At 52.3% G+C, this 119885-nt stretch overlaps 5 protein-coding genes across 24 annotated transcripts; 3 read left to right on the top strand and 2 right to left on the bottom strand.

Annotated features, from left to right (window-relative positions):
* The first annotated feature begins 2361 nt into the window (after positions 1 to 2361).
* On the top strand, positions 2362 to 7992 carry SLC7A4 (solute carrier family 7 member 4). Its single transcript, XM_050318490.1, has 5 exons — positions 2362 to 2460; positions 3662 to 4711; positions 4828 to 5504; positions 6185 to 6293; positions 6383 to 7992. Exons 2-5 carry the CDS (start codon positions 3730 to 3732, stop codon positions 6574 to 6576), a joined length of 1962 nt encoding a protein of 653 aa, XP_050174447.1. The 5' UTR covers positions 2362 to 2460; positions 3662 to 3729; the 3' UTR covers positions 6577 to 7992.
* Positions 7993 to 13285: 5293 nt separating this feature from the next.
* Positions 13286 to 22863, top strand: LOC126641600 (P2X purinoceptor 6-like). Of its 3 annotated transcripts, none has more exons than XM_050318492.1 (12): positions 13286 to 13410; positions 13751 to 13895; positions 14087 to 14158; positions 16283 to 16358; positions 16792 to 16885; positions 17172 to 17252; positions 17962 to 18103; positions 18288 to 18397; positions 19668 to 19761; positions 20888 to 20953; positions 21679 to 21756; positions 22475 to 22863. In XM_050318492.1, exons 1-12 carry the CDS (start codon positions 13286 to 13288, stop codon positions 22568 to 22570), a joined length of 1179 nt encoding a protein of 392 aa, XP_050174449.1. In that variant the 3' UTR covers positions 22571 to 22863. The 3 variants fall into 3 exon arrangements, with proteins under 3 accessions (XP_050174449.1, XP_050174450.1, XP_050174448.1); XM_050318493.1 differs by lacking the exon at positions 22475 to 22863 and adding an exon at positions 21850 to 22468; XM_050318491.1 differs by lacking the exons at positions 21679 to 21756; positions 22475 to 22863 and having other exon boundaries at positions 20888 to 21661.
* A 482-nt stretch (positions 22864 to 23345) lies between these two features.
* Positions 23346 to 26676, bottom strand: LOC126641741 (transmembrane protein 17B-like). Its single transcript, XM_050318754.1, has 4 exons — positions 24988 to 26676; positions 24612 to 24715; positions 24032 to 24145; positions 23346 to 23621 (listed from the first exon to the last, which is right to left on the bottom strand). The coding sequence occupies exons 1-4, from the start codon at positions 25103 to 25105 to the stop codon at positions 23346 to 23348; spliced, it is 612 nt and encodes a 203-aa protein (XP_050174711.1). The 5' UTR covers positions 25106 to 26676.
* Positions 26677 to 26811: 135 nt separating this feature from the next.
* On the bottom strand, positions 26812 to 74172 carry AIFM3 (apoptosis inducing factor mitochondria associated 3). Of its 18 annotated transcripts, none has more exons than XR_007629270.1 (22): positions 63991 to 64142; positions 56604 to 56817; positions 51634 to 51743; positions 50180 to 50289; positions 49157 to 49201; positions 47974 to 48070; positions 45666 to 45778; positions 43047 to 43193; positions 42794 to 42880; positions 42099 to 42190; positions 40249 to 40379; positions 38037 to 38152; positions 37626 to 37697; positions 37232 to 37295; positions 36201 to 36277; positions 35253 to 35370; positions 34231 to 34329; positions 33599 to 33674; positions 29771 to 29875; positions 28567 to 28583; positions 27672 to 28028; positions 26812 to 27282 (listed from the first exon to the last, which is right to left on the bottom strand). XR_007629270.1 is itself a non-coding variant. In XM_050318396.1 (22 exons), the coding sequence occupies exons 2-22, from the start codon at positions 64064 to 64066 to the stop codon at positions 27964 to 27966; spliced, it is 2031 nt and encodes a 676-aa protein (XP_050174353.1). In that variant the 5' UTR covers positions 64067 to 64142; positions 74125 to 74172; the 3' UTR covers positions 26812 to 27963. The 18 variants fall into 18 exon arrangements, 15 of the variants coding, with proteins under 15 accessions (XP_050174353.1, XP_050174352.1, XP_050174351.1 ...); XM_050318396.1 differs by adding an exon at positions 74125 to 74172 and having other exon boundaries at positions 26812 to 28028; XM_050318395.1 differs by adding an exon at positions 72663 to 73830 and having other exon boundaries at positions 26812 to 28028.
* POLE (DNA polymerase epsilon, catalytic subunit) lies at positions 72783 to 110198 on the top strand. The gene is made up of 50 exons (XM_050318753.1): positions 72783 to 73066; positions 73860 to 73988; positions 77711 to 78413; positions 78791 to 78871; positions 78952 to 78996; positions 79143 to 79235; positions 79752 to 79906; positions 80392 to 80533; positions 80814 to 80894; positions 81122 to 81229; positions 81637 to 81747; positions 82015 to 82100; positions 82767 to 82886; positions 83609 to 83741; positions 84341 to 84454; positions 85217 to 85429; positions 86175 to 86282; positions 86965 to 87093; positions 87916 to 88018; positions 88120 to 88266; positions 88853 to 88998; positions 89772 to 89920; positions 90274 to 90366; positions 91025 to 91169; positions 91641 to 91798; positions 93788 to 93983; positions 96226 to 96440; positions 96697 to 96799; positions 97004 to 97084; positions 97160 to 97282; positions 97370 to 97588; positions 97925 to 98125; positions 99228 to 99371; positions 99705 to 99845; positions 101794 to 101947; positions 102035 to 102141; positions 103142 to 103318; positions 103688 to 103911; positions 104042 to 104262; positions 104864 to 105068; positions 105488 to 105661; positions 105929 to 106054; positions 106554 to 106686; positions 106795 to 106981; positions 107071 to 107202; positions 107309 to 107502; positions 107681 to 107881; positions 108141 to 108266; positions 108393 to 108482; positions 108709 to 110198. The coding sequence occupies exons 1-50, from the start codon at positions 72783 to 72785 to the stop codon at positions 108820 to 108822; spliced, it is 7764 nt and encodes a 2587-aa protein (XP_050174710.1). The 3' UTR covers positions 108823 to 110198.
* Positions 110199 to 119885: the final 9687 nt, after the last annotated feature.

Raw genomic sequence — 119885 nt, 5'->3', positions numbered from 1 at the left:
CTCTCCGGGGGCAGCCAGTGCTGGGGATCACAGCGGCTGTTCCAGCACTGCCATGACAACAGCAGCTCTCAGGCTTCCTGCTTACACCATCTGGCTGCGGATGGCTCTGCCAGGCAGCTGATCGGATCCAAGCTGAAATTTTCCATGCCTGTGGTCAGGTTGGGTTTCAGAAGGGCTTTTCTGTCGAGGTAGAGAGCTGCGGGGGGGTCAGTCGAGGTACCTGTTGGGAAGCATTATCCTAAGGGAGTAAAGCACCTAGGATGGCTCGTGATCAGGTCAGCAAGGTTTCAGCAGATGAACACTTGCTCAGTCCCTGAAGCTGGGCAGTACAACATGGAGAATACAGATATGTTTCCAAGCAAGTGCTGTTATGTCAGCTGAGGGTGACACCGTCCCACTGCACAGCTGTGGCACTGCCAGTGACACTGGGGTAAGACCTGGTGACAGCGACCCAAAGGGGCTGGAAGTGCTGCTAAGGATTACTGGGCTTCGGCTGTCTCAGCTCCTTGGTTCAGTGACCTGTGCAGCCCCTGAGCTCTTGGCCAGTGCCCCAGGAACATGTGCTTGGGGGCCCCTTTGCTGGGTTCAGCCACCCTTAAGTTCCTGCCCAGGGTTCCATGTGTGCCAGAAGTGACGTGGCAAGGGGATAAACCAGAGGATTGAGTTTCCCATTCAGGTACAAGGTGACTGACTGGAGAGGTGTGGCTCCATGCCAGCCCCGTGTTCACCCAGGAGCTGGAGGAAAGTGAGTGAGGGAAGCAGGAAAGGACAAGTCCTGTTTTCTGCTTCCTTTTCCTAAACTTAGGGCTGATGAGGAGGAGTGCAAGGTCCCTTCCATGTAAGGAGGTCAGTTCGGCGTGGATAAGAGTGAACGCGTTCAGCTGGGAGCCCTCAGTGTTGCACAGCGGGCTCTAAGTTGTCTGCGGTGACATTTGGAGTGATGACTGCTGGGTCCATGGAAATGTCAGCTTTAGTGCTCAGGTGCCATCAGAAAATCAGATGAGACACAAGGAGGGGATCAGAGAAGAAAATGAAAACATTCTTCTGCTGTGAAGCACTCAAAAGCAGATCCCTTCACCCCAAGAAGGCACCCCAAGAACAGGCTCTGCCCTGGGGACACTACAGGTCTATAACACCTTCCAGCTGAGCTGACAAGGGGCCCAAGAGCAGCCAGGGTAAAGATGAAACTATATATCACACATGGAGAGGGACTTCACTCTCTACAAATACAGGAGTGGGAGCATTGCAGGCAGGTTTGGGTGGGACAGGTGACTGCTTGGGAAACTCCTTGCCCCGGGGAGCTGGAGAGGCAAAAGGTTTGTGTTGGTTCAATTGGAGGTGAAGCACTTCTGGAAAAGAAACATGTTTTGAGTTAGAGATGGAGAGAGGTGATTCCCCTTCATTACAGAGCCACGTGGAAGCTCACAAGCTTTTGCTCAGGTTTTGTGCTCTTGCCCAGGCACTGGCTGGGCAGCAGGACTGTGAGCTGGATGGGCCTGTTCAGGAGCTTACCTTCCACTGCTGCCCCTGCAGCCACTTTCCCCACACCACATCTGCTTCTCCATGGCAAACACCTGAGCACAGAGGGGGGGAGCCTGTCCTCTGGGCAGCAGCTCCAGAGCAGAGCGAGTAGAGGCAGAGGAGCAGGGTCTCAGCCCGTTACTCCATCCAGAACTGTATCTAGCAGAGGAGATTTAGGATAACTGCTCCATCATAGAATCCTGGAAAGGTTTGGGTTGGAAGGGACCTCAAAGCTCATCTCACTCGAGCTTTCTATTGCATCAGGTTGCTCCAAGCCCTGGCCCCCTGGCCTTGAATATTTCCAGGGATGGAGCAGCCACAGCTTCTCTGGGCAACCAGTGCCAGGGCTTCATCATCGTCACAGAGAATTCCCTCCTAACATCTAATCTAATCCTGCCCTCCGTCCATTTAAAGCCATTCCCCCTTTTGTCCTGTCCCTCCATGCCTTGTTCCCAGTCCCTCTCCAGCTCTCTTGGAACTCCTTTAAGCACTGGAAGGGGGTCTAAGGTCTCCTGGGAGCCTTCTCGTCTCCAGGTGAACACCCCCAGTGCTCCCAGCCTGTCTCCAAAGCAGAGGGGCTCCAGCCCTGGGAGCATCTCCGTAACCAGACTGTGCCCCATCACCGTGTGGCTCCGGCCCCGCACTCCCCGAGGGAATGCCCACCCTGGCGCCGTGGGGACCCCCTGTGTCAGCCCCTCTCTGGGCCTGGGGGTGCAGCCCCGATGTCCCCAACCTCTGCTCCCCGCTGCGGCGCAGACACCCCCGTGATGGAGCCACACATGGAGCCATCGCGGCCCCAGGGACTCCCCGCCCCTCCCGGCCCCCGCCCTTCCGCCGGCCCGGGGAGGCGGAGCCGGGCGGCGGCGGCGGCGGCAGCGGAGGAGCAGGTGGGGCCGGGGCTGGAGCAGAGCCGAGCGGGGCCCCCGCCCGCGCCCGCAGGTGAGCAGGGCCCGCCGGCACCGGGAGCCGGGCTGGCATCGGGACTGGGAAGCGTCCCCTGGGAGCGCGGCGGGGATCGGGAGCGGTGCTCGGCGCCGCCCGGGACCGGCATCGCGGCGGGGCTGAGCAGGGGCGAAACTATCTCCTCTCCCCGCCTGGGATGAATCCGGAAACCCACACACTCCCTCCTTCTCGGTCCGGAGGTCCCCCACCCATGATCACCCCCCAACCCGAGGATTCCCACCCGCGGCCACCCCCCGAGCTCCGGGGATGCTCCGTTGCCCAGTGGGTGTGCAGCGCCTGTTGGGTGTGTTGGGGTTGGGAACCCCAGCACTGCCAACCCCGCCAGTCGCGGGGACCCAGGTGTGCAGGGATGGGGAGTCTCAGCAGGGCTGGGCGGTCTCAGCCAGCATAAATTGTGCCTGTTGTCCTCTTGGGCCAATGTCATTCCATCATCTCCCATTGGCCTTTCCAGGACCTTTTGGCCTCTGGGACAGGTGAACTTATGGAGTCGGGTTGCACCAGCAATCTGAGCAGGACCTGTAGTTTGGGGATGCAGGGGGACACATCACCTGAAATGCAGGACAGGGCGACTGGAAGGGGAGAGCATCCCCAAAGTCACCGATTGCTGGAGCAGCCAGGAAGCAGCGCCTTAAGGTCCCCAGAGCTGCTTCCTCCAACTGTCACGGTGGCAGCTGCCACCCTGGCTGGTCCCTGGTGCTGGCTGTTTCCTGGTCTGGCAGGTGACTCCCACGTCCTCGCTGGAGCTGCTCTAGACTTCCTGCTGCAGCCCCATCAGCCTGCCTGGGCTTTCCCTGGGGAGTGCCCATGTGATGATGGGAAGAGGGAGACTCTGCGTGCCCCCTTGGTGGGTTCTCAGCACACCAGGGTGAAGGTCAGGTAGATATTGGGTAAGGTGGAGGGAAAGCAGCAAGGAAACCTTCATCAGGACCAGAGCAGACTGGTTTGGGCTTTAACTGGGAGATGCTGCCCTGGGAGTGGTGTGGTTTCCCTCCCACCTTGCACACAGGCACAGGTCCCTGTCCTGTGCCACCACCCTGGAGGAGGATGTGCTCCATGCTGAGGCCCACACTGGCTGAGGTGTGAGGGACCCCTGTGCCCAGTGGCTCTTCTACCCTGTCCCCAGAACCTGATACCTCCCTGCCAAGGGGATGCTCACCCCTTCCTGCCCCTCTGCCAGGTCTCCAGGCAGAGTCTCACTACTGAGGACCTCTCACTCTGCCGAAGGCAGGGCCTGCTGCCTCCAGGATGGCGAGGTGGCTGCCCCGCTCCACCGACCTGACTCGATTCTGCCAGAAACTCAACCGAGTGAAGACCCTGGAGGACAACATGATGGAGACGTCCTTCAACAGATGCCTTTCCACCATCGACTTGACGCTGCTGGGCATTGGGGGCATGGTGGGCTCTGGGCTGTATGTCCTCACAGGCACCGTGGCCAAGGAGATCGCTGGCCCTGCCGTCATTGTCTCCTTCATCATCGCTGGCTTTGCCTCACTCCTGGCTGCTCTCTGCTACGCCGAGTTTGGAGCCCGTGTGCCCAAGACAGGCTCTGCCTACATGTTCACCTACGTGTCCGTGGGTGAGATCTGGGCCTTCCTCATCGGCTGGAACGTGCTGCTGGAGTACATGATCGGGGGGGCCGCGGTGGCCAGGGCCTGGAGCGGCTATCTGGACTCGATCTTCAACCACAAGATCAAGAACTTCACCGAGACCCATGTGGGTGCCTGGCAGGTGCCATTCCTGGCCCGCTACCCAGACTTCCTGGCGGCCGCCATCCTGCTGGTAGCCACTGCCTTCATCTCCTTTGGGGCCAAAGTCTCCTCCTGGCTCAACCATGTCTTCTCAGCTATCAGCATGGGTGTCATCCTCTTCATCCTCATAATGGGCTTTGTCCTTGCACAGCCCAAGAACTGGAGCACCCAGGAGGGCGGCTTCGCCCCATACGGGCTGTCGGGTATCATGGCTGGCACAGCCACCTGCTTCTATGCCTTTGTGGGCTTCGACGTCATCGCAGCCTCCAGTGAAGAGGCCAGGAACCCACAGAGGGCTGTCCCCAGGGCCATCGCTTTCTCCTTGGGATTGGCCACCGGCGCCTACATCCTGGTGTCAGTTGTGCTGACACTGATGGTACCCTGGCACTCGCTGGACCCTGACTCTGCCCTGGCTGATGCGTTCTACAGGAGGGGCTATGCCTGGGCAGGGTTTCTGGTGGCTGCTGGCTCCATATGCGGTGAGTACAGGCAGTGGCAGTGGGAGCTGCCTGCCCTGCTCACCATGGGGGCTGGGAACATCCCCCAGTTTGGGTTTGGGTCTGATGGGATCTTCCTTCTTCTGCCTGTCCCTCAGCGATGAACACGGTTCTGTTGAGCAACCTCTTCTCCCTGCCACGCATCGTCTACGCCATGGCTGAGGACGGGCTCTTCTTTCAGATCTTCTCCCGAGTGCACCCCCGCACACAGGTGCCCGTAGTTGGCATTGTGGTCTTCGGGCTGCTCATGGCTCTGCTGGCCCTCATCTTCGACCTGGAGGCCCTGGTGCAGTTCCTGTCCATTGGCACGCTGCTGGCCTACACCTTTGTGGCTGCGAGCATCATCGTCCTGCGCTTCCAGCAGCAGAAGGTGGATGTCCCGGCACCGGCAGCTGGTGACCAGCCCAACCCCGAGCCCCACGAGGGTCCATCCAGTGGTGAGCTGAAGGAGTACGAGTCCTTCTCTGACAAGCTGCAGCTGGTGGACAGGGACAAGACCAAACAGCAGCGGGAGCCAGGGCAGCTGAAGGCAGCATTTGAGCCCTACCTGGAGTTCCTCAGCGACTTCTACCCAGGTGAGGTGGTCACAGTGGCCGTGGTGACCCTGATGGTGTCTGCCATCTGCCTCTGCTCCATCTTGGTCTTTGGCAACACCCACCTCCACCTGCCCACCTGGAGCTACTCCCTGCTGCTGGTCCTCTTCAGCCTGGGTTTCCTGCTCAGCCTCCTCCTCATCTGGGCACACGAGCAGCAGCACAGCACCCAGACCTTCCAGGTATGCTTGGGGCCCAGTCCTTCTGCAGGGGTTGGGGTGGTTGGAGCAGCTCTGATGGACCTACAGGGGCCCAAGGCACAGCCTGCATTGTGTGGTCACTGGTCCCCAGGAGAGGACGTTGCCAGCAGCTCCATGTCCATCCTATGGGATCACTCCTGCCAACCCTGGGCTTCCTCCTCTGCATTCCCACAACCCCTCTGCTCCCCTCCTGCCTGTCCCAGCTCCTTACTTTGGCTGCCCTTCAGCAATATGATGGAGCTCCTCTTCAGCCTCCAAACCTCTTCTGTGCCTTCCGTGCCACTGTCTCCTATTTTCAGCCCATCTGAGCCCTGATGTGGTCCATGCAGCCATGTGGATGGTAACACCAGTGGTGACATCACCTCCCTGCCATACCCCTGCCCTAGCTCCTCCAGCAAGGACCACATTGGCTCTGGATCACACCAGGAGTTTGGTTCTTGTGATGATGCTTGTGCCGACTCTGTCAGCCTGGCTCCCATCTTCTGGCTCCCTTGTTCCTTTTTCCTACCTTTTACCTTAAAAAAAGTGCCACTTCTAAAAATTCTAGGGAGACAGTACTGTTGTCTCCCATGTTTGCCAGTGCTGCCTTTTGTCTTTATGATTTTAAGGATGAGAAATGTGGTCCTGCAGGTCTCAGCCCCACTGGCTCCTTTTTCCCACAGATCCCGCTGGTGCCCCTCTCCCCGGCGCTGAGCATCGTCCTCAACATCTACCTGATGCTGAAACTCAGCTATATGACGTGGCTCCGCTTCGCAGTCTGGCTGCTCTTAGGTGAGTACTCCAGCCACTGGGATGCCAGCCAGGACTGTGCCAGTGGCCAGGCTGTGCTGGAGCCACTGCCGTTCCTGTCCCCCCTGCAGGCCTGCTCGTCTACTTTGGCTACGGCATCTGGCACAGCAAGGAGAACCTGCGGGAGCTGCAGCCCCAGCGCCTCAGCGCCCGCTACGTGGTGTTCCCCAGTGGCAGCCTGGAGGAGAGGGTGCAGGCAGTCCAGCCCAGCTCCCAGCCCACGGCTGGGCTTCCGGACACCAACACCGACGACTGCAAGAGATGACACCCCAAGGGAGTGGGGGCACCTGGTGATGGGAGCATCAGAACCCCCTCCCACAGTGAGGCCAGAGACCCATCCCCCTCCTCCTGATCCCTCTGACAGTGGAGCCACCAGGGCTGCCCAGGGCGTGGGGCACCATCCAGAGAGGATGAGGATGCTCGCCCTTACCACATGCTCCCCACAGAGCATGGAGGGGCTGGCTCCCTCCCTCCCCATCCCCTGCACTCAGGAACTGGGTGTCAGCCCAGTGCCTGCCCTACTCGTGAGGAGCTGTGTCTTTGTCACCTCTCCCTGAGTGCACCCTGGCACTGTGCAGCACACCTCCTGTCCACTGGCACATCCACACAGCCAGGGATGCAGAGGTTCCCTGGGAACTGGGGCAGGCATCTCAGTGCTGCCTATCCTGGCTCTCATCCTGTCTGTAGCTCTGACTGCAGCCCCTTTTCATCCTGCGGAGCCCCTCTGCCTCCCTCAGAGTCCCTTCAGAAGGAAGCAGGGGGCAATCGTGCAGCCCCATAGGCATCCCTACCGTCCCTGCCATCCCCATCCCCAGGGCTGCTCTTCTCAAAGGTTGGGACTGAGGGGGCCAATGGTGGAGGAGGTGGAGAAGGGACATGACCAGAGGGAGTGGCCCAGGAAAGCCAGTGGAGGCTGGAACAGCAGCAGTTCAACTGCATCTTCCCAGCCACTGGAATTGCCTGTTTTTGGGGGAGCTGGGGGCCATGCCCACTGGAACGTAATGCCATAGCCAGCCCCAGCCCCAAGCAGGCTGTGGATGCTCAGGATCCCAGATGTGTTGCCTTGTCCTTGGAGGTCCCCAGCAGCATCCCCGATCTGCCAGGAGCCAGCTCCCCGCTTCTGCTGGGCCCCGGCAGCACCACCTGCCCCACTACGAGGGGCTCAGTCCCCTGTGATGCCCCTCCCAGGCTCTCTGGGGCTTGGGACGGGCTCAGCAGGTGCTTTTCAGTGTTGCCCCCTCCCTAGCAATCATTCCCGTGTTCTGGCTAATTTGCCCGTGGGCAGGCTAAAGTGGGAGGGGGATTTCAGGATGTTTAGGAAGTAAGTGGAGCAGGAGGTTGCTGACCTGCCGGGCCTTGCATCATGGACACCTTGCTCCATTTTCATCCTCTGCATCCTGTGAGGAGCCAGGGATTGTGGGTGGGCAGGCTGGTTCATTGCCTTTCACTGCCCAGTCCCTGGTGGGGCCTAGAGAGGCTGTGGGGATTCTCAGTAGGATATGCTGGCCCCTGGTGAACCCCTCTGTGTGCCGGTGCTGCTCCATGTCCCGCATCACCCTCGTGCTGCCGCCACCGGAGCAGCACAGCCCCACTGTGCGCTGGCCCTGCTTGGCACCTCTGTGTCGTGGCTTGTGAGCAACGGGCTGACTCGGTCACCCTCATAAACACTGGTTCTGCGATGGCTCTGGCTGGTTGTGCTCTGTGTGTCCCCAGGACTCCAGGTGGGAAGCTGCTCCCCAGCCGATGCTCAGGAAAGCCCCCTAAAAGCGTGGGGAAAGGGAGAGTCGTGCTGCCCAGTGCCACCCTGCTGTCACGGGGTTTCCAGTCACAAGGACAGGCTCCAGCCACACCCACAGAAACTGGGACCCCACAGGGCTGGGATAGCTGGGACTTGAGCGTTACAGTAACAAATACACTGATACTCACCCAGATGGGCTTGACTCCCCTGTGGGCAGCAAGGACGATGCTGAGCAGCAGCAGAACAGGGTAACTAAAGCTGCCCAGGGTTATGAGCCAAAGGGATGGGACAACTTGTACAATTAATAGGAATTAATGGATAACCTACAGATAACCCCATCGCCACCACTACTCTTCTCTAGAGAAGTTTCTTTCCTGAGATAACAAAGTCCTTCTTCATTAAAAAAGCAAGTGTTCAACAGACACCTGGGGAGGCAGAGGCTGAACCCTCCTTAGAAACTCGGGTTTTAATCTCAGCAATAAGTCCATTGTCAGGTGGATAAAGGCGAGTAGAAAGAGCCACGGGGATACAACAGGAGAAGGGAGCCTGGTGCAGGGCTGGGGAAGGGCAGGAAGGTTCTCACAGAGCAGGATGGGCTGATGGTCACAACACTTTAATCCTCCTCTGTGGAGGAGTCAATGGCAGTCACACCACCAGGGCTGGGCTCTGCCAGCGGGGAGTCTCAGTCAGCCTTTTAAGCTGGCAAAGACCAGAGAGTTGTTGAACGAGCCTTTTAACCATCAGTATTTAATCTATTTGAAATCATTCATTAGTAAAAGTGCACAGAAATTGCTGTTAGGCCATGGCACACAAAGCCAGTGTGTGGGGGACTGGCAGGGAATTAAAGGATTGAAGCATAATTCCCAGGTGCCTGGGAGGCCAGTGAGACCTCTTGAGCACACTTGTGGGTTGCTTTTTTTTAAACAGTATTACAAAATTGGCTGGATCATGTGTCATACACCATCCTACTGCAGTAACATGCCCTGCACAAAATGTGTACAAATCGATTTTTAATTGACTACTCATTAATGCACACAGAAAAAAAGGGGGGTGACAGCAGCTGCTGGCACCCCGGCAGTTCTCCCACAGGGATTTGCTCCTGAAAATTGTATCAGCAGGAAAAAAAATAAATCCAAACTAAACAGCATCAGCTGAGCTTTAAGGTGGCAGGCTGTAATTGTGAGAGAAAACATTGTCTACCCAAGTTGTACCTCCAATCCCAAATAGATTTAAAACCAAACCATCCCCATGTGCAGCTCCCAGACCTCCATTTCAAGCGGCTTCCCTGTGGCTGATCATACACCTGTTTTCCAGAGCAGTGCCTTTCTTCAAATTAGCTTAAAATTATACATAAAGTCCTATTTTCTGGGCAATGGTGTAATCAGGCAGGAAATCAACCTAATCAGTCTAATTCCAGAGCTGCATGGAAGTGTGTGGGCCAGTGCTGGAGTAGCTGGTGCTGGGGCTATGGGAACTGGGAAAGGCTTTAGGGGCCATGGGGCAGGAGCAGCTCTGGCACACGTGTTCCAGCTGGGCTAAGAGGGTTAATGTCAGCCCTGGATGATAATCCCCATGGACAGCGGGGGAGTGGGTAGGCAGCAGCTGGGGATGGCTGAGCCTTGCCAGTGAAGCTGCTGGTCTGAGAAGACTGGGAGAGTAGCTACCAGGGCAATGCTGATTTTTTGTGACCTGGGAGGAGATTTCTCATAAGGCAGGTGCCAGGGCACAAGGAGAAATGCAAATTCAGAGGGGAATAACATGGGATTTGTACTAGATAGAAAATCGATGCTGGGGCTGCCACCCACCCCCTTTAAATGGCAGTGAGTGACTGAGCCCGTGGCCCTCGGCTTCATCCCCGAGTGCAACTCAGGGATGCTCCAGGGATGGCCATAAGGACTGAGCTCACGATGATTTCAGAGGCTTCAGGACACAGGATCACTGCTGCTGCCCGCACAGCCCCCGGGGATGGGAGCCGTGGTAGCTGCAGGGATCTCTGGGCTGTGGGAGATCTTACAGGGATCATGGGGCAGTGGGACCCGCAGGGGTCCCTGGGCTCTTGCACAGGAAAGCACAGGGGCGCAGGAGTCGCAGGGGAATAAGCAGTCACTTACGCACTTGCAGAGCTGAGCCCTGTTCGTGCTGGAGGGAGGAAAAGGGGAGCCCTGAAAGGGAGTGGTTGGCTGGCACTCAGGACAGAGCAGCTCCATGTCCTAATTAAACCACTTCCCAGCCTCACATTCCTAAACTATCCCTCCCTGCTCCCCTCGGCTCTGAAAGCAGCACTGATGAGCTGCAGGCTCGGGGAGGCTGGCTGTAAGTAATCCTCTCATTATCCCTGCCATTTTCCCCCTCCTCCTCCTCCTCCTGCAGACACGGCCTCAGGATGAGGTAAGCATCACACTACCAGTAGCAGTGTATCTGCTCCTACTGCTGGCCGGGGAATGGCAGGGCATTAAAAGATGGCACAGACCAAGATGGTCTTGTTCTCCCCTCATCCCTCCGCAATGTGCAGGTGGCTCAAACACATGGGTCCACAGATCATTCCAGGAGTTTTTGTTCTGTGTCTCAGCAGTCCCTGCAGCCAGGCTGCTCTGGGGCCATGGCTCTTCCCTGTCTCACCAGACTTTCTAAGGAGCAGGAATGTGCGGGTCTGTCCCGGTGGCAGAGACTCAGTTCCAACAGCAAATGCATCTGCTGCATTCACTTTGGGAGCAAAGAAGGAAAAGCCCATTTCCCCACATGTAACACACCACACAGACACAAAACTGCAGACACTGGTCTCGGTGATCTTAGAGGTCTTTTCCAAACTTAGAGATTCCATAAAAGGACAACAAATCTTCCCCATGTGCACAGGAGACATGGCATGAAGCAATGGACTGAAACTGTCATGAGGGAGATTTAGGCAAGAGACCAGAAACACTTCCTGAGGCAGTGACAGCTTGGCCTGAGGTTATGAAACATCATTCATCCATCAGAGGGAAGGGGCTGCAGCGAGTAGTTCCTCTGGAGCCAGGATGGCTGATTTCTCATGATCTTGCGCTCCCCTTGCGCTAGACTGGAAGCATTTTAGGGCAGCACTGTGGGTTTCAATCCTTGCTGGGCATGGCAGCATGCTTGATATCCTAAAGGGCAAGAAAGTCCTCAAGAAAAATGCTTGGAAAGCACAAAAAAACCCTTTTCTCCGTGTGTGGAACAGCTGGAGCCACGCTGCAGGATCGCTGCCCAGCCCTGACTCCAAACACACTTCTACAGCTAAAACTTCATGGTCACCTACGTAACTCACACCAGAGGAGTTTCGTGTGGAATCAGGCAGTGAGCTTCCCTGGAGTAATAATGCTCATTTTCCAGAAACAGGCAGCTGGAACAGTCCCAGAGTGCTGCAGCAAAACAAGCTGGCAGATCCTTCTGAGAGGTGATGGGCTGCAAGGATAGTCAAGGCCTCAAACGGCCACTGAGCAAAGTGAGAGCTGCTCAAGAATTCAGGAAAAAATACCATTAGTGGCAATCAATATGGATTTGTGTTACCTCTGTGCTTTAATGGAGAGAGAAGCCTGCAAAGAGGCAGCAGTGCTGGTGTGCTATAGCACCTTCAGGAGGCATCCAACTGCTACCTGGCAATTTACGTAAAGAAAATAAAAAGGAAAAATATGGAATTGACACTTGGACCATAAAAAAAGGCTCAGTGTTGGAACCATTGAGTCCCTCATGAACAGGGGACTCAAAAAACGTTCTGGTGAGTTATTCCAAGATGAGTTCCCAACTTAAAGAGAACACAACTCCTCCCCTTTTGCAGAAAGAGGAACCAAGATTCCAGCTGGGAACATCACCAGGTAAATTGGGAATAACTGGTATAACAGAACTATAGTTCTCAGTGTAACTCTCCACATTAATTCCTCACAACCTTTTGCAGCAGCTGTCAAAGCACATCAAATCCCTCCACCTTCCCCCACAAAACCTGCTCCAGCTGCCTGCTCCCACTTCTTGCAGCAGCCCTCACGGAGGGCAGATCCCACCTGTGCACCAAGCAGGCATTTGCTCCTTTTCCCTCAGCCACCTCCAAACCTCATCAAACCCACAGAACTGGATGCTCAGTATCCAGTGACATTGCCCTGTAAAATACTGCTGTCTCACCTGGTGTTTTTAGGTTCCTAAATGGTATGTTGATAGGTTTATTGAATCTAAACCCACCCAGCTCTGACTTCACTGACAAATGAATCCATGCATGTCAAGGCAGAGCCAAGTAGATCTTATCCAGCCAGTAAATAAAGACAGACTTGGGGTGTATTGGTGTATTTTTTCACAGGATTTTAATTTGCATCTCTTCTTTGGACAGCACAGGAAGGGCTAGGGGCAAAGGACATAACAGAAACAATAAATGGTGAGAAAGTATTTTAAAATATAAGTACTTACACTGATTTCAATCAAGGCCTGTAAAACTTCTATGTTCAATACATGGAGTTTTCATTTGGAGATCGAGGGAGTGTCAGGATGATTCCGGCATTTCCAGAGACAGCCCAGATTTACACATGTTACAACATGCAAGAGACCCCTCCAAATGGTGTGGACAGACAGGTGTGAGTTCAAGGTACAGGCTTGATTTATTGGATATGTAACTGTAAAATGAGTTGCATATTTATAGGACAAACTTTACTAGGTAAATCATAGCATTATTTTCAAATAAAAAAGATAAACCTTACAGAATTGCAGAATCATTTAGGTTGGAAAACACCTCTAAGATCGAGTCCAATCATTAACCCAGCACTGTCCACTGACCACTAACCTTAGTGGCCCCTTTCAGCCTGAGAGGCTGGAAAAACTGTTTCTTATTTTAATGAGTAAAATTTTAGTAGAATAAGTACTGTAATTCTAGACTACAAAACAATTCCTGTATTAATTTATCAGTCAGAAATTAAAAACATTAATTATAGTAATTTTGACTCTAAAAAGGGGAAAACTAGAAACAGAGAAATGTAATATGTCGGCACCCTGGATGATTTTTCTCTCTTAGTTCCAAGGCCTCAGGGTGAGGGGGGTAGAGCCCGGCTCGCTCACACCGCACAGACCCGCAGTTCTCCCCCGCCACCTCCGGCCGGGCCGCGACGCTGCCATGGCAAGGGGGGCGGGGGCGGGGCCGCCCCCCTCCCTCCGAGAGCCGCGTTCCTGCGGGTGTCCGCCACCCCGGCACCCTGCGGCCTCTGTCTCCGCTCCTTGTCCGCCTTCCCCCCTCCGTGCCGGCATGCAGGGCCCGCCCTGCGAGTCCCTGCTCGACTACAAGACGGCCAAGTTCTCGCTGACGCGGAACCGGCGGGTGGGGCTCCTTCACCGGCTGCTGCAGCTGAGCGCGCTGGGCTACCTGCTGGGGTAGGGTAGGGATCCCTGCCCTCGGGGGCGGCCGGGGGTCCTGCTGGGGTAGGGTAGGGATCCCTGCCCTCGGGGCGGCCGGGGTCCTGCTGGGGTAGGGTAGGGATCCCTGCCTCGGGGCGGCCGGGGTCCTGCTGGGGTAGGGTAGGATCCCTGCCCTCGGGGGCGGCCGGGGTCCTGCTGGGGTAGGGTAGGGATCCCTGCCCTCGGGGGCGGCCGGGGGTCCTGCTGGGGTAGGGTAGGGATCCCTGCCCTCGGGGGCGGCCGGGGGTCCTGCTGGGGTAGGGTAGGGATCCCTGCCCTCGGGGGCGGGGGGGTCCCTCAGCGCTCCCCCCCGCAGGTGGGTGCTGCTGCTGCGGAAGGGGTACCAGGAGCGCGACGCGGCCCCGCGGGTCGCCGTGGTCACCAAGGTGAAGGGAGCGGCTCCCGCCGGGGCCGCGGGCCGGCGGCTCTGGGACGCGGCGGATCTCACCTGGCCCCCGCAGGTACGGCTGGGCCCCGGGCGGGGGCAGGGGGGGCTCCCAGGGGGTCAGTCCCCTTGGCAAGGGAACGCCGCTGGTACCGTTGGCCTTCCAAAGCCCAAACATGGCCATTACTGCCTGTTACCCCCGGTAACAGTGTCACAGGGCGTCCCCTGGGGTCACTCCCCAACTGATGGTGCCTTCTTGCTTCCCAGGGAGAAAATGTGCTTTTTCTGGTGACCAATTTCATTGCCACAGCCCAGCAGGCCCAGGGCACCTGTCCCGAGGTGAGTACACAGGGCTAGCCCAGCTCAGCCCCCAGGGAGTGGCGGATGGAGCCATCCATCCTGCTCCTCGGTGGGACCCAGAGGAAGACCAGATAAAAGGGAAAAATGGATTTATAATCCCAACAAACCTGATTCCCCTCATTCTCACTGCTCCATAGCTCTTCCATGCTCATCTGCACTTGCTCTGTCATGCCTGCATGAGCTAAGGTGTGTATCCAGATGCTCTGGCTAGAACTGCTTATGGTGACTAGGACAAGGCTGCTTGTGGTGACCAGGATAAGGGCCATTTGGGGCCTCACCAGCTTTGGGCTCCTTGGGTGGTGGCACTGTATGACCATTCCAGGCTTTCTGCTGCCCTCGGACAAGGGGACACTTTGACACGCAGTCCATGCATATTTGTGTCATGTTTCCTTGATAACTCCTTGCTGCAGGACTAATGTCCATCTTAGCGTCCTGTTTTTAGGAGGAACAAAACACAAGGTCTAGGTGGTTTCCCAGCCAGCCAACACTTAGTGGTATATGTTCTCTGGGAGAAATCTTCCCTTGGATCAGGCCAGCCTCCTTCGCTGAGCTCTCCCAGGCTGGACCTGGCTTGGTAGATGGGAGCAAATGTCCTTAAAGCTGAGCCACTGCTGGCACCTTGTGCCTGAGCCAAGCACTGATTGTCCTAATGGTCCCTTCAGCTCCTGCTGTGGCCAGATGCTGTGGGAGAGGAGGAGCAACCCTGGTTTGGGGTCATGGAAAATGGCACTAATGATCCATCTTTAAAATGCTGATAACTCCTAAAGTCTTGACGGGGAGGAATACAAGGGCTGTAAGGGCATTTCAGGGCTCTCACAGGCAGCCACAGACATCTCTGGGTGCTGGTTTTGCAGTGTGCAAGCCAAGGACACAGAGAGCAGAGGATTTCGTCCTGTTCCAGTGCTGGGGTGTGTGTGGGTGCCTGTCCCAGCCTGCACCTCATGCTGATCTCCTCAGTTCCTGGCTTTGGGGCTGTAGGTGACATTTATATTTGGAAAGCTTTGAAGATTTAGCAGTGACAGCTTTTGGCTCTTCAGGAAGTTAGAGCAGCCTGAATATTCTCTGACTGTTCTCGATGACCCAAGTATTCAGTGCTGGCAGGCCAGAGAGTCTGGGGCCAGAAGCAGCACCAAACACAAGCCAAGCTGTTTTAGCAGCTGTACATGCTCCTTGCATCCTTTTATCCCTCTATTTTCCAGTGTTTGTTTCTTTTCAGACTACGTAGTCCCCCTCCTTTCCATGCCTTCTCTTCCTTCTCTAAACAATCCATCCCCTATACACCCTGTGCAATACCCAAATGTTCTCTTGCATCCCATACTCCTCTAGGCAGTGACTCTCCACCCAGCCCAAAAGTGCTGCTCCTCTCGGCTCATGTTGGTGGGTTTCACACCTAAACAAGAAACTGAGGCTGTCCTGTGGCAGCCCTGGGAAGGTCTGGACAGACACCCACTTCTTCTGACTCCATAACTGGGGATTCCCTCTCTGCCTTTGAGCCTCTGTGCCCCCTGGGTCTTGGGGACATGGGTTTCTTATGGGCTGGCAACTCCTGCCATGACCTGGGGTAGCTGGAGAAGGTGTTACTGGTGTTCCCCCACCTGTCATCATCTCCCTGTGTTTGAATAAGCGTTTTTTACTACTCCTGGGAACCAGGTGGGTCCAGAGTGAGCTTTCCCTGTCTCTTGTAAAACTTGTGTCATGCTGGATTTAGGATCTACTAAGCTCTTCCCGAGGGGGTTTGTCATGGTGCTTTACAAGGCGCTTAATGGGCTCAGTCATTAAGACCCTCCTGAACCCCCCTGTGCTGGTTCCCAGTTGCAGCTGAAAGGTCTGAGGTAGCTCTGGAGGCTTCCTCTGCCTCTGAGGAGCAGGAGGCACGTGCTCCCAAGAGCATGGAGACAGGCGGGAAGGATTGTCCTTCAGACATGCATCTCTCCTTGCTGGCTGGAGGCTGTCCAGGGTGTGGACATGGTGAATGTTCTCCTCTAACTGTTTGGGAAGTGCTTGGAGAAACAGGAGCAGTAGCACAGCAATGGGGGTGAGTGACAGCATGGCCTCAGGTGGCTGCACAGCCAAGTGACAGCACTTGTCTCTTGTCCCTCCCAGAGCCCCTCTGTCCTTGATGCGACGTGCACAGAAGACGCAGACTGTCCCGTGGGAAACCCCGTGGTTCGTGGCAATGGTACTGGGGAGTTTTGCTGAATAAACATAAAACCCTAGAATGATTTGGGTTGAAAGGGAACTTAAAGCTCATCCAGTCCCACTCCCCTGCCATGGCAGGGACACCTTCCACTAGACCAGGTTGCTACAAGCTCCATGCAACCTGGCCTTGGACACTTCCAGAGATGGGGCAGCCACAACTGCTCTGGCCAACTTGTGCCAGAGTCTCACCACCCTCACAGGGGAGAATATCCCATCTAACCCTGTCCTCTGGCATTGGGAAGCCATTCCCCCTTGTCCTGTCATTCCAGACTGTTGTCCCAAGTCCCTCTCCAGCTCTCTTGGAGCCCCTTTAGGCACTGGAAGGGGCTTTAAGGTCTCCCTGGAGCTTCCTCTTCTGCAGGCTGATGAACCCCAACTCTCTCAGCCTGTCTTACATTCTCTTTAATTTTTAGGGATAAAAACGGGGAAATGTGTGATGTTCAATGCCACCCATTCCACCTGTGAGATCTATGGCTGGTGTCCTGTGGAGAACAGTACCCTGCCCAGGTAACGATAGATGAGGGGACAGCAGGTATTGGGAGCTTTGGTTTCTTCCCTGTGTGTAACCAGGAGCCTGACCCTGACAGTTGCCCAAAGGCAGCTGTGTTCAGGGAGACCTTTGACATCAGACTCCTGGTCAGTTAAGATCAGAGAACTTTACACAAGAGCGTTTCTTGCACCTGTCCATTGTGGCCAAAAGTTTGGGATTGCGGACGAGACTGTGGAGCTTGTGGAGTGGGGCTGTGCCTTGGCCACTGTGCAAGACTCGAGTTCATTGGTGGTTGTTTTCCAGGAAACCTCTTCTGGCTGAGGCGGAGAATTTCACTCTCTTTATAAAAAACACTGTCCACTTCACCAAATTTAACTTCTCCAAGTAAGTACAGTGCTTGCCAGCCAGCCTGAGCCTGGTCCAGCCTCAGCGCTGAGCCTGTCTGTCATGTGGCTGAGCACCTGGGGCCACGTGCCATGTGCCACTCAGGACAGGTGGTGCTGGGCAGTTACAGGCAGGATGGATGTTCAGGTGAACACCCTGTGTGTGCAACTGTGAAAGCGATAGGATGGGGACACCTCAGAGAGAGGGACTGGTCATGCCCATGTAGAGCACTGCAGAGAGCTGGACTAGGCCATCCAGGGAGTGCGACTTATATTTTTCCTTTTAGTCCTTGAAAGTGGTTTCACAGAAGCCACGTAAAGGGCTGCACTGGCCTCGCAGCCCCAGGCATGCTGACTGTGCTGCATTACCTGGCAGAAGATGCAGTGTGGGGCAGCTGAACTGTCCCTGCTGCCACCCCTGGAGCACTGAGTTGAGCTGGGTGGGAGCTGAGTGCTGGGGGAGAAAGAAGAAACATGGGAAGGTGGAGGGGAAGGCTATGGCAGATGCTGTAAAGTTTGATAACTCTGTGTGATTACCCTGGGATGGTTTTACTCTGCCCTCTCTCCATCTGAGGCTTTAGGCAAGGCAGTGACTTTTCCCCCACTGAGAGAACTGGGGGGCCCGCTCCAGCAGGAGGGTCCCCTTTTCAGTTCCAACAGACAGGCTCCATGACCTTCCACACTCTGTCCCCCTGACCCTGCTGTCTCAGGTGCAACACTTTACAAACCAGTGACCCCAGCTATTTCAAGAGCTGCACATACGATCCAGTCTTCAACCCCTCCTGTCCTGTGTTCCGTGTATGTAACATGGTGGAGGCAGCTGGAGAGAACTTCAGAGACCTCGCACTGCTGGTACTTGGCTTTTATAAAAGGATGGAAAATGACTCAAAATTCCCCAAGGATGTGAGCAAGAGGCAGAGGACAGGACTGACCCTGAAATGCTAAGGGAATGTATGATCTAGGAATGCCTGAACAGTAAAGAATTCAGCCAATTTCTGACCCCATGCTTCTCCTGGAGTAAAAATGTGTTTTGCAGGGGGGGAGCATTGGAGTTCTCATCAAGTGGGACTGTGACCTGGACCACCCTGCTGCCCAGTGCCAGCCACAGTATTTCTTCAGCCTGCAGGACACGAGGTACAATTTCAGGTGAGGATGCTGGGATAGTGGCCACACGGGGCTGTGGGATGAGCACACTGCAGTCATTTGAGATCTCAGTTCTGATGGGTACTCTGAAAGGACCAGCAGGGGCATGAAGTTTGCAGGTGTCATGTGCAAACTCACCTTCAGTCGATTCACCAGTCTGGGTAGGAGTGTTGGTCTGCTGGAGGGCAAGAGGCTCTGCAGAGGGATCTGGACAAGCTGGATCCATGGGCTGAGGCCAGTGGTGTGAGGTTCAACAAGGCCAAGTGTTGGGTCCTGCATTTGGGTAACAACAGCCCCATGGAATGCTAAAGTCTGGGGGCAGAGTGGCTGGAAAGCTGCAGGCAGAAAAGGACCTGGAGGTGAATATGAGCCCAGATGGACAAGGCCAAGGGCACCTGGACTCTACCAGCAATGGTGTGGCAGCAGGACCAGGGCAGTGACTCTCCCCCTGTCAAGAAAGACATTGAGGGGCTGAAGCATGTCCAGAGGTGGGCAGGGGAGCTGTGGAAAGATCTGGAGCACAAGTCTGATGAGGAGTGGCTGAGGGAGCTGAAGGGGCTCAGCCTGGAGAAAAGGAGGCTTAGGAAGGACATTCTCACTCTCTACAACTCTCTGACAGGAGGGTGGAGCCAGGTGAGGGTTGGGCTCTGCTCCCAAATAACAACAGATGGGGCTAGAGGAAACACCCCCAAGGTGTACTAAAGGAGGTTTAGATTGGGTATTTGGGATAATTTCTTCACAAAAAGGGTTGTCCAGCCCAGCAGAGGCTGCCCAGGGTGGTGGTGGAGTCCCCATCCCTGGAGGGATTTAAAGGCTGTGGCACCTGGGGACATGGGTTAGTGGAGAACATCGTGGTGCTGGGTTAGGGGTCAGACCTGATGATCTTAGAGGGCTTTTCAACCTGAATGATTTTGTGATTCCAAGACAACAGGAAATGGTAACTCAGAGTAGGGTCTGTTAGTACCAGGATGCTATGGCAGATTCGCTGTGTTTGGAGCTGTGCATGGCATTACCTGCCTGAGGCAGGGACCTCTGGCTGTCTACACCTGAACTGGGTGCATTGGGAGCTGTGTTTTCCCAGACTGGGTGCTGAGGGGATGCAGATGCCCCACTACTGATGCCAGCCAGCGAGTCGTGGCAACACGTATGTCACCCAGGTCCCAGTCTGGAGGACACCAGCTGTGCACAGGCACCCAGTAGCCCCAGCAATCCTTCGGCACTGGCAGCCCACGTCCCTCACTGCTTTCTGAGATGTGTCCAATGTCTCCCACAGAACTGCCTCTTACTACTGGGACTCCCAGCGACAACTCTACCGGAACCTGCTGAAGCTTTACGGCCTCCGCTTTGACATCTCCGTGCACGGCCAGGTACCATGTCCTCCACAGCCCTGGTAGCCCCCAGGGCTGACTCCTTGCACCAATTCCCGCTGCTCTCCTGCAACCACCCCTGTGGCTTCCTGCTGCCGTTGCTTCTCCCCATCCTGGTGAGCTCTTCACCTCTTTGCAGAGTTTTCCAAGTAGAGTGGGAGAAAATGATCTCTCCCATTTAAAGATAAACCTCTTGGTTATTCCCTGAGCAGGGAGGCTTCCCTCCCTGAGGGTCTGACACAGGGGCTGTGAAGTGTTTTGTAGGCAAGGTGAGCTGGTCTGGGTCTGTGGGCATCTCTGAGGGTTTTGAGGGGGAAGCACCCTGGCAAAGGACAACCTGAACTTTTCTGAACCTGGACAGTTAATCCCCTTTTGATTAATTGTACCCTCAGGGACAAAAGGTGTGGGCATGATCATGGCTGGACATGCCCCAGCCATTTGAGCTGAGAGCCCTGAAACCTCTAGTTTCCTGGGCTCCTCCCACAGCATGGGCAGCAGATGATGGGAAGACTCTGCCCCTCTGCCCTGCTCAGGTGAGACTCCACTTGCAGCATCACTGACACACGCAGTGCTCAGCTGTGCAAGAAGGAGTCTGTAATGAGAGCTCTTGGCACCCTGAGAGATGTCCACAGCTGGCCTGTCACACTCAGTGTGCCATTTGCACCTGAAGAAGGTGAAGGATGCAGCATAGGACAGGGAGCACCACTTCTGGGTAGTGAGGGCAGGTCCAGGAGCAGGAGAGAACAGCCACCACAGAGACTGTAACCCCAAAATCTCTCCCCACAGAGACCACCAGACTCATTTGAGCAGAGAGGGACACATTGCATCAGGGCCATGTTTGCTGGGATGTGGTTCCATGCGTGGCAGCTGCAGCAAGAGGGAGGCTCCTGCCATGCCTGGGGGAGTAGGTGGGTCACAGTAACCTCTGCTGCCACCAGATCACCAGCTGTCAATTCCTCCTTTGACAGCCAAAGGGGTTTAGAGTCAGCGCAACAGCAATTCCTAGAGTTGGGCATGGAGAAATGTTCCTGGATCCCTCCTGCACCCCCCATCTTTAAGCACACTGCCCCACTCCCCTCTCACCACTCTTTACTCACTGTCTTCCCTCTCCACTATTTCTCACCAGGCTGGGAAGTTCAGCATCATTCCTACTGCCGTGAGCTTTGGCACAAGCATTGCCTTCTTTGGTGCTGTGAGTACTCCAGATACACTCTTTCCCTTCAATCCATGGCTTGGGATTTGCCGCTCATGGGTTGTTTCCCTGCCTGCCTGGGCACAAGGTTTCCTGGGTGCCAGTCAGCATGAATGGGAGATGATCTGGCAGGCTGTCAACTCCTGTTTCCCTGTGACCATTAGCAGTAATGGCAGCACTGGGATCCTGAGCACTGTCAGGGTCATGTCTCATGGGGGCCAGGTGTTTGTGTGGGCCCTGGGAAGGGGCATTGCTGGGGTGCTGCTGGCAGGAGAGAGCAGCTCCACTCTGCTTCTCCCCTGACTCTAAAGTGACTTGGTGTCCTGTCACCACATGGGACAGCTCCTCATAGAGCCCTTATGTGGCTCTTCCCTTCCAGGTAACTGGAAGGGAGCCTGAGGTCTCCCACCTGCTCCCTCTTTCATCCCTAACATGCCCATCCCAGCCCATACAGAGTTGTGAGGGCACTGGAAGAGCACTCCCTGCATCCATCCATGGCAGCCCAGGTGATCCTGTCTGACCTCCTATGCAGCTCATGGGAGCCTGTTGGGTCAGAGAGGAGCCATTGGAGTTGGCAGGTGACCTGATTGGAGGCAGGGCCAGCTCACTGCCCTCAGCACTGGCCCACAGCCAGTTGCGGGACTCACTGGGAGCTGTGGTGGAGGGCCAGACGTTCCAGCAGGAAGTTTCCCTGCATACAGTCTTCAACATTTGTCTGTCTCCAGGCTACAGTGGTCTGTGACCTGGTTCTGCTCTACCTGGATGCAAAGGCTGACCTTTATTGGAAGGAGAAGTTCGAGGAGGTAAGGGTGGGGCCACATGGGAGAGAGAAGGTTGGAGTGAAGGTTTTTGGAGTGAATCATTTTATGATTTTCTGCCCCTTGGTTAAAACTCAGTTCATAAGATCTGGGAAGATCCTGGTGGAGCAGCTCTTAGTCTCCAGCTTTTGGGCTTGGTGGCTGGTCTGAACTGGGAGAGAGATGCAGCTGATACCAGGAAAAGCTGCATCACAACTTCAGTTCCTGTTAGACAACAAGGGGTCCCCATGGGGACCGTATCTGGAAATGTGACCCAGCTCCACACTTATTCATCTTCTCTCAAAGGGAATCTGGCTGGACTCCATGCAGAGAGAGGGCAGCTCTTCCGAGCATGTCCTGTGCTGCAGTTCAGTGACAGGTTTTCATGCCTCACATGATTCCTGCTGTGGGAATTCACTTCCCTGGTGAATCAGTGAGTCACAGGGAGGGCCCCACAGAGGAGAAGAGCTGCCAGCCCTGCCTCCAGCTTTGTCTGGCCAAGTCTTTGGAGCTTCCAAGGACTGAGATCCACCAACTGGTGGTGAACTGTGCCAGGGCTGCACCATCCTACAGATGGAGAATGTTCCTGATGCCAGATCTCAAATCAGGAGCAGAGTGGAAGTCTTGGACAGTGAATCTGTTCTCATAGGACCAAGGAGAGCAGTGCAAGTCCACCTGGGCCGTCCCTATGCCTGTTGTACTGTTACCCCTGTTCATTTTCCAGGCAAAACCCCCTAAAGGTAAACCTGAGGCCTCAGCTTATGGACATCGGGAATGCTCCACCACAAGCACCCTTCCTTCTGGAGCCACCTCCAGGTAGATGTGATGGGGGCATGGCTGCGGCCCAGGTGAAGGTGGGCCAGTCCTGGCCCAGGTGGGCACTGCTGGGGTTAGGGTCTGCCTTTCCTGGAGAAACATTGGCAGCTGCAACAGTTCTTGGAACACAAAGCCATCCCAGGTGCCACTCCCAGCACTGATAACTGGTGCCGGACAAAGCTGTGCTTGCCAAAAGACGCTTAAAGCACTATATGTTTCTCCACATTATGATGGCTGTGGGCTTTGATTTCCCATGAAAACCAGAGATGCAATGGAATAAAGCTGTTCCAAAAGTGGGAGGTGACTCTGCTCTGTCTCAAGCCCTGCTGGTGGCTGTAAGGTTTTGGGATGCTGCTCTCGCACCACCCTGCATGCTTCCAGCTGGGATGACTTCACGTGAGCTGCCCAGATCCTCGGGAGGTCCCTGGGAAGCTCAGAGAGGATTTAAGATCCCAGCTTAAGGCTCCAGTCCTGGGCTGGTACTTCCTGGGGGGTGCAGTGGTTTCCGCACCCCCACTTCCTGCCTTCTTCCAGGGCTGATGCTCAGCAAGGGCAGGCAGAGCCCTGGGGCAAGCCGGAGTGTTTCAGAGGTGCTGACCCCTCACTCCCACCTGCCCCAGGCTGTATCAGCCTGGTGCAGGGCAGGGATTGTCCAGGTCCGTGCCCAGGGACTGCTCTGTGAACTCCACAAGGCTCAAAAACACAGTTTCTGTGGCTTCAAGCACCATTTAATGCTCCCTACTGGGACTGACTGTGTGGTTTGGAGGGGTCCTGCAGCATCACTGCACCTCAGCTGCCTGTCCCCCTGTGCCCCCTGGCCGGCCCCTCCTGCCCTCCTGGAAATGCTGCAGGTAGAACTGTGCCGCCAGCTGCTTGGTCATGGTCTTCAGCGCCAGGAAGGCAGCCACGATCTCGGCAAGGAGGAAGGCCAGGAACAGGCTGTGCATGGGCATCTCCAGTGGCAGGTGAATGACCTGGCTGTCTGTCAGCAGGAAGAGCAGGAGGGGCAGCTGGATCAGGAAGGAGAGTAGCAGGAACCCAGCCAGCTCAGGCACCTGCAGGAGCAGAACCTGCTGAGATGGGGTGAGGAGGCAGCGGTGGGGTCAGGGGACCCTCTGCGACCCAGGAGCTCCTTGCATCGGCCATTGCCAGCCTGGGTACCGGGTACTGGGGATGTCCCTGCCCACAGAGCTGTGGTCAGATGTGGTCAGATGCTGTCAAACCCAATGCTGGAGGATTGCACCCACAGGAAGGATAAAGCAGGAGGGTGAGTCCCCTTAGTCTCCTGCCTTCAGGTCCTTCCTGCACTCATGATTCCCTCTGGAGACAACTCCTGGCAGAACTCCAGGAAGAACAGGGCAGTGATGGGCACTTGGGTTCCAAGGGAGGGCCCATCAAGCTCCCCCAGCTGGGCTAACCCTCACTGAGCAAAAGGGGCTTGTGTGCCAGGGCAGGTGGCGTTTACCTTCTCCTGAAGATTGCCCAGGTAGCCCAGGTAGAGCCGGGAGCCCTCAGACAGTGAGAGAATGAGGAAGGCTGTGACCAGCAGGAACTGGTAGTGCCAAGGCAGGAGGTGGTACTGTAATGTGAGCACAGCCTTGTCCCAGTCAGCTCCAGCCCCTTCACCCCAGTCCAGTTGTCCATGCCTAGTTTCCCATATCCTGTGCACCATTCCCTGCGCTCAGTTCCCAGATACCTGTGCCCTTCTCCCCATCCTATTTGCCCTGTCTCCTGCACCCCATGCCCAGCTTCCTGTGTCCTCCTCCCCATACCCAGTGCTCCATGCTCTGCCAGTCCCACCATGCTGGTGCCCAGCTCTGCCCATTTTTCTCTCCCAGTTTAACCTTTCCTGCCTGGAAAGTTCCTGATTTCCACTTCTGGCAGCCAGAGATGACCCGTCTTGACTCATGGGAGTCAGGGCATTTTGGAGACCCATTAATTCTGAAGAGGCTCCCGTCTCTGTTTCCCCCCTGTTCACTGTTCCCCCCCTATAACAAGGGAGGCTGGGCAGGAGCAGCTCACCCATGTGCCCCATGGGACAGTACCTTCAGCTGCAGCATCATCCCCTCAGCCAGGCACCAGACAGGGAAGTAGTAGACGTTGAAGTAGAGCATCACCTGGAGGGGCAGGCTGGCCAGCACCTCGTGGGCTAGGCAGGATGGGCAGGAGTGGGCAGGCTGCCCAGCATCTCCGGTGTCCCCCTATTCAGAGGGACCCCGACTCGCAGCTTGTGGAGTGGAGCAATAGCCCACAAGCACAAGCAGCTCTTTGCAGAGTTATTTTTGCTCCCCTCCTTGGTGGGGGTGGTACAGAGATCCTTTGGGTGCTCCTGGCTCAGAGGCACCCAGGTGATGTGCTGAGCAGGCTTATGGTGATAACCCCCTCCCCAAACCCCCCTCTGCAGAGCCCCACTGCCCATACCTGGCTGGTAGAGGTGGGCAGTGCCGCTATCCTGGGTCTTGTTGGTTATGAAGAGGGAGCCACTGAATGCCACCAAGCCCCGGCGCAGGTTGGGGGGCAGCGGGGTATGCGCAGCCATGGCTGACAGCCGAGCCCTGCTCGCTCCAGCCCGGCTCAGCCAGGATTAGCCGGGAGGGAATCAAGGGGATGACAGGTCAGGCTAATATGCGGGGCCACCTGACCACTGGCTCCCCAGGAACAGGGCCACTGAGATGGGAGGGGGATGTGGGGAAGGAGAATTGCCACCTTGGAACATCAAGCCTACGTGGGAATCACAGGACAGAGTTGCAAAGGAGTCACAAGTCAAAAGCATCTCCCCTCCACAGCAGCAGATTGTACCCATCACTGTGACGGGGACCCAGTGGTAACCTAAGCAACTGCACCCTCTCCCAGCCAGGCTATATCAGCATAATTACTGCTCAGAGCCCCCTGACAGAGGAGGATGTCCCATGAAAGAATGATGCTCTCCACCTGTAATGCTGCTTCAAGGCCTCCAGGCTCACGGAGCATTTACCCATCCCTGTGAGCTCCCCTGCTAACAGTCTGCCCCTGTGGATCTCCACGCTGCTCAGTGTCCCAGACTCCATCCAGGCTCAGGCAGTGGGGGATGGTGTGTGAGGGGTTGGTTGAGCCAGAGGTGAATGGCAGGGAAAGGGGATGGCACTGCGGGCAAGTTTAAAATAACAGAATCATTAAGTTTAGAAAAGCCCTCTAAGACCAGTAAGTGCAACCAATTAACCCTGCACTGCCAGGCATCCCACTAAACCATGTCCCCATGTCCAACATCTACACATTTTTTTAACACTTCCAGGGTTGGAGACTAATCCACTGCCCTGGGCAGCCTGTGAAAGGGCTGGACAACCCTTTCCATGAAGAAATTTTCCCTAATATCCAACCTAAACATCCCTTGGTGCAACTTGAGGCCATTTCCTCTCACCCGGCCAGTTGTTATTTGGAAGCAGAGCCTGACTACCACCTGGCTCCATCCACCCTCCTGTCAGGGAGTTGGAGAGAGCAAGGTCACCTCTGAGCCTCCTTTTCTCTGGGCTGAGCACCCTCAGCTCTCTCAGCCATTCCTCCAGACCCTTCAGCCACTTGCGCTCCAGACCCTTCCACAGCTCTAAGGAGCAGGAGCTGCTGGAGAGCTCACATCTGTGTAGGCAAGCAGGGTGAGCAACCGAGAAGATACATGGGCAGCCTGGTGAAAGTAACTGTGACAGGGCAATGCAGCTGGGGGGTCACTAACGAGCCTGTGCCCCAGCCTGATTCTCATTCCTCATGGGAACGGGCAGTTTCCTAAGAAGAGATGGAAACTTTCTGTCCTGGTGTGAGAGGTTGCAAGAGGTGGCAGAGAAGACAACCCAGCCTTGCCCAGCTCCAGGACAGGCTCACAACCAGGAAGCATTTGCAGTGGACAAGGAGTCCCAGGTTCAACACCATCCCACACCATTGCAGAGTGGAAATGTCCATCTTTTGTGGATCCAGCAGACACACAATGGTCCCTGTTCATTCCCTCCAGCTGTATGCTGGAGCCTGCACATCCTGCCTACCTCCCCCACCCCGGTCATTCTGCCTGAGAAAAGCCTTGCAGTGAAACCAGAGAGATAAACTAGAGATGTGATAGACACTGGTGACATTTCTACCCAGCCAAGATCTGAAAGACTGGAAATAAATAACTGGTGAGCTGAACACAGATGGAAAGCCTCCAGAGAAGAGGTACTTGAAACTCCTGGCGAACCTGCAGAGTTGACCCAAGGTCTTAGAAGGAATCAGAAATTACCCAGATCCCAAAAACAGTATTGCTTTAATTCATAGGGGGTTAATCAAATTAAAAATATAAATCCTCTTGTTTTGGATTCAGGGTAAAACACTGACTGCTGGGGAAGGAGTCACCCCCAAGACAAAGCACTGGAGGCTCTCCGAGGGGATCCTCACCCTCCCACTTGTTAGGTTGATAGACACAGGGCTGTGGCTGGCCAGGTCCACTCCTGAGCTGGAGACATGGCTCTTCTTCATCAGGGGCAGGAAACAGGACATCAGAGCACTTGCATGGTGGGCTAAGAAATGCAGCCTTGTCACTAGACGACAGGACAGACGATGGATGGCTCCTCCAGCTACTTTTCCTCAAGCAGCAGCACCAATCCCATGATGTCATTAAGGAGAGACATCCATCCCAAGGCTGGCTGGAAGGGTGGCCACCAAGTCCAGGGCTGCAGCTGAGCTGTCCCAGCTCTCCAGGGACCCCTGCTCCACACCCTGGGGATGGACCAAGAGCTGCAGGTGCTGGGATGGGACCAGTGAGCTCCAGAGTCCCTCAGCATAGGCAGGGACCCGCCTGTGCTGGGGTGGGCTGGGCAGGACCAGCCTGGACCACACAGTCACAGGCTGCACAGAGACCACCCGCTGTGACCCCATCTCCTGGCCCACCCAGATGCCCCCTGGAGTGGGTGAGCACAGGGAGAGCTGTGGCAAACACTGCAGTCATGCAAAGAGGGAGTGGATGTCAGGCTCTGTGGGGATGCGCATCAGAACTCTGCTGGGAGTGAAGAGAATTTGGGAAGGAGCATCATGCATGAAAGCACAGGAGCACCCAAAGGCACTCATGCTGCTTACAGAGGTGAGGGATGTGCATGGGGCAGACCCACCTGGGGACCCTCAACCCAATGGCAGCATCTGGAGCCACGCCACACCAATGCCCATTGCCACAGCCAAACCCCACGGTCTCTGGGGGCTGCTCTTCCAGTCCCATGGGAATTGCAATGGCAGAACCTAACCCAGCAAGCACTGGGGCAGAGATGCCATGGGAGGTCCTCCTGGGAAGGTCAGTGCACAGTGCCAGCCATGGGTTCATCCAGGTCTCAAAGGGAAATGGCTGAGCCATGGGTTTTCCACCGGGCCATGGAGCTGCTGTCCTGTCTCCACACGGCAAGTGCAGCATCAGGAGGGCACAGCCACCAGCATATTAGGAGCCTTTCCCTGATAGCCAAGACATGTCTCCGGTTCTAAAAGAGGGAAAAACAAGATGGGGTGTTTCTCAGCACGTGTAAGCAAATGCTCTCAGTGCTGTCTTGGTGCTAGTCCAGACACTGTCATTGGTGCCCATCCCCGCACCCTGCTGTGCTGGGCCCCTCCTCTGCCCTCATTCACGTCATTAAACTGTCCAAAAAGTCCGTGCAGATCCTCAATTCCACATAAAACGGAGATAAAACTTTTCTTTTTTTACTTAAACCCAGCCCTTCTCGCATTCAGCTGAAAATTCATGGAAGCACAACAAACCTCCAGCCAAGCAGGGTCCCAGCCAACAGGCAGCTGCCCATTTGCAGCAGATCTGTGCCTGATGTGGCTCCTGGCACCCCCAGCCCTGTCACCCAGCACAGCAGCATCGCTCCCCTGCGAGAGGGATGCAAAACATGGATGCCCACCATGTAAATCAGTGTCCCACATGGGAATTAGAGATGTGGCTCAATCAGGTGGTTGGCTGTCCCTCCTGCCAGCCCCTCATGCCCAGCACACCCAGGACCCCAAATCAAACGTACTTGCCGTGACGGACAAACAGCCTAAAGTTGTGAAAGCAGCAGAAGACAGAGAGAGAAAAGACATTCAGGTTTAGGTGGTCTGGTTTCCTCCAGGCCCCAAGCCCCACCACAGGGCCAGCAGCTTCCACCCGCCACTGGGATGCCCATGAGATACCACCTCCCTCCCAGTGAGCAACCATTTCCCCATGTACTGGGGATGACGTCACAAGAAATCCTTCCCTGTGAGGGTGGGGAGGCCGTGGCACAGGTTACCCAGAGAAGCTGTGGCTGCCCCATCCCTGGAAGTGTTCCAGGCCAGGTCAGACAGGGCTTGGAGCAACCTGGTGTAGTGGAAGGTGTCCCTGCCCATGGCAGGGAGTGGGATGGGATAGGTTCCTTCCAATCCAAACCATCCTGTGATTTTATGAACCCTGTCTCCACTAGGTGGACCCATGACATTCTCCCATACCAGGGGTGCCCAGGGAGTTTGAGCTGGTTCAGACCTGCCTGGGGGCTGGGAGTGCTCCTCTCCCTGAGCTTTTAAAAGATCTGCTTTTATTCCTCATGTGGAAACACCCCTGGAACAGGAACCCACATCCCCTCAGCAGCTTTGGTTCCCACTCTAAAATCTCCCTCCCAGCTGTTACCACCTCTCTGGTATTAGCCTTCCAGCACTCACTCTCAGCACAAAGGGCTCTTTCCTCTGCAAGGTCTTAAAAACAAAGTGAATGAGAAAAATGCCCTCTGTCTATGAACTCTGCTCCAAGGAACTGGAGGCTGAGACACCACAGGCCGGCATCCTGGTACCACCAGCTCTCTGGGCTGGGTTGTGCACAGAGGGTTGCACACAGGCTTTACACTCAGCCCCTCTCTGCAGATGCTCCTGACTGACTGGGTGCCCAGGGGCACCCCAGCATCAGGCAGTGCTTCCTTGGTGATGTGCCAGTGCCCAAAGGCAGTGAGTATCCCCTTCCCATCCAGTCCGTGCAAGGATTTGGGTCCTGGTGTTTCAGACAAACCCCATATGTGCAGGATGCCAGAGGAAGCTGGAGGAAGATGGGAGGCAGCACTAGGGGGATGGAGTAAGCAGAACAGGAAGGTTGATGCAAGGATATGCAGAGGGAGTAGCAGGAAAGAGCTGCCTTTGGGTGCTCAGCCCTGCCCTGCACTCCATGGCTGTGCTTTGCTGCTGCCCTGGCACTGCTGGTTCCCGCCGCATGTCTACTTACTCCACATCGCGCTTCCGGATGGTCCTGCCAGCAGCCAGGACCTCAGCCACCTTGGAGACAATTGGGTCATAGTTCATGCTGGCCACAGCCACCACCTCATCGCTCCTAGGGCCGGGGCAGAGCAGAGCAGTTAGGGCACCCTGGATGGCCACAGCTCCATCACCCAAAATCCAGCATGCTGGAGAGAAGGGGGAAGCAAAGAGAAACACCCACTCCAGAGCCAGGCCCGATCCCAAGGTGTGAGCACCACAAGGACTGTGCTAGTGGCATGGGACAAAGGTCAGGAGAGGGCTCAGAGCTGACATGGCAGGCTGGCCCCAGTGGTCCCACCAATGCTCATGTGCTGGCATGGTGAGCATCATGAGGGTGCCTGGGGGACAGAGACAGCTCTGGCACCCTGGCATCTGTGGGAAAACACCACCAAAGGTGGATCTGATGGTGGATAAAAACCTGGACACCAGCAAGGATGCCCAGTGGTTGCTGCAATCCCTGGGCTGCTGCCTTGTGCCAAAGGAAGTGCAGAGGCAGGTGGTCAGGATTTCCTGCAAATGTGGGACACTCGGTTGGAATGCTCCACGTTCTCTTCCTGATCCCCACCTCCAAGTGGGCTGAGTGCCCACCTCTGAGCCACTCCACAGGCACCAGGACAGGGGTGTCCAACACCAGGGTCCCACAGCCCCAGTGACAAAGCCCCCGTGTATATGGGATGTCCAGGCCTGTTCCCCACCAGGATTGCAACACAACCCCAAAGGTTGAGTGGGAAACCAATGAAGTGGACGGAAGAGAACGTAAAAATGCTGGAGGAGCTTGGGCTAAAGGTCACAGGCAAATGAGAAGGATTCTTCTACTTTGAGGCTTGTTGGAGTCAACCCAAGCATAAACCTTCAAAGACTGGCCCATGAGACCATTCGTGAAGAGATAACTGAATGGCCAAACGATGTGAGATCAGGGAAGGCGTGTGGGTAAGATATTAAACTCTGGTGATATTGTTGAGTAAACTGAAGCATAGAGGCACCCATTAAACCAATATCTGCTCTTCAATCTCCTGCCAAAGAGCTCTGTGATCAACAGAGCAAAGGACAGTCAGGGTGGGGGGGATGTATGCCTAATTCCCAGGAAGAGGAGAGCAAAAGCCATGTTTCAGAGGACACTTTATCCCTGCACAGCCATGGGAGTTAAAGCCATCTCTCACAGCTGTCCACAAAACCACAGGGCAGTTCCATTGCAAACTGTTTCTCAAGGCTCCTATTCCTAAATAAGTTCACTGCAAATAAAAGAGAGCAAGTTTCCTGAGCACAGCCAGCTCCCAGCTAGGCAACACAAAAGTGGTTGGAGAGACCTATCCATCAAAACCAGGGGGAGATGTGCTGTTCCGAGGCAATGAATAACTAAGGTGTGTAAGAGAACTGAAAGGAGGACATACTCCACCAGTTGTCCACCAGCTCAGCCTCAAGCCCAGACAGTGCCCAACATGACCAGCTAGGAAGGTGGATGCAGCCCAAACATTTCTATCAGCAAGACATGGGTCAGCTGCTCCTTTTAAAAGATAACCATGGGATCCCGGTGAGCTGGAGCATCCCACATCAGTGGTGGCTTTTGAACACTTTGTCAAACAGATGGGGAGCCTGTAGGAATCCTTCTTTTTCAAAAGGCCTTCAGAGGCAACAAGAATCAGAAGTCTTGGTGTGGAAGCTGAGGTAAAGGGAGCATAGTGGATGTGTCTACATGGTCTTCCCTTCTTTTGCAGGGTTAAACATAACAGAAGTAGGGAATCATGAAGAAGACAGCCACAACAATTCCCTGGTCTCCCTAAGGTCTTAGGGGTGTGATGACATCAGTCTGTTCTGGCTGAAGTGCTGCAGTGAAGGCAGTGTCCCACGGGGACACCTGCAGAGCGCTGTCCTGTACATCTCCCTGCACAGGGCCTTTCACTGACCTCTAAACAGCTCTGACCAAGAAGAGGTGAACAGCTTTCCTCTTCAAAATCTGGGTCAAAAAGAGCCTTATTGTGAAAGTCAGTGCTGAGGACGGGCTGCAGGAGTGGGAACCACCAGTAGTTCCTGCAACAGCCAAGGACAACCAGGAGAAGAGTCCAAACCATGGGGTGGGCACAGGAGAAGGAAGCAGAAGAAAGTAGGTTTGGGACTGTCCTCCGTCAAAAAGCACTAGCACCAACCGGAAGAACCATCACCAAATCAGAAAGAGGAAGAAATGCTCCAGTGGCCCCTCACAGAAGCACAAATAGGGACATTTGTGATGACAACTGAGCAAAGCAGCGGGGGACACACTGGCCGACCCCTGCCAGATGGTGCTCCCCAGTACCTCCGGCTCTCAGCGTGGAATGCCATCCTGGTACCCAAAAGCCATCTCTGGGAGCACCTCCTGGGTAGCAGAACAACACAGCATTCAGTGGCGGACCCCCACTGCTGCCCACTGGGCCCAGCTCCCCTGTGTGCCTGGGCAGACCCAGGCAGACCCCGCAGCCACTGCAGCACACAGGGAGCAGGGCACAGAGCAGGGATTCTGCACCTCGCTCAGGGCATTCCCTTTGAACAGGCCCCTCAGATGTTTAATTAAAGCAACCTGACCTTTCCTTTCTAATTAGGGTGGGGATAAAGTGCTAAATGCTCTGGTATGAAAAGGCTGCAGGAGGGGAACGTCTCTACAGCAGCTCTCCCTAGCACAGGGAGTGCCTTGGCACAAACATGCCCCTTTATGCAATTTTGGCCAAGGTGCCAGCACACTCTGAGCTGTGTCCAATGTGCTAAGGGCCCCAGGTGCCAGATGGAGCCCCATCCCCTGCAGCAGGTGTTTACCTGACATGTTCAGGCACCAGGAGGAGGAGGGGGAGCATCGGGGACCCATGGAGTGATAAACTGAGCCCTGCCTCTCCAAGCCTGAGGGACACATCCAACTGCCAGGTTCCATTCTGGAGCAATGTGGCACCCTCAGGGAGGGAAGGCATGAGAAACAGTGGGGAGGGAACAGAGGGGCAGTGAGATGATCTCTGCAGAGCCACAGCTGGCTCCTGTCCTGAGCTCCCTCCTGATGCCTGCCTGGGTGCTGCTGCTGGTAGTTTGATGGCAGCCCTTTGCTTCCCTGGCTTCCCTCTCCCCATCCGTAATATCAGAAAGCACTTGGAAAAACCCCTTTGGCTCCAGGCATGAGGAGGTTCTATGGCCACTGTTTTCAGACTGGGATGGGACAAAAGGCAACAGAAGAATAAACAGTAGCAAATATTTTGGGGATAAATTCATGGTGCACCCAGTCTAAACAGCTAACATGGCTCCAGAACAGATGAGACAACACATCCCAGCTACCAACACAACTCAGGAATGCATTCCCAGGTAGGGTCCTAGCCAAGGGGAGAGGTGGGCTTCACTACAGGTGTAACAAGGTTCCTGAGCTGTTGCAAACGTTCACAGTTTTTATAGACAGAAAAGGCTTTTGAGCTCAGTCTGTCAAACCAGAATCAGAATTGGTGATGCCTGAGTGCCCAGTCTAGCCCTGGTCCCAAACCATTAACATGGTGATGAGATGGGAAGGAAATCTTTGATAGGAATTGCCACTAGAAGCCATCATCTGCTCCCAGAGATTATGTGAACAAACGGCTTCCATCTGGCAGAGACAGCAGGTCCACAGACCAATTAACTTGTTCTACAATCAGCACATCGTTTCTCCAGTGCCTTTTATTAGTGTCCCACAAAGCTGAGTGTCCAGAGATGAACAAAACTGGCTGACAGAAACTCTGGTAAAACTATTTTCCAGTCTAGCAGAGAAATCTCAGATGAATGCCTGTGTAGAAAAATGAAGAAGAGAAACACTTACTTGGTATAAAATGCCACAAACTTCAGTTCATCTAAATCTCCCTGAATGACAACATCATCGAATCCCTCTGCATGGCCTGCAAAGCCAAGAAGAAGAAGTGGATTCAGCAACAATTCTTCTGGATCCAGCTCTAAGACAGGGTGTTTCACTCCAGAGCTACACGAAGAACATCCTCCAGTGACCAAGAGACCAGCACAGGAAGATGTGGGCACCAAAAATCACACAATCACAGGACAGTTTGGGTTGGAAAGGGCCTTAAAGATCACCTTGTTCAAACCCCTTGCCATGGGCAGGAACACCTTCTGCTAGACCAGGTTGTTCCAAGCCCCATCCAACCGGCCTGGAATACTTCCAGGAATGGGGCAATCTGTTGAGACCTGTGAGGGTCTCAACACCCTCACAGGGAAGAATTTCTTCCCATTATCTAATCTAAATCAACGCTCCATCATGTTTAGAGAAGTGCACCTCATGGCAGACAGAGGAGACACCAAACCCCTCAGAAGCCAGGCAGGGAAGCAGACCCGCGGCACAGTCAGTGCGGAGGGTCCACAGCAAGGGATGTGGTTGTGGCTCCTCTATCCCAGGACACCTCCACCAGCACAAATGTCACAGCAGCCTCAGAAGCCCCTTACCTGCATACCGGATGCTCTTCCCAAACATAGCAGTCCACAAATATGGGACGGTGCTGATCTCTGTGCCATGGGCCAGCATGTTGAGTGCAGCGATACGGCCTGGAAGACAGCAGCAGCAGAAGGATTGAGGAATTCCCACACCAGGGCAAGCAGCGTGGTCGGCCTTCAGGTCACAGCACAGCATCAACATCCCCAGTCACAGCATATAGGGAAACCAAGAACTGCTGCTGAGAAAACCCCACACAGCAACAAAGACCAAGCAGGAACCACATGACATTGTCCGAGGATGGGCTTGGACTCCTTCCCATGGTGCAGCTCCTACTCATCACCTCCACTGGCATGAGCGATATGCCCGTGAGACGCTTTTCCCCCAACTTCTAGACCAGTGACAGGGCTGAGAGCACACTGAGCTCCCACCTAGATAGGGAAGGGATGGACAAATCCCTGGAGGCACAGTGACTGTTGGGATACAGTCCCTGCTGCAGAGGCATGTCTGGACCAGGGGGCTATGTCCAAAGGTTGACTTTGGAGCTGTGGTTCCAAAACCTCTCACCCAGGGCACCCAACCAGAGGGAAACCTCCTTGAGGGCAGCTGATCACACCAGGGGTTTCAGGCTGACATGGAGAAAGATCCGAGCTCTGTGACATGGTCCTGGGCCAGCCTGGCAGTGTAGGCAGCCCAGCTGGAAACATGAGCCTGGGCTGACTTTAGGATGTGAGCTCCTAAGTGTCCCCAGGTAAGGAGAAGAGCAGGCTCCTGCAGCAACTCAGATGCCAGGGAACAGAGGGCATATGGGAAAGCCTGTCCCTGGGCACCTCTGCGCTTGCAACGAGGCATTGTTAGGCAAAGCTTGGCACAAATGCTGACAGACTGGGCATATTGGGCAGGATAAAATATACATGCTTCAAAGTGTTCAATACAACCACCCAGTCTCCCTGTTGATAGTTGTTTCATTCTCTCCTTAGAGGGTTTGGAAATTTCCCGGGAATCTATAGAAGTCTCTTTTCTGCTCAGTACCTACCATGCATGTGGGCCATCTGCCAGTGGGGGACATTCACCTTCTTGTTATTCCTCAAGGCCAGTGGGAACGTGACAGCATCTCCAGCAGCAAAAACCCCAGGGATGTTGGTCTGCATCATCTGCAGGGAACAGAGGTGTGCATTAGTGGGGTCTGCACCACACACAAACAGAAACAGAACTTCTCCAGAGCTGCCACATCCCCAGGAACACACAGACAATCTCTGCTTGCCTGTGGGACCCCCACATGGGATTTCATTCATCCTTCTTCACTTTCAAAGGAAAACACACGGGAAGGGAACTACAGTATCCCTCTGCCAGTGGGTTATCCAGTAAAAAGAGACATGGACTAGGGTCCTGGAGCCCCTCTTAGAAGTCTGAGGTCTGTCAGTGTTTGCAGACAGAGCCCAGCTTATCACATGATGAGCAATAAGCACAGGGTGGGTTGCACGGAGCGCCAGCTCCCTGACAATCCTCCCCACTCACGGAACACACCCATCAGCACCAGCACCACTCCCACCGCAGGCACTGGTGGTGGGAAGAAAGGATGAGATCCTTTAGGATACTTGGAAAGATAGATCTTTCTCAATCTTTCCCCATAAAATATCCACACCATTCCAGGGCAGCTCAGAACCAGACCCAAGCCAGAGCATTCAGGGCTGGGGTTTGCAAATCCCGCACTTGCAGGGGCGGCTCCAGGCACTCCTGGTAATGCTCCCAGAATCTCAGCATCTCATAGAATATCCTGAGATGGAAGGGACCCCCAAAGATTGGGGCCCTGCACAGGCCAACAATTAGAATTCCAAAATTCCAATTCTGTCAATCTTGACAGATAAAAAGCCATAAAAAGCACCTGTGGCAGCAGCTTGGAGCCCCCACAAAGCTCTTCTGTGAGGAGAGTTGACCCAGCTCCTCCTGCTCTCCATCCCACAGGGGCTACCCCTGGGCTCACCTTGTTGACCACAATGAAGCCCTTGGAGTCGATATTGATGCCACTCTGCTTGAGGAAGCCCGTCGCTGGAACTGCACCTGTGGGAGAAGGCAAAGGCTGCTGCTGCAGTGTCTGGGTGTCCCACAGCCCTGGGGGGCTGACCCCAAGACCAGCAGAGCTTCTCATGCCAGGACAGTCAGTCTGCCCAGGGGAAGGCAATAGCTGCCCTGGGACCAGGGCAAGGCACCCTACGAAGACCCCACTGGATCAGCCCCTGCCTCCCAGGATCCTTATGCTTCCCTAAGCCATCAGTGTAATCTGCCCACCACCCTTTTCTAGTGCTTGCAAGTAATTTTCAATGTAATTTGCCTTTATTTTGAAAAAAAATTATATTTAAAAGGGAACCTTTGAGTTTCCAGACAGGGCTCCTTGGCCTCCCCCCAGTCTGTACCTTTCCTTCACCCTTCCTTTTCCTTTTTTAATCTTTTTTTTCCCTCCAGACTTCAAAAATCAGAGTAGTCAAAAAAAAAAAAACAAAATGAAACTAATTCTGTGATTCTTCCAGTCCACATCATTTTGAAAAGTTACAGAGATGGAGGGAAAGGGACTTTTTTCCCTCCAAAATGTAAAGGAGAAAAATATCCTCCTCTATGGAGTATTTTTTTTTATTTTATACTAATGGGGCATTCTTTTATTTTATAATAGAGGGTACATTTTTTGTTGCTGGCAGCAGCAATTAAAAACAACAGTTTAAAAAAATTGAGTTTAGGAAAGTTTTAATAAAAAACAACTTGAGGGGATGAAACTGCTTCGAATTTTTTTTTTTTCTGGAAAAATCAAACACATTACTATTTCCCAAATATATTTTGGGGCAGAGGCTCTAGAAAGGCATTTTTTAGTTACTCAGACTCATGTGTGGCAGCCAAGCAGGGCTGGCCTATCACTGCCTGGCTACCCAACCACAAGGAGTCCTTGCTGCCACATCCCCTCCAGCTTCTCCTGCATCGAAGAGAGCCCCCCAGCCCCCAGCTGAGCACCACACAACCCCTTACCAACACCAACAACACACACGTCGGCACGCAGGACCTTCCCACTCTTCAGCACAACCTCCTTGAGCTGCAGGAGACACGAGGGGAGGGGGGGGCATCACAGTTATTTTAGGGCCAAAACCCCCTCAGTAGCAGCAGGAAGCCAAGCTTGTAGCTCGCCTCCTTTGTGACATGCAAGCTGACCATAATTCCTTAGAAAAGCAGCAGGAGGAGGGTGGGAGCAGTGAAGCCACCTCACACACCACATTGGTACACTTTTGCTCCTGGGGGATAAATCCAGGAATATGAATTTCAGGGACAAGGAAAGAGGGGAGAGCAAAGCCCCAGCAGAGAATAGAATGGAAGCCCTAAGGGATGCCACAGCAGTGCCACCGGGGAGCCCCTGCTCACACCCTACCTTCCCCTCCTGTTCCCGCAGCTCTGACACTTCTGTCTGCATGTAGAACTTCACCCTGTTGCTCTCGAACATCTGGAGGAGGGACAAGGGACAGAGCAGGGGACATCAGGACCCTGAACCACCCATGGTCCTGGTGTCCCTGTGTCCCAGTACTGCCCTACCCATCCCCTGGGCTCCCCTTGACCCGCACTGCAAAGGGGGTCAGCACCCCTGCCCCTCCAGCACGAGTCCAGAAGAAGGTGATCTACAGCACATGGACCATGACAGGGATGATACAGTCCACTCTTCTACTGACCACTGCCATCACAGCTTTGTCAATAGACATCAAGTAAATTAATTAGTGCAATAAGTGATACAAGCAGAACCCACTCTGTTATCAACCCTCCCCTCCAGATGGAAAAGAGAGGTCACCTTCATGACAGCACGGCCAACCCTCTCCCCAAAGAACTTCTTGAAGGGGACTTCCTCCAGCTCCACCAGGGACACCGAGTGGGCCCTCTCCGCAAGGTAGGCGGCCACCTCCATCCCTGGGGAACGGAAGCAGGTCTGAGTGGCTGTGGGAACCGCCCTGGCACTGTCCTGCATCCCTGGAACTGGCTGGAGCAGAGGAGCTGCCTCACCCACTCTGACTGGGGAGGTTGGAGGTGTGCTACTGGGAGAACTGGGGAGGCACTAGACCTGGTCAGGTCTTCTTTAATTCAGGCATTCTTTAATGTAGATTTTGAAGATCAGAAGGAGGAACTGGTCATGACGAAGCCCCAAGTGCCCTGGTGTAGTGGTTTCTGTGGCTACGTTTGGTAGCAGGGGGGCTGCAGGGGTGGCTTCTGTTAGAAGCTGCCAGAAGCTTCCCCTGCCCAGGGTGGAGCCAATGCCAGCTGCTCCAGGACGGACTTCCTGCTCCTGGCCAAGGCCGAGCCCATCAGGAGCAACAGCAACACCTTTGGGATAACATATTTAGGGACAGAAGGAATTGCAGCCAGGGAAGAGCAGAATGGGAACATGGGAACAACTAGGCAGACACCAAGGTCGGTGCAGAAGGAGGGGGTGGAGGTGCTCCAGATGCTGGAGCTGAGGCCCTGCAGCCCATGGTGCAGAGCAGGGTGGGGCAGCTATGCCCCTGCAGCCCCTGCAGGAGCATCGGGGTGCAGAGACCCCTCTGCAGCCCCTGGGGGAGCATCGGGGTGCAGAGACCCCCCTGCAGCCCCTGGAGGCTCCCACGCTGGAGCAGGGGGATGCAGGAAGGAGGCTGTGACCCCGTGGGAGGCCCAGGATGGAGCAGGTCCTGGCAGGGACCTGCAGCCCGTGCAGAGGGAAGCCCAGGCTGGAGCAGGTTTTTCCCAGCAGGACTCGTGGCCCCTGTGGGGGACCCATGCCGGGTCAGCTCATCCCTGAAGGACTGACCCCGTGGAGGAGGGACCCACAGGACAGCAGGGTGGGAAGAGCTGCTGCCAGAGGGATGGACTCACACCAGAGAGGTCCATCAGTGACTATGTCCCGTGGGAGGGACCCCACGGGAGTGACCATAACCCCCATTCCCATCTTCCTGCACCGCGGGGGGCGGAGAGAGAACATGAAAGGAGGGGTGGAGGGAAGGTGTTTTTTAAAATTATTTTACTTCTCGCTCTTTTTCTCTGACCCTGTTAGTAATAAATTCAATGAATATCTCCACTTTGAGTCTCTTTTGCCCGTGATGGTGATCAGTGTGATGTCTCCCAGCTCTTAACTCATGAATCCTTCACCGTTTTTTTTTCTCTCCTCTGTCCAGTTGAATAAGGGAGTGAGAGAGTGACTGTACCTGGCACCCAGCCAGAGTCAACCCTCTACACCTGGGAAGCCATAGCACATGGAATGATGGACCTCAGCCAAGGGAACTCTCAGCTGCAGTCTGAAAAAAGCCCTTGGGAGTAGCTATTTTCTCTGATCAGAATGGGAGAATTCTGCTGCTAGGAATTGCATGGGAACCTCCACCAAGACATTTCCTATCTATGGGATTTTTTGTGGAAATGAATTTTTTGATGACCTGCAGTTTGCAACTGGCTCCCCACAGCACATGCTTTTCTGTAGATCATATTGACTGAACCATTAAAACAGATTTATCTTTTATAGAAGAAAAAGAAAACAAATAATGAAAAATTAATAATAAATTCCCTCACTAATAAACATTTATGCTTAAGGCTTGCAGATCCCCCTATTATTTTGTTAGAACCATGTCAACCATAAAGAACAACCACCAAAGAAACTGTATTTCACACATTCACTGCTCTGCTAAAAAGTTAAAGAGAAATAAACCCACAGGCTCCCTCTCACCAACAAGACTCTCTTGACTGAAGCCAAATCTAGACACACCAGATTTGAACCCACTTGAGCACCAGTACTGGCCTTGTCATGTGCTTTTCAGTCTGGGACAGCAATATCTGTGCCTATGCAAGCCCAGACTCCTCGGAAAATCAATTTCTTCAGCAAGGAGATGTCCTTACATGCACCTGGGGCTGGAAGTTGGACTACCCCAGGCTCAGTTTGGTGGAGGATTACCACTAACTGGGCAGTGACAAACTGGGCAAGGGTTTGGGATCATCTGCAGGAAGAGGTGGAGAGCTGGGATGCAGACACTGCCTGAGCTCACCCAGGAAGGATGCTCCCACAATCACCACGTTCTTGCTCGTGGCCAGCTTTACCACATGGTTGGCATCTTCGGGCGTCCGGATGTTGAAAACGTTTTCCATCTCCTTGCCTTTGCAGCTGAGAGCTTTGGGCCTGAAAAACACTGAGCGTGATACAACTGCTTTTCTTGACCCCATGGTGGCTGCAGTGCCCAATCAGGACAACAGACACTCCTTCTGGGGCTCCAGCAGCATCCCAGACTTTCCTTTTCTTCACCTTTCTTTGGGTTGGAGACATAACATGGAAAACCACAAAAGCTGGTGGACAGTGGTCAAGCAGCGGGTGCTGGGCAGCCACCACAGACCCCATCGTGTACCCACAGGGCCGGGGGAGCTCCTTCCTGGGGCAACGCAGCACAGGACAGATACAGCTTTACAAGCCTGTGCTAAATGCTGGCACACCCTAAAATTTTCAGAAGCTTAATGGGACACAGAAGACTCATTCTGTCCTCCAGAAGTGCTTTGGAGCCAGATATTGAAAGTTTAATAAGGCTCTGAAGATGCAGGCTCCAGTCTCCATTCCAGTGGGCACACTGCTAATGCTGTAGCAGCTTAATCGTGCCTTCCCCAGGCACTTACTGGAACCTATGTATTTTTAAATATCTGACCCCTGCATACCTGACTCACATCTGGAAATGGGACAGATGATCCTAAAAACTTTAGGTACCTTAAAAAACATTTACCCTGTGTACCTGCAGCTTGTGTATGAGGATTTTGAAATTATTGCCAAAGGCTTAACCCTCTTTTGAACCTAATTCAGTTTCTGGTGCAGATGGCATTTTGGCTGCAGCACTGTACACCCCAACATCAACCATTCACACCTCTTGGAGCTGTTGCTGTGACTGGTGCCATACTGGCTCTCAATGTGAGTCCCTGCTCTGGCTGTTCTGCAGCATCCCTTCCTCAGATGATAAATTATGCAGGGACTGTATTTCTCATTCTTTGTTTTATGGCTTGATATAAAGAGCACAAGGAAGGAGAGCCAGGATGCCTTATGCTCCCCTTAAACTGCCAATTTTGACAAATCTCCTATTGAAAACAAACTGACCCACTACTTTAGGTGTACAAGGGACAATGCCAGTCTGGGATGATGCTCGGCATCCCAGCACATCAATACCACCTTTCCTACGGCTGGATGAGGTTCAGTCCTGAAAACTGGGGGCAAGGCTCCAAAAGCTGTTAGGCTTGGACAACAGCAACACCTTATCAGGGCTGCAACAGTGAAGTGTTAAGCTCTAATTGCTGAGAAAGATCTTAAAGGTTGGCAGGAAGATGAAATTCAGAGGGATGTTAGGGTTGAGTGTTATTGAAGAGCAAAAAGAGCAACGTGGCAAAAATGACCTCTAGAAAAAATAGAATACTTCCACTTTGGAGGCTTTAGTTAAAGAAAATATGTTCAAGATCCTGGGGCCACCATACTTGGAAGTGTTCAAGGACAGGCTGGATGGGGCTTGGAGCAACCTAGTCTAGTGGGAAGTGTCCTTGCCCATGGCAGGGGGTCGGAACCAAATGAGCTTTAAGATGCCTTCCAACACAAACCATCCTCTGATTCTATAATTTTACAATATATGATGTAGGTGTATATATATGAAATAGATGATAATATCTAGATATATAGATGTAGATGTAGATGCAGATACACACAGATATATCCAATATCTTTGGTGTCCCCTGATTTTTCCACACTCTTGTAAACAAATTCAGTGTCTGAATTCACCTGCCATATTTCACTCCTTATCCCCAGGCACAATCTCTTCACATTCTCAGATAAAGCAATTTCTCTTGATCTTTAAGATTTTTGTCTGTAGCTTACGTGTTTCCAGTCGCTATCAGCAGCTTGTTGTATTCCATCTTAAACCCATCTTTGAACACGGCTATCTTGCTCTTGATATCCACAGCTGCAACCTGAAATCATTCTTAAATAATGTTAAGGGATGAAATCCCAGACGTTCACCGAGCTCCCAGCCCAATGAATTCATCTGTCAGGTTTTAGTCCTCTATGTTAATTTATTAGTTTTAGTTGATTAGTTAGTTGCTTTTAGTTAGTCTGTTTTAGTCCTCCCAGTCCACAGCTTGGCCAATCCAGACCTTAAATATTCCTTGTTACCTTTTCCCAAATCCTTGAAGATCTCCCAACATAAATAAAATAATGGGGAGAAATGTTTAAGCCATCGTCTCCACTGCTTGAAGGGTGATTATCGTAATCAGAGGGCAACTGGCCACTCCAGATCCACGTGAGGGTGCTGGCAAATGGCAGGTACGAAATTATGGCCACACCACAGTCACACCCAGGGTGTCCTTCCCGCCACGGGAGTATTGCATTAGCTGTGCTTTGAACAACCACAGGCAACCTGCACTCTGGGGCACGGTACAGGGGGCTGGGGTAGACCAAACATTTATGCAATGGCATCCAGTAAGCCAGGAACAGAGACACGTTCCCTAATTATGGTCTTTGAGTACCAGCACTTGCTGGCAATAGCCTGCAGGAACACACAGGACTCTCCTTACCTGCATCTCAGTCAGGACTTCAATGTCATAGGTGCAGAAGAACTCCTTGGGGCGCAGGGCGATCTGCTCGGGTTGGGAATCCATTGACTGCAAAAAAAGTCACTTTTCCATCAAATGCTGGGGGTTGAACAGGTGAGTGAAGAAACGGCTGTTACCAACAAAAGTCAGCAGTAGCCTGAAGTCAGCACTTATGGCACAAGTTAAGGGAGTGGCTCTATAGGCTGGAATCAAAGCCTGTTCAAGGAAAAGTTACCACAAGAGGCCGATCTGGGCTCCGGTTCCTTCTCTGCTGGCTCAGTGTGGGGCTGGTACTGACCAGCTGAGGCAGTAAATGCTTCTGAGAGTTGGCAAAGCAGCCATAACTGCAGCTCCTCACAGCACAAGCAGGTTCACAGGAGCCCTATTTTATAAAAAGGATGGTAAAACACTGGCACAGGTTACCCAGAGAAGCTGTGGCTGCCCCATCCCTGGAAGTGTCCAAGGCCAGGCTGACAGGACTTGGAGCAACCTGGTCTAGAAAAAGGTGTCCCTGCCCATGGCAGGGGGGCGGACTAGATGACCTTCAAAAGTCCCTTTCAATCCAAACTGTTCTATGATTACTTGGAAAACAACCAGTTACCAGAGGAAATGGAAGGTAGAAGAGCAATAAGAACAAGCAGCATTAACATACGAGGACACACTTTCAAAAGCACCCATGTAATGTTGCACAAGTTCTCTCAAAAGTTGAAGCAGGGGTATGGGGCCTGTATCTGCTCATCTTCAGCTGTAAGATAAAGGTTCTTGCTCTTCCCAGCCTTCCCTGATCACTGCAGTGAGATGTACACCATCTTTACATGCAGGGTTGAGCCCAAGTTCATCTGCCCTTCTGACTCTGTGGAGATAAAGTCAGACTTGGGCTGAGGACAAGCTGAGCATCAAGTGACCTGCTGGATGTGCAGGCTGCTCCCTGCTCCAGTGCAGCCCTCCCTGCCTGCAGCATACCAGGAACGGTCAAGCCCTTTATCACACAGCACTGAGCAGCAGCATCTACCTGTGTCACACAGGCATGACATTTGGCCTTGACCCAGGAGGGATAAGGGATGCAGGAATCAAGGGATTTCCCATCTGCCCATGGGGATGGATGTGCAAGATCCTTATCCCCAGAGGTAGCTTTGATGAGCCTTGCAGGACACTCCCTTACTCTGACTTCAGACAATACTCTGCTGAGGAGAGACCTACGTTGAAGAACTCGAGGCAGGGGCAGGGTCATAAAGGTTTTACGGCAAATTTTTTAAATGCTTCATGTTTACAGCGGAGAATGCCCGACCCCACTGTGCCATGAAGTGCAACAAAGAGCAGTGCACAACCACCACGGGTTTTGCTGCTGCTTAGTGCTCTGGAGATGGCAAATGAGACATGGCAACACACCAGGGAGAAGGTCGTGGTGCAAAGGGACAAAGAGAAACAGTTCGGCAGGACCTGGGGACAGACTGGTAATAGGCTTTCAGCAGGGCAGAGGAAGGGCAGTGCTGCAGTTTCAGGGAGCAAGAAGTCTGCTGCTTACAGCACTGTGTGCTCCTCCTGTAGTAACTCTGTACATTATTAGTCCCACTCACAAGAGGATTAAGAAAAATCCCATTTTTTTGTTCCCAAAAATTCAGCCTTCTCTTCCATGGGTTTTGTGCACCTTCTAAGAGCAACTACAGCCAGAGGTGTTTAGTGAAGAGTCTAACAAATAATTTACAATACCTTCAGCATGCAAAATGTTCTTACTATTCAACAGAGAGAAGAAAAACTAGTCTAAGACTCCCACGTGGGGATAAGTGTTTGGGGAGAGCTGACTGGCTGGGACAGGGACTCCATGATTCTCTGAGCTCCCCAGCACAACCTCTGTGACTCTTAGATGCAGGCTTCAGCCAGCTGCTCCTCACCTTGCCCAAGTGCAGAAATAGCCTGAATGCTCCCAAAAAAGCCATGTGCATGTTTGCCTTTCTTTGAAAATCCCTTTTTTTTCGCTTCTGGAAGCAGAGTTAGATGTAGAGTACCATCCCCCACGGATAAACATTCCTGACATAAGGGGGAACACATAGTCCACCTTATTTTATCTCCAAGCTCCTAGGCCAAATACTGCTGTCCAACCTGATCTGCTGTCTGACATCAGAGAAGGCTCAGGAATCAGCAGCAAGAAACATGACTAGATCATCCTACATCTACAAATTGGAATGCAAAATGGAATTTGTGTCAGAAAAAGTGATGTTTGCACTGCCATCAAGATATCAAGTTGTGATGATGATTGAGAATAATCATAATTATGGTATGGAGCATCCCTGGCAGCAAGAACCACACACTCATAAAAAAACATGGTCAACAACACCATTTTTCCACATGCCTCATTTCATTGCCTTAAAGATTTTGATCCAGACACACATTAAGAAGATCCACCCAGATAGAAGTTGGCTAGACCTGTGAAGAATCATCATATAAATCCTTGAGTGGTTTGGCTTGGAAGGGACACTAAAGCTCACCTTGTTCCAGTCTGCAGGGACACCTTCCATTAGACCAGGTTGCTCCAAGCCCCATCCAACCTGCCCTTGGACAATTTCAGGGATGAGGCAGTCACAGCTTCTCTGGGCAACCTGTGCCAGGGCTTCACCACCCTCACAGAGAAGAATGCCCTTTCTTCTGTGGTGGATTACTCTTAGTTCAGAGTTTGAACAACTCCTTTTTCATGTTTCGTATTTTAGTCACAAACAGGAAAGAAAATTCAAGGGAAACAGAGAAATTATGAATAAGGAAAGAGAACCATGCTGCTGCAATGAATAACGGTGGGGAAAGGTCCTAAAGCAAATTTTAAAACTGGGGAGCAATATGGCATATCCAGAGTGATACAAACCTTACTGAGCTTTGGTCTGTCGTAGGGCAAGTGTCTGTCCATTGTGCACATCACAATCCGGTCAGAGAAACCCTCCTGGCGCAAGGTCTCTGCACAGACCAGCCCAGCTGCCCCTAAGGGAGAAGGAGACCAATGACAGCCACATGTATGGGGCACTGGGAGATCTGAGCCCTTTACTGCTAAACCTGCTGGGGCTAACTCCAGAATCACCATCTCCCCCAGCCCTGGCCTCACCTCACCGCCCTTCCCAAGTCAAACAGCTCACACAGGAGGCCAGTCAGGGCAGATGCACCAGGCAAGAAAAGGGACCCTCTGTCTAAGAAGTGTGACATTAATCCTCTTGTCTCTCCCTAAACTGTCACAAAACCACAAAGAGCACACCTGAGGAGTGCTAATAATGCCTACACACCTCTCACAAGCTCCAGGCCACAAGCAGCTACTCAGACCCTTGGACTTCTTTAGTCAGGGAAGGGTCTGCACACCCAGCTCCTGGTGACTTTATGGCCAAGCATGGAGGGCAGAGAGCCCTCCCTTCTCCACAGCCAAAGAGTTGGTTTTGTGACTCACTGCAGAGCATTTTCCATGCTATTTCTTTAAGGGTTTTTTGTTTGCTTGTTTCAATCACAGAAAAAAAAGCATTAAATCAAACAAAAAGCTTCCTAGGGGCATGTTGTTCCCCTGCATCCAGGCAGCCTGATAGGCACATCCCTTCTTCCTTGGCCTAACTGTGAGACTGGAGAGCTCAGGTGAGAAACCTGGAGTCTCTTCTCAGCCAAGGAAGCCTTGCTCAATAATAAGTGTTTTTAGGGACGTGGTTTCTGTAACAATGAAGAGAGAAGATGAACCTGGACAGTATCATGGTTTTTGCTCCATCAACAAGATGCTCCCATTGATGGAGGGAACAGCAGAAGAAGAGACAGGTGGGTGGACATCCTGTGCATGCAGCCAGTAGCAAGCTGAGCCAGAGCGGATGCTGCACTGATGCCAGGATGACTCTCACATGAGCAAGGGGGGGCAGTCAATTGCCCTCAGCTCTGATGGGCATGGCTGGATCTTGATCTTTGCTGTAGGGCTGGATGGCATTCTCTTACCAACACTCCCCACAACCCCAGATTTGAAATCACCTTCCCATCCACCAAAACAGACTTTGGTCTTTAACAGAGCTGTGAATTTAGCTGGTAAAGCCTGAGAAACTTCCTTCAGCAGTGGCTAATGTTGCCTGTGGAGTGACCTCACTGAGACTGTGACGATTGTCCAGCCCTGCCACATGCCAGGACATTCCAGCTGACCTCAGGGAGCAGCATGTACTTTACACCCCACCTTTCAGGCAACAAGGGCACAAGGAAGGAAAAATGTCACCCAGCAGCAAAGGAAAAGCCAGTTAGGCTGGTTTTCCCCTTTGCTCAGGCTGTGATGATGATCCTTAGATGCTTCCAATTTCTACAACTTGGATCTCATGACCTGGGGGTTATAATGGCCAGTCTTCGTGAGCGAAGATCCGAGGAAGGTCTTTACACCTTCCAGCCTGCACATTGGATTTTTTAGGTGAGACACAGTGTGCGCGGAACTGAGCCCACCCTTTAATCCTAAGGTTCATCTGCCGGGGCCAAGCGAGCTTGGACGGTGGCAGCGAGGTCCTTAGGACGTAGAGTGGGTTGCCTTTTAAGGGCTAACGAGCTCCATCTGGCCCAGGGAGTGTCCCTGACTGGGAATCGAACCCGGGTCTCGGCGGTGACAGCGCCGCGCCCTTGACCACTAGACCACCAGGGGCTCCCAAAAAAAAAAAAAAAAAAAAAATGGCAATACACAAATGAAGAGAGGACAAGAGAAAAGAAAAGATAGATTGGCAGCTTTGCTATTTTGGCAAGGATTTGATATTTGTTGAGAAGGTGGAAGAATTTATCTTCAGAGAAGCACCTTGAGGTGAGAACTTTGGAGCTATAATCGAATGAGACGATGTACAAGGTCCAAGAGAAAAAAGTGTATCCACATCACAGGGACATCTGAGAGGACTTTACACTTATTAGCTGTGGAAATCTGGGATTGCTGATGTACTTGGGAAGGGTGTAGCAGGAAGAGGGTTCAGGGTACCCACTCCAAAGGACAGTGACAAAGCTTCACAGACCTAAGCACATGGCACCTTTGGATCACCAGCATGTAGGACAAAATGGCTCAGGAAGACCCTCTGGTCTGACCTTTTGGACAGCAGGGGAACAGGAGGGCATGACACAGCACAGAGACTCTCTGCTCCCCGCACCCCTGTTGGGAAGGAGACACACACGGTGGTCCCAGCACATGCAATCCTTACCTGCACCAATGATCAGCACGTTGGTACTGCCCAGGTTGTAGTTGCTCAAGGAAATGCATTTTGCCATCATCTTTGTCCTCCTCTGTGTCTGAAGCGCCTGTGCCACCACCAAGAAGGAAAGTCATTATCTTTGCTCAACATTAACCTGAGCAGCCAGGCAGGGATGGGGACAACTGCAGTACTGTCATAAACCATCTTGGATAGGAAGGGAACAACTGTGCCCTCGTACCGAACAAGGACTCATCCAAACACAATTCCAGTGTCCAGCGTACTACCCTTTACAAGTTACTAGATCCACCATCTTCTGCAAATCCATCCAGCTACACAGAGCTGGGAGAGAGAGGGAACAGAAAAAGCAGCCCAGGTATGTTCTTGTGCAATTCTGCACCAACAGATGAGGTGAGAATGAAGAAGTTCTATCAGGAATTTCATCCTGCACCTGAGCAGAGCTTGTATACCTGATATCCAAAGCTGATGGACTTGTCCAATTCCCCAGAGCACACCTGTGGACCTGTTCCACCATAGCCCTTGCTGCACAGACCACCTGTCCCCAGCTATCGGAGGACAAAATCCATTCCTGGTAAAGGGAATAGTCTCAGTCCCCCTCATCACATCCCTCCATAGCTGAAGTGCTACCATTCAGGTGACCTCTCTGGATCTAAACCAAGTGCTAGCAGGGTCCACTAGGCTCTGAGCCACTGGATTTGCACATGTGTACATGCCAATGTGCACCAAAAGAAGGCTTTTCATGGAAAGAAAAATGGCAGTGGCCTGAATGGGTTTCATTCTGCATCCTGTCAGAGGATGAGAGCCCTTTCTGCCTATGCACCAGGTTCCTCCCTAGCAGGAGCTGATGCCTGGGTTCAAGAGGGAGCACAAGTGGCCTCCGGCATCACTATGCCACATTCAGACAAGGCCAAAAGACTGGTGGAAGAGGCCTGTTTCCATGGGCCAACTAAATTAAAAGTTGCTTTGAGCTTAAGGAAACATAGGACAAGTTCAGGACAAACACTGTAAGACCTGAAACCTTTGGTTGACCCATGCTGGATATCACACATCCCTCTGCCCAGGCATGGCTTTCCTGCCACAGGACAAAAGGAAGAGCATTTCCCTCCACCCCCACGCACACAGAGCAAAACCCAAAAGCATTTGCCTTGTTTCTGGGCTGTCAGTGGCCCATTACCTGCTTGCTTGCTCGGATGTACACCTTCTCCTTCTCAATCTTGACCTGAGGGTGACAGAACAGCAGCAGTTTGCAGGACAGTGAGGGCTCCCTCAGGGCAACAGCGAACAAATGGAGCAGCGATGGCAGAGGGTTGCCTGCCAGAGCAGCTGAGGCCATGACAGGGTTCATCCCAACTCAAGGCTGTGGGATGTCTCCTGTCTCGTATCAGCTCTATCCCAGGCTTACTTATGGTTTCTCATTCCCAGCCCACTCCTACTCGAGACTGGGCACCTACTCCCCCAGGCTCCCAGGAGGTGTCTGATGCACACGGGTGGGTGCAAGGGAGGAAGAAACTAGGTGAAGGTGTTGCTCTCCACTACCCACACCAGCACATTTTCCTTGGAAAACGTTTGCTCCATGCCATAAAGAACGTTGCTTATTCCAAAACAAAGAGACATTTTTGTGGGTGACACTAATCTGAGTGGTATGGTTGATGCTCTAGAGGGAAGGGATCCATCCAGTGGAACCTCATGAGGTTCAACAAGGCCAAATACAAGGTGCTGCACGTGGGATGGAGCAATCCACAACATGAACCCAGGCTGGGGGATGAAGGGATCAAGAGTAGCCCTCAGGAGGGTTGGGATTGTTCAGCCTGGAGAAGAGAAGGCTCCAGGAAGACATTAGAGCTCCTTCCAGTGCCTAAAGGAGCTCCAAGAGAGCTGGAGAGGGACTGGGGACAAGAGCCTGGAATGACACAACAAGGGGTAATGGCTTCTGATTGAGACAGAGCAGGAATATTTGGAATAAATTCTTCCCTGTGAGGGTGGGGAGGCCCTGGCACAGGTTGCCCAGAGAAGCTGTGGCTGCCCCAGCCCTGCAAGTGTCCAAGGCCAGGTTGGACAGGGCTTGGAGCAACCAGGGCTAGTGGAAGGTGTCTGCCCATGGCAGGGGATGGAACAAGATGGTCTTCAATGTCCTTTCCAACCCAAACCATCCTGTGATTCTGTGTTTCCTCTGCTGCTGCAAGGACAAGGGTCTCACCTGGAACCTGGGTAAACTATCCAAGCCAGGAAAGTCCTCAATGTCACCTGTGCCGATGTTGAAGCAAGCTCCATGCCAGGGACAGCGGACTCTTCCTTTGGACAAAACCCCTGCAGGGAACATAGCAGAGCAGGGTTGGTGCTGCCCTGCAGCTGCCTCCCATTCTCTGGGATGGCACCTCTCCTACAGGACATATCAGCTGATGTGGACCTGGATGGGCAACACTGGAGTTCTCTCAACATGCGCGTTGGACAGGCTCAGCTGTTTGGGACCAACCGAGATCCTATATGAGCAATCCCTTCCAATATGCCCTGGATGGCAGTGTCCCCCAGTGTCTCTGGGCACAGCTCCAAAGTTGTCTGCTCTGCCTGGGACATAACCTCGATCTCCAGCCAGGAGGAGGCTGCTATCTCCAGAGTCTTGTCATCCTTTTAAGCCCCAGTAGCACCCAGAGCACGCAGTGCCTCCAAGTGTCACTGATTTAGAGCATATGTGTTCCAGGGCAGACTCTGACACAGCAAGGTGCCTGCACACATCTGCAAGGCACAGGCATGCCCAAAGTCACGCGTTCATTTCTCCAGGTGTTTGCTCAGAGGCTATTACCTTGGACTTTAACTTTCCCTGCTACAGTGCTGGGGCAGAGCATTGGCTACCATGTGGCCATAGACTGGTACTGAGCTTGTGCCTGAGGCACAGCAGTGCCATGTCTCATCATCATCGTGTGTGGAGATGGAAGGGCAGCCCCTGCACTTACTGCTGCAGCAAATTCCTCCAGTGAGATCCCTGTGTGACAGCCAGTTTGAGGAATGCACCCACAGGTCTCTGAAAGGGCAGGTAAACTCACTTCCAGGGCAGCATGGGGCTCTTCTGCCCTGCTCAATAGGCTCTTGCCCCAGCTGAGGGGATGAGAGCATGGCTGCTACAGCCAGCACTGCTGCTGGGCCAGTGCTGCCCAGAAGACACACAGCAGGATGCTCCACTGTCTTCCCCAGCATCCCACTTCCAGTAAAGTGTCCTCCCAATCCCAGTTTGGGTGATGCACTTTCACACACAGCCAGGCCAGCACTGTCTGATGCTGCTGCTTAGGTTCTGGGCAGGGACCTGCCTGAAGCCCATGCTGAGAAAGTGCCAGGATGCATATTTTTAATGCCAAGATGGGAAACCCCCACACCTCATCCCACTTCAGTCAATAACATGAGCAACATTCTTCTTGCTACTGAAAGGATCTCATTAGCCCAAACAGATTCCTCCTTTGGATTTACAGTCATGAGCAGAAGCCCCAGTGGCAGCTGGTGTCAACTGCAACCAGAGCTGTGGCAAAGTGCTCTGGGGAGACTTGTGCAACCCCAGCTTGCTGCCCTGTGCCCAGCAGCACAGCTGGGTGAACACTGGGCTGTCCTTTGCCCACTCTGTGATGTCCTCAGTTGCTCTCCCAGGACAGGATGCAGACTGACCTTTGACCAGTGGAGCCCCATAGTGGGGACACTTGTGTCCCACGGCGTGGAACTCGCCACTCTCCTTGATGAGCAGAGCCTTCCCGCAGCCCAGGTCCACTTCCCTCATCCTGGGGAGGAGGAGTATGGAAAGAGATGGCAGAACACGCACCTCACAGCAGATGCCACCCCCTCACCCTACAACCCAGACCTGGTCCTGCCAGCTCCCTGTCTCCTTCAACTTGCTCACCACTGGCTCCAGGTGACCACAGGTGTGGGTCAGTCCTTGTTACCAAGCCAGTTTTGCAGGTGGCTCTGTTGACCCCAGCCTGGGGCACATCCAAGCTGGGCCATTAGTGGCAGCATCTTAATCCATCACTGTGTCAAGAGGGGGCCCAAAGCACCTTCCCAGCTGCTGGGGAACCTGGTAATGGGAGTAAGAACCCAAACTGGTTTTACTGCAACCTCACCTCCCCTCCTGCCCCAAGGGCTGAGCAGGTCCCTGCCAGGCTTGTGTTCAGTCTTTCAAAGCAAATACAACATCTCAGAGTTGAAAACCAGGAGGGGTGACTCTGCCCCTTGGAATCTGCCTCCCACACCTCAGGGGTTTGTGCTCTGGTCCTGGCCACGTCACAGGGTCAACGACATTGGTCACCTTTTCCTGATAAATCCCTCAGGACAGCAGACACCTGCATGTGACCTCCTTGATGTTTCCCTCAGCTGTTTTTGTAGAGTGAAGCTCACACTGCAACCTCCTGCTGGCACCAGCTGTATGTCACCAAGGGGCTTCACCTCCTCAGTGCTGCTGTGTTCAGCCCTGCTCTGCACAGGAGCCAACAAACCTTGAGCCATTCCCATGGAAGATTCTCTTTGAAATCTCCCAGTTTTTGATAGAACCAGAGGGAACAGTCTCAAACTACAAGAGGATCAGTTTACTTTACATACAGGAAAGAAGTTTTTACAATGAGCGGTGAGGCACTGGCAAAGGTTGTCCAGAGAGGTGGTGGATGCTTCATCCCTGGAAACATTCAAGGTCAGGTTGGACCCTGGATTCAGGTTAGACCTTAGACCTTCATTTGTTTTTTCCAGCCTGGAGAAGAGAAGACTGAGGGGAGACCTCATCACAGTCTGCAGCTTCCTCATGAGAAGCAGCTCCGATCTCTTTTCTCTGTGACCAGTGACAGAACCCCGGGGAGTGGCTGGAGCTGTGTCAGGGGAGGGTTGGGTTGGATCTCTCTTGGGCTGGAAAGGTTCTTCCCCCAGAGGGTGGTTGGGCACTGAACAGGCTCCCCAGGCAGTGGTCATGTCCCCAGTGCTGCCAGAGCTCAAGGAGTGTTTGGACAACACTCTCAGGGACAGAGTGGGATTGTTGAGGTGTCTGAGCAGGGCCAGAAGTTGGTCTAGCAGAGAGCCCTTATTTTGCAGGGAGCTCGACATGGAGCACAGAGCTGCTGTCCCCTGGAAACTTCCCCTCTTCCAGCCAGAAAGCCTATCCCCACACAGTTTGGTGTTTATCTGGAAATCCTGCTTGCTCCCATTGCACAGAGTGGGCCACCTCATCTACAGCCAGCCCTGATGTTGCCTCTGGGCTACCAAACACACCACTGTGCCCAGCAAACCCCCCCTGCTCAAGGTGGCCACTGGCCAAGTGTGATTCCGGAATGCTGTTCATGCATGACAAGTTCCAGGGTCTTGGAAGAATGGGACTGACTTTGCTTGCTTATTCCTTCCTCTTCGGGTAACATCCCAACTCCATCCCACCACTTACACCCAGGCTACAGAGACACTTGTCCCACTCTCTGTTTCCATGGAGATGGAAATGGGGCTCAGCCCACCAGCACTCCCGTACCCCTTCAAACACATCTTGGACAAGACTTTGGACAGGTGCCTGCTCCACCTGCATCAGCTGCCTAATGACAAATGCTCAATTTCCCGATTTTCTTGCCAATTTCCTGATTTCCTTTCCATCTTGGGTGAAAACCAGCAGAGTTCATCACACCTGCCCTCAGGAGCAGTTTTGTCCCAGTAACTTGGCTGCCTTGCTCCCTAGTGATGCAGCTCTGCCCCCTCCCCATGCAGGATACTTGACAGTTGGAGCTCTTCCCTCAGCATAAGCAGAACAGAGCAGTACAAGTCCTGCTGCATTCCTCAGGTGATAAAACCTGTTCAATGACAACCCTGGGAAGATAAGATAAGTGAAAGAGTTTACAGCTTACCCAAGGAGCTGTGTGAGCTGAGAGAGTCAAAACCAAGACCTGGTGTCTTCAAAGCAGCACACAGCCACCGGCAAGGCTCCAATCCCACACTTACTCCAGAGAGACGCAGAGAATTATTTACACTGTCCTGCACTCTGCTAAACTGTTTACTCAGTTGGGAATTTGTCCTGTTGCCTCACTCCACTCCCCACTTGGGAAGCACAAGCTAAAACTCAGCTCTGGCCAGCAAAGAACCTTTGCTTGAGAGCTGTGGGAGCACTGGGGGCTGTTTTCTGTCCCCCCACTTAGGCTGCTGGGACGCTGGCTGGCTGCAGCAGCAGCACCAGTTTATCCACCAGTATCTTTTACTGGTTCTGCTGAGGTCATGCTGGTACCAGAAAGACAGAAAGCATACCCTGTGCTTGCAGACTCCACTAACACAATGCAGTGGTGCCTGAACCCTCGTGCCAGTGCTGCTGCCATGCCCTCGCACACCCCTGCCCAGTACACTCCTTGGGAGAAGCATCCTGGAAAATCCCTCTGGGTACCAAAGCAAGAGGACTCCTTTGGCCTGGCCCATTGCTTTACATGAGTTGTGAGACCCTCTCACAGCACCTCTCTCTTAAAATGGACTCAACCTGCTAGAAAACAGTTCTTCTCAACCTCAGATGTCCAGTGGTGCCACAGCTACTGCCATAGTCAGTACATGTTTCAGCAGCTGATGGACATGAGACTGAAGTGTGGGCCTGGTTCCCAGACCACTGCCAGTTCCTAGCCCAGGTTTTAGCTGAGGAGCTCCCTGCTATGGCCACGTGCACCATGTGTGTTCTCATGGGCTGCAACCAGCTCCTCCTCACCTTCCCTGCAGCCAGCAGAGCTCTCCAAATCTTTTCATCTACCATACTACCTGCTCCCCAGTCAATCTATTCATAGAACTGCAGAATCATAGGATGGATTGGGTTGGAAGGGACCTTAAAGACCAGATAATTCCACCACCCTGCCATGGACACAGACACCTTCCACTAGCCCAGGTTGCTCCAAGCCCCATCTAACTTGGCCTTAGACACTTCCAGGGATGGGGCAGCCACAGCTTCTCTGGGGGACCTCTGCCACAACCTCACCACCCTCACAGGGAACAATTTCTTCCCAAAATTCCTGCCCTCTTTCTCTGTAAAGCCATTCCTCCTTGTCCTGTCACTCCATCTCTTGTCCCAAGTCCCTCTCCAGCTCTCTTGGAGCCCCTTTAGGCCGTGGAAGGGGCTCTAAGGTCTCCATGGAGCCTTCTCTTCTCCAGGCTGAACACCTCCAGCTCTCCCAGCCTGGCTCCAGAATAGAGGGGCTCCAGCCCTTGGAGCATCTCTGTGGCCTGCTCTCTAGCAGCTCCATGTCTTTTTGTGTTGAGTACCACAGAGCTGGAGGCAGCACTGCAGGTGGGGTCTCACAAGGGCAGACCAGCCTAATTTTCCTACATCCTTCTTGCCCTGGGACACTGAAGCAGAGTACACTCTTCTAGTAACACCCCAACACGAAGTCATCAGACATAGAAGCCTCCATGACACTCGGTGTTCTGGCATTAGCCTACATCTTGTCCCTGGAACAGCACCATCCCTGTACAACCAGTATTTCCCAGGGTAGTCTCCCCTTTTTGCTTCACTCCACTTTTGAGGCAATCCCAGTTGCTGCCTGTGCTCTGCTCTGGGTCCTCTTGCTATCATTACTCACCTGGACAGGAGGCAGCAGGTCATCCATCATCTCCCAGGAGAAACACTTTGCTTGCCCTCCATTCCAGAGCATCTCCACTGACTCCTCATCCCCACCTCTCACTGGAGGAGGACATTTGCCTCTAGGTCCCAGCGGCCCTCCAGCACTTCTCCAGGCTCAGCAGAGCTTGAAGAGTCATAGAATCCTGAATTGGAAAGGACCCACAAGGATCATTGAGTCCAACTCCAGGCCCTGCAAGCAACAGGACACCCCAACAATCCCATCCTGAGCCTGAGAGCATTGTCCAAACACTCCTGGAGCTCTGGCAGCCTTGGGGACATGACCCTGGGGAGTCTGTTCAGTGCCCAACCACTCTCTGGGGGAAGAACCTTTCCTGAGATCCAGTTTAGATTCCTAAACCTCCCCTGACACAACTCCAGCCATTCCCTGGGGTCCTGTCACTGGTCAGAGAGAGAAGAGAGCAGTGCTGCCCCTCTGCTGGCCCTTTGGAGGAAGCTGCAGACTGTGATGAGGTGTCCCCTCAGTCTCCTCTTCTACAGACTGAAAAAGCCACTTTTTAGACTTCAGAAAACTCTTGAATCAGAGCAGTGAATGTGCCCAGCTGAAGCGTGTTCTCATTTGCAAAAGATCTGAAGAACTGCATCCTTAGTGAAAGAGCAAATTGATGAGCTCAGCTGGAAGAGCCAGGCACTGCAGCCAGGACTGAGCACATGGCCTGCCTCATCAGCTCCCCCCAAGCACTTCTTGTGCTGCTTTGTAAAATCATTAAAGCTACAAATTTATAAAAAATTGTCTGGGTGGGCTAACACAAGCTGAGCAGAGCCTCCTGAGAAATTCTGCTACAGAACATCAGTTTTTTCTGAGACAAGTCCCAGCACAGACCATGCAGGGAACAGCAGACCTTCGGGTAAAACACAGTTTTCACTTGTCCATGTTATCATTTTTTAAGATTAAAAAAAAGTTTATTTTACTGTGTTCAACTATCATCTCCAGAAAGTCCAAAAATGAGACAAGGTGTTCGGATTGGGTTATCCGGTCTCTCAAGTTTTATCTGCAACAAGTTTAGGTACTTACTGTCCATTCTCCAGGTCCTTCACGTGGCAAACGGATGCTTCCACCATGTCCTTTGGGTTGTGGTAGGGACTGCTGGCAATTGGATGCTCCTCGAGGTGGTAGTGCCGGGCTGTTCCATTGACTTTGTAGATCAGGGGGCTGGCTTTCCCATTGGGTGACATCTCCTCCTTGCTTCTCTCCTTCTCAGGTATCACTACTTCAATTTTCACTTCAACTGCAGGAACAAACAGAAACCTGCATTAAAATGAAGCCAGAAGTTTTGCTGCCATTCTGTCTCTCTCTCCTCCCTTAAACTTGGAAAGGAGCTGACAGACATCAGAACAGATGTTTTTTGTTGGCTTCCCTGAGAAGATAAAACATTTAATATCAAACCTGGCTTGACTACCTTAGCCCATTATTCCTCTGTTCTTTCTGCACTGGGCACTTTGTATTCATAAAGTACATATTCTTGCAAGCAGAGTCATGAGTCATCGGTGCAAAACAACCCCTCAGCCACAGTTCTTGTTCTGTTTAGTGGAAAACAGCTTCAAGCAGCTCTGTGTGAGGCACGCCAAGGCCTCTGGGGCTCAGAGAGACTTCAGAAAACCCTTTAATTGTTTGTAGGTAACATTAACTGAAAGAGAAAGCCAACACTGCATGGTGCATAAAGCTGCTTCATTAGATGAAGACCAGTTAATAAAGAACTAGAACTACCAAAATCATTTCCACATGAGGTTTTGAGTTTAGAGTGACTCTTCAGTATTAGGTAACAGAAGTAAGGATGGTCCACTTTTCTCATGTGTCCACCACTGAACAAGTCTGACAATAAAACATCCCTGTCCTGGGGACCAGGGTACCCAGGGACACGTGGGAGAAGGGACTGTAGGGAACAGAGGAGCTCTTCTCAACCACCCAGGTGAGGATATGCAGAAGTTATTGTGAGGGTGGTAAGGGCCTGGCACAGGTTGCCAAAGAAGCTGTGGCTGCCCCATCCCTGAAAGTGTTCGGTGTCAGGTTGGAAGGGACTTGGAGCAACCTGGGATAGAAGGTGTCCCTGCCCATGCCAAGGGGCTGGAATGAGATGGTCTTTAAGGCCCTTTCCAACCCAAACCATTCTGTCATTCTATGCTCATCCAAGTTCCCTGAAGGGCAGCACTCACCCATCCTCCCCGCTCACCAACCCAGCTGCACCCCCACCCACTGCCCCATGCCTGGGGTAGGCAGGCTGGCACAGAAGGATCAGAGGAAGCCACTGATGAGCTTTCATATCACAAAGTGGAAAACATCACTTTATCTCCTAGGGACTTCATAAAGCTGAAGCCATTAATATTAATAATAAACCCTAGTGAGTTCTATAGCTAACCAGAGGGAAGTGCCAGAGACTGGTAAAGTGTCTCAAGCACAAAGGTGATCATTGAGCTTTCCCCATCTTATAAATGTCATGAACAGGAAAAGCTGTACAGAAGATAAAAATTAAAGTTCACAAACTAAACAGGTTAAGGAAAGGCCAAAAAAAAAGGGTAAAAACAAGCCCTACAGCAAGAGAAGGGCCCTGAGTCTTTCCAGCCTCATCTGTTGTTCCAAAACTTTTATCACAAGAACATTGAGAGGACAATGGAAGAACATATCAGGGGGAAGGTCATTTATTTTGGAAGAGGGAAAACAAGTGGCCATGGCCACCCAGGTGCTGGAAGCAGGTGGCTATCTCAGGAGTCCTGCAAGTTTCTGCTGTTTGTGCCAGCTCAGCAGGGCAAGCGATGGTGTAGCTTTTTGCCAAAAAGTCAAATCTCTGCACTCACCAGGGCACGATTCACTGGGGGCACTGATCCAGGAAAGTGATTTTCCATGTATGAATGCTGAATTAGCAGAAAACATCAACTTCTCTTGCTCTGTTGCAGCTTCAGGAGTTAATGCAAATTAACAGGGCCAGCACCATGCATTAAAAAAAAAAATATTGCTATGTGCAAATCTATCCCTGGAGCTCTAGAGAAGCAGCCCAGCTGCTGCAGGTACCCAGTGAAGAGGTAGCTCTCCATGAGAACTGCTTTCCTAGCGCACTGGGAGAAGCAGACATGGATTTTTAAAGACAGGAAATATAACGAATGCCCATTTATACCAGTCCCAGTGAAATACTTTTGGCCAAAAAATCAGGAGGCTCATGTCATATAATTTCATAATCAGATATTTACCTGCAGCGAATGAGGCTGAGCATCCTTGCAGCCAGACTGCAAAGCCAGAACATGTCTCAGGATGAGACCAGGCTGGCACCAGCAAAGCCAGCAGCTCTGAGCCCTAGCAGTGACATTGATATCAGTGAATTCACCCTGCAGGAATCAATCTCCATGTCTCACTTGGCTGATGCCTCAGGGCTCTGTTTTCCGGAGCACATTTGGGTCAGGTGAGCACCTGGAGTGCTTGCTGATCCATGGGCATGTGAACCTACCGGGATGAAGATGGAAATGTAGCTCTGCTCTCTTCACTTCTTCCTCAGTCAGAAAAACATATGCAGGAAGTAGCAAGTCTGGCACCAGCATGTGACTTGGCATTGCTTGGGACTCACTGACACTGCTGGACAAATGTCCAGAGGAAAAGAAAAAGAGGTATAAAGCCTTCTCCCTTCCTGTTTCAGGCTCCATACTTCACCACTTGCCTCTCTGGGAGGCAATTCCCACTTGCCTCTTGCCAACACCTTATCCCCCCATCTCCTCCTTCTCATCACTCTTGGCCCCTACCTGGGGTGTCCCTCTGGCCTGAAACCTGCATTCCCGAGAGAATGCAACTGAGCTGATTCAGTAAACTGCTTCAGTTGCCATCAGGGAAAATGACATTTATATCAAATATTTATAAATCCAAGTCTAATTCTGAAATCTGATTGGTACAATGGGGTAGGGGCCAGCGCACTCCAGCCCTTTGACAGTCATATCCTGTAACTGCTAGAAGAGAGTCTGGACCTTAAAGCAAACTGTTTGTAAAGTTTTAGGCATGTGACTACAAATCTGGACAGCGGACAACTCCTCAGGGACACAGAGATATATGGAGAGAGAGATAGATACAGATAGAGAGATAGAGATACAGATATTGATACAGATACATAAGTACGGGTATAGATACAGGCATAATTATGGATTATTTAGATAAAAATATAAAGAGAGATATGTATAGATAAAATAGATGAGAGAGAGACAGAGAGAGATGCGCCATCAGCATCACTTATATACATATGTGTTTATGTACACTTTTAATATATACCCATACATACACACACATTATATATATTAAGGACTAGGAGGCCAGGACTGTAAGTATTGTATAAGAATATAGAAAAAAGCAGAGGAACCAGTTGAGCAGGGGCTCATACCAAACATCCACATAGGTCTCAGCACTGTTAGCTCTTGCTATTCAAAAATCCTGAGTCAGCTCCCCAAAGTCACAGAATTGTTTAAAATAGAGTCTTGACAAGACTATGAATTTTAACCCATTCTTTTTTCTGCCGGGTTTTCAGCCTTTAGGTCCACCACTGCTGGGACCCTCCACATACACTCAGGAACTGTGTCCCAACCCTATTCATCACAGTTGGCTCAGGTGTTGTTTTCACACAGTGGGCACAATGCTCTTGTGCTTTGCTTCATATCATGCACATGAGTAATAAGTCCTTAACACCCTACTACATTTCCTGCAAATTTATTCCTTCTCCATCACTATTCACAGCCTTGTGGGACAAGTCAAAGCCTCTGCCTGCTTTTCGGCAGGTACCTGAGACGTGAGGCTAGAACTGTTGGCATAGACCCCAGAGCAGGAGCTGGCAGGTGGTTGGGAAGCAGTGCAGGGTCATGGACATTATTTTAAAAAATTAGGGTAATTAAAAGACTTCTTTATCACAGGACTGTGTTTCCAATATGGCTCAGAGCCCTTCTAGAGACTAAATTTAAATTATGGATATCAGATCATTGAAAGTGTGCTACTTAAAATGAGAGAAACCAGGAAAATACTGAGTCAATATGGGAAGAGAGAATTACCATGCACCAAGAACTAACTTGAACCTGGGGGAGTCTGGGTAAGATGAAGATGTGTGGCCACAGGGGATGGAGGAGCTGAGCTGACAAGGGGAGAACTGTGAGTGTGCCTTCCCCAGCCCCAAAACCCTGAGATGCCTCAAGGTGTGCTGCTCAGGGGCTGGAGGCACAAGGCAGAGGAACACTGAGGGCAGGGAACAGCCTGGTATGTGCTATATGGTGCCAACAGTTCCAGGAGCAGTGGAAACCAAAAAAGCATCAAGGGATGATGCTGGAGGGATCAGCAGGGTACAGTGAGCACAGCCAAAAATCTCAGTTTACCCCATCAGGGTTTATTTTCCCAAAGCCAACACAGAACAAATCCACCACCATGGGACACACTGGGGGCTCACACACTCTGGTGCCCTGCCAGAGCTGTGCTTTCCAGACATTCCCCAGGCATGTTCATGCTGCCTCAACTACAAACCACAATGAGAGCAACTTCAGGTGGTCTCAAAGAGACTCCATTTCTATTGATCATTTCTTCCCCTCCTTCCAAGGTAAGGTTGGATGGGGCTTGGAGCAACCTGATCTAGTAGAAAGTGTCCCTGCCAACGGGAGGGGATCAGAACTAGTTGGTCTTTACAGTCCCTTCCAGCCCAAACCATTCTGTGATTCTATTGTTCTCTTAATAATGAGAGCTCGTGACAAAATCACATCAAATGTGCCTGGCTCTGCTTTCCTTCTCCAGATAATGTGTCAGCAAATGACACACTCCCAAAAACCAGGATGTAGGACTTGCCAGCCAAGCCTGGGTGCACCCTCAGAGCCAAGCTCAGGTCACACAACCAACAGCACCCTCTCCAGTAGCGTGCAGCATCCCTGGGAATGAAGCATGTTCCCTGCTAAACACATTCTCTGTGCAAGGGCAAAGCCCCAGACATTCCACGTGCAGTGGAGTGGCTGCTTTGCCCCACCATCAAGCACTGAGCCCAGCAGGAGAAGGATAATCAAAATTTATAGGTTTTGAAGCCACTGTTCCACACCCTGCCCAGAGATAGTGCTGCTGCAGCTCACACAGAGCTGGTGCACAATGATTCCTGTCACCCGTCATCCCGCCCAGGCTGTGCTGCAGGAGCGGGTGCTGGGATACCACACAGGCTGCCAGCTCATCCTCAATGTATCACACACTCAAGACAAAACACAGGAAAAAATTATGCAGAGATTGAGAACTGGGTCTTCAGAAGAGGATCTGGCATCACGGGACTGCAGCACTGGAGATAACAGCAGATTACTTCATTCCTTGAACATAAGCTCTTAATTAAACACTGAAATATCAGGACAGGGACAAGCACTGCAGCAGCAGCCAGATCTGGGGGCTGGCCAGCGCTACAGTCAGCACATCTATTTAGGGATCCAGGACTCCACTCCCCAAAGCTCTTGTACCACTCATCTGCTCCTCAAAAAGTGAGATGTGTGCAATGCCAAGGTTATCTTGAGAGTGTTAAGTGACTAAGGGTCTCTCTTGGATATAAGGAGATTAAGCAGATAAGGACCTTGTGTACATCTTTAAAAAGTGTCTGAATCAATTCCATTGGCTTCAGACTGCATCTGAAATATGCCCTTCATGTGGATACAGCACTGATGGAGCAAGTAACTCTATTCTGTCCCTGCTTCTTACTTGGATAGGAAATAGGCAGATTCTTAGAAATAGTAAAGACCAGTACTCAGCTCCAATGGTGTTAAATTCCCACACAAAATGGTTGTAAAACCCTTTTGCTAGAACAATTAGTATCCTCAAATGCCTCTGTTTACCTCCCTGCATTTGCAGGTTTTATAACTCCGAGATGAAGCCCTGCAGTCGATGCTGAGCCACCCCTGGGCTGCAGAAGACTTGTCCAAAGCCTTTTTGAAGATGGCTAATCCAAACCAGAGCTGAGGGACAGCAGGGTGGCATTTTCAGGCATTTGGCCCTGCTAGGTAAATACAGTTCTCCATGAAAATTTGCAGCTCAGAAAAGATATCCACAGTGTGATGGTCTTCCAATACCAGTCCAAGATTACCCACAGCTTTGCTGATGGGATACAAAATAAAGTGGAGTTGCCAGCAGAGTTTGTCACAAGTTTACTCAACAAAGGCATTTATTCCTGTATGCATTTTCACTCCTCAAGCATTTAAAGGAAAAATATAAAAGGGTTTTCATGAAGAAAACTTACAGGTCCCAGTGTCCAATGCCCTATTACCTTGGTGATGACCCATAACATAATTCCAGTACGGGTCAAGGGCAGAAAATCACCTTTATTTTCTCCTTGTGCCTTACACAAAGGCAGGACCTCACTCCTTGAATGTTCAGTGGGTCACAACTCCTATTGCCCTTCTGACCTTTTGAGTTCTTCAACCTGAAATCTCCCCTGCCTGAAGCAGTGAAGACAAATTGCCAAGAAAAGGTCCCCAAGAGACATTTGTCCACCCACAATGGCTACACAGGCACCCGCCACTAGCTGATTCCCCTTGCCCTGTGGCACAGGGAGCTAGGAGCTCTCCTCCACGGCAGCTTTGGCAACACTGATTGGGCCAGTCCCCCATGCACCAGCACCACTCCCTGGGGTCCTGCACTGGGGTGATGTGGGTGCTGCCGGCTATGATGAGTGTGGATGACCATGTGGTGCCTGCTCATGCCCAGCCTGCTCAGTACAAAGCTGAACACTGACACTTCCACATCACCCCTCAATCTGCCAGTTTGCCTGGGCAGGTGGCACCACAGCCCCTGCCCCTCCCACATCCACTCACATTCCCCAAACCACACAAAACAGGGAGCTCACCCAGCCCAGTTGTGGTGGGACCATGCCGGGCAAGGGGGGCATCCTTGATGTCCAGGTGTCTACAACTGCTTTCCCCACTGGAAGCAGTACACATGGACAGGCTTGGCCAAGATAATAAAATCCCAACAGCAGAGCAGCTCCAGGACTGCAGGGAAAAAATAAGGGCTGGCCAGTGAGTGACAAAGCTGCAGCAGAAGGAAAGTGCTGGAGCCCCAAGTGTCTGTGGGGATGGCTGTCACACAAACCTGCCCTGGGGCACGAGAGGAGCAGCTCTGCCCCAGGTACAGCAGAAAGGCAGAAGCAGGAGGGTAGTGAGGTACAAGGAGATGGGACCGGGCAGAGCTGCCCCCCCTCGTGCAGGGTGAGTTTCCCTCCCACCCATCCACCACCCCCCTAGCACCCCCTATCACCCCCTGGCTGCCCCCCGCAGCTCCCTCCCTGGAGTGAGAGAGCCAAGGAATCTGGGGGGATTAAGAACCCAGTAATCCTCCCTGCGGGAGCCGAGCATTAACATTCCCCCGGCCAGCGTCCACTGCTGACCTACTTTTCCCACGGGGACGGCGGGATGGGGCCTCGGCGTTGGAGGGCAGTCACCTGGTTTGGGCTTGGAGAAGCATCCTCCCATGGTGCCGTGCGGGAAAAGCAGCGGGGCCAGGGGCGGGCAGGTCATCAAGGGCGCGGGCACATCCTCGCATCGCACACGGCGAGCTCGCGTGCCTCGGCTCCGGCGTCGATCCCCACGTGCCCTGGGTAGAAAAGCACTGTGAGCCGGTACCGGTTGCTGCAGGGAAGGGAAGGCAAACCCGTGACAGCGCTGCTGCCCACAGCCCACAGCGGCACCGGTACAGTGAGCACACACAGCATGGGGGCAGAGTCCCAGGCACCCCCAGTGACCCCAGGGACAAGCGGACAACATGCTGCTCGGGTCACCATGCTGGGAGCCGCTGGTAAATTCAGTGATGAAGTTTATAAATTCAGTCATCAAAGTCGATTACAAAAACCCTCATATCATTTATGGTCAGACTTTAATAACTTTTCAAAGCCCTGCCTTTGGGAATTAAAGCTCTAAGCACACAGGTCACAGCCTAAATACCATGATTAAACCATAAATACATTTCAGTTGTTTTTTTCCTGTTATTATTAGGTATTCCAGTTATGCTCATTCCTGCAGAAATGCCCTTGGCTTTGGAACTAATTAATTAAAGAGGTTTTTATATCAGACCATTTTGCATCAACCTCCTTTTTTTATACTATTAAAACCAATTTTTTTAATGTTTGAAGTCAAGTTGTGTTTTTCTTATTAGCTTTGACTTGGAGTGCTCTCAGATTTGGTACAAAGAATTCAGATAAACCTTCTCGGTTACACCGCATGACTGAAAATAGCAAAGACTCATCCAACACAGTGGCAATAAAATAGTATATTTAATTCATTTTACCCTTTCCTACCTGAACTGAACCAATTTACTATGGGTTTGCCACATATTCAAAAAGCCCTCTGATCTGGGCAGGAAATTAAAAACCATTCCCAATATATTTTAATATATTCCCATATATTTTAAGACAGACAAGGTAGGCTTTTCTGTAGCTTAGAAAGTGCCTCAAGGTCTTTACGATGAGAATTAGAGAAGTGCCAAGAGACAGATAACAAACCCTACACCTTCTTTCCTTTGCTTAAACAGCAACTCAAAATATCAGATGTATCCCTCTGTTTCCAGAGGGATGCCATGCATGGCAACACCTCCACCAAGCCCCAGGTATGTTGCAGAAGCACCTTCAGAGCCTGGAGCATGTTGAATAAGCAATCCAAGCTATAGGGGAACAGGAGCCTGGTGCCTTGCACACGGTGCAAAGCAGACACATGCTATTTGATGCTGAGCACTGAGGGTACCACTTTGGAGCAGACTATTAACACAGCAAAACCAACCCAACATTGCCCACAAAGAGTGATCAAATGTGTGTGGAGCCACCAAAAAATTTCATGTGCAAAGAGGGATCATTAAATGCAGAAGGGAAGAGCCATTAGCTCTTCTCCGAGAGCATCCCAGGGAAACAGCATGACAATGTTAATGCAAGAGTAAATGCCAAAAAATTGCCACATAAGAAAATGCACAAATGCAGAGGAAGACTGTGGAGCAGTGGGGAGAAACAGAGTGGAGACATCACATGCAGTAGCTGCTATACAGCCCTTTGCCAGAACCAGCAGGAGAAAAGGAAAATAGCTTTGTACCAGGCAAACCAAATCTCAAGCTTCTGATGTATCAGTGATATAGGACAACAATTTAGTGTAAAACACATAATGAAATATTGCCACAGCTGCCTCAGGAGAAAACCAACCCTCACCCCCTCCCCCGCCTTTCCAACCCAGAGCAACAATTTGCAGTGGGTTTCCTGCAGCAGAAGTGGATGTTGTGGTGGCAAGACAGGGCCATGCTCCAGGTAGGCAGTGCCCTAGCAGCATCCCAGCATTCCCTTGGAATGCTGTGCACGTGGATGAGCACAGCAGAGAACCCCAACTACCAGGCAGGCAGTGGGGTGGACAGCAGAAGGGTGGCTCCCAAAGGTGCCTCAGGAGAAACATTCCAACTTCTCCAACCCCTCCAGAAATGCTGATGTAGGACTGGTTTCCAGCTGCTCTGGCTGGTTTTAACAGGGAGGCATGTCAGAGTTCCTGAATGTCAGGCATTCATCTGAGATGCCTTTACTTTGTTTGGACCTTAAAGATGGCAATCTGCAGCCATGCCCTCAGGCCCACTTCACATCTCCCCACTGATGGTCCCCCCAGCCCTTCAGAGGCACAGAGACATTTGCACCTCTCAGCACAGGTGAGAGAGGTTGATATCTGAGGTGTCCCTTCTCCACTCCTGGTGTTCACTGGGCAAAACCAAAACGGTTCTTGGTAGGATTTCAGCTGATGTCACCAGAGGAGAAGCCACCTGGCTGCCCCCAGCCTCAGTCCCGGTAAGGACAGAGATGCTTCAGAATCAACTGAGACCCAGTTGGTTACAGAAAGGCACCAGCCTGCCCTACTGACTCAGAGGATACAATATGGTCATGTCACTGCTAGTAGCATCCAGAGGCACCAATCCAGAGCTGGATCCTGCAGGAGTCATGGCCAAAATCTCCTCTCTATTAGAAGAAGGAAATAAGCTTATATACAACACCATGTAGCTGAACCCAGGATACCCCATAAAACCTTGCTAAATCCTGAAGGGTAATGGCCTGACCTGCATAAGATGTCCATGCCTCAGTAAACCAATACATCACCTGTTCCCTGAAGAAAATGACACTCTGTGCCACACAGTTGGGCAGGAACACCTTCAACATCTGCTCAAAGAGGCAGTTGTTGTGGTGCTGAGGAACAAACTGCCCCATCCCTAAAACTCCAGTGTGAATGGGGAACCGGCCCTGCACCAGGCTGTCTGCAGAATTCCATCACCCACAGAGAGCACTGCCTGAGCACATAACCGGGGACACCAGCCTGCTCTAAACAGGAGAAATAGGGAAAATAATCCAACAAAGAGAGAGAAATAATCCAGTGCTCCTGACTCTGCACAACTCCCCTGCACGGCAGTAGCATATGTAAAATACGGCAACATCAAGTTTCAGTGCGGGTCAGGGATATCAGACCAGACAAACCACATGGCTCAGCCCAGCCCACACTTCCCACCAGGCTCAGACAGTGTGCTCGGAGCAGGATCCAGAGCCTGCATCACTTCTGAGCGGTGCAGTGCTGGCAGAGCTATTATTAGCACTGTGCTTCTGCTGGCTGCAGCGCCCCAGGCTCCTGTTTTAATCGAGTACTCTGCTGTGACTCCAGAATCTTTTCCAAGAGCTAATGTGGCAACTATATAACTATATCAGTATATCAGCACACTGTAGGTATAAATAACGTTTTACCCCCGAACATCAGTTTGTGTTTATTGCCGCAGTATCATTTCCTCACCTGGCACTCAGGTCCTTCCCATCCAGCTGCAGCATCTGCCAGCATCTGCCCTGCTGCTGTGAATAATCCTGCATTGCCTGCCTAGAAGTCTGGCACAGCTCTGAGCACCAAGCTGTGCCCAGTGATACGAGTATCTCCCCAGAGACATCAGTTTGCAATCCAAGGTAGTTCCAGTTGGAGACCTCCGTGGAGCACTGAGCATGGACACACTCATGACACTGTTGATGGAATTCCCCTGGCCATGATTCACCTGCTGTGGGAGGGGGCCCTAGTGTATATGGACACCACCTGCCTCCATGGCCTCTTCAGGCTCCTCCAGACCTTCATGCCAGCCCTGGGTGCCACCAGAAGGAGAAGAGCGGAGAGAGCTGTTCCCCCTCCCCTTCCCACTCACCCAGTACAAGTCCTCACGGCTGGTCCCCTGGCCAGACAGAGGAGCGTCCTGCCACCTTCCAAGGCAGCTCCATCCCGTCCCCACACCTGAAGCCTTTCTCTAGCCCTGGACCCAAATCTCCTCTCCCCAGTGATGTGAGGGCTCCCAGTATTGGTGTGAAGATGACTGATGTTATCTCCTGGCACCAGGGGCATGTGAGGTCAGAGAAAATAGGGGCTTGGTGCCAACCCACTACATGATCCCAGAGAAAAAACTCTGCCCTGGGGCTGCAGGATAGAGAAGACAAAGGTGCTGGAGCAGTTTCCAGATCCCAAGGATCCTGGTTATGGCTACCAGAACAAGAAACATCTTAATCTCTAGGTTTTATAATCCCAGATCCTCTAGGCTTTGCACAGCCCTGGTCCCCCCACAGCTACATCTCCTTCACTGCCTCTCCTTCTCTTGGGCCAGATCCAAGCCAGCCCTGGGGCTGCTGGGGACACAGTTCAGGTTCCCAAGGATCAGCAACACAACCAGCAGTCCAAGGAAACCAGACAACAATGAATGCTCCCACCCTGCCACCACCAGTAACCGACATCCATTCACCCAGGGAGCTCAGGATCATGTGCTCAGCCAGCCTTTCTCCTCTCTTGATTTCCACATTTCTTGATTTTCAGATCCATAGAAAGCCAAGGTCCAAACAAGTGAGGATGAGGAAGGTCTCTTCTAGGACACACACAAGGATCAAAAAGCAGAGGTGAGCAAGAGATACGTCCCAAGGAAGGCATTCCATCACGATAAGGAGGAGACCTTCCCATGCTTTGAGGAAGAATTTCTCAGTATTGGAGGACTAAAGAAAACAATGGAGAGGCAGGCAGTGTGGGCCATGGGATGGCTGTTTCCCAAAAAGAGTGGGATCAAAGGGCCAAACAAAGAGACAGGAAGGGCAACATGGCAGCCCCAATGCAGTTGTGGTCATGACCATGCTGGCCTTCATCTCCCATCAGGGCGGCACCTCTTGCTCTGCACCTTCTGCCCAGGTTCATGGATGAATTTAGGCTAAAAGAGGTCTCTGGAGGTCATCTGATCCAATTCCAGCTGTGAGTAGGGTGACATACCCACCTAGATCAAACCTTAATGCTGTCTAAAGCTTTGGAGAATGGACTCACCCACTAACACCTGAGGGTCCTCAAAGATACCAGATCTTTTCAGATGGGTATCAGTGGAAAAGACTCAGTGGTCTGCAAAGAACAAGAAAATCCATCTTTCGCATCTGGAGACCAACCCAGAGCTCCCCATTCACACCACATTTGGCAGATGCAGCACTCCTTAGAAATGGGAAGAGGAGATGTTAAATGATTTCACTTCCTCAACACTTTGAAGCATGGATACTAGGACCAGGAATGACATTTTTGCTCCCAGACATATCACTTCTGGAGTATTTTGTAATGCTCAGACTCCCCGACTTACATCCAGTAGAGGAAGGGAAGGGTTTGGGCAGTCATGCTGTCCCCTAGAACCATAGCAGCTCCAGGGGACTGGGCGCACGGCTTGCTCACATGCTCAGGGAACAGCTCATAGCCAGTTTGGGGGAAGAAAAAAGTTTTTTCCCTTGGAGATTGGCACAGGTGCCTGGGGGCTTTTGCCTTCCTCTGCAGCTCTGAGCACAGCCCCTTGCCAAGGTTCCTTGGGGCCATTTTTGGTCAGGGATTCCCTGCTGTGGCAGGGCCAGGACTCCAGCTGTGTCTGTGATCTCTCTGCCTCTCTTCCCCATGGCAGCTCTGTTTTTCTAGTTTTCAGTCACCTATAGCACACGTGACTTCTAAGGCGATGTCAAACAGCTCTGCACTCAACAGGAGCTGCTGGTTTTCAACAGCCCCTGCATACAATGACATTTTCTTTTTATTGCATCTGGGTTCTATTGTCTACAAACATTTGCCCATTTCTGCCCAGAGAACTTTGTCCTTCAGAAGCTTTATCAGTTCCTACAGAAAATGTTTGGACTCAGAGCAGTGTTACAGCCATTTGAAGAGCTCAGCACTTTCTTCTTGGAACATCCTTCATGGATGTGTCTGAAGGGTCCACGTCAGTCATTTCTTTCCTGCTCTGTGTAAGGACTGATCTCCACACCTCTTGGAAGACTTGCTTGTCTGCTTCGCAGAGTGAAGGAGACCATGTTCCTGTTCCAGCCACTGAGATCTGGTTCTGCAAGTTGTTTCCTACACCTCCCAAGCAGGAACACAAGAGAAAGGGGCAACTGGAGGCTTAGATCATCTGGTGTCCTGTCCATGCTTGCAGGGAAGAGCTGGCTCTGACTCTGGTCCCTGCTGTGGGAAAAAAACAACCCCGATCTCAAACCATACACTATCCTCTGCAGCACTGCCAATTCTCTGCACATGCAAAATATTGTTTTAGCACATGGGACAGCGGGAGCCATGGAGTAGTCTCAGCAGCAGAACTGTTTTGGTCACACCCTTGAAGCAAAATGAAGCACAGACCCCACTACAACCTCTCCAGCCCATCTCACAAAGCACAGCCTATCCCACAGGGCAGCCCAGGCCCTGTTCCCTGGGTGCAAGGACTCCATCCCAGTTGGTCCTGAACATCAACAGGACCCAGAGCCCTCATGTCCCACCTAACTCCTCACCACACAAAACGGCACCCAGCAACGGACCCCATCTCTCAGCCCTGCCATCACCCTGTGTGGCTCCATCCCAGCCAGGCACACATGCACCACACACCCACCACCACACACCAGATTCACATTCCTGCTGTGCTTTCAACAAGGGCTGCCTGTTTCTCTCAGTTTTCTGGGGATTTGCTCTAGTTCCACTCCCACAGTGATTGCCAGAACTATGCAGTGGGCCATCACTCTTACCGGCTTTCCCAACTCTTGGTGCAGCAGCATTAGAAAGACTTAAGAGTGGTGACTTCACATCCCCCTGTCCTTGATCAGTACACTCAGACTGTCCTTCTCCATCATCTCCTGAAGGTCAGCTCTTGTTTCACTCAGTGCCACCATGTACAATCTCACACCCCACTTCTCCTCCATCTCTGCTCAGTGGGGCAACTCCAGCCACCAGTGATGCTTTTCACCACCAACTTAGCCAGTTTCATCTGCTTTGCAGGCAGAAGGAATTAATAAAAATATATAAGGTGCATCCCAAGAGTCCTGTAGTCTACCAGGCAGCATGCTTGCCTCTGTCCCTGGCACGACTCCCAGTGACCCTGCCAAGGACCAGACTTCAGCCCAGAGGCAGACCAGCAGTCTCCCACAGCTCAAAGAATCACTGAATCAATCAGGTTGGAAAAGACCTCTCAGGTCATCGAGGCCAATATAAAACCACTATGTGCCATGTTTCCTTAAAAACCTCCAGGGATGGTTACTCCACCACATCCCTGGGCAGCCCATTCCAATATCTAATCACCCTTTCAGTGAAGAAGTTTTTCCTAATGTCCAACCTAAACCTCCTCTGGCACAGCTTAAGCCTATGTCCTCTCATCCTAATCACATCCATTCCCTCCCCGAAATCAGCCAGTCTCCACAGGCCACTGGTGTGGAGTAGCCCCAGTACATCTCCGCACGGCCTGTCAAAGCAGGAGGCAGCACAGACCCCAGAGTGCACAGACCCCACAGTGAACACACTGCATTTCCCACAGTGCAGAGTGGTGGTGTGACAGCATTTGGGCTCTGGGTGTTGTCCGAGCACAGCTGCACCACCAGTGTCCCACAGCCCAGAGGTACCTTCCTGCCATCCCCACCACCCTGCAGAGCACAACTGCCCCAAAAACCACAGCAACCACTGGCACAAAGTCCTGCTGACACCCTGAGCTGCCTGCAGCCTCCCCCTCTGCACGCTCTGGGGTCCATTCTCCACCTGCTGCACTACCGTGGGTGCCACAGCCTATGATCCTGAGGAGGAACCCCAGTGTTTAGGATCTCCAGTTCCTGTAAAGGTCTGGCTCAGCAAAATCAAACTGCCCCGTCTCCAGGATAAGCCGGGCTCTGCTGCCAAAAAAAGCAGCTCTCGCCTCTGGATGCTGAACTCTGCGCACAGCCCAGGCATGGTTAGAGCATTGGGGGGCCCGAGCCTCTTCCCCCACCCCATGGATCATGCTGTGCACTCTGTGTTATCAAGGCAACATGCAGCAGCCCTGCTCCGACCCTGGTGAGATGCATAGGGCTTGCCCACCAAGTGAAAAGGAGACAGTGGGAAGAAAATCAAGTCACACAGAAGAGAATGTGACAGGGGATGATGTTTTTAGGGCAGGAAGAACTTGTATTTCTAAAATAATATGGGTATGAAAACAGGTGGGTCTCCATCCTGAAGTTAACACTTCTGTCAGGAATCACACTACAAAGGATAGAGTTCCACAATGCTGTGGCTCCCAGTGCTCACACAGACCAGCCTCCCAGAATGGGGTACCCAACTGGGTGAACATGTCTGTGTTCATGTCACCGCCTCTTGACTCTCCTCCTTGAGGATGCTGCATCCAGGACATTGGATCGTGCAGACTGCTTGTGCAGACACACCATGCACTGCTGTCCAGCCTCTGTCTACACAGCAGATGAGTCAAACTCAAGGGGGCTGGCATACAGGAACCCCCTTTTTCTCTTCCTGGCACTCTAGCCTTCTCTTTACCTCTCCAGCTTTTCAGCCCCTTTCTTCCCATTTGATAGCCCTTCAGCCAACTCGCCCTTCCCTCTACCCAGTGCTCCTGCTTCCTGCCATTTCCATACCCATCCTGATCCTGTTGCCTGGCCTCTGCTCCAGGGTCCCCCAGATACTGACACACAGTGACTGACACTCTCAGAGCCCTCCTTCCTCTCCTACTCCTTCCTCCACCTTGCCTGCCTAGGAGCCCCCAGTCCCTCATCATAGCCCTCCCTGACAAATCTTATCTCTGTAGATGCTTCCTGATGGGGGCCAAGATTTGCTTTACACCCACCTGGAGAAAGCAGCGGGTTTGGCTTTGCCAGGTGATTTTCTTTTGGATGGTCCCAAGAAACAGAAGCAAACTCACGCTGCAAAACGCCGAGAGCAGCTCAGGGCCCCAGCAATGGGCCGTATGGCCCCATCTCACCGCGGGCAGGGAGAGATGAGGGCAGGGAGTGACGTGCGCTGCTGCACTTCACCTTGTCACCAGGAGTTTGTGTCAGCGGCAGCACAGAGAGCTACAAAGTTGCCGGTTAATGTCCCCCGCTGGCTCCTGAAGGAACGCAGCGGGAACGCCCTGTCGGAGCACAATCAGACAGGATTGTTTTCCTGGCTGCTGCTTCAGCGATTTAGCAGCTCCAGGTTAAAGGCTCATTCGACAGCGCTGTCACTACCACCACTCCACACGCCTTCTCCGTGAGCTGGACTGGAAACCATTAATCATGAGATTTGGTTCAGATCGCAAAGGTTTGCCAATAAAAAGCGCAAATGCTGGAAATTCTCCCCAGGCGCACAGTGCACGATGCACAAAACAAATCATTTCACAACACGAGAGAGTTTTAATTCTCAACCACTCCACCATAGGTAGCCGAGTCCCTGCCGTGCTGTCCCTGCCAGGTCCCCCTTGCACAAGAGCAATCTGTGTTCCCCACAGGAACTGGAGCAGGGCAGAAGGAGTTTATCCCAGCAACGTTTTCCAAGACCAACAGCTACAGCAGAACACCACAGTCCAGCTTCCATCCACCACAATCAGAGGTGGATGTTCCCTCTCGAAGGAGACTTTGCAGTTCACAGAATCACAGAATGTCCTGTTGGACAGGGACACACAAGAATCATGGAACAGTTTGGCTTAGAACAGACCTTAAAGCTCATCTCATTCCATTCCCCTGCCACGGGCAGGGACACCTTCCACTACACCAGGTTGCTCCAACCCCATCCAACCCAGCCTTGGACACTTCCAGGGATGGGGCAGCCACAGCTTCCCTGTGCCAGTGCTTCACGACCCTTACAGGGGAGAATGTTTCCTAATATCCAATCTACCCTCCTTCAGATTAAAGCCATTCCCCCCTGTCCAGGTGGGATCACTGTTTCCTGGAACAGGAACAAATAAACTTGGAGAACACGCTGGCGCGGGGACACGACACACCACACAGGGACCCAAACCCGCTTTTCCCCCGCGACCCATTTTTTCACTGGTTTGACTTCCTAGGCAGTTGCTGCATGTCACGAAAGATGCGGACACGCGACGCTTCCGCACCGGCTCCGCCGGCAGCTCCGGCTGCAGAGGAGCCCCCAGGCCCGCCGCGCTCTTCGGTACCCCCGGTACCCCTACCCCTGGGTGAGCAGCAGCGGTCCCTATTGCCCATTCCCTCTGGCCGGAGATGCGGTGAGGTCCTGGGCAGCGGTCTTGCACCGGGAGCCTCACTCCCTTCTCATCCTCCCTGAGCCGGCTCCCCACCTCCCCCCGCGCTTACCTGGGTAGCCGCCGTTGTGCCGGCGCTGCGGGCGGAGCGCGGCCGGGGCGGGGCGGGGCGGGGCGGGGCGCGGAACACGCCCCCGCCGCGGGAGCGGAGTGGGAGGTTCCCGCCCGCCCTGCCCGCTACCGGGAGGACCGCGGCGCGGGGTCTCCGCTGGCCTCGGGCACCCCAGGACAGTTCGGCTCCGTTGGGTCCCGCGGGGTCGCTGCTGTCGGGGCTATTCCTGCCCGGCTGAAATACCCTGTCCCAGCGCTTCCCAGGTGTCACTTGGTTTACATTTTCCCTCTGGATTCACAAGTCTCTGGTTCCCCCTCGAAGACAGTGATCTGCGCCCCCCTCTCCCCCCTCCCTTCCGCCTGGCACGTCTGGCAGTGTCAGCATCTCCCTGCGCCTTTTCGTCTCACATGCCCCAAATCTGTCCTTTATTTTCACTCGATGACTTTTGAGACCACGCTGGGTACAGAGAAAGGTTTTTTCTCCACCAGATAATTTGTCTCAGATCGCTGCTGTCTTACACCCTGATTATATATACAACTCCCTGAGGTTTTGCAGGGGCAGTTCACTGCTCTTTAATGTCCAGCTTCAGTTCCCTGCTCCAACTGGGAGCAGGAACAAGAGGCTTAACTGGACTGTTCAGCTGCAGTTCTCACTACTGTTAAAAATCCTCCCCATGGATGGAGTGTTCCAGCATGGAAGCTCCAGGGAGCCACATCCCTCCACAGCCTTGTGAGAAAAACTGTGGGTCCTCATGGAGCTGCCTCAATTTTAAGGCAAGAGAAATGACCACAGCTTCACTGTCTGCAGGCCATGGAGCAGGAGGAACCCTGCATGTGGTGCTGCATCTGGCTGGGACATGGTGCAGAGCTCATCCCACAGCGTGCAGGGACCCCTAAAAGATCCATCACCTCCATTTCCCTACACGGCATGCAGGATTTTTGATCTGTGGTGTGGAAAACTGCTCCTATGCAGCTGCCAAGCAAACAGCAAGGATTCAGCCTTGGAAGGAGACAGTAAATGGCTTTGCACGGAATTATCTCAACAGCAAGCCATGAGTGGCCATGCTTTAAGCTGAAGGAGGGTAGATTTAGATTGGATACTGGGAAGAAATTCTTGGTTGGTGAGGCCCTGGCACAGATTGCCCAGAGAAGCTGTGGTTGCCCCATTCCTGGAAGTGTTAAAGGCCAGGTTGGATGGGGCTTGGAGCAACCTGGTCTAGTGGAAGGTGTTCCTGCTCATGGCATGGGGTGGAACAGATGAGCTTTAAGGTCCCTTCCCAGCAAACCAGCCAGTGACTCTATGCTCAGCTGGCAACATAAATGTACCTTGTGGGGCTAAGCACCTCACAGGGGGACAATGAGGCACCAGCATCACTGTGGGGCTGTGCTGCCCTGGGAACAGTGGGAGATGCAGCTCTGTCTGCAGTGGGGTGACTGGGCAGGGACCCAGAGGGAGGGATGGCTGGGAGTCCTCCCTTCCCCATAAACCCCACAGAGCTGCTGGGTAGTGTGTGCCTACAGTGGCACTCAGATAGTGAAAGGTGTCCCTGCCCATGGCAGGGAGATGGAATGAGATGGTCTTTAAGGTCCCTTCCAAGCCAAACCATTCCAGGACTCTGTGATCTTCTCTGCTACTGAAGGGCAGTCATGTTTACCAACACCCAAATTCTGATCTTTCCACGTGAAATTCAAGGTGCATAGCAGCAATAAACCCTCTGAACCACCCGGTCTCAGCCCTGTCCTGCTTGGCTGATTCAGATGCCAGCCATGCACAACCAGTGTCACACCTGGTGAGAAGGTGCTGGAACAAGAGGCCTTGGTTCACAATCCAGGGCTGATGCCTCAGACCTGTCTGCCCCCCTGAGGGAGCGTCTGCTGCTACAGAGCTGCCTATAAAGGCTTGTTCTCATGCATAAGCCACAGTAAGACATGGATGTTGATGTGAAACCATCATCAAAACTTGCCCTCCTTTCCCTCCAGCCTATTTTACCCAAAATGACCAACATTCACTGAAGGAGCAAACAAGTAACTTCACCACCACAGCAGCCAGGTGGCAGAACCACAAAAAACAGCAAAGAGAAGATGCAGGTTCCTGCATCTTCAGGGAAAGTCTGACTCAATAGCAGCCACTCCACATTCGGAAGAAAGCCAGCAGGATCTTTGTAAATTCCATTCTTCACTGCCACAAAGTCAGTTCCTTTTTGGACCATGAGAATGATTTCACTGATCCCAGTCTCCCACTACTGGACACGCCAATCAGGGCAGGACAGTCTGCTGGGGTGTCCAGGATCTACAGAGATTTTTTTTGTCAAACTCAGGTGAAATTCAGACTTTCCTAAGCAGAGGCAGCAACTTCTGGAAGCTCAAAGGAGCTTCTGGGGAGTGCTGAGTGACACAGTCCCCACCACATGCTCCATGGATTTGTGGGTTGGGATGAGGCCTCTGCCTTACTCTGTACCACCTCATATCATGTGATGGGGGGGTGGCAGGGGGAGAGGAAAGAGCAGGGGGGTGGGTGTCCCTTCTGGTCAGGCAGTAACGAAGGTTAAGGTAATGTCGGGTTCTGCATGTTGAGCATGCATGTCGAGGATCAGCCTGGGCTTTGCCACTGCTGAATGTGTGAACTGGGGGGACCCCAAACACAGGGAGGGGTGGGGGAATGGACCCACAGGGATGAGAAGGGGAATGAGGAGGAATAAAACAGGGGGCATAAACCGGGGCCAGTTTGGCTAAGCCCTGTCTGTGGTCACCACGGAACTTTAATATTTCTTATTAAATGTTTATTGACTATTTCTTTGTGTCATGTCACTCTGACATGGACGAGTGTGTGCTTCAAGGAGGGTTAGTGCCAGCTACTGATGGGGCCTGTGTGTGCACCAGGGGATTTGGGGTCACCTGCTGGATGGAGTGGGATCTCAGTGCAGCCACTGGCGTGACTGAAGGGTCTTTAACTTTCAGCCACGGTGTGTAAGTGGTGCCCCCAAAACTAGCTACTGGGGGCAGAAGAGCGGTGTGAGGCAAATGAGGGGCTCCGTGCAGCTGGAGCTGGACTCTGTCACTGTGTCACTGCCTGTGCGTCTGTTGGGTTGAAGAGTATCCCCACACACACACCATGGTGGGGGAGGGGGGTGGTGTCTGTGCACTCATCAGCAAAATTCCAGCTGGGCTAGCTGGTGAGGCAAGGCCTGTGGGCTGGGGCTGAGGGCCGGGGTCCAGGCAGGGCTGCCGGGGGGACACTGGGCCCATGTGGGTGCTTGGGGGGCCCAAGAGTGTGTGTGCTTGTGAACCTCGGGGATGTATGTGACCAGTGGAGCCCCTGGTGCTCTAGTGGTAAAGGCGCGGCGCTATCACCGCCAAGACCCGGGTTCGATTCCCGGTCAGGGCCACTCCCGGGCAGGTGGAGCTCGTTAGCCCTTAAAGGCAACCCACCTACGTCCTGAGGACCTCGCTGCCACCGTCCAAGCTCGCTTGGCCCCGGCAGATGAACCTTAGGATTAAAGGGTGGGCTCAGTTCCGCGCACACTGTGTCTCTTCGCTCGCGAAGACTGGCCATTATTATGTGACCAGTGGCTTCCATTCTATGCCAGCCCAGAGGAGGAGAGGAGGGGGCTGGAGTGTGGTGAGGCTCCTGTGCAGGATGCTGAGGACAGCAGCGTCTTGCAGGAGGCCGTCTGTGTGTCCTGTGCCTGTGAGTCCTGTATCTGTGAGTCCTGTGCCTCTGAGTCCTGTGTCTGTGTCCGTGCCCATGCGTGTCTCTGGGACCTGTGCTCACCGTCGCTGCTGTCTGAGTACCCAGCGGGGAAAGCAGCAGCCATGTCCTGGGCCCAGGCAGGACCCGGCTCTGCCGGCCGGGCAGGGGTTGCCGCTGGGTGCGCCCGAGCGCTCTGCCATTCCCGCTCTCCGGAAGCGGCCGCGGCCACAGCTCCCCCCACCGGAGCCGTGCCGGGGGCGGGGCGGGGGCAGGAGCCCTCGCTATTGGTGGGATTTTTCCGCGTGGAGGCGGGGCCTCGTTCTGATTGGTGCTCAGGCGGGGGGCGGGGCCCTCTCTCTGGCGGGATCGCGGCGCGGGAATCGCTCCGGGCGCTGATGGGGCTGCGCGGGGAGCGCCGGGCGGGCGGGCCCCGGGAGGCGGTGGATGGCGCGGGGTCCGGCCGGGACGATGCCCCAGCGCTGTCCGCGATCAAACGCCTGGAGCGGGCGCAGCGCACGGACCGGCTGGACGCGCTGTTCGGCTTCGAACGGCCTGCGGAGCCCGGCGAGCGGACGGGCTGGCTCATCAACATGCACCCGGTACGGGCCGACAGGGCCGGAGGCGAGCAGGCAGCAGATGGGGGACCTGTGGGAAGACCCCCGATAGGGCCTAGGGAGGGGGTTCCCACAGAAAGACCCCAGGCGTACCAGGAATACCCCGCATAGGGCTTGGGGTAGACAGTCCCCCGGGGAGACCGCCGGTCGGACCAGGAGAGCAGGTTCCCAGAGGAGACCCCAGCCCTACTCGGCGGGAGGGGTTCCCATAGCTGTAGTGGTCCTCCCATTGTTCCCGGGCCCTAATAGGAGGGAGGTCCCACGGGGAGACCTCCGGCAGGCTCCAGGGTGGGAGGGTCCCACAGTGGGGTCCCGGGCGAGTTTCATGAAGGGACTCCTTGAGTCTTGGTTCCTGTGGGCAGACGGAGGTGCTGGATGAGGACCGGCGGTCCATGAGCGCGGTGGACTACTACTTCATCCAGGAGGATGGGAGCCGCTTCAAGGTGGGTCGGCGGGTGGGGAGGGTTGGAGTGTGGGGTCTCAGGAGGGAACCTGCTACCATCAGCCATCTACTCTCTCCTAGGTGGCCCTGCCCTACAAGCCCTATTTCTACATTGCCACCCAGAAGGTGAGGAGGGGACCCTGGCAGAGCTGAGGTCCTCAGGGGAGGAGATGGTGTCCTGGGGAGCTCGAGACCTCCTGGGCAGCCTGCTTTGGGATGGTCTCCTCCCAAGAGACAGAGGCACACTGCTCAGCCCCAGGGTCTCTCAACAGGGCTGCGAGCGGGAAGTGTCCTCCTTCCTCTCCAAGAAGTTCCAAGGGAAGATTGCAAAGCTGGAGACTGTCCCCAAAGAGGACTTGGACCTGGTCTGTATCCCTCTGTGCTCTTAATTAGTGTGTTATTTTGGACCTTGCACAGCTCTAGTGATGTAGGAAGGGATGAGTGGAGAAGGAAAGCTGCACACTTGACTTCAGTCTGCTGGTGCTGCTGTGGCACCAGAAATGTGTTTGTTATGGCTAATTGCTTATCAGTGATTACATTTCTGTAGCATATCAGCTCTTTCACAGTGCGTTCAGCACATTAGTTGTAGAAATTCAAGTGGTTGGAGGAAGAAGGATAGTATGGAAGAGGGATGCGTGCTTGATCCACTCTTCCTCTTCTTCCCTGGGTGAATCCCGCTCTCAGATGCCTGCACGAGCAGTGGGACTGGCTGGGCCTTTGCTCTGCTGCTCTTGACATGCCCAGCAGAATATCTTCTTGGTGCTTTACGCTCCCACCCATCAGCACCTCTTTTTTGGCCAGGTTTTCCACCTGCATGAGTCTCGTTGACCTTCCCCCATTTCTCATGGTGCACCAACTGCTGTTCTTTTGCTGCTTTGCAGCCAAACCACTTGGTGGGCCTGAAGAGGAACTACATCAAGCTGTCCTTCAACACGGTGGAGGACCTGGTGAAGGTGCGGAAGGAGATCTCTCCTGCAGTGAGGAAAAACAGGGAGCGGGACCAGGCGAGCGATGATTACACAGCCATGCTGTCGAGGTGGGAGCTCCCTCTTAGGGGAGTCAGTCAGTCCCTCATGTTAAGAGTTCATAGAATCATGGAATGGGTTGGGTTGGAAGGGACCTTTAAAGACCATCTAGTCCAATCCACTTGCAATAAGCAGGGACACCTTCCACTATCCCAGGTTGCTCCAAGCCCCATCCAGCCTGGTCTTAAATACTTCCAGGGATGGGGCAGCCAACAGCTTCTCTGGGCAACCTGTGCCAGGGCCTCACAACCCACTTAATAATTAGATTATTTCCCAGCTTTCCTCAGAGGTGTTCTCCTGCCTGGGTCTATGGCTGTACATCGAATAGTTTGCATGTTCCCTGTGAAAGGATCCTGAGAGGCACTGGGCAACCTTATTTCACGTTGTAACTGTTTCTCTCCTATCCCCGACTCCTGCTGCTGGTGTCACCATGCCAGTGACTGTCCCTGGGAGACAGGCCCTCAAGTAAGGCTGCTGCTTCCCTCTACTCTTGCAGTGCTCTGAGTGGAGGCAGTCTAAGCATGGATGAGGAAGAAGCCTCCAGAAAAACTGCCAACCAAATGGACAACATTGTGGATATGCGAGAGTACGACGTGCCCTACCACATTCGCCTCTCCATTGACCTGAAGATCCATGTGGTGAGTAGGGAAGAGCTTTGCTTCTGAAGCAGAGAAAGGTTTTTTCTCTCCAAAACCTTCACAAAGGTATTGGTGACGATTATTCCATGTATAGAGCCTAGTCCTGTGCTGCTGGGTTTCATCTTAGTTAATGACACACAGAAAAGATAATTGATTTATGCATGGCCACAGTTTGAGCCTTTCTTCTGGGCTGCATGTGATTCCTGCAGTTCTGTCCCCAGCAGTGCCACAGGTATCTGGCCCTCTAGTGAGGCACTGCCTACCCTCCTTGTCTCCACAGGCTCACTGGTACAACGTGCGATACCGGGGCAACACCTACCCCCCCGAAATCACCCGCCGAGACGACCTTGTGGAGCGGCCGGTGAGCACTGGGTGGGCAGGTGTCTTTTTGCAGGTGTATCCACCCAAGGTACTGGTTTCTGACATGCTGCTGGTGTCACACCATGGTGGCAGGGGGGAAAGCTCTGTTTCTGGGCTTGGGTTGATAAAGCACTAAAACGATTAGAGGGGAGGTTCTGATTCTCTAGCACTGGGCTTTAACTTCAGGTCAGCTCTGGAATATTTTCTAATGGATTTGATTCTGCCCAGGATCCTGTTGTTCTTGCCTTTGACATTGAAACAACCAAACTCCCTTTGAAGTTTCCTGACGCAGAGACAGACCAGATCATGATGGTCTCCTATATGATTGATGGGCAGGTAAGGTTAGCAGGGTGGTTTCCTGAGGTGGTTTCAGGCTCCAGTAGCGAAACCAGGCAACAGCCCAGCATTCCTGTTCAGCCCCATTGGCTCTAGGCTTGCCATGTTGCCAACTGCATGGTGAGGCTCTGGAAATGGAATTAAAGTCTGGGTGACGCACATGATCCTGAGTTTTGTGATACCCAGCTGAGGTTACTCGTGCTTCTCTGAGGGTTAGAAACAAAGCTGGTGTCCCATGTTGTCTCTCTGTGCCCTCCCTTTCTGGTGGCCAGCGGATGACTGCTAAATGATTGTTCCCCCTTGACAGAAGCTCTGGCTTTCGAGAGGAAAACGTCCATTGTTTGGACAGCATTTTTGGGTTGCCTGTGAGTCCAGTCCTCCTCACTGCTTCCTTGTCACCTCCTCAGGGCTACCTGATCACAAACAGGGAGATTGTCTCAGAGGACATTGAAGACTTTGAGTTTACTCCCAAGCCAGAGTATGAGGGTCCATTTTGTGTCTTTAATGAACCAGATGAGGTAAGTCAGTTCTGCTCAGTAGAGTTTTATCTGCCTGGGGTTCTTGCTGGCCAAAGAGAGCTCATTCCCTGGCAGACTACCTCACTGTGAGTGGGTCTGGCAGGGCTGGCTGTGCTTTCAAGTCTTGGGAAATAAGAGTAAGAATGGTCAGGTTTGGGCTAGGTGCAGAGGAGAGGGGAAGGGTGTAGTAAACTGTATGGTATCTGCCACCTCTCCATGGAGGAGATGAAGTTCCTTAAAACACATATCTTTTCTGTTTCGTCCCAGGCTCATTTAATCCAGAGGTGGTTTGAGCATGTCCAGGAGACCAAACCCACCATCATCGTCACATACAATGGAGACTTCTTTGACTGGTAAGAGCAGGAATGACAACTAAGCTGGCAAGGTGTCACCTGAGCTGGATGGCAGGGTCTGGTTCCATCCTCAACATCCTTCCATGGCTGACAGTGGGGAGTCCATGTTAAATGACCACTTTGTGCACCTCACCAAATCCTGTGGTCACTGGCTTGGCAGTAGGACTTTCTGAAGAGTTCCATCTGTTTACCTGAGCTACTTTAAACCCTTGGCAATGTGGGATTGTCGGTGTATGGATGAGCCCAATCATGGGAGAACAGGAAGAGGGTCTAAAGAGACCTGAAGGATACTGGGAGAGGGGCGCAGGCAAGCCTTGGAAAGCGGGGCAGAGGGACCACATACTTCCACCTCTAGAAGCAAGTGTGCTTCCTCCTGGGTCACACTGCAATTCTGTTATAGAGCCACAGACTGGTTTGGGTCTTCTTGGAAGGGACCTTAAACACCATCCACTAGACCAGGTTGCTCTAAGCCCTGTCCAATCTGACCTTGGACACTTCCAGGGATGATGTTTCTCCATGTCCTGTAAGAAGTTTTCTCTGTGGCAAGATACACAGATATATCACCAGAAAAATTCTTTAGGCAGTTTGTAATAAAGCGGTTGTGGAACTGTTGTTGGAGATGCAGGAAAATGGCAGTTCTTCTCTTCACTCTACCTCTTTCCCCAGGCCCTTTGTGGAAGCAAGAGCAGCAGCTCATGGAATGAATATGTATCAGGAAATTGGGTTTCAGAAGGACAGCCAGGGAGAGTACAAGGCATCCCAGTGCATCCACATGGACTGTCTGAGGTACTGAATGCTGCCACGGTACAATATAGCTGTGTCTGTATCTCTTGGGTTTATATGAAATACTTATGGTTGTATTTGAATACTGTTCTCATTCTGTCTGTTGGAAGTTTTTGTGAACCTTCTTCGGCTGTGAGATAATCTGTTTCTATGATGTCTTCTTCCCTTGGCATGCTGCGTGGCACAGGAGCTGCTGAGTCTTGCCCTGAAGGCTCCCAGGGCTGGCTCTTGCTCTGCAGCCTCGAGTGTTTGATGGCTGATTTATGGGGGACAGAGAAAGAGTGGGTTAAGATCAGGCCATTGGAGCAGGGAAGGGACTGCAGCCTTGGCCACCAGCCTCCTGGCACAGCCAGAAGAGGAAATGATGCATGAGAAAGAGAAAGTCGTTTCTTCCCTTGGAGCAGTCTGGGCTCTGGAGCACATCTGGATGTCCTTGCAGTCCTGCTGGGTCTGGTCATCCTCCAGTGGAGAAATGTTTATCTTAAAGCCACAGAGTGAGCTGGAAGTTGGAAATTCTGAGCATTGGGGATGGGATGGACAGTGGGGTTTGTCCTGGTTGGGATAGCTAAAGTTGGACAATCTTGTACCCCACTGTGCATGGGGACTAGGTTGTCCTTGGTGAGAGGTCCCCATGGCAATCCACATCCTCTTCGCAATCCTGAGCCTATTTTTAAGGTCGTGGCTGGTTTCTCTGCACAAACTGATACTTTTGTGATTCTGTTCAGGTGGGTGAAGAGAGACAGTTACCTCCCAGTAGGAAGTCACAACCTGAAAGCAGCAGCTAAAGCAAAACTGGGTTACGATCCAGTAGAGCTGGACCCTGAGGAGATGTGCCGGATGGCTACAGAAGAGCCTCAGGTACTCCTTCCTTGTGCTCTATGGGAAAGCAGCCTAGAGGAGCTGCAGTATGACTGAATCTGTAAGTTAAAAGTGGATTTTGAGACTCAGTCTTTCTCCCCAAACTGCCGATACCTTAAAGGTCACGGGGAGAAGGAACAGGATTCTGCTGAAGTTGTTCTGGCCCTGACATTGCACTGTGTGTTCTCTGTGTTTATTTATATCTGTGTGAGGTGACAGGCACCACCGAAATCAGAAGCACCATTAAGAGTTGAGACCTGATGAAGGGGCAGGAGAGGGTTAGTGCTCCAACTGTCATGGGCAGGGGGTTCTGTTGAACCCTGAAGCAGCTTCCTGAATCCCAAGTAGGGTGGGTTCTGTGTCTTCAGTTCATCCTTCCTGTTCCTTCCCAGTCAAAGCTGACATGTCGCTGAGTGATTAGAGCTAGAGCAGGATGGCTTTGAAAGTAACATTCTTTACAACCTAGGTTATGGAGAAAAACACCTTTCCCTTCTTCCTGCTAATACAACCACGTCCAGCAGGAAGCAGTGAAAGGTCATTGTCACTGAGCTGCTCTGTCATAGGATTGGGATTAATTTGCCTCTCTCCTTCCCTGACAGACCCTGGCCACCTACTCAGTGTCTGATGCCGTTGCTACCTACTACATGTATATGAAGTATGTGCATCCCTTCATCTTTGCCTTATGCACCATCATTCCCATGGAGCCTGATGAGGTGAGTGCTTTCCCGAAATGATGATTTCTTTTCCAGCTATGTCTCCCATGCTACAGGGGTGCTCTGGCCGCAGATCTGTTTCCCACTGGACCCTCTGCCCGTGTGGCAGGGAGGAAGGGAGGGTGGATTTTAGAGGCTACTTCTTTCTCCCACATCTCCTGGGATGTTTGAAGAGAAGTGTCTATAAGAAGATGACACCCAAGGTTGGTAGTGCAGGGCTGGAGCTTGAAGGAAGTATGTCTAATGATGCCAAGTTCACTTGCAGTCATGGCCATGCAAAGCTAGGTCTCCTGATGGCTGTTATCAAATGTAGGGAGGATGACTGGGAAGCTGTCAGTGCTGAGCATGTAGAAAATACCCATCCGTTCCCACCTGGTTGAGCTGACAAAGCCTCTTGCCGGTGGAGAGGCGTTGCATGTGTATCACCAGCTGAAGCTGTCTGGCTCACTCTGTGGCTGTAAGGCTAATCTGGTCCCACCAGCACTGGGACAGCACTTCTACTCAATCACAGACTAGTTTCATTTGAAAGAGACCTTAAAGCTCATCTCATCTACCCCCTGTCATGGGCAGGGACACCTTGCACTAGACCAGGTTGTTCCAAGCCCCATCCAACCTGGCCTTGAACACTTCCAGGGATGAGGCAGCCACAGCTTCTCTGGGCAACCTGTGCCAGGGCCTCACCACCCTCAGACAAGAATTTCTTCCTAATATCTAAATCTACTTTTTCTGAGTTTAAAACTTGCTTGGGTTTTCCTTCTGCAGGTGTTAAGAAAAGGATCGGGGACACTGTGCGAGGCGCTATTGATGGTTCAGGCCTATCATGCCAATATCATCTTCCCTAATAAGCAGGAGCAGGAATTCAACAAACTTACAGAAGATGGGCATGTGCTGGACTCTGAGACATATGTTGGAGGCCATGTGGAAGCACTGGAATCTGGGGTCTTCCGCAGTGACATTCCCTGCCGCTTCAAAATGGTAAGGGGCCATCAACTGGCCCTTGTCCTTGTGGAGCAGCATGGTTGGGAGCGATAACCGGTCCACTAGTGTTGGCATCTCCAGTGTGTCCCTGCTGGGCTTGGGCAGCACCTAGAATCACAGAATCAGTAAGGTTGGAAAAGCCCTCTAACGTCATCAAGTCCAACTGTTAACCCAGCACAGCCAAGGCCACCACTGAATCATGTCTCCAAGTGCCACATCTACATGTCTTGAACACTGCCAGGGATGGTGATTTCACCAGGGGCCTGGACAGCCTATTGCAATGGTTGACAACTTCCAGGAGACCCTGGGCACATGAAACTGGGCTGGGAATGGATGGGAGGAGGTCTTCAAGTGGCCATCTGTGCTTCGCTGGGAAAGCAGGTGTCACACATGTCACATACTGGAAGCAAGCCAGAGCTTGTTGACAGCAAGGGAGGGTGGTGAAGTGGTGTTTTAGGTTTGTTTTTGAGCCAGTGGTTCTTGGAAGTTATGCCTCTGTCCCTTGGGGTCCTGTGCTCCCTCTGTCCTTCTCCCTCCAAAACTAAGCTTCTTCTGAACTCTTCTTGAGGATCTTTTCCCCATTTCTGGATTAGGCTGCTACCTTCATTACCTCCTGCCATGCCTTAGTATATCCCTTATAGCTCCCCAAGCCAGGCAGGGACAGGGGTGCAGGGCAGGAGCTGCCAGCCTGCAGCCAGGGACAGCTGGCCACAGCCTCACTGCCATCCCCACATCCCTGCAGAATCCTGCTGCCTTTGACTTCCTGGTGCAGCATGTGGAGAAGACGCTGCGGCACGCCATTGAGGAGGAGGAGGGTCTGCCCTTGGATCAGGTCACCAACTTCCAGGAGGTATAGCACCCACAGCACAGCTGAGCTGGGTGGGAAGGCTGGGGCTGCAGCTGTAATATGCTTGTTTTGGTTCCACTTGTGTTCTACATAGACCCAGAAGCCCATCTATAGACTGAATCCATGAGGATCCCCTTGCCTGGACACTGGAGTCCAGCCTGGGGATCAGGGCCTCTGTGCCATCTGAGGGATGCAGTTCCTGCATTCCCGTTTGCAGGTTCAACCAGGACCAAAGCTCTAAGAAAGATGGAAAGGGATTTAGAGAGAAGGCAGAGCCCTCAGATTCAAATACTCATGTGCCTCTTGTTACCCACTTTTTATCAGCTACGAAGTGCAGGTCACCCCTCTCCAAATCCAAGTCTGAAGTTCTTGGAGGGACAGCACCAGACTGGGGACTTCTGATCTTTGCTGTTGTCTCCATTAACCCATTTGCACTGAAAAGGTCCTCGATCGAGTAACATTAGGAAGCAGCTTGCTCTCTGCCTTATACCCCTACAGAAAAGATCACCTTGGAGGTCCAACCCAAAACCTAAAGCACTTATGGCAAGGATTCCCTGATCCTTTAGATCCATTCCCAGAACCTGTGGCAGGTGTCCCTGTGAAGAAATAAAGGATCAAATTCAACAAGTATTTGACTCAGGAACTCCTTACTGCCTGAGTTTCACTTGCCTTTCTCTTGCCACAGGTTTGTGATGAAATCAAGGTCAAACTAAATTCCCTGAAGGATGTCCCCAACAGAATTGAGTGTCCCCTTATTTACCATCTGGATGTGGGGGCCATGTACCCCAACATCATTCTGACCAACAGATTACAGGTGGGTATCATCAGCCTTCTGTTTCCTAATTTGACTCCCAGATGATTTTGGCCATCCCTCTTGATCCCCTTAATAGCAAGGCCTGAACTTTCTGCTCAGGGCAGGGGAAGCAGATAAGGTTGAGTGTGAAATTCACTCAAGCTGCCATTGAATTAGAGAATCACAGAATCATTTTGGTTGGAAAAGCCCTCTAACACCATTGAGTCCAACCATTCCCTCATCACTCCAAAACTATCACTAATCCGTGTCTCCCAGTGGCACATCCACATGGCTTATAAATCTCTTCAGAGATGATGTCTCCACTACCACACTGATCTCAGCCTGTGCCAGTGTCTGACCACCCTTTCAGGGAAGAAATTTTCCCTAATATCCAACCTAAACCTCCCCTGGCACAACTTGAGGCCTTTTCACCCCTTGTCTGGGAGAAGAGGCCAACTCCCACCTGGCTGCACCCTCCTGTCAGGAAGTTGTAGAGAGCAAGGTGCCCCCTGAGCCTCCTTTTCTCCAGACTGAGCTCCCCCAACTCCCTCAGTCGCTCCTCATCAGACTTGTGCTCCGGACCCTTCCCCAACTCTGTTGCCCTTCCCTGGATACCAGGTCTGCAGAGACTGAGCTACAGCTTTAGGTAGGACTCTTCCCCGAAAAAACAGTTGTTGTTTTGAGAGTTTTATGCTCTGGAAAGGCTCCAGGAAAGGGAGCTCACTGAGTACCATCTCTGATGTTCACACCTGCCCTCTCTTTCCACCTAGCACCTGTTCTGGCATGAGTTGTTGTTTGGGGACCTGTCCTCTCTAACACCTGTGTGTCTGTTACTGTGTCCAGCCCTCAGCTATGGTGGATGAGGCCACATGTGCTGCCTGTGACTTCAACAAGCCAGGTACCAACTGCCAGCGCCGGATGACATGGCAGTGGAGAGGAGAGTTCAGTAAGTACAGGAAGGACCATACAGTCCAGCCCACAGAGCCCACAGCCAAATTCCTGCTTCTCCCATGATCAGTGGGGACTGATCACTGCCCTCCTCCGCAGTGCCTGCCAGCCGCAGCGAGTACCACCGCATCCAGCAGCAGCTGGAGTCAGAGAAGTTCCCTCCTCTATCCCCCGATGGACCACCCCGTGCCTTTCACGAACTCTCCCAGGAAGAACAGGCCAAGTATGAGAAAAAGCGCCTGGCAGGTAAAAAAAAACAACAATCAAGATCATGGTCTGGGCAGTGTTTTGCAACCTGGACTGTGGTATTCAGCATTAGTGACCCCTCTTAGGGCTGTAGGGTGAGATCAGACTGAGTGTGGCCTCAAAATTTCTCAAGGATATAAGCAGACTCCTGTGTGCTTACAAAGAGGAGCCAGACACTGGTACCTCTGTCAGTGTTTGTTTCTGGAGAGCTCTGGATTTGAGCTGAAACATGAAGGGCTCCATTTTTCGTAAGGCTCCTAATTAAAGCCAGTTAATGAAAAGGAAACGTCAACGTTATCCCATCACCTGGAGCGATACTGTCCAGCAGAACCATCCAGCTGGCTGGGGGCAGAGCCTGAGTTTGCTAATGGGCCATACAATTAGTTTGTTTCCGCCTTTGTCCTTGCATCTCTGCAATGAGGTGCTGCTTCTCTCCGTGCTGGGATCTTCCTCCCGCTTTGCAGTAGGACTGTCCCCTGCTTACCAATGCCTGATGCTTAGCTCTCTCCCTGTCCCTACTGTGCTTATCCCTCTGTACCAGGGCAGCCAGCCCTGAGAACCTCCCTCTGCCTCCTCCCTTGACCAGATTACTGCCGCAAGGCGTACAAGAAGATCCACGTCACCAAGGTGGAGGAGCGAGTCACCACCATCTGCCAGCGAGAGAACTCTTTCTATGTGGACACGGTGAGAGCGTTCCGGGACCGCCGCTATGAGTTCAAGGGGCTGCACAAGGTACCAAGCTTGTGCTCGGCTGCTGGTCAAACTTGTCTTGGCATGGCCAGGGACATCTCATGTCTTGCTGAAAACCTCAAAGGATTACTCCATTGGCTTCCCACTGGCAGAGGGCAGGGTTAGATTAGTTATTGGGAAGAAATTCTTCCCTGTGAGGTTGGTGAGGCCCTGGCACAGATTGCCCAGAGAAGCTGTGTCTGCCCCATCCCTGGGAGTGTTCAAAGCCAGGTTGGACGGGGCTTGAAGCAACCTGGTCTAGTGGAAGGTGTGCCTGCCCATGGCAGGGGGTTGGAACGAGATGATCTTTAAGGTCCCTTCCAACCCAAATCACTGTAGGAGACCCTCGGACTCTACCTCTGGCAGAGTTAATTGACGAACCAGTTGCTTTGCAGTTCCTCCCAGATTCTCTTCTGCCACGAATCACAAGGCTGTCAAAGAGGCTTATTCTTCACTGATGGTTCTGCTGTTAGCCAGATGTCATGGATTGCTGCAGGCAGTGTATTGGGTTCTTCACATGTGGTGCAGCACAGCTGATGCTGGTTGCATTCTGGTGGATGGTGGGAGCTACAGGTTCCTCCCACTGAGTGACAAAGTGCCTCTGGACAACCTCTCCTGTGCTGCAAAAGAAAATGGGATGTTTAACTCATGCTACTGATCTTTGGCAGAGATACTGCTCTACAGTTGCAATACTATGCTGGGACTGAGTGGGAACCAGTTGAGTGTCACTGGTGGTGATGCGTGAGATCGTCCTGACTCTGCTTGTTACCGTGCAGGTGTGGAAGAAGAAGCTGGCAGCAGCAGTGGAGATGGGAGATGCCTCCGAAGTGAAACGCTGCAAGAACATGGAGATCCTCTATGAGTCCCTGCAGCTGGCCCACAAGTGCATCCTCAACTCCTTCTATGGATATGTTATGCGGAAAGGGTGAGTCTCCCCTAGGAGAGGACCCTTGGAAACCAGGATTGTCTTGATGAGGTATTCACTTACTTCACCTGCTCCTGAAGCAACAAGATGAGGGTGGGTGCTACCTGTACCTCTTGCTTCTACCCATGACTCCTCATCCTGAAGTGTCTTACCAGACATTAAATTGTGGGAATCTTGTCTGTTAGTGGGTTTCCAGCTTTTCTAGAGCATCATAAGTGGAGAACTTCATAGGAGAACAATGTTCCAGGGCCAGTGTTTCTTGCCCTCCTTTCCTTGGAGGTCCTCCTGCCCTTCCATAGCTGGGTTTGGGAGGAAGCGTATCATACTCTTCACTGTGACTCCTCTGCTCACAGAGCTCGCTGGTACTCCATGGAAATGGCTGGCATCGTCTGCTTCACAGGGGCAAATATCATCACACAGGCCAGAGAGCTGATCGAGCAGATCGGGTGAGTGTGTGCTGAGCTGAGGAAGGTCCATCTGCATCTAGGACAGATGTAGGAGCACCCAAGCTTTTGCGGGGATGGAACACCTTTCCTATGAGGAAAGGCTGAGAAAGATGGGGGTGTTCAGCCTGGAGAAGAGAGCCTGTAGCCTTAGAGCTCCCTCCTGTGCCTAAAGGGGCTCCAGGAGAGCTGAAGAGGGACTTTGGACAAGGGCCTGGAGTGACAGGACAAGGGGGAATGGCTTTACAGAGAAAGAGGAAAGGGTTAGGTGGAATATTGGGAAGAAATTCTTCCCTCTGAGGGGGATGAGGCCCTGGCACAGGTTGCCCAGAGAAGCTGTGACTGCCCCATCCCTGGAAGTGTCCAAGGCCAGGCTGGACAGGGCTTGGAGCAACCTGGTCTAGTGGAAGGTGTCCCTGCTTATGGCAAGGAGTGGAACGAGATGAGCTTTGAGGTCCCTTCCAACCCAGACTAGTCTGGAATTCTGTGATTCTTTGAACGTTCAGATTCCTGACACTGCTGTAGTTATTTGAGGATTTTCTTTGCAGAAAGGAACAGAGAGTGAATGCAACAGGCTGCCGCTGCTTTTGTGGGGGACACAAAGCTGATCTTCACCTCTCATCCACTTTGCTCCTGACACTAGCCTTTATTCCTTCTTTAGGAGACCTCTGGAACTGGATACTGATGGGATTTGGTGTGTCCTCCCCAACAGCTTCCCAGAGAACTTTGTCATCAAGTCAACCAATGCCAAGAAGCCGAAGGTAACCATCTCTTACCCGGGAGCCATGCTGAACATCCTGGTGAAGGTGAGTTTGGCATCTGTCCAGGCCAACTCTGCAGCTTGGGAAAAGAGTTGGAGAGCTGATGAGTGGGGAGAGCTCCTCTTCCATCCCCACTCCTCATGTAGCAAGAGGTGTCAGGGCTGATGGCCCTGGAGAGCATCTGAACGGAGGGTGAGGCTTGACATCCCCCAGCAGAGAGGGGAGTCTGTAAGAGCGCAGGTTTGGTGCGTGTTCACCTGTGCAGATAGGGAGTCCAGAGCAAGGTCTAAACAAATCCTCTGCTCACTCCAGCCTCTGTAAGACAAAAGAATATCATTTCAGGCTCCAAAGCATTTTTCTTCTTGGCAGGCAGGACAGATGTTTTGATTTTTTGAGTCCTAAGTTGTGCTGTTGTTCCCGGAGGGATCCCTTTGGGCAGGATGTGTCCTAGGGGCATCCCCTGGTGTGACCAGCCAGCTGTGGAGTGAAGCTGTTCTCCCGGGACTGTGCCCACAGGAAGGCTTCACCAATGACCAGTACCAGGAACTGCAGGACCCAGCCTCGCTCACCTATGTCACACGCTCGGAGAACAGCATCTTTTTTGAAGTGGATGGCCCATACTTGGCCATGATCCTGCCAGCTTCCAAAGAGGAGGGCAAGAAGCTGAAGAAAAGGTGAGATTTCAAAGCTTCAGATATTATCCCTTTCCCTGAGTAACAGCGTGAGGATCTTGCTCCCTTTGTGCACATGGGCACATTGTTCTTTGCCCCCGGAGCCTGCAGCACGCTTGACTCACTGGCTTTAAATGGTAGGTTCCTTACATTGGATCATCTTTGAATACAGCTGTGCACTTGCCTCCAGTGCCATACTATGGCAGTAAATTTTAGCAGATAACAGCAAAATGACATTTCTTCTGCCTGGTGACCAGACATCTCCCTCTTTGGCTCTGAGGTGTGCAGGAGAACTTTGACATTCCTTCTGAGGATTTCTAATACTGCTTGCATTCAACCTAATCTGATTAAACTCAGGAGTTCCTGCCTTCCTATCTCTCAGGAGTTCACAGACCTCCAGTAACACTTTCCCTAGGTGTTCCCCCTTCCTTCTCCATCTGTAAGAGGGACCGGATCCTGCCACTGCTTGTCGCATTATAGGATAGTTGTATCCAAACTTCACTGCTTTCTCTGCCACCTCCTAACCAGGAACTTGAGCTAGAGCAGTAGCATTCCAGTGTTTCAGGGGGCAGCCCACAGACCTGGGTCTGGCTCCAAAAAATGCTGTCACTGCCCCCAGCACTCTCTGTCCTCACAGTTATGTACTTCTTTGTGCTTAATCCCCCCACAGGACGAGCACCAGCACACACCATCCTCTCTCAGCTCCCCTTCCCAAACAGTCAGTCCCCACTGCAGGAGTCGAGGTAATGCCCAGCTCTGAGCAGGCTGTGCTTGTAGGACTCCTTTCAGGGCCTCTGGTTTCCGGTAGTTTGGGGATGTTAAAAATAGCATGTATTTCCTGGTCACTTTCCATGCAAAACAGCCTGGAGGTAGAGGAAGGAAAGGCTGTGCCCATGGGAATGTGAGTAGGTGGGAGAAGGGCTGGCCAAGCCATGTAGGTTTGAGTATTTCCTGTCTTCAGTGTTGGTTCCCATAAGGTGGTGTGGGGTTTTTTTGAGAGGTACAGATAATTGCCAGGGCTGTGAAAGGCAAAACAATGCAAGAGAAGAGGCAAGAGGGAGGAGTGTTCCTTAGGTGTGGCATGGCTACATCCAGTTTCCTCTGAAACCCTCTGCCACCACTGGAGTTGACACAGTTTCCTTCTTCTCTGTAAACCTCTTCCTGATATCTTTTCCACACCTGGCCTCTCACCTCCCACCCTTGTGTACAACTACTTGTGTGCAATTAAGATCATTCTCCACCAATTAAGATCACACCCACAGTGCTGCATCCAGGTCAGGGTTCCTCAGCACAAGAAATGAGCTTCTGGAGCAGGTCCAGAGGAGGCCACAGAGATCCTCCCAGGGCTGGAGCCCCTCTGCTCTGGAACCAGGCTGGGACAGCTGGAGGGGGTACAGCCTGAAGAGGAAAAGGCTCCAGGGAGACCTGAGAGCCCCTTGCAGTACCTAAAGGAGCTCCAAGAGAGCTGGAGAGGGACTTGGGACAAGAACCTGGAGTGACAGGACAAGGAGGAATGGCTTTACAGAGAAAGAGGGTGGGATAATAGGAATATATATATATATAGGATAATAGGTGGGATAATAGGAAGGTATTCTCTCTGAGGCTGATGGGGCCCTGGCGCAGGTTGCCCGGAGAAACTGTGAGTGCCCCATCCGTGCAAGTGTTCAAGGCCAGGTTGGACGGGGTTTTGAGCAACCTGGGCTAGTGGAAGATGTCCCTGCCAATGGCAGGAAGGTGGGACTTTCACTAAGGTTCTGTGAATCAGTGGGGATGAGCTGGGACAAGAACCGATGTGCTTTTCCAGACCAAGTTGAAGTGGTTGCTAGAGCAGCTGTAGATATTTGAGACTATCCAGATGCCCTCATGTCTCCTCTGAATGCACTGGGTGATGGCACAATGAGATAAGGGGAAGAGCCCTGGCAGGAGGGACACCAGTGGGATCCTGACTTGTCCCTTGGTGCAGGCCAGGTTTGCTCACGCTGTCTCTCCCAGGTACGCGGTGTTTAACGAGGATGGGTCCCTGGCTGAGCTGAAGGGGTTTGAGGTGAAGCGCCGGGGAGAGCTGCAGCTGGTGAAGATATTCCAGTCATCTGTGTTCGAAGCCTTTCTGAAAGGCAGCACGTTAGAAGAGGTCTACGCTTCAGTGGCCAAGGTGGCTGATTACTGGCTGGATGTACTATACAGCAAGGTAGGCATAGCTCAGCATATCTATGCTCCAAGGTGGAGGCTGGGAAGGCATGTCCAGGCTGGCTGGGCACTGTGGGGAGGGTGGACTTTGCACAGAGTTGGTGGTCCCTTGTGCCTCTTCACAGCTTTGCTCAGTCAGTTCACAGATGGCACTGAGCTGGACAGGAGTGTTGATCTGTTGAGGAGGGCAGGAGGCTCTGCAGAGGGATCTGGACAGGCTGGATCCATGGACCAAGGCCAGTGGTGTGAGTTTCAAAGAAGACCAAGTGCCAGGTCCTGCATTTGGGTCACAATGACCCCATGATTGGGGGCAGAGGGGCTGGAAAGGTGCCCATCAGGGAAGGCCCCGGGGGTCCTGGTCGACAGCAGCTGAACATGAGGCCAGGTGTGCTCAGGTGGGCAAGAGGCCAATGGCAACTAGACTGTACCACCCATGGTGAGCCAGCAGGACCAAGGCAGTGCCCCTCCCCTGTGCTGGGCGCTCCTAAGGCATCTCCAGTCTGGGGTCAGTTTTGGGCCCCTCACAACAAGACATTAAGGGGCTGGAGCATGTCCAGAGATGGGCAAGCAAGCTGGGGAAGGCTGGAGCACAAGTCTGATGAGGAGCAGCTAGGGAGGCTCAACCTGGAGAAAAGGAGGCTCGGAGGGACCTCCTTATTCTCTACAACTCCCTGACAGGACAGTAGAACCAGGTGGGGATTGGGCTCTGCTTTCAGGGAACAAGGGGCAGAATGAGAGGATGGCCTCAAGTTGTACCAGGGGAGTATAGTTTGAGTAATAGGGAAAATTTCACCCCCAAAAGGACTGGCACAGCTGCCATGTGCAGAAAGGGAGTCACCATCCCTAGAAGAATTTAAAAGCTGTGTGGATGTGGCACTTGGGGAATGGTTGGACTTGGAGGTCTTCTCAACCTGAATTATTCTGTGATTCTATGAAACCAGAGGGTGGGAAGGACAGAGAACCTAACTGGGTCCTTGTCACGACCCACCAGTCAGTGACATGATGCTCATTATAAATTCTCATCAGACTGAATAAGGAAACTGGACACGTGTCAGGGAACTCATGTTTTTATTGTACAATTGCCATAACTCCAGCAACCAGCACACTGCTTAAATTCAAAAGGTAGTGGCTAACAAGCCAATTCTTACCGTAGACTTCCACAAGAGTGGAGGCAAATGAGCCCTTAATTTTGCATGGAACATGTCAATAAGTTCTCAACTCCCACCACAAACTCCTGCAAAGGCATTGGCTCACAAGCCACAATACGCCAATCTTCAAGGGTGCTAACTAACAAGCCACAACACACAAGCTCCCCACTACCACAAGAGAGTTCAGTACAGAGTACACAGTAGAATATAATAGCTCTGTGCTTTGCTCAGGCAAAGCAAGGGAAGAAAAGAAAGAATATCACTAGTCCTTAGATCCTGTGTGGATGGTCCAGAGCTGGGGCAAACAATGAGATAAAGAAAGTGATAGAGAGGAGAAAGAGAAGAGAGGAGAAAGAGGAAGAGAAAAGAGAGAGGGGGGACCCAATCTGCTCCCTTCTGTAGTTAAACTGGTGCATACCTCTTATGTAAATCCGACTTTTCGTGCTATTTTGTTCATATATGCACAGCTAGCCCTTTGAGCCCTCCGCTTGGAAGTGCGTTGGATGGGGAAATTGAGCATGAGTCTCAAGGTGGAGCAGGACATTCACAGAATATTCTGAGTTGGAAGGGACCCACAGGGATCATCGAGTCCAACCCTTAAGTGAATGGCCCATACAGGGATTGAACCTGTGACCTTGGCACCATGCGCTAACCCACTGAATTTTCTAAGTATTGTATATGTTATTGCATACAATACAATGAGTTGGCTCAGAACACACCTCCATGGGACCCTCTCCTCCAAGCACACCTTTCCTGTAGCAATACTTGGAATGTTTAAGACAAAAAAGGCTTAGGTCTGGTTCTCTACAGTCCTTCATTTTGTGGTGGTGTTGTACAACAAGTTCTTGGTGAGCCCAGCTTTGTGTGCACAACACAAAGCTGTACTGTCACAACCCAGCGTGGCACAAACTGGTGCCAGCCTCAAACCCACACTACCTCTTTTCTATAGATCCTACTGGCAGCTGCTACAGGAAGGAGTTCTCAGGCTCCATATAAAGAGACACACCATCTGGGTTTAGGTGCTTCCTCCTCCTGACAGCAGCAAGATTTGCTCATTAGGTTCTTGTTGACTTTGGGTTTTTCCCTCCCTTTCAGGCTGCCAACATGCCCGATTCAGAGCTGTTTGAGCTCATCTCGGAGAACCGCTCCATGTCACGCAAGCTGGAGGACTATGGGGAGCAGAAGTCCACCTCCATCAGCACTGCCAAGCGCCTGGCAGAGTTTTTGGGGGACCAGATGGTGAAGGACGCCGGGCTGAGCTGTCGCTTCATCATTTCTAAGAAACCAGAGGGTTCTCCAGTCACCGAGAGGTAACCCCACCTGAAGAGGCACGGGCTTCTGGAAGCATGGGAGCAATCAAGAGGGGACGGGCAGGTAGCAGGAAGGGAGGAAGCTGGTATGTTGTAGCCAGGTGATCATCTGAATCTGGCACAGACCATGAGCAGGGTGACGGGTAACATACAGCCCAGTGACCTCTCAGAAATGGGAGAACAAGCCTGGAGGGTCTCCACAGGCTGGGAGAGAGGATTGTGGAGTGCTAGGACGTTGCTTCCCTGCCTTCCCCAGAGCCATCCCCCTTGCCATCTTCCAAGCTGAGCCCAGTGTGCGCAAACACTACCTCCGAAAATGGCTGAAGAGCCCCTCACTGCAGGACTTCAACATCCGTGCGGTGAGTGAGGTGTCCCTGCGGATGGCCCTGGATATGGGATATAGAATAGGGGATTGTCCCTTCAGAGGTAGCACCTGGGCTGTGGCTTCTTGCACTCACAAAGCAGGGTGCTGGGGTGGGGAGTCCTACAGGGTTGTTTGATCCTACGTCTGGTGGCACTTCTGCTTGGCTTTCTTCAGTGCCCAAGCTTTGCCTTCTTCCTAGATCCTGGACTGGGACTACTACATTGAGAGACTGGGCAGCACCATCCAGAAAATCATCACCATTCCTGCAGCCCTGCAGCAGGTATGAGGCAGTGGGGAAGTGGGCAGAAGAGAGCTTTGGGCAAGAGACTCAGTCTGATTTGGAGCCGCTCCCCAGGTAAAGAACCCAGTGCCGCGGGTCCGGCACCCGGACTGGCTCCACAAGAAACTCCTGGAGAAGAATGACGTGTACAAACAGAAAAAAATCAATGAGCTCTTCATTTTAGAAGGCAAGAGACAGGTAAAGATGGTGAGGGGAAGGTACTGATTGTGCTGCTGGGGCTCTTCTCCTGCTGCCCCCATTGTCCTGCTGTCCTTGCTCCCTCAGGTCCTCACCAACCAGCCTGTGGAGGGGATGACCAGCTCACAAGTTGGTGACATAGAGGACTTTGGGGCTGTCAAGATCCCTCAGCCACTGGTTCCTATTGCAAATAAGCGGAAGCGCATCCCTGCTGCAGAGGAAAGCAAAAAGCCGTCCCAGGACCTGGAGCTGTCCCAGTCCTGGCGGGAGATCCTGGGCCCACCTCCACCCCTGGGCACCACCAAGGTAAATTAATTAATCTACTTCACTGAAGTAGATTAATAGCAGATTGTGTAGGGGATGCCTCGCAACTGTACTTGTCCATCGAGGCAGCTTGGGTGCTGCCAGGAGCAAGCTATGGGTCTCCCTAAACCCTCTGCACGCACACGGTTCAGGGATACAAAGAGAAATATTACCAGGAGACAGAAATACAACCACTGATTGAGAAAAGGGGAGCAGTGGCTATGCAGCTGGGGCAGGAATGTAATGTGGGGTTGGGGGCGGGAGGGCTGGGCTGTATGGCACTGCAGTATGGGGCTGGGAAGCCTGTGCTGGTTTCATCCATGCTGTCAACCCACTCAGGAAGAACGGCTGGTCTGGCTGCGCTTCCAGCAGAAGAAGTGGGAGCTGCAGGCTCGGCAGCGGCGGAAGAGGCGGCGGCTGGAGGCCGGTGGAGGGGGAGCAGGTGCAGGGGTGGTCCGCGATGCCTCCTCCAAGGGTTTGAACAGCTACTTACGCCGCACAGCGCGCAGCATCCTCGACTTACCGTGGCAGATCGTGCAGGTACTGGGGAGGGAACCTGCCACAGAGCAGCCCAGGGTACAGGCCTCACATTTACACTCTGTGGTCAAATAGTGAAATTCAGGAACCCTGACCCCAATGCCATGCAGGTGTTAGCCCTGGGGAGCTCAGATGGGCTGCAGAGCCTCAGGCTCATGCACATCTGGATGGAAACAGGCACCCACAAGGTCACTCTTGGTGAATCTGGGATGTGTGTATAGATCTGCCAGTACAGCAGCTCCAGTTCTGCTCATGGACAGCACTGGGCAGTCACGGAACCACAGAAACATCTGAGGCTGGAGGCAGTTCTGGGGTCCCTCTGGTCCAATTCCCTGCTCAGGCAGGGCCACCCCAGGACCATGTCCTGGAATATCTCTAAGAATGGAGAATGCACATCTTCCCTGGGCAACCTGAACCAGGGCTTGGTCACCCTCACAGGGAAAAAGTGTTTCTGACATGTAGCAGGACCCTCCTGCATTCTGGTCTGTGCCCACAGTGTCTGGTCCTGCCATTGGGTATTATTGGGAAGAGCCAGGCTCTGCTCTAGAGAGGTTAGGTATATAAGTGGATGAGATCCCCCTGAACTTCCTCTACTCAGGGATGAACAGTCCCAGCTCTCCCAGCCTTTTCTCATGTGAAAGATGCACCAGACCCTTCTTCGTCCTTCTATCCCTTCACTGGACTCGATTTAGTATGTCCATGTCCAGTCCTGAGGACTCCAGCACTGGGCACAGGATTCCAGTGGTACCTGGAAGCAGCCAATGTACAAATGAAGAGGTGGGGTAGTGCCACCCAACTGTCTTCACAAACCTTTGTTATGCATGGCCACCTAAGCCCAGCCTCTGTCAACCACTTCATCCTCCAGAAAGGCCTCAGAGCTGCAGGTCCAGCACATCAGAGTAAACTGGGTGACATCATCCCCTGGAGTTTGTTGGCCTGCCTGAGGCAGTAGCAGGACACAGGGACTCCAGAGCTGAGAGTGATGACTCTCTAAGACCCCCACTCTCTTTTTGACCGCCAACTGACCATGTAGATCCTCGGAGTGCTCCACAGCATAGATTTAAGCACTAATGGCATGTGGGACCTCGTCTCCTGTGTCCTGCAGATTGCTGAGACCAGCCAGCCTGGGCTATTCAGGCTGTGGGCAGTGATAGGGAGCGACCTGCACTGCATCAAGCTGAGCATCCCCCGTGTCTTCTATGTCAACCAGCGCATCCCAAAGCCAGAGGAGGGGACAGCCTACAGGAAGGTGAGGACCTGCCACTTTGGGAAGGGGAAGCAGCCACTTGTGTTGAGATGAGACACTTCACCTCCCCTGCAAGGAGGTCTTACAAGCATCTACCTTGCAACACCTCACTGTCCCATTCCATGAATATCCCTCATCCAGACCCTAGTCCCTCTGCTAATGCCAACCTACCTGGAAAGCAGTTTCTGTGTTACGGGAATTTGTAATGTGCATGAGCATAATCCACCAACTTCCTTAGGAGAGAGGAGCACCAGGAGCTGAGCTCAGAGCCTAGCTCTTGGCACTGGTGCCACATGGTGGGATGTGTCCCAATAATCTTGTCCCTTTCCTTGGCAGGTGAATAGGATCCTGCCCCGCTCAAACTTGGTTTACAACCTGTACGAATACTCTGTCCCTGAAGACATGTACCAAGAGCACATCAACGAAATTAATGCAGACCTCTCTGCTCCGGACATCGAGGGAGTGTATGAGACACAGGTAACTCCTCCAGGTGCTCGTTTTTAAGGATTGCTGAGCAGTAGCTCATTAGTCAGAGTGCCAGTGGCAAGACACCAAAAATCCAAGACCCTGGACAGTAGAGAACTGGGGGACATACCGGTGCTTATATGGACAGAGTATCAGCACGTGAGTTACAGTGTGTCAAGGAAAGGTTTCAGTTTATTTAGAGTTAAGAAACTTAGAGGAAAGAAGGCATCTAATAAGCAGAAATGGCAATCTTCCTCTAAACTAATCCAGAAAACCAGCCTGCTTTGGAACCAGGAAAGAGAAGGGGTATTTGGTGTAAAGCTGGGGGAAAAGAGTAGGCCAGTGTTGTGGAGGCTACACTGAGTGAGAAAGCATAAAGGCAGGTGAATTTGATACTAAAATGTACCATAGGATTGTTATGGATCGAAAGTCTTTGCCTGAGTAAGACAAGCTTGGTGTGAGCAGAGGTGCCGCTGGCTATTAAATCCTTTCTGAGGTGCAGGAGGCTGCAAGGGCAAAAGGAACATCACAGAATTGGGAGACTTCAGCTACTGATGTGACTGGTATACCTTGTTGCAGTGGGGCATGGTGAAAGAAACCGTTTTTAGTCACCTTAAATTTCTGCTTTTGGAGAATTTGGGCAAAGGTTCCACAAGGCACAACTCTTAATGATTACATGGATCCTGTGAAATCCTGTGGTGATGAAAAAGGTTGAACTATATATGCCATCAGCAATTGAAAATGATGCCTACCAAACCTTACTGATGTTTAGTAAGCAGCACCCCAAATTTACTTCAGATTACTCTGCCAAAGTGAGTAGCATGTACCCAAATTCATCATATCTGTAGACCTTCCTCTAGCAAACCGAGTCCTCTCCGCTCCTGTGGTGTTTAATAAGTGGGAAGAGGAAAAATCAAGAAACTGAGGGGAAACTAAAATGAGAGGCTGAAGTAAAACAAGGGGCATGGAGAAGTTTTTAAGATATTAGGGAATTTAGATGATCATGGGGTAGCAGCATCTGTCCTGTGAGGGGAGGCAGAGTGAGCTGGACTGTGCAGCCAAAAGGAAGAGAGGCTCATGGGACCTGCTTGACAACAGTAGGGGAGGAGAGGAGCCAGGCTCTGCTCTGGTGCCCCGGAGAGAACAAGAGGCAATGGGCACAACCTGAAAAATGGCAAATTCTGTGTAAATATATGAAAAAACTTCTTCTGTAAGGGTGGTTGAACAGGTTGCCCAGAGGGTTGTGAACTTCCATCCTCAGAGATACACATAATCCAGCTGGACAAAGACCTGGGCAAGGAACGATCTGTCTTGATCTTTAAACAGCTACAGTGCAATTCTGAGCATGATCCCACGAAATGTAGCAGGAGTGACACAGGAAGATGCGAGGAAGGGAACAATTTCCCTGCAGGGATGGGGTTTAGATGGGAATGCTTCAGCTTGCTCAAGAGATATGAAAATAGGATGTACTAGGAATCTGTACAACTAAAACTGGCATAAGGGAAGAGTAAGGCAAGAAATGTTTATTTATTGCTTCTCACTGGTTTGGGATCAGGTCCCTCAGCAATCCATTTGGGAGTAGCCTCCTGCGGGGGTGGAGTTGACAGCTACAGGATTAATAAAACAGGGTGGATCTGTGATGGATCTCCCACCATGCCAGTTATCTGGAGCCTCTACCTCAGAAAGCCAAACCACAAGTTGCAGAGCTGCAAGATTGCCCAAATATTGCTTCAAATGTCCTCCAAAGTACCTTGATGGTGGAATATGGGGCTAGATAGGAACACGTGGATTTTGAGATACCTGTTCTGTACCTCGAAGGTGATAATACCAAATTCATGCCGAAGGCACCTCAGGTATTTCATACCTGTGGTTTTTAAACTGGGTTGTTCTAGGTTTGCAACCCCCAAGAGGAGCTTAGTAACAGAGCATTGTTTCATCACATCTCCCCTCATCATTCCAGGTGCCACTGCTCTTCCGTGCTCTGTCCCACCTGGGCTGTGTGTGCAGGGTCAACAGGCAGCTCGTCCAGTACCTGGCAGGGCGAGAGGCTGAAATCTTCGAGATCGAGCACCTGGAGATGCGCTCGCTGGCCCAGTTCACTTACCTAGAGCCAGGTAAGGCATCCTAAGAGTGGGGCTCCTGGGGCATCCAGGATCTCACACCCATGGGTACCACTAATGCTTTGTACTCTGTGTCCCCAGGAAGCATTCGCCACATCTACTTATACCACAGCTCCCAAGGCAGCAAGGCAATCCTGGGCCTCTTCATCCCCTCACAGCACAAAGCTTCCATCTTTGTGCTGGACAAGGTAAGGGGGACCATGAAGGGTGGGAGATCTGGGGTGCTGGTGGGTGAGAGGCTGGACACGCCCCAGCTGTGTGCACTGTCAGCCCAGAAAACCCCCATGCCCTGGGCTGATCCCCCAGCGTGGGCAGCAGGGCAGGGGGGATTCTGCCCCCTCAGGTGAGACCCCCCTGCAGAGCTGTTCCTGGGGAACAGCACAGGAAGGACGTGGAGCTGCTGGAGAGAGTCCAGAGGAGGCCATGGAGATGCTCCCAGGGCTGGAGCCCCTCTGCTCTGGAGCCAGGCTGGGACAGCTGGGGGGGTCACCTGGAGAAGAGAAGGCTCCAGGGAGACCTGAGAGGCCCTTGCAGGGCCTAAAGGAGCTCCAAGAGAGCTGGAGAGGGACTTGGGACAAGGGCCTGGAGTGACAGAACAAGGGGGAATGGCTTCCCACTGCCAGAGGGCAGGATTAGATGGGATATTAGGAAGAAATCCTTCCCTGTGAGGGTGGGGAGGCCCTGGCACAGGTTGCCCAGAGAAGCTGTGACTGCCTCATTCATGGAAGCGTTCAATGCTGGGTTCAGCAGTGCTTAGAGCAACCTGGTCCAATTGACCTCAGGTTGTGCCAGGGGACATTTAGGTTGCATATTAGAAAAAACTTCATGGAAAGGGTTGGCAAGCCCTGAAACAGGCTGCCCATGGCAGTGGTGGAGTCACCATCCCTGGAGGGATTTAAAAGCCATGTAGATGTGGCACCTGGGGACATGAGTTAGTGGTGACCTTGGCAGTGCTGGGTCAACAGTTGAACTTGATCTTAAAGGTCCTTTCCAACCCAAACAATTCTGTGTTTATACAGTGTCCCTGGCCATGGCAGGGAGTTGAACTAGATGACTTTTAAAGTCTCTTCCACTCCAAACCATTCCATGGTAGGGTCAGGCAGCGGGAGGTTTCTCTGTGCATCGCCCCTGGCACTGTGTATCCTGGGGTCTCTCCCCCTCTTCTGACCCAGTCACCCTTACACCCAGGTACGCAGCAACCAGATGCCTAATCTCACCACCCTGTTCTCAGCGGAGCGTGCAGCTCTGCTGGAAAAGGTGGGTGAGGAGCTGCTGCCCCCAGACAAGCACACCTTTGAGATGCGTGCTGAGACCGACCCCAAGGCCATCTACAGAGGTGTCCAGCGGCTACTTCTGGGCTACAAGGTGAGATGAAGGTGGGAGGAGGGTCTCCGTGGGACCATGGGGACTAAGGGGAGGGTGCTGTGGAAGGCACTGTTGCACGAGTTCCAACAGCACCTGCACATAACTTCTGAGCCCAAGGTCAAGGGTCAAAGTGGGTGCTGTGTTTCACCTGGGGGGCTTACCTGGGGCAGTGCCAGCAGCAAGGCCATCTCAGGGTCTCTCTCCATCTCTGTGCTCAGCTGGAGAGCTGGTGGCATGGAGGTGAGTGGGCACTTCACGAATGCTTCTCACTGTGGGGACCTGCTGTGGGGACAGGGCACTCGACACTGCCAGCTTCCTGCTGAGCAGAAGAGAGGTGCACCAGGATGTATCCCTTTCTCCTTGGTGCAGGATGAGCGCCGAGGCCCCACTCTGGTGGCTGTGCAGTCCAACTGGGACCTGAAACGACTGGCAAGTGGGATTCCCATCATCGAGGAGTTCCCCTTGGTCCCCATCCGGCTGGTGGATGATGTCAGCTACTCGGTCCTGGACTGGCAGCGCCATGCCGCCCGCCGTATGATCCGCCACTATCTCAACCTGGACACCTGCCTCTCCCAGGCTTTTGAGATGAGCAGGTGCCATTGGTGGCCATGTTCCCCTGAGGCTCCCACAGGAGCTGCTTCATCCCTTGAGGGCACAGGCATGGTCCTTGTTTTCCTTGCAGCCATGCTTACCCCAATGACCACTTACCTCTCTGTGCCCCAGGTACTACCACATCCCCATTGGGAACCTCCCTGATGACATCTCCACTTTTGGCTCTGACCTATTCTTCTCGCGCCACCTCCATCATCACAACCACCTGCTGTGGCTGTCCTCCACGTCCCGCCCTGACCTGGGGGGAAAGGAAGCTGATGACAACCGCCTGGTCATGGAGTTTGATGAGAGAGCCTCAGTGGAGATCAACAACCCTGGCTGCTACTCCACAGGTAAGGAGGGAAGAGGGTTGTAGCACTGAGTGGGGCAGAGCTGGATCCCGCTTTGTGAGTCCTGTAGAGGGGTGGATGTGGTCCCCAAAGAGTCTCTGTGGTGACAGTTGTTTCCACCAACTTTTGGGTTTCAATGTCAATCTGGGCAAGGTGGATGCTAAAGGCATGTCCTGGGGCAGGGGAGTCTCACCTTTAACGTGCAGGCATTGAAATATGGATTCTTTACCAATGAGCAATGACAACAGCACTTGGCAGACCACCTGCAACGTGTCAGCCCAAGGACAGGCTAGCTCACCTGGTCATCCCTGGTGACCTTGGGACAGATCTCAAGCAGATGCAGCTTGAGTGTATTCAGTTCTTCTGAATGCCACTTCTACAACTTCCAGGAAAAATTGGTGGTCCCCAGAGTGTCAGTAGGTCCAAGTCTTGTTGGAAGACAAGATCTGGTTGAGACAGTCATGCCTATGAAAGCATCTCCCTACTCAGTGCAGCTGCACCTATAGAACGCCTTGTACCTGGGAAAAGCACTTCTGGCAGCAGCAAGGGAGGGTGTCCCTGGTCCTTTCCCTGCCTCCCTGCTGACGGTTGGGTCTGCTCTTAGTGTGTCTGGAGCTGGATATCCAGAGCCTGGCCGTGAACACCGTGTTGCAGTCCCACCACGTGAACGACATGGAAGGAGGCTCCAGCATGAACATCAGCTTTGACATGATTCAGCAGGCATCCCTAGAGGACATGGTGACAGGGAACCAAGCTTCCAACATTCCAGCTAGCTATGATGAGACCACCCTCTGCTCCAACACTTTCAGGTACAGCTTGAGGAGCAGCAGGAAGTGGAGCACGTGGTCTCCATTCTGGCAGGTCCCCTCAGGGTCCTGCCTTATTCTGTCCTGGCTTTAGCCTTTCCCCAGCAATAAGGCTTCTGGGGTGCTCTAAATATAAATCCGAGTCTCAAGGGCAGAACAGGTGTCTTCTCCAACACATTAGAAGATCCTGAGCTCAGAGCTTGGGGCATCCACCAGCAGATATCTAGGGATGTTGGTGAAGACTTTGCCCTTCCTGTTTCTCCACCAGGTTATAGAGTCACATATTTACCCTGTGGCTCATGTGCCAGGGACTGGACAAGGGAGTTGAATCCTCCAGTGTATCTGAAAACATGTTCCTATTGGGAAGGCAGAAGGTGTTGCTGGTGGCTAGTGGGGTGATGCTGCTCTCTGCTTGTTGGCAGGATCTTGAAGAGCATGGTGGTGAGCTGGGTGAAGGAGATCACACAGTACCATAACGTCTATGCAGACAACCAGGTCATTCACTTTTACCGCTGGCTCCGCTCTCCTTCCTCCCTGCTCTATGACCCAGCACTTCACCGCACACTCCACAACATGATGAAGAAGCTTTTCCTGCAGTAAGTGAGGCCTGGAGTGTGCCAGGGGGATGGGGAAGGAACAGGTGTAACATTAGTGACCAGGATGCTGGTGCCCCACAATGACCCTCCAAAAGAGGTGGGCAGTAGAGTGGAGTGGACCTCTCGTCCTCTTTGGGTGATCTCCCTTGAGCGTTGTTGCTGCATGTTGACTCCTGACTGATGGATCAGCATGTCCTCCGTGGGTTGCACTGCCCCTTGGGCACTGCTTTCCTGCCCACTGACCCCCCACTCTGTGCCCTGCCACAGGCTGGTGGCCGAGTTCAAACGCCTGGGCTCCTCTGTGGTCTATGCCAACTTCAACCGCATCATCCTGTGCACCAAGAAGCGGCGCATTGAGGACGCCATCAGCTACATGGAGTACATCATCAACAGGTGGGGTGCTCCTGAAGATGTGGCTCCCAGGTGGTGGGGCTGGGGCAGGTCTTAGGGCCAGGAAGGAGAACGCTGATTTTTTTTTTGCCTTTTGATGGGCCTCAGAACTGAATTTATTACTGGTTTTGTCAAAGCTACTGAAGGGACAAGGCTTTCCAGTTCTCTTACTGTCATACTTGGAGTAGAGATCTGTCCCTAGCTATCCTCTATAGGCAGTATTCCAGGAATACTTGTAGGATTCAGTCCAGAAAGAGAACTTCAGGAGAATCTGAGATGCCCCGTAACTCATCCCTTGGCTGCTTCTCAGCCTGTGGTACAGGCACCTCGACACAAGAGAAAGGAGCGAGGTGTCCTTGGTCATGACTTCCCCTGGGATCTCTGGCAGTGATAGGATGGGAAAGGGGACACCCCTCTCTCCTGGCCAGCACCACCTCCCCACAGTGTCCCATAGAGAAGGGACAATGCCAACACAAGGACTGACTCAGTCTCTTCCCTCCAGCATCCACTCGAAGGAGATCTTCCATTCCCTGACCATATCTTTCTCACGCTGTTGGGAGTTTCTTCTCTGGATGGACCCAGCAAATTATGGAGGTATCAAGGGAAAAGTGGATTCTCGCATCCACTACGGGGAGGTAAGAGATGGGAAGCAGTCCTCTGGGAGCGGGGTCCTGGGGTTTGAGTGGAGTAGGGGGGTGTTGGCTGGGCATGAGAAAACACTGCAGCATCGCTGGCTCCTCTAGATGAACACCAGCAAAAAGCAAGCATTGGAAGAGGAGGACAGCGAGGAAGAGGAGGAGGTGGCAAGGGAAGAAAAGGAGGAAGAAGGGGAACTAGATGTGGAGGAGCTCCTGGAGAACAACTGGAACATCGCGCAGTTCCTGCCCCAGGCTGCCTCCTGCCAGAGCTACTTCTTGATGCTTGTGTCAGGTGAGTGGTCATGAGGAGAGGACAAGGTCATTGTACTCCCTCAGTGCCAGCTCCAGGCAGGAGCTGGAGCCTTGCCCATGTCTCCCCAGCCTACATTGTGGCCGTGTACCACAGCATGAAGGAGGAGCTACGGCGTAACACTCCCGGGAGCACCCCCATCAAGAGGAGGAGCACCAGCCAGATGTCCCAGGAGGCTCTGGTGGAGCTGGGGTCCATGCCTGGTGCGTGCTGAGCCCCAGGACAGCCCTGCTGCAGGCAGAGAGCCACCCCCCTCATTGCCCCACATGCCACCAATCAGCTTAAGTGCTCTGTGCATCATCCCTCTAGGCATGATCACCTTCTCACAGAATTATGTGGCCAGTGAGCTCACCCAGAGCTTCTTCACCATCACCCAGAAGATCCAGAAGAAGACGGCTGGTTCCCGCAATGCCACAGAGCCCTCAGACATGTTCCCTGTCCTGCCTGGCTCCTACCTGCCACTCAACAACCCAGCCCTGGAGCTCATCAAATATGTTTGCAAGGTCAGCAGGCTGGGCCAGGCCGCTTGGCTGAACGTTTGAGGTCTGGGACTGCAGCTTTCTGCCAGGAGGGATCTACAATCACTTTGCCATGCCCTGCATCCATATGTGGTTACAAGGATACGAGCTGTCCTGCTGAGGACACTCTGCTGGTAGGCTCACCTGGCTCTTATCCTTGCAGGTCCTCTCCCTCGATGCCAACATAACCAACCAGGTGAACAAACTGCACCGGGACCTGCTGCGCCTTATCGAGGTGGGCGAGTTCTCGGAAGCAGCCCAGTTTCAGGACCCGTGCCGCTCCTACGTGCTTCCTGAAGTCATCTGCAGGAACTGCAACTTCTGCAGGGACCTGGACCTGTGCAAGGACCCTGCCCTCTCCCAGGTGCAGCCTCTTTCCTAGGAATACCAGAGGCCCTAGTACAGCAGTCCATTTTATCTCTGAACCCCTTTGCTTTGCAATTCTGCTTGCTGCTCATGATCACCGTCACCTAAAGCAAATTTTCTGTTCATCTTTTCTAGCTGTGTGTTATGGATCTGAGCATCCCTGGGCTTTGGCTTATGTTCTGTTCATCTTCAGAAACCCGTTCCACCATCCCAGTGCATTGGACTCATGGTGCTCACCTCCCTCTCTTTGCCCCTAGGATGGGTCGGTTCTTCCCAGATGGGTCTGCCCCAACTGCCAGGTGCAGTATGACACCAATGCCATTGAGATGGCGCTGGTGGAAACCCTGCAGAAGAAGCTGATGGCCTTCGTGCTGCAGGACCTGGTAAGTGCAAAAATTTCCCCCCTCTGCCCATTCCTGTGACTGTCTGAGGCCAGACACATTCAGTCTGCCCCTGGCAGAGGGACTTGGCCTCATCTCCTGGCCCACCTGAACCTCTTTGGCCTCCAGATTTGCAAGAAGTGTCATGGTGTGAAGGAGATGCACATGCCTGTGTACTGCAGCTGCGCTGGAGACTTTGCCCTCACCATCTCCTCCCAGGTACTTCAGCACCTGCCCAGCCCAGCCCTGGGGCAGCAGCTTGGCAAGGGACAGCAAGGAGCCCTACAGTGCCCTGGGCCTCCTGTGACTCTGCTCTAACTGCATGTCCCCTGGCATCTACTGAGCTGCCCTCTGCCCTGCCAGCCCTGCCCAACCACTCCCTTAGAGCCCCCCACTGCCTAGGGTGCTGGGCAGCCTCCTTCCCTCTCTGCTTTTTTCTTGCCAGACCTTCACTGACCACATCAGTGTCTTCCGGAACATCGCCCAGCACTACAGCATGGCCCACCTGCTGGAAACCATTGAATGGCTGCTGCACAACAACCCCCAGCTCCAGCAGTGAGGGCTGGGCTGCTCCTCCTACCTACTCTGTGCTCTGACATCCATGGAGAGCAGTCCTGGACCCCTTGGCCATGGAGATGCTGCGCACCCCTCCTGCAGCAAGAGAGAGGAAGCAGAGCTGGGACTGGGACTGGGCCATCCTGCCCCCAGCTACCTGGTGGGGTCCTGGGAGGCTCCAGGGGCTGAAGCTGGCCTCCCCACATCTGTGCTGGCCCCCAGGTGTGGTTTTAATGTTGGGTTTCTGTGAATAAATGGGTTGTAGAAGGCAGGTGTACTTTTCAGGGGGCAGGGAAGCAGGGGCTGTGGCCCACCCCTGGGTGATGCCTGTAGCTGAGGGGGGACGTGCTGTGTCCTTTGTGGGCAGGATGGACCAGGAACCTGTCCTCATCTGATCCCTCGCTACCTGCTTGGGGGCAGGGGGGTTGCAGCATGGCCGTACCCCCCAGGGTCCCACTCCAGCTCCAGGGGAAGGGGCTGCAGTGCTGGACCCTAATGTGACAGTGGCTCCTTGCCAGCAAGTGTGTCTGGTGTATCCTGCACTCCAGTACCTGCCTTAAGCCAGGCTCTGTCTCCTGCTCCTGTCCTTCATGGGGAAGAAGCCCCAGGGGCTGCAGCCAGAGCTCCACCTGTGCTTCCAGAGTCTTGGCTCTTCTCTCTGGACAATGTCACGGTGCAGTCAGAGCTGACCTCTTGCAGTGGCACTGCCTTGGCGGGGCAATGCCTCCCAAACCAAGGCAGCAGAGCCCAGCGGTGCACTCCTGCCTGCCTCAGCAGGTTCTGCAGACAGGAGGGTTGGGGTCCAGAGGGAACTGAGAGGACCCTTGTCCTGTTCCTGCATCCATGCAACCGGACAAGCAGCCCCAGGTCCACACCATGGAGCTGTGTCAGGACAGGTTTAAGCGGGATATTGGGAAAAGGTTGTTCCCCAAAAGGTGGTTGGGCACTCAACAGGCTCCCCAGGGCCGTGATCACGGCCCCAAGGGTGCCAGAGCTCAAGGAGTGTTTGGACAATGCTCTGAGGGACAGGGTGGAACTGTTAGGGTGTCTCAGCAGGGCCAGGAGTTGGACTGGATGATCCTTGTGTGTCCCTTCCAACTCATGATATGCTATGATTCTATTAAAAGTGCTGGCTGGGCCCTAAGGAGCAGCTCAAACCCCTGGAGGATCCCAAAAGATGGGAAGAGCTCTGGGCTGGGCAGACATGGAGGTGGGATGGAGCAGCACCGCGGTCCTGCCAGGATAGGCTCTCTTGCTCCCATGCGAGAGCCTCTGCTCCTCCATCCCGTCCCCATCTCCAGCTCCCAGCCGTGCTCCTGCTGCGCTGATGCCTGCTCTCCCCACTGTCACCCTCCTCTGACTCCCGGGAACCCTGGCAGGGGCCGAGGGAGAGCAGGAGGTGCCCGAGCGGAGGCCGGGGTGGAGCAGCAGATGGAGCTGCGGCGATCGGGAACGGGGCCGGGGCCGGGGCCGCAGCTCCGGCGGCTGCAGGAGCCGCCCTGCCGCTTCATGACCAGGCCGAGCAGAGCAGGTGGGATGGGATGAGTTTGGCTGGGCTGGGTTGGACTGGGTTCAGCTGGGCTGGGCTGAGTTTGGCTCAGCTGCACTCAGCTGTTTTCAGATGGGCTGCACTGAGTTCAAACAGAGTTTTAGTTATTAAAACCCTGACATCCTGCGTAGCAGCCCAAGACTGCTCCAAGGAAGGTGCCCAGGATGCTTTACCTCTTGGATTAAGCTGTATCCTCCTCAGTGCACCCAAGACTCCTCCCAGTCACCTCCTGGAGCTTTTGGATCTGTGATTTCGAGACCTTAAATCCCAGGTAGCAGCCCCAGACTGCTCTAGGAAAGCTACCTGTGATGTTTTGCTCTTTGGTAGAAGCTCTCTGTTCCAGGATCCAACCAAGACTCCTCCCAAGCATCTCCCAGGGTCTTTTCACTACTGCCTATAAATCCTGACATCCTACCTAGGTAACAGTTCCAGACTCCTGCAGGAAAACTATCTGAGATGGTTTTTTACTTTTTGAGAAAATTGTATCCTCCAGGATCCACCTGAGACTCCTCCCAGGCATCTCCTCGAGGCTTTACACAGCTACCTTAGTCCTCTGAGAACCCAGTAGCAGCCCAAGGCTCCTCCAAGGAAGCAACCTGAGATGACTGTTTTGGAATGATCTCTCTCTTCTGGGATCCAGCTGAGATTCCTCTCCCCTATCTCCTGGAGTCTTTTGTCTTCCTACAGTGCTCTGAGGTCACAGGTAGCAGCCCCAGGCTCCTCCAAAGGAGGCCTCCAAGACAACTTTTCTTTTTTGGAGGACTCTGTATCCTCCAGGAACCACTCAACTCTCCTTCCAGACATCTCACAGAATCTACTTACATCTGCCATAGGCACGTGAGATCCCAGGCAGAAGCCCCACATTCCTCCAAGGAAACTACCTGAGATTATTTTTCTCTTTTCAAGTGGATCCTCTGGGATTCACTTGAGACCCCTCCCAGGCATCTCCTGGAGTCTTTTAATTTTATTAAATCGAGACTTTAAACACAACTGGCCCCAATCCTGAGCCCTGGGGAACCCCACTGGTGACTAGCCCCAGCTGGCTTTAACCCTGTTCCCCACCACTCTGTGCCTGGCCACTAGCCAGTTCTTACCAACACCTGTCTACACCATGGGAATCAGTTTGTCCAGGAGAATACTCCAAGAAACAGCGCCAAAGGCTTAACTAAAGCTGAGGCAGACACACCCATATCTTTTCCCTCATCCACTGAGTGGATCACTTTATCATAGAAGGAGATCATGTTGGTCAGGCAGGACCTGCCTTTCCTAAGCCCATCCTGGCTGAGCCTGATCCCCTGGTTGTCCTGTATATGCCCTGTGATGGCACTCAGGATGATCTGCTCCCTGGCCTTCCCAGGCACTGAGGTTAGGCTGACAGGCCTGTAGGTCCCCAGATCCTCCTTCTGACCCTTCTTGTAGGTGGATACCTCATTTGCCAACCATTTGGTGAGCCAGGACTGCTGATAGATGATAAATAAAAAAGGCCACTTGCATAAAGGACAAGATGCTTTCTCGAAGTTAAAAGAATGCTTATGTCAGAATAAAAAATTATTTTCTTTAGATTTAATTAAATTGTTTTCTTTATCACCTAAAATTATTTTCTTCAATGGATGCACAGTATTGCCCATAATTCTGTAATGGCACTTCCAGACTGAGAAATCCAAATGTCTCTTTGTGCATGCTGTGGCTTCAGAGAGCTCTATCCTCCTCCTCTGCTGCCCTCACATTGACACCATTGCATGGCCACTGCCCAGCAGTCTCTCTGTTAGTGATTCGTCAGTCACTTTTCTCTTTCTGAAGTCTGTCTTACCTCAGGTTTGTCTGTCTAATTCTTGGCCAGATTTCCTATACTGATTCTTGTCTGTAATTCAGTCGTCTGTCTGTCCATCCTTCCATGTTCATATGTCCCTGTCTGTGTCTCGATTGTATGTCCACCTGTGACAGGCTGTTTTATAGGTACAGCTCAGACTTGCGTGAAAGTATTGAACTTTGGGTTGTTTTTTTTTATATACATGGCATGGCTTTTGGTGTCACAGGTGATGGTTTCTCCTGATTCTGTGTCATCCTTTAGGAATGGTATTCTCCAATTTAGCACTCCCATTAAAATCACATGCTATGTCCTCTTCCCCCTACAACTGGAGGCAAAAAAGGCAAAGATCACGATTTGAGATAAGAACAATTTACTGGAAACAGCCATGAGATAAGGAAATAAACAATAACAGCAACAATATTAATAACAAAAGATATAAGAAAAGAAATTATTCATGTGGAAAAACTCTCCAATATTAGACAATGCCAGACAGCTCTCTCAGCCACATTTTCTCAACCAGAAGGAAAACATCTCAGAAGAGCCTCCCTTAGCCCTGCTCCCAGCAATGACATGAGGTGGTATAGAATAACCTCCAGGTCCTGGACATACCCCCTCCCAGCTATTGCAAAAATTAGCCCTATCCTGGCCAGAATCAGGACACCCTGCTTGCAGGTGAGCTTACAGGAAAGGCACTGGACAGACCTGAAACCCTCACAGGACATTACCAGACTGTGAACTGTCATGCTCTGACAGGGGTCAGTGACAAGGAAGATCTCACCAGGTACCACTTAGTCCTTAGTGCCTGAGCAGGAAAATAATCAGCTCCAGGCTACCCAGAATGTGCTTGGCCTCAGGGACTGTGGTACTGCCTCACGTGGGACAGTGTCAGATTTCCCACTAGAGGCAGGCATGGTTCATGCTCATTTGAAGCAGACCAATTTAACTTCTTAAGCTTCTTGCCTTTAAAGCCATGATTCCCAGAACCCTTCCCAGAGGACTACCAGCCAGGCTCTGGTTGTGTGGAGAATCTCAGATGATAATGAGCTTATCACGGTTCCTGCACTCTTGCAACCCTGTTGAGAGTGTCACACACCATGCAGAGGGTGAGGTGTGGTAAGGATGGTTTAGTAAGGTCTGCAGAGGGCTAATGATGATGAAGCTGTTTCAGGAACCGAGGTGTCCCCATGGGCTGGTTAGAACATAAAACTAGAGACTCAAACTGCAGGATGATGAGGAATGGAAGCAGATAGGGACAGACCAGGTGCCTCAGGTGCCAGTCCCATCCCTGAAGGGTGACTCTTTCTGCCACCCCCAGCTGGAAGATCCCTCTGGTCAGCATGAATGTGATGGGCACACAGGGTTGCTCTGTCCCAGCACCAATGGATGCCACATGGAAGCAGCTCTCCCTCTGGAGGCATCTGTGGCAGAAGCTGCTTGGGGCTGTGAACGTGTCAGGCCTTCCTCACACATTGCACCTCAACAGCCTTGGGATGGTGTTCCCAGGAAATGCTGCTCCACCATGGCACATGCAGAGTTTTAGGGATGCAGTTCAGTAGGACTTGCAGAGCATGACAACCTCAGCCCTCAGAGAGTCCCCACACATTACTCCCAGGAACAAGCAGTGCCTCTCAGTTCCAAGGGACTCCCCTTGCAGACCCCCAGAAGTCTGACCCAAAGAGAAGATTCACACCCCCTTTGTGTGGAAGCTCATCCATACCCAGAGCTATTCCCCACTCCCCGGATCCTACAGCTGGAATGGTGCCTCTCAACTGGAAATCCCTGACAGCTGTCCCTTTTATCCCTGAACTTTTCCTCACCAGAGGCTTTTCAGGGCTACAAACACCTTTTCTCCAGCTTCTGTCTCTCCTCTAAGGTTTCCAAAGATGAATCAGTGCTTTCAAGCCATGGAAATCACTATATTGTTGTAACGTCAATCAGCATCAGGTCTCGATGGCTAAATACAGGTGAGATAAGCCTCATCCCCAGCCTGTCTCATGCCTATGTGTTTAACAGCCCTTCACATCAGCAAGCTGTTTCCACAGTGAAATCTACCCAAAATCAGGACAAACAGATCATTTTAAGCTTCTGTAACTATCTACAAGCAGACTGTTGATGGATCGGACCTGGCTCCCTGCCAAATGCCCAAACTCACAGTAACACCCCCTTCCCCCTCCCTTCTTTTCTTAGGGCAAAGGAAAAAAAAAACTATAGAATTGAAGAGCCTGAAATCAATCTAATTATATAAAAATATGTATTTTTATGTATATTACAGTTATATACAATTAAGATACCATGTACACAGCAAAGGGAATCCAAACACCCCCGGAAGGGAAAGGGAATGGGGGAAAAAGGGACAAAAAGGGACAAACCAAGATGTACAGATATACACAATCAAACCTAAGAACTAGCGAAATAACTAGCCTGCCAAGTATATCTGCAACTCTGACAATCCCCCAGATAGGGTATGTGTTTCCAAAGAGCTCATCTTCATCTCAAAAAAGGGAAATAGGTTGGAAGGGACCTCTGGAGGTCATCTGATCCAACCCACCTTTCTCAAAGCCAGGCCTTTAGCTCCCACAGGACAGGTCCTTTGTGATGACCCAGGCTATCCTCTGCCATTCTGGAGTGACCCCTGGCAACCAAAGGATCAACATCTCACGCTCCACAGTGCCATGGGCCCCATTGAGATGTCACAACCCATCCTCTCTATTCCAGAATGGCCTTTGACAACAAAACAACCAATGCCCCACACCCCCACAATGCAGTGCCACCAGTGTGCCATGGGCCCCTTTGTGATGTCATGGCCTATCCCCTCCATTCTGGAATACTCCCTGGCAATCAAAGAACCAATGCCCCACAGCTCAACCCTAACCCTAATCCTAACCCTAACACTAACCTCTAACCCTAATCTTAACCCTAATCTTAACCCTAATCCTAATCTTTTGTGATACCATGGCCTATTGTCTCCATTCCGGAATAGTACATGGCAATTAAAGAACCAATGCCCCACATTCCAACTCTTACCCTAACAATAACCCTAACCCCTAACCCTAACCCCTAACCCTAACCCAAGATAGATCAACACTGGAACAAGGGCTGCTGGATCGACACTGGAACCAGAACTTTTTCTATCTCTTTCTCTCTGTTTTTCTCTCTGCCCTATGCTTTTAGAGTGGATTAGGCACCTTTCCAGTCATGCCCATCTGTTTCTGGTCCATCTCGGGAGCAAGACGAGTGTTGGCAGCATTGATAATCATGGAATCACATAATATTCTGAGTTGGGAGGGACCCACAAGGATCATCCAAGTCCAATTCCTGGCCCTGAACAATTCACCCCAACAGTCCCATCATCTCCCTGAGAGTGTTGTCCATGTGCTCCTTGAGCTCTGGCAGCCTTGAGGCTGTGTCCACTGCTCTGGGGAGCCTGTTCAGCGCCAACCACCCTCTGGGGGAAGAACCTTTTCCTAATATCCAGCCTAAACCTCCTCTGACACAGCTCCAGCTGTTCCCTCGGGTCTTGTCACTGGTCACACAGAGCAGAGATTGGTGCCTGAGGGAAGAAAGACTCACCTACAGATTTCCTGACACAGTCTCACTCTTGTCCAGCACTTCTTAAGAACACGACAGCACAGAGGGAAACTTTAAAAAACCTGGATTTATTCTTGCATCATTTCACTTGCACAACCACAATCTCATTTTTGTCCAGTATTGCTCAGCCTAAACCTGGCAGGTGCCTCCATGGTGACTGAGGCTGGGAACTGTGCAATTCCTCACACAGGGGGACACATGTTTTGCTTAATTCGATCTTATCTGTAAATATTTCTCTTTTTAAGAAACAAAAAAAGACGAAACTATACCATTTGTTTAGCAGCAAAAGATGCACTAAGTAGTAACACCACTACTGGGGAGGGAAATGTCACAATTTTAGGTATTAACATTGACAAAATAATACAACTGTCTTTTTTTATTGACACTTGACCTTGACAAAGTAGAAGGTTCCCATCCCTTGATCACCTCAAGGATAAAGAAATATGAAAAATCTGTTCCTAGATGTTCCCCTGAGTAATTTTAAACAATTAAGAATAAGCTTAAAACTTTACCAAAGGACTATTAAAATGCTCCCACTCATATGCCACATACCCTGTTAGATGAAGGAAATATGCTACAGGAACCAGAAAGATGCTCTAGTTTGCCTGCGGGAAACAGGCAGTGGTGGTGACTGGCACACTGAGGTCAGGAAACATTCCAAAGTCCTGCAAGTCCTCTCCACAGCCACTATGTCCCTCTGTCTGTCATTGCTGCAGTGGGACAACAATGCTTCATGTCAGGAAGGAGAATGAGAGTGACTGTTACAAACTGCTGGCACTCAAATCAGTGGTGTGATGCAGGGATCTAAATTCCTCCTCAGCAACTTGAGGACTGGAATAGAGGAATTCTGCACAAGCTGTTACCAGCAACAAAGCCTTCCTGGAAAACCTGCCACAGATTCTGTGGCTGCCCTATCCATGGAAGTGTTCAAGGCCAAGTTGGATGAGGCTTGGAGCAACCTGGTCTAGTGGAAGGTATCCCTGCCCCTGCGTGGGGTTGGAACAAGGTGATATTAAAGGTCCCTTCCAATCTGTTATGACCCATCCGTGAAGGGGAGGGAAACCCAAGTTCTTGTTAATAAATCCCTTGGGGTGGATTACAGTGAAACATTGAATAATCAGTGTTTGTAAATAGATATATATAGGGTTTATTTTAGAACAATTTTGTTTCAAAGGTGAACAGGTATGTTGCCATTTTGGGCGTTATCATCTATAGTAATACAGCAATAATAATGCATAAAAATAACACTTAAGGAAATGTATAAGGAAGAGAAAGAAAGGATAAAGGTGGAAAGATATATATAGTCACCACCTGCTGAATCCATCAATAAAACTTGATAGGGGGATTCCAGGGGAAAGTAGGGGTTGCTGGGGATACCATTGTGGCTCCCACAATTCCAGCACAACGTCCCTGTGGGTCCAATACCTATCACAATATCCCCTGTCAGTGACAGGATCAAGCTTCCCATTCCCAAATTCTCCAGAATGTCAGGTTCCCATCTCCCATACCCATTCCTCAAATTCCAAACCTAAAATCTGCATTTTTTTGAGCCCATCCCTTCCCATGGGAAGTTCCGCCAAGGGTTTCTCAGGAAAACATGAAGATGCCCTTTCGAGTTTAAAAAGGAAAATTTTGGGACAAAACCTTTAATTTGTCTAGCAGTAAAAGCACTTGTAACTCTCTTTTCAATAATTTTTTTTTAAAGGAACAAACCCATTTTTATTTGCCTTATTTTAATTTTTAAAAATTCTCATTCCTTAATTGCTACTTAGTTTTCAGCAAAAAACCTATTATTATCTTTAGTAAGGAAAAACGTTTATTTATTTCTCCTTCCATAAAAAAAGTCCACCTTTATTTCAATTTTTATATCCCTCCAAACCTCATTTTTCCTTATGTTTCTCTAGAACATCCTGATTCGCTGTTTGTTTGTTTTTCAGAAAAATCCCCTTATCTCCTACTTTTTTATACATTTTTTTTCCATCAAAGAGCCCTTATCACCTTTTTGTTGGTTTAGTTTTTGTTTTTTCTCAGTAGAAACCCTAATTTTGCACCCAGTATTCCTTGGGTTTGTTGGGTTTTTAAATAAGAAGGAAAACCAATCTTATTTTAAGGTTTTTTGGGTTAAAAAAGGGCATTTTGGGCAGGAAAAGCCCTTAATCTCTGAAACTTCAGAGAAAATAAAGCCCATAAAAACTATTTATCATCCTTTTTTAATAGATATTATTTGTGTATTTTTATATATTTGTATCTGTTATTATCTATGATTATCTGTAGGACCACACCCCAGGTCAGCAGCAATGATAGCTGGTGACACCTCGTGACACCTGAGGTAAGTCAGGAGAGACTGTTCCTTCCCCGGTCCCCTCCCTGCTCCCCTGCCGTGGCATCTCCTGCTGATGTCACGATGCCCCTTCCCAGGCCGCTGTTGATGTCACAAAGGGGTGCCCCACATGACTGGGTGCACTCCACAGCGAGGGCTGGGGGCTGCTCAGCCCTGCCGGGAGCCGGGGGGGGGGCGTCAGGGGGATGTTCTTAGGACTGTGGGGGTTATGCTGAGCATCCCTTGGGGACAGGCAGGGCAAGGGCTCTTCAGACAGGAATTTGGGGAGCAGGATGGAGGCGTGCTGCACTGTCAGCATCAGCAGGAAGCAGAGTTGCTTGTTCCCCACACTCCTGCGGCTCTCCACTGAGGGTGAAGGTTTGGGGAGCTCCCTGAGGGCCGGGGGAACAGTTGGACAGGGTTAGGGCTGCCTCAAGGCTCCTGTGAGCATGGCATGTCCCCCATCCGGGGCCAGCTTCCAGTGGGAGCTGGAACTTCTCACAGTTCTAGTTCTGTGGTGAAAAGGGGTCTGGGGTCCTGGGGCATGGGAGGTCCAACAGCTCCCACTGGTCTCTCAGGAGCTGGCTGGGCATTAGTCCTTCACCTTTAAATAGTCTCCTTTGGGATACCCTCTGGTTCTTCTCATAGGATCCTCTCCTGACACCAACCTGGGTTTTGGGGTGCCATCTCTTTTTGGGGGTTGGATGACCACAGGCCTGGTCTTGAGCCCTTCCCACATCCCCAGTTCTGCCCCAACCCTGCTCAGTGAGCAGGGAGGGAGGGGCACGGCCTAGTCCAGGCTCTTTATCAGCCCCATCTGTCACTTCCCTGATGTTACTTCTGAGATGCCGCAAGTGGAACCTGATGCCTCTCTCTGGTACTTTCCAGAGGTGGTGGCCATCTGGGATGTCGTGTCTGTGTACATCCTGGGACAGATGAAGATGAACAAGGTGGGCTGGCATCTTGGTCCCCCAGGGTCCCCCCTCCAAGAGAACCCCATGTGCCTCAAGCTGCCAGTACTGGAAAAACACAGGATCATGCTGGGTCTATGTCAAGGATCATCCCCATGAATCATTCCCTGGCTTGGAATTCCTTGGGATCTTCCGTAGCCAAGGAATTTTGGCAAATATTTTGAAGAGGAGAAGTGAAAATGGAGAACGTGGGTTTTTAATTTTCTCCCCACAGTTTTCACATTTCTTATCTCCAAAGTATTCATTCAGGTGTTTTGTCTTCTCCCTGCACAGGGTGTCCTGGTCCCAGGACTAGGGACCTTTGCTGTGGTCCATGAGCAAGTTGATGGTGCAGAAGAGGTGTATGTGGTCCGAAGACCTGTGTTCCAGTTGGACATGGATCTGTCCTGTCTGCGGGACCTGATGTTCCCCACAATGATTATCCCTGGTGAGAAGGGATCCTATTCCACATTTGGGATGGGGGTGTGCCCCTACTCTTTGGGAGAGGGAGGAAATTGCCTCCAAAGTTGGGGGACAAAAACAAACCCCTTTTTCTCTCTGGTATTTTGCGGTGAATTTCATGTGGAAATTTTCTCAGCTGTTGTCATGACAATGCTCATCCTCCTCCTCCTCACAGGTGATGTTGAGATCGCACCACTGGACTACTGGTGGCTGTCACAGACCACGTCCCTCCCGCCAGACGTATTGAGGGACTGTGTGGAGGAGACCGTCCTCCTATACTCCTTTCAGCTGAGGGACGGGCAGCACCTCGCCTTTGCCTTTGGGGACATTGGCATCCTGTCCTGCCAGGACAGTGTCCTGTGTATGCGGTTCCACCGCACCTGCGTCG

This window comes from Myiozetetes cayanensis, unplaced genomic scaffold (assembly GCF_022539395.1).
Source record: "Myiozetetes cayanensis isolate MyiCay16 unplaced genomic scaffold, myiCay2020 scf21, whole genome shotgun sequence".
In the NCBI taxonomy this organism is placed as follows: domain Eukaryota; kingdom Metazoa; phylum Chordata; class Aves; order Passeriformes; family Tyrannidae; genus Myiozetetes; species Myiozetetes cayanensis.
The sequence above is the reverse complement of the archived record's forward strand: the minus strand, read 5'-3'. Positions and strand labels throughout refer to the sequence as shown.

Excerpts from the sequence above, each read along its gene's own strand:
- SLC7A4 (XM_050318490.1), top strand. The coding sequence starts at position 3,730 with ATGGCGAGGTGGCTGCCCCGCTCCACCGACCTGACTCGATTCTGCCAG. Across the intron at positions 4,712-4,827 it reads GGCTGCTGGCTCCATATGCG|CGATGAACACGGTTCTGTTG; the intron begins GTGAGTACAGGC and ends CCTGTCCCTCAG. Across the intron at positions 6,294-6,382 it reads CGCAGTCTGGCTGCTCTTAG|GCCTGCTCGTCTACTTTGGC; the intron begins GTGAGTACTCCA and ends TCCCCCCTGCAG.
- LOC126641600 (XM_050318491.1), top strand. The coding sequence starts at position 13,286 with ATGCAGGGCCCGCCCTGCGAGTCCCTGCTCGACTACAAGACGGCCAAG. Across the intron at positions 17,253-17,961 it reads ACCAAATTTAACTTCTCCAA|GTGCAACACTTTACAAACCA; the intron begins GTAAGTACAGTG and ends CTGCTGTCTCAG. Across the intron at positions 18,398-19,667 it reads GACACGAGGTACAATTTCAG|AACTGCCTCTTACTACTGGG; the intron begins GTGAGGATGCTG and ends TGTCTCCCACAG.
- LOC126641741 (XM_050318754.1), bottom strand. The coding sequence starts at position 25,105 with ATGGCTGCGCATACCCCGCTGCCCCCCAACCTGCGCCGGGGCTTGGTG. Across the intron at positions 24,716-24,987 it reads TGCCCACCTCTACCAGCCAG|CCCACGAGGTGCTGGCCAGC; the intron begins GTATGGGCAGTG and ends CATCCTGCCTAG. Across the intron at positions 24,146-24,611 it reads GGATGATGCTGCAGCTGAAG|TACCACCTCCTGCCTTGGCA; the intron begins GTACTGTCCCAT and ends CTCACATTACAG.
- AIFM3 (XM_050318396.1), bottom strand. The coding sequence starts at position 64,066 with ATGACCTGCCCGCCCCTGGCCCCGCTGCTTTTCCCGCACGGCACCATG. Across the intron at positions 37,698-38,036 it reads TTGGCCGTGCTGTCATGAAG|ATGTTCGAGAGCAACAGGGT; the intron begins GTGACCTCTCTT and ends TCCCTCCTCCAG. Across the intron at positions 35,371-36,200 it reads GCTTCATTGTGGTCAACAAG|ATGATGCAGACCAACATCCC; the intron begins GTGAGCCCAGGG and ends TGTTCCCTGCAG.
- POLE (XM_050318753.1), top strand. The coding sequence starts at position 72,783 with ATGGCCCCATCTCACCGCGGGCAGGGAGAGATGAGGGCAGGGAGTGAC. Across the intron at positions 80,534-80,813 it reads TTGACCTGAAGATCCATGTG|GCTCACTGGTACAACGTGCG; the intron begins GTGAGTAGGGAA and ends TTGTCTCCACAG. Across the intron at positions 85,430-86,174 it reads TTCCCTGCCGCTTCAAAATG|AATCCTGCTGCCTTTGACTT; the intron begins GTAAGGGGCCAT and ends ACATCCCTGCAG.